The sequence below is a fragment of the Mesoplodon bidens genome (assembly GCF_964165515.1).
Source record: "Mesoplodon bidens genome assembly, chromosome: 9".
In the NCBI taxonomy this organism is placed as follows: Eukaryota; Metazoa; Chordata; class Mammalia; order Artiodactyla; family Ziphiidae; genus Mesoplodon; species Mesoplodon bidens.
Genome location: NC_138166.1, coordinates 92,507,718 through 92,611,121, shown reverse-complemented (window position 1 = coordinate 92,611,121; position 103,404 = coordinate 92,507,718). Strand labels below are relative to the sequence as shown.

Genomic DNA, 103,404 nt, shown 5'->3' with positions numbered 1-103,404 from the left:
TGTGAGGCAGGCACTTCCAGATGCTAGGGAAAGCACAAGTAGAGTAGGTAAACCTTTCCTCTACTCATGAAGCTTCCATTCTAGAAAGGGACAGACAGACAATAATCAAATAAACAAGCAAAACATAAAATTTATCAAATGGTGATGAGTGCTATGAAGAAAAAGAAAGCCAGGGGCAGGGGATTGAGACCGGCTAATGTGTTCTGGGAGGTCCTTACTGATAAGGTGACATTTGAGCACAGACCCAAATGACGTGCAGAATCTGCATCTTCGGGGTGTGTGTGTGTGTGTGTGTGCGTGTGCGTGCGCGTGCGTGTGTGTGCGTGTGCGTGTGTGTGTGTGTGTGTGTTGGCGTGGGGAAGTGCCCACACTTTAAGTAGAGAGACCCTACCTCCAGTCTCCACCCACTGTGAGGCCACCATTATCCTGTCCTTCAAGCTCTGGGAGGGTACAGGAGGAGTTCTGGGACAAGTTTTCTATGCCCAGTGAAACTGTAGGAACAGACCCTGAAGGTCCAGTCTTAACCCTGCAACTATAGCAGTGACTAGCTACCTGGCCATGAGCTTGGGAATCTGGGGGAAATTTTGGTGGGAAAGAGCCAGGACTAATGAAAGCGGGTGTATCTGAGAGCAGACGTTTGTAGGCACTCGCTTCCATCAGTTGTCATTCTAGAGATGCGTGTCCCGAGGCAGTGATTTCTAAACTTCTTTGATTGTGTATCCACTGTGGTAAAAATCTTGTGCCTCCCCCTTTGTATTTATTTTTAAATTATATACATGTACTATTAATTCAATGTAGTAGATACATTTAAAACATGCACAAAATAGAAATAAAAAGTATATTTTAAAAAAGAAAAACAATATTTTGAAAATATTTTTATTTTATTTATTAACAGTAAAAAAAGTACTAATTTCTCTCAGTAAAGAAAGATTATTATTCTTTACTTTATTGAAAATGCAATGTAAATACAGTATGTTTTATTATTTTGAAAATCTTGGTTTAACACATCATTTGGGGCAACAAAATCACATAGTGATAAACATTTCTAAACATCCATTTTCAAATTTCCTCATTGCATGAGTTTCTTTTAAAAAGGCAGTCAGTGCCTCACTTAGCTTTAAAATATCACTTTTAACTTAAAAGGACCCATTAAGTATGTTCATTTCTTTCAGAAGATCAGCTAGGCACCTGTTATCCATCAGGGCTCAGTCAGAAAAAGAGAAACCACTGCAGGCTTTTCAAGCAGAAGGGAACTGAGTGCAGGGCATTCAATTCAGTAGACGCTTGATGGCACTATTAGAAGAGCTGCAGGAGTTAAGGAAGCTGCCACTAACAGCTTCTGCAGTTCAGAGTATTGGGAGGTTGCTGCTATCACCTAGGTCAGAAAAATGCAGGTCCCCCCACTGCTGATCAGAGCTGGCCCCCAAGTACTCACATAGGGGCTGATAGGAGATTACTTGGGAGCTACGGCAGAACTTTAAGTCTCCCATGGCCTGCCCGTTTTGCTAGGTGCTGCCAGAAGAAAAAATATCACTTTTTCCTCCCACCTACAAAATACCACATGAATACATCTAGCAGAAAGAAATCACATCCAGAACCTTGAAGGCAAGGAGTTTGGGAATGTTTCCATAAACCTAGCCCCTGTAATACATAAGGATATGGGAATGAATGCTGGCTGCCAAAAACCAGACTGCAGACCACACAGCAGCATACTCCTCACACCCTCTTGTCATCACAGAGAAGGACAGCAAATGAGAAACACTTGCCTCTTTTGTAAAAGAAAAATAGGTAATTTTTAAGTTTGACAACTCTTGTAAATACTTTTCAGCAAGATAATCATCCCATCTGTGTAGTTTATGGATTTTTATGTCGTTTACTTCCCATTACATAGTAGTTTCTGCCATTTAAATGTCTTACTCTTAAGCAAATTAACCTCTTACTGATAACATCCTGTAGCATATAGACTGCAGTACATTATAATGCTCAGAAGCAAAGGTGACTATTAACCAGCAAGCTGGACTTGCTAGATACAAGCAGAGAGCAATTTATTCCTCCTTCCACTGCTGCTCGTGGACTTCTTCCTCTCCGGCATGAAATCGTGGGTGGCTCACACAGCTTTCCTGGGAAATAACAGGACAGTTGGCTTTTTTTTTTCCCCTTTGGTTTTAAAAAAGTCCAGTCTGTTTAACATTAAAACTCCAAAAGTCATTGCATAAGACCTCTCCCCATTGTCAGCTGAGGCTGCCACAGGGTGAAAAATGGGCAGTTAGGGCAGTAGGACACGGCCCACCTACCCTTCTGCTCTTCAAATGCACCCTCTTCCTGGAACAAGCTAGACTTGTATAAACAGAAAGCAACTTTTTCTCATGAGTGCCCCTACACACTTGCTGTAATGATTTGTTCTTATGGTTGGATGAAATTTACAGCTTTACTCTTTGAAATTTACAGCTTTACTCTTTTAGGTGACAAACAGGTTAAAGAGTTATCATGATCATTTTAAGAATAGTCTCTTTTTTCTAGGTATGAACAAGTCTCATCCAGGATCAGATCAAAACTTCAAATATCAGTTAATTTAACATTTCTCTCCTCCTCCAGTCTGGAAATGTGAAGGAGAATGGGGGTCAGGATCAGTGTCATTTCTGTTTCTCACTACCTCCTGCCCCCTTGCTGGCTGCTGTTCCAGGCCTGTGGGCCGGTTACAGCCAGGGAAAGAAGAAAGAGGTAAGGTCTTACTTTGTTGGTAGAGATAAGCTGGTGTCCGTGTCCCCCGGGAGCAGCAGATTCCAGTGTTGCTTCTTTTTTTATAGGTTCTCAATAGTTTCTCCTTCTCTGGGGATCTCTCAGCTGTAGTTCCCTTGTAGGCCATGCCTTCTCTAGTTACTTAGAATTCCTGCCCCGGCCCCTTAGTTTCAGGGAGGCTCCCCTCCACTGAGGTCATTCCAGCCGTCCAGGTGTTCCCTTTGGCTGGGTTCCTTCTTAAAATGACCAAATCTGGCTCCATTTCTTGAGAACCACATCAGGCCCACAGGAGCTTGGAAACTTTGGGAGTGTAAACCATTCCCATTGCAGCCTTCTCTCCTCTTCTGTCTTCTCCAGGAGCTAGCCACCTACTCCTCATTTGTCTTTAGACTTTTAGGAGTGAGTCAGACACCAGTTTCTGTGTCCCTCATACTCCACAGGATGTGTCACGCTCTCCCAGTGGTCCTCTAGAAGTGCCCCCCTCATTTGGCATGAGGTGAAGAGGAAGCACCTCCACCCTCTCCTGCGTGGGGAGCAGAAGGGAAATGTCCAGCATACTGACAGCTGCTTCCAAAGGAATCTTCTCACATTCTCTCACAGAGCCTGGAGGTAGGTGCCGAGCTCTTCCTTCCCAGCACTGAGCCCGTGCTTCCCAGAATCTACTTCACAATCTCTTAGCATGTAGCACACAGGTGATCTAGTTCCTTTTCCCTTTAGAATGTGGATGGACTTGGCACCTACTGTTTTGTTCTCAGCCTTTGGGGTTTCTGGTGAAACTGACACAGAAAGATTCCCACTTTAGTAAATGAAGTTACCACTGTCAAACCCTCCTTATGGAACTCCTGCTCTTTCAACAGGACACCTGATGCACTGCAGGCCGCATGGGACAGTCTGACTTGTGAACTGGACTGTGTGAGTGTGCAGTTAATATAGAACTTTTTGATATTTACATATTAATCATTAAGTATGATCATATTAATTATATTAAATTTTAATATGATGTGTTTATATAGAGATAACTGTTTTTATGGAACCTATATATAAGACTTTTGTTTTTTACATTATGGAAGATTAGATGTGCAGAGAAATCTCTCTCCATATAAAACACAGAGTCCTGGGTGACGTTGTAACAAACATAAACATAATATATATTTTTAGGTTTGACAGAGCTGACAGTAAGGAAGCCAGAACAACCAGAGGGTCAGAAAGAAGGAGGCAGGTGAGCAGTAAAAGCAACATCTGCCCTGAAGATATCTGCTCATTCCTGGTGGCCTACAGTCTAGATTTTAATTTGCCTTAGGCAGTCCCAAGGAAAGAAAGCCTCGGAGTAGCATGGTAGGAGGTCAGATCATAAACTCTTGCAAAATGATGGAGCCCCCCAAAATTGACCTTATTGCTGGGAATGAAAAAAATATCCCTGGGGCTTCCCTGGCGGCACAGTGGTTGAGAGTCCGCCTGCCGATGCGGGGGACACGGGTTCGTGCCCCGGTCCGGGAAGATCCCACATGCCGCGGAGCGGCTGGGCCCGTGAGCCATGGCCGCTGAGCCTGCGCGTCCGGAGCCTGTGCTCCGCAGCGAGAGAGGCCACAACAGTGAGAGGCCCACGTACCGCAAAAAAAAAAAAATATATATAGATAGATAGATAGATAGATAGATAGATAGATAGATAGATCCCTGACCTCACCAAGAGGAAACTTATCTGTCTCAGCCTCAGCTCAGGGTTGGGTGGCAGGGTAGGGAACCTTCTACAAGAATTCTTAACCACCAGCAGTAACCACTCAAATACATTTGTGGCTAGAAGTCCTCCTGTCTGTGTGTCCTTGAAATCCTTAAGCTGAGCATTTAGTTTGAAGTGGTCCTGGGTTGGTAATGTTCCTAGAAGCCTGGAAGAAGCAAACTCAAATACTCTTTTAGAGGAACACACTTTAAAACCAGGCCTCAAAGAATGGCCAAAGCCAAAGTGCAGGGATATATAATAAAACATCACCACACACATGCAAAAATAAGCCAGTATAAGCAAATTAGTAGAAAACAATAAACTGGAGGATTGGACCTACAGTTTGGTTCAAGGTCTGACTCCAGTGCCTGGGACCTTATGGGTCTGATGCTCCCAACCCACTAAGCACATGCTAGGGCCCTGACCTTGGCCTCTGCCCTTCATATACATCACCAGCTAAGAAAGCTGCTAAACCCAAGAAAAAACAGGCTCACACCTGAAAATAATGAGATACTTGAGGAGTATAAACACAACAAAGAGACAATTAATGGAACATACTGTAATAGACAAACCAGAATGGAACAACACAGATCAAGAACTTAAAATAAGCATAATAAAGATCCTCACAAAGAGGCTAATAATAAGGAACAAGCAGTTACACAGAACCAAATGGGAATATATATGAAACATGTAATAGCTGAACAAACCCAATGGACTGGATAAAAACAATAGCTAGCTAGCTGAAAAGTGAATAATAATCTATATCAGCTCAAGGAGTTTTCCTAGAAGGTACTGGAAAGAGATGGAAAATATGAAAGAACATTTAAGATATAATTATAATGTCAATATCTGTACAATATGAATCCCAGTAAGAGAGAAAATGGATTTAGGAAAGAGATATGTAAAGAAATCATAAGTAAGAACTTTAAAAAAAATGAAAGATAAAAAGGACTCCATTTCAAAGGTCTCATGGAGCACCAAACGGAATAAATATGGAAAAACCAAGACTTCGACATATTACAGTGATATTTAATAACATTAAAGACAAAAACAAAACTCTAAAAGCCTCTGGAGAGAAGAAGCAGATAGTTCACAAAAGAATAATTAGATTGACATTAGTCTTCCTAAAAGACATTGGAGATAAAAAAAAACCCAATGAAGTTATATATTCTAAGTGATGAAGGAAAATAACTTAGAATATTATACCCAGCTAAACTGTTACTTAAATGTAAGGATGGAAAGATGATACATTCAGACATACAAGGCTTTAGAAAGTTTACAGCACAAAGGGTCTCTTTGAAAACTCTTCTGCTAAGTGAAATAAGTCAGACAGAGAAAGACATATACTGTATAATATCACTTATATGTGGAATCTAAAAATTACAACAAACTAGTGAATATAATAAAAAAGAAGCAGATCACAGATACAGAGAACAAACTAGTGGTTACAAATGGGGAGGGGGAATGGGGGAGAGGTAACATTAGGGGTAGGGGATTAAGAGGTACAAACTATTAGGTATAAAATAAGCTACAAGGATATATTGTACAACATGGGGAATATAGTCAATATTTTATAATAGTAATAAATGGGGTAAAACCTTTAAAAATTATGAATCACTATATTATACACTGTAACTTATATAATATTGTACATCAACTACACTTCAATAAGAAAAAAATATGAAAAAAGAGAACTCTCCTGGAAAAAGTACTTTTATATATTTAATATACTAATATAAGTAAATTATACTTAATACACTACATACTTAATAAGCATATGAAAAGATGCCCAACACCATTAGTCATTACGGAAATGCAAATCAAAAGGATGAGATATCACTTTACCAACCAGGATAGCTATAACCAAAAAAACCAAAAGGAAGGTAACAAGTGCTGGTGAAGATGTAGAGAAATTTAAACTCTTATACATTGCTGGTGGAAATGTAAAATGATCCAGCTACTGTGGGAAACAGCTAGGTGGTTCCTCAAAAAATTAAACATAGAGTTACCATATGATCCAGGAATTCCACTCCTAGGTATACACCCAAAAGAACTGAAGACATATATCCTACAAAAACTTGTACACAAATGTTCATAGCAGCATTATTCATAATAGTCAAAAAGTGGAAACAGCCCAAGTGTCCATACTAATGAATGGATAAATAAAAATATAATATATTCATACAATGGAATATTATTCAGGATATAGATAGCTGGGATATTAAATTTAATATTAGGGCAAAAACACATCATAAAGAAAAATGAGCGACATTATATACTGGTGAAAATAACAATAGATCAAAAAGATGTAACTAAAAATAGAACTATCATACGACCCAGCAATCCCACTACTGGGCATATACCCTGAGAAAACCATAATTCAAAAAGAGTCATGTACCACAATGTTCATTGCAGCTCTATTTACAATAGCCAGGACATGGAAGCAACCTAAGTGTCCATCAACAGATGAATGGATAAAGAAGATGTGGCACATATATACAATGGAATATTACTCAGCCATAAAAATAAATGAAATTGAGTTATTTGTAGTGAGGTGGATGGACCTAGAGTCTGTCATACAGAGTGAAGTAAGTCAGAAAGAGAAAAACAAATACCGTATGCTAACACATATATATGGAATCTAAAAAAAAAAAAAGTGGTTCTGAAGAACCTAGGGGCAGGACAGGAATAAAGATGCAGATGTAGAGAATGAACTTGAGGACACGGGGAGGGGGAAGGGTAAGCTGGGACGAAGTGAGAGAGTGGCATGGACTTATATACACTACCAAATGTAAAATAGACAGCTAGTGGGAAGCAGCCGATAGCACATGGAGATCAGCTCGGTGCTTTGTGACCACCTAGAGGGGTGGGATAGGGAGGGTGGGAGGGAGACGCAAGAGGGAGGGAATATGGGGATATATGTGTATGTATAGCTGATTCACTTTGTTATAAAGCAGAAACTTAACACACCATTGTAAAGCAATTATACTCCAATAAAGATGTTAAAAAATATATATATAACCAAAACTAACATAACATTGTAAATCAACTATATTTCAATAAAAAAGAAGAAAAGATATAACCATAATGAACTCAATAAAACTCATGGTTCCTTGAAAAGCTAATAAGAACAAACCTCTGCCAAGACTGAATAAGAAAAAGGGAGAAGATGCACATAAAACAGAGAATGAGAACAGGAAAACAAATACAGATACAACAGAGGTTATAAGAATAAAAAATATTATGAATACATTTCTAAGAAATTTTCTGCAAGTGGGTTGATTGTACATAGGTGTTATAGGAAAAGCACTTGACATAATTCAACTCATACTTATGATCAAGATTTCCAGAAAATTAGGAATAGAATTTACTTAACTTCATAAAAACTATAAACCAGAAGTATAGAATAAACGCTATACTTAATGGAGAAAATTTAGATATTTTCCCATTAAAATAAGAAACAAAGATGGGAACTCCTTGGCGGTCCAGTGGTTAGGACTTGATGCTTTCACTGCCATGGGCCCAGGTTCAATCCCTGGTCGGGGAACTAAGATCTCACAAGCTGTGTAGTGTGGCCAAAAAAAAAAAAAAGAAAGAAGGAAACACAGATGGCATTTTCACAACTACTGTCTAACATAGTACTTATTAAAGAACCTAATGCTCTAAAATAAGACAGAAAAAGTGAAAAAAACTGGGAGAGGAGATTAAACTGCCATTATTTGTAGAGTGTATGATTAACTCAGTTGAAAAGTTAATAAAATAATCAGACAAGTTATTAGAATAAAAGAGTACAGCAAAGTTGCTGGATACAAACGCAACTTGTGAAAATCAACAGCATTCCCTGATCCCGGCAAAAGTCACTAGAAAACATAATAGAGGTTAACATACCATACTTAAAATCTACAACTATAAAGTACCTAGAAATCAATACACAAACAATAACTTTACAGAGAAAATATAAAAGCTTTACTAGAAGACATGAAAGAGGATTTAAATAAATGAAGAGATATACCATGAATGAGGTAATTTAACATTAAAGATTCCATTCTTTGTAAACTACAAATTAAATTCAATCCTAATAAATATTTCAGCTAGATTTTTTGAACGGAACTTGAAGATTGCATTCTAAAATTTTGTAGAAGAGTAACAATTCACGTTTAGTTGAGTGAACATGGAGGAACAAAGAGGGAGACTCTGCCTACTAAATATTAAGGGAGACTATAAGTCTATACTGGTATGGAAATAAAAAGAACAATGGAATGGAATTGAGCTCAGAATAGACCATTGCATATATGAGTATTTGACATATGATAAAAATGGCACCAAAAATTAATGGGAGAAATACTGACTTACTAAATGGTGCTGGGAAAAAACTGGCCCACTAAATGAAGAAAAATAAAGCTGGTCCCCTACATTATACATGGTATAATGGACAACAGATGGATTCTAAATGAAAAACCGAATATTCAAAGGAATGTAGGAGGATATCTTTGTGATCTAGGGGAAGGGAAATATTTCATAACAAACCCCTCAAAACATAAATTAGACAAAAATTGACTATTAAAAAAGGCTTTCTGGTCAATAAAGGATGGCATAGGCAAAGTTAAAAAGACAGGTAATAGACTAAAATATCTGACATGTCTGAAACTGTTAAGAGATTATTATCACAACAAAAAGATGAAAATGCAATAGAAGGAGAAGAGATGAACAGGCAATTCGCAGACTACCTATAGCTTTTCTCATGGTAATAAGGAATTGGAGACACCCTAGGTATCCACCTCTAGGAGGACGGATATGCAGAAAGTGGTGGACGCATCATATGAAATACTATGCAACACGCAGGATGTACAGAGAGCAACATGGACCAATGTAAGTGAGAAAAGTAGAAAACAGCACAATTTATAGCACAGGACCATTTATATAAATTAAAATGGCATACACACAAAATAGCACTACAAGTTTTAGAAGGATGCATGCATAACAAGGGGCACCTATTAAAAGAGTAAGGGTGGGTACCTTTGGGACAGAGGGAGTGGGGACTAAGGAAGGAAGGAGAAACCTAATTTATAATAAAATGAGAGAATGAGATCTTGTATTAAGTGATGAAAACCATGTGCTATGGATTGAGGCACATGATTCGTGCATTGCTTTGCATCTGAGGTACAATAAAGCAGAAATAAACTATATACAACACATACTAACATACAGTTTGGAAATGCAGCCGCCAATTGGCTATGAAGGGAGAGGCAGTAGCTGTCAGAGGGCCACCTGTGAAACCTGACACTTCGAATGCTGGGCAGAGACAGATGGCTGGCTCTAGGTGACGCTGAATCAGTCGACAAAGCTTTACCTAAATGAGGTTTACCTCTAGACTGCTCACTTATATGAATCCAAAGATTCCCTCAACTGTTTTGTTTAATAGACTTCATTGTGAGAGCAGTCTCCCTTTACCTTTTATGCCAGGGGTTTGACACCTGCGATGAAAGAATTTTAACTGGTATTTATCCACTCCTGTACTTTTAAATATATATATATGTCTTAAGATTTTTTTAGAACACTGGTTTCACTTCTATATTTGGGGGAATTAAGAGAGCAAGAGGAAGCACGAATTTAAGAAGAAAAAGGTAGAAAAGAGACAGAATAATAGTAGCCACCATTCATTAGCTCTTCTTATGTGCTAGGCACTATGCTAGGTGCTTTCCGTATCTTGTCTCTAATCCAACAACAAACCCCACCGCTGGGAATTATCCCTGCAGAAATGAGGAAACAGGCTGAAAGGAGATCCACAACTTGTCTAAAGTGCCACAGCTTCATAATGGGGACCTGAGAACCGAAGTCTGTTTAATGTCAGCCTATTCTGCATGCTGTGCCCCCCTACTAGAAAAACGATAGTGGGAAATAGTGAAAGGTCAGACACAGGGACACAGAAGAGGTAACTGTACACAGAGACAGAGGAAACAAGCCATGTCAAGGCACATACTGATGAGGAAGAGCAATCTTACTACATGACACCTGCATCAGAGGGGCTGTCACTGTCCTTCGAAAACCTCATGATCCCACCTGCAAGCTAACGCAACCCTTCGTGCACCTAGAAGCAGTTCACTTCCAATTTTCAAACTCTGTTTTAGAAAAGATTTTCTCAAGTATTCCTCAAAGTTTTACATAGATATGAAGCAATGCCACAGATTCCAGACACCAACTTTCAAATCTGGAATATTAGTCATTATTATCCATTACAAAACAAACTTTTGACTGTTGGTTTAATATGCATACACAGACCGCAAATACCTAAAGGATATCACAATTTGACCTGTGATAGTTATTTAACTGCCCATTAATGGATACAATAAATTATGGTACTATAACTATGGATATACTATGAGCTGTCAAAAAGTACAAGACAGACCTCTATGTACTGTGTGGAATAATCTCCAAGATAATTGAGAAAAAAATGCTAGGTATGGTAGAGCAGATATGTACGCTAAATTTATGTTAAAAGGTCAGATGCATATTTATACTTTTAACTGGAGAAATTGGTAGCAGTGGTTGGTCTGAGGGAGGAAAATGGGGCCGTGGGTAGGAAAGATGCTTTGCGTTCACTGTATAATCATGTATTTGGTACTTTTTTTCTTTTTTAACTAAGTGCAAGAATAATCTTTTCCAGAAAAATCTTTACTCTAAATCAAGCAGTTCAGGTGTGTCTTCCCTCTAGGCCAGATCCAATTTTGAGATCTAGCAGGGTCTGAGTGGAAGAAATAAATTCTTTTCTCTTCCCTTCTCCCAGTGATGAGACAGCAAGAGGCTCCTTCCCATTTCTTTCCCCTTTTCCTCAACTAAGTCCACCTACTGTTTCTTAAAAAAAAAACCCAAACCAAAAGACTTGCTGTTATCCATGTTCACTGAAAATACATTTAAGTAAAAGGATAAAGAAAAAAGCATTCATTTCACCAATCTTTATATTTTGGTGTGTATGTCCCTCCGTATATTTTTTTCTGTGCCTATCTATGTGCATTAACACTTATAACTGCTTTTATTTAATACATGGACATCTTAATCATTTATGTTAAAACAATTTTGTTTAGTAGTATTATTTTTATTTACTTAACCAATCCCCGCTAGCACGTTACATTGGTTCAAACTTTTACTGTTATGAGCAACACAGATGAACACACTCGTACAGAAACCTTTGTACAAGGCCATTTTCCCCTTGGAATAAATTTGTAAAAGCAAAGTAGCTCCATCACCAATTTGTTAACTTCCGCCTTCGAGCTCCATCTACAGTTGTCGATTTTCGTTAACTAGCCACACTCTTTTCTGTGCCAAAGCTAAGGTCTGAGACGGTTTCTTGACTACACAGACAAGTGTAAAACGTACTTCCTGCTTTGGAGTTTTCTATACTCCTTTGAACCAGCCCCCCTTCTGGACACCCGTCCCTCATTCAACTCTAGAGGTTGCATTTCTCTACCTGCTCACTTCTCGGCTCTCTAAACCGACTTGGTTATTCTGAAATCCTTAACTCCTTGGGCCATGTTTTTCTTCTTAAAAACTTAAAAAATATATATACTATATAATAAATAATAAAACAGAACTAGTGTGAATGATAATAAAAGCTAACATTTACCTAGTACTTACTATGTGTCATTGGGCTAAGTGCTTCAACATGCCTTATATAATTTAATGTTAATTGAAGTTACATGAAAACAAGTATTCCACGGTCAAATAAGCTTAAGGAAATTATGGGTTTAAAAAATCTGGTTTAACAATGGCATCTTTAATATGTTAACACACATTTACAAGATGGTGACAACATAGTTAAGTGTAGTCTTATTATTTAACTGCAGAGTTCTTGTTACTCTCAAGAACACACTTGCAAAACTGTCCTTAAATGTTACTAGTTTTTCATAAAAGCACTTGCAGCCTACCCTCCTCCCTGCATGAGGACCATGCCTTTTAAATTCTTCATCCTGATGACAATGCACTGAAAACACACTTATATTTGGGGGCTTATGTTCTTTTCTGTATCTTCTATGCACATATACACTTATAAATGACAAAACTGTTCAATTTCTCTGACAAGCTGCTTTCTATCTTTTCCCACACTCTACCTGGATTTCAAAGGTTGAATTCTTTTTTAAATTTTTTCTCTTAATATTTTTCCTAAAGAAGTCCTCCACAAGACTAAAAGATGCTCGCCTTGACACACACACACACACACACACACACACTCTCTCTCTCTCTCTCTCTCTCTCTCTCTTTCTCTCTCTCTGAAGGAAGAACCTGGTAAGCCTGCATTCCAGACTCCCACAGTCTGGCTTCTCCTACTCACCCCAGTGTCTACCTCACACCAGCCTGGCCTCCTTCCTGTTTGTTCCTGACTCCGCTCAGGATGCTCCCTTTTCCTCCTTCCCAGCCAAATCCCACTTATTCTTGGAGGCCCAGTTCAAACGCCATCAACTTGACAATTCTCCCCAGATCTTTCCAATCTCTCCCCTGCTCTGAACTCAAATGTCAGATGGCCATGGACCACACCTTTGTGATAAATTTTTAACTGTTGTCTTTTAACTTCTCATGTGATTGCAAACTGTAAATATATGGAGGGTGGGGACTATGCCCTTACTTCTGTATCCCACAGCGCCTAGCACAGTGTGAAACAGGCAAGAGATACTCAACCACCACTGAAAGAATGAGATATTAAAATCCATGTTAGTCCAATGATACAACAGACACGAGAATAATATGTACATTCCTCTTTATTTAATACAACAAACACATAACACATACAAAAAGAAAAAACACTCATGTAAAAGGCCCTGTCACAAAGGATAGACAGGAAAACATCTACACTGAATCAAATAAGGCTCCTGCTTTAAAACAGGGGTTTGCTTAGCTACACCTGGAATATGAGCAAGGCTGTTACGAAAAAAAAAAAAAAAAAGAAATCCCTGCACTGAAAGAGTATATCAATGGGGTCAATTTACTAAATTCACAGATCCACATTTAGGAATGTTCAAGTCCTCTCACATGTCCAAAACTCATCAGGATTTTCTGAAATACGATTTTTTTTTTGGTTAAAAAAATTTACCTGTCCTTCTTTCTTCTTAGAAAATAGTGACAAGAGCTCTTTAAAAACTACAGACCAGCAAACCACCCAAAGTTTGGAAAGATTTACCATTGAAGTTCAAAAAGTGTGTAGAACTGAGAATTCAAAGGCAAGATGGCAGTGGGAAGAAGAATTTAACTTAGTCATTTCCTGGTCAATCACTAGGAAATGCAATGGAAACAGCTAGGCTCAGTGCAGGGTTCAGTAGCAGCAGTTTGTCCATATTCCTGCTCTCATTAGAGCCGGAAATTAAACAAGCACCAGTTCATCTCAAAAGAGCCTTATACAAACACACACACATACATACCCACACCCATCCACATGTCGTCACCACCCCATTTTATTTAAATTTATTATTATTTTTTTTACTAAAATAATACAAAAAAGGGAGACAGGTATATTTACAAAAATCCATGGCTGGTACAGTACATAATTTTTAAGACACACTAAATGCTACAATCTTTCAGGTCCTGAGATTATTACAAATATCAACTCAAAGCTGTGTTCAGGTCCAGTTTTAAAGGAGGAAAAAAAATCCCAAAATATTAAGTCACACACTTATTTAAAATACAGTATATCCCTTCAAGTTAGCAAAAACACACCTCCCTATAAACAAATGCAGTACAGTAACCAGGGCCTTTCACCCAGAGGAGCAACAATTATGTAGGCTCCTTCCTTCAAGACTCGTTGTAAAACATGTTGGCATCTATATCAAGTGTGGAGGCGGCTAAAGTAAGAACATGATGTGTAACTGGAGGGAAGCTCCTCTACAGAGTGAACATTCACTGTATAAATAAGTCCTGTTTTTCCTTCTGTTACCAAACAAAAGTCTTTCCTTTAGGAAAATTCATACCGCAAGGGTTGGAAATATGTGCTTAACCCAGACTAAAAATCAGAATCCTTATTTCCAATCATTTATAGCAAATAGGCCTGCAGTCCCACAATAAGTTTTACAGCTGCAAATAAATTTTCTTGCTTGTAATAAAAGAGAAAACACTCATCACTTGGTCACCGTGGTAGATAACTTTGATTAACACATTATTTGGGGCACAAAATTTTCACCAGCCAGAGATTTCCTTTCCTTTTCTTTTAAGCTTTACAATGTTCAGCGAGCAACAAACAAGGGCAAGCTCCAGATTTACATACCCTTCTTAAGAACAATCAGATATTTTTGATACATTCTATAATATAGTTTTTCAATGACAGCCAACAAAAGAACAGTACAAAGCTTGAATCCTTTCTCTGGAGGCTGGCCAGGAAATTACGTGTAGGATGGAAACCTACCTCTACTGGTGAAAGGGCCCCTTGCTTATCTGAAGGTCTCAGAAGGTATATGTAATTAATTATGTAACATAGCCAGGATTTTAAAAGTTGGCCAAACTTGGTCAACTTTCCGACTACCTATATAAAACAGTAATACATTTATCAACTGAGAATAACTTCTCTTTTAACACCTCTGGCCAAAATTGGGGTAAGTCTTGGTAATTTCACAGGTACAGGAAAGAAAACCCAATATGCGGGCACAGGGCACACTACCCCTGCAAACAGAAGAGAGAAGCAAAAAAAAGGAGGGAAGTTTATGGCCGCAAGGACAGAAAATATAATATAGCTGAGATGTGACAAATAAAGGGCAGGTTGTCACACAGAAAAACATGCCACTTGGCTGGTCTTGGTTACTGCTGACTCCTAAATGTGCTTAGAGGGTAGATGGAGCTGTTAACTTCAAAAACAGAAGTATCTCCAAGTTATCTTAGGTAATAATCATCTTGTTTGTATTTCAATTAGGTTTCCATTAGTGCTTTATTACAAAATATTTTAAAACTAGATTAAAATAGAATTATATTATTATTGGCAAATGGGAGTAAATAATGTATAGAGAGTTTTCTGAGGAACATAAAATTGGTACTAAAGATTCATATGGCCTATCTGACTCAGACCTTTGCAAAGTAGGTTTATTCCAGGGGAAGTAATGAAAATAAGCAAGGCAGAGTATTATGTGAAATAACAGCCCTAACAAAGGTCTGTGTCTCTTCTGAATAATCTTGAAAAGTATTGAGGAAGCCATGCAATGTAGCTACGACTACATTATATAGTAGAGAAATCTATTTTTAACACAAAGAAGAGAAAACTAATTCAGGTCACCAGTGACGACTCTAAGTTCTGGACATATAGACCCCTTTGATTTTAGTACTGAGATTTTTAAAAGTATTCTTGACCTGTTTGGGTAACAGTTCGGAAAAGTGCCCAAAATTTAAGTACTAACCCGATCTAAAATGTACATATGTAAGAAAGGCTGGAAAAAAGAAGTATTACAGTATGAGGAAATTAAACAAAGATCACAAATAGTTATTTTCAAGCAAATGGTACTTTGGGAGTATCTGAGAAAAATGTAATTTAATACCAAGTTATTCAAAAGCAGTCTGATTAAAATCCTACCAGTCCCTGTCTGAGTCTGCATTGGGATGTAAACAGTCTCCTAGAAATGCCTATAGTCTTTACTTTTGAATTCAGTGGAAACACAGCATAGATGGCCAACGTGAGTGAGAAAAGGAGGTGAAAGACAGTTTAACCTTTCCTCCCCTGACTCTTAGCAACTTATATTCTAGTGTAGCAACTGGTTGATGGAATGGTTAACTGAAGAGCTCAGACTAGAGGAAAGAATGAAGACTAAAGAATATGAAGAAAGAATAAGAATTTGACATTAATATTCAAAGCTTTTTAATTATAGTCTGACCATCTGTTTAGCTCCACAAACCTGAACACTGTGCCACAGAATCTAAAACTTTCTCAGAATTGAACACTGGGATGGTTTTATCTTAACAACCCAAAGACATTCCATGATTCTAACTACAGTTTGCACTAGTATCTGTACTTAGTTTTTGAATATAAAGTTCACATTTTAGGATAGATGAACACACAAAATATCTCTATTTTTATGTTTCCATTAATTTTCCCTAGAGGAACAAACACACATTCAACAAAACCCTTACGCCTTATTTCTTTGGGTAGAAGTCTTAGTTAACATCTGCTATTTAAAGAATGGAAAAAAGAGAAAAAGTGTGAAAAATTTGTGTGTTTATCTGCATAGTTGATATTTAGAGGCTACTAACTAAGGCTTTATCTGGAAAAAGCAACAAAAAAAACCAAAAAGTGACTTTTAAGGAAAAACATCCTATCACTAGAGATTAAATGGGCCTCAGCCAGTTCTGGGAATTAACCCAGAGGCTTTGTCTGCTTGGGCCTGGCGCTTTCTGCTGACTCACTTATACTGGATAACTTGTTCCTCATCCCCCTACATTCTCTTTCCTGACCCTGAATATGTGCTACAATTTAAATCTACACACACCCCCTAACAGATGTTGCTAAGCAATTAGCTCAGAGAGGCGGCATCCATTTTTTCCTGTTGTTGTTGTTTCCAATGATAAAAGGAAAATTCTATGTATTACTGCTTAATATACCCAGCGGAGGGTAGGATAAGATGACCTTCCTTTCCTCTTTGGAGTTGAGCAAAACATGCTTCCTTCTACCCCCGCCCGCCCCACCCCCTCCCCAGCTATAGGAAAAGAATCCTGCCTCCCCCCTCTCCCATTTTCCTACCACCTGAGCAGTTGATGGCTCCAACTCTTTCACGGTTGAAGAAGCATAAATTACAACGGTAGACTGGCTAAAAGTACACCCAGCTGACTGTATGTAGTGCTTGCCCCTTCAGTGCAAAGCTGGATAAACCTATAGTTACAGCAAGAGTACACAATCTCGATTTACAAGAAGGAGGAGACTCCCATTCATTCTTAGAAAGTTAAAAGTTTAGCTATCCATCACTAAACAAGTAATATAAGGAAATCAGACTGAGAATATGGCAAAGTGAGGCAGATAAAATGTTTGGGATCATTAATCAACTCCAATAACCAATCATCCAAGCTTTAGCTAGCTTCAGCTCCACAACCTTGGCAAAAATCACACGTGTAATAATACCATAAATGGCTAAAAAAAAATCTACTTATAATTAAGAAACTTAGTGTTATTTACCCCCTCCCCACTTATTATCCTGAAACTAAGCATTTTATCCAACCACAAATATAATATGTTTAAATAACAAATATGTATCTAAATTAGAATTCCAGTGATTTTTTTTAACTTAAAAATCATATGGTACTTTTTTATACCCATCACAGGGAAACATTTTTTAGCCTCTGCAGGAAAATGATAATACTTTTTTAATTATATAGGACATTTTAGAAAAACTCAAAATATTTTTGAAAAAGTCTCTGATATCCCTGGGAGGTAGGTGAATATTATTATACCCAATTTTCTAATGGGTAATCTGAGGCACAAAGGTTAAATGATATTCCCCCTAAACACAGTAATTCAAGAGTAACATGACTGAACTGAGGCCACCTGATAACAGTCTTGCTATCAGGTAACACCACCAGGAGCCTCTGCTTTCTCCTTTTTGGCCACCAGTCTCCTCAGTTAAAATGTAGTTAAAAGGGGGCATTTATTAGATATATCTGTACTGGGCTCTGAGGATTGGTTCAATTTAGTCTCCCTTAACATGTCACATCTGTTTTAAACAAGAAACAGATGAATATTAGCTATCGAATATTATGTTATTTTGCTCAAGGGAGAAACATAAATAACCATTAAATCGTATTAAGCCAAATGTAATTATTTGGCAAATAAGAAAACTGAAGCTCCCTCAAGAATGCTATGGGTTATATGAGTGTTTTTCCTCAGAATCTGAAGTCTTTCTACTTCTAAGTTAATTAACCTTGACAGATATGCAGCTGTATGAATTCTTCAAAAATTATTTCCCAGAAGAATACATGATGCATTTTTAATATTGACAAAGTTGCTAACTTCCTTCAAAACTCAGAAACAATACCATGGTTCTAACTCTAGCTCGCCCACGTCTTTAGTCTTGCCTGCCGTTGTGTACCTTATCAACTTGACCCAGAAAGACTCTAAGATTCTTGTTATTCCAATGCTTTCTCTAGTATTATGCACGCCAAGTTTGAAGGGCACAGAGTAGTGGATTACATCCAGGAATAGTCAATGAGTCTGCTAAATTTATTTTACTTGTAATAACTGACTTATTTTATTTATATCTATATATCTATATCTATATATATCTATATATCTATATATATATATATATAGTTATAGTTGTTGTTGCTGTTGACTTCTACAAACAGATATTCAAAGGGGGAAAATAGTATCTTGTGAAAAGACAATTTCCCAATCTACCCATTTGAATTGACTAAAAGCAATGGAATAAACAAGGCAGTTTTGCAAGCATTAATAGGGGAGTGCTTAGAAAGGATGCAATACAGCAGCTACTAGTTTTGTATATATATTACATATGTATACATATATATACAGATATATATATGTATGCATGTATGTATCTTACACATATATCCATATTCATATAAGGAAAAGGAAGAATATTACAGAATGACATGATCTTGGCAAGTTTTGAGATTCTTCCTCCTGAATCCCCTGACGTATTAGCCTGTACTTTAGGATATCTGAGAACAGTTTCAAAAGAAGGGAAAAAAGAAAGAAAAAAAAGGCACTTAACAAAGACAAAGGCCTGAACTGAGTATGTTTTAGAGGAGTAATATAAGCCATTTTACCAGAGCTAAGAAACGATCTACAGAGTTAAACCTTTCCCCTTAAATTTTATAAAATAAAATTGTTTAACATGTTCTTAATCAGTCATTTACCTACTACTGCATTTTTCTTCCACATCATTATTACAAAAACAAAAGCCCCCTAAAAGCAAAAACAAAAACAAACAAAAAAACAAAAAAACAATCATACATGCACAATAGAAAGTAAAAGTGCCCATAAGGTCAGCAGAAACTACAGTGCTGAAGCATGGGGCAAGTTCTCAAGTTTGGCCTGATTACAGATTTCTCTCACTCTTCTACTTTAAAACAAGACAAAACAAACATCAACGAACAAAAAAAGCAAACAAAAATTCAAAACCTAAATGATGATAAAAAGAATACAGGGACCAGTGTGCTTTTATGGTACACGCCTAAAATAAAGTATCCTAATTCTATACATGGGTCAAATTATATGACAAAACCTCCTAAAAGTAAAGAACTGTAAATTAGATTAAAGTTGACCATTACAGGCAAAGTTCATTTTACAAATGTAGCAGCAAATCTGATAGATAACTGGAGTTCTAAGAGATGATCCCAAGGGACACAGCGTTCTCATAATCAATGGCAGTTTGAATAACAGTAGAATTCCATTTCAGAAAATGTCTTGAACCAAGTAGAGGTGGAAAGGGGTGTGGTAGAGGGCAACGAGAGGAGAAAGATTAGAGGTGTCTGCCCTTTCCAAACCTGGGTAGTAAACAATTTAGATCTGCTTTGGGAAAAAAAAAATCCTGGGTTAAAAATCTTTTCAGATAAGTTGTTTTCAAACAGGTGTCAAACCCACAGCATTCAAACATGTGTGTGCCCGGTTCTTCCTCCTACCTGGGTGATATGATAAACCCTATTCAGCTTCTCTGATATTAAAAATGTAATTTGGGCTAACAGCATCCATCAAAGGGGTGGTAGGCATAAAAGAATGTACTAACACAATCCTCTGATTCCCTCAATATCAAGATTTTGTGACTTCAGATTAACCTCACTTCTTTCCCCAAAACTTAATTTCTTCAGGCTGCTTTAAAATCATGATTTCTTTTACCCACTGATCTCAGAAGCGTATGAGAAAGAATTATAATCGACTAATAATTAAATTATTGCTTACATCTATTGTGGAGGCTCTGAATGAGCTTGACACTTTGCTCTCAGTCTCCAACTGAGGCTCAGCACTGCTATCTCTGGAGACAACTCTGCTGACCATTCATTATTGCTCGTGAATACTGAGGATTAACTTGTATGTACAGTAACAGCTTATACATCAGTGAAGGCAATTTAAAATACAAGACAGTTGACAACAGCTTACTTTTCCTGAATCAAGAATCCCGCTGAATGGGACATAATTGTGTGCTGATTACTTTTACATTGGGATGTTGCTAATGCTCTTCAGAAATACACATTGCTCTATATCCTGTCCAAATTACTCACCATTTTAAAAAATAACATAATTTGACTTTCAAGTGCAAAAATAGAATATGAGTCACAAGCCTCTGTGCTAAAAAATAACCGATTTGTATGTATGATTTTAGTAAGACAAACTGTAAAAATAGGTGACTGTACAGTATGGACACCATTTTCAATGTTATGGCCTAGAAAAGAAAGAGGTATTTACATGTAGTAACTCTTTGATCATACTTTTTAAGAAATATAAGGATGTTGGTTTCACTTGTACAACAGAAAAGGGTAGTCTTGATTGGAGTGGATTAAAGGTAGTGAAAATGTGGTGCAGTGACGCAGAATCAAGACTGAAGAGAAAAGAACAGAATCTCCACATATGAGAACTCCTCAGAGCCAAGGGCCTTCAGTTATTTTTACCAGTTAGTTATAAACGATACTGGGGGAAGAACTGATAATCCTGTTCTTCTCTAATGAGGACAGAGTCATCAGGGATCTTCACATGGCGTGATTCAGTTGATGGATTTAAGAAATTAAAGTTGTTACTCCTCAACTGGAAGTCCTAATGAACTTATATATAGATAAATATATGTGTACAGATATACACATACAGATGAATACATGCATAACTATCCTCAGAGAGAGAGATTAATGTGCATTCTGACTTCTCTCCTGGTATGGGAAGTAAAACAAAGGCAGCTTCCCAAAGGAAAATTCCTATAGATTAGCAAAGACTTCTTTTTTCTAAATTAAATAAAAGCAAGAGGTATGCTACACTGGAACAACTCAAGAATTGGGTACGTTTCCCTAGTTAAAAAAACAAATAGGGGCTTCCCTGGTGGCGCAGTGGTTGAGAGTCCGCCTGCCGATGCAGGGGACATAGGTTCGTGCCCCGGTCCGGGAAGATCCCACATGCCGCGGAGCGGCTGGGCCCGTGAGCCATGGCCGCTGAGCCTGCGCGTCCGGAGCCTGTGCTCCGCAACGGGAGAGGCCACAACAGTGAGAGGCCCGCGTACCGCAAAAAAAACAAACAAACAAAAAAAAACACTTTAATCAAACATACTCAATTCAAGTCAAACCTATCTGCACCATCCCAATATCCTTCCAAAATATCCACCAGGGTTGATACAACATTCTTATTTGCTTTACCGGTAAACTAAATTCTTAGAGGCAAGTAATTATATCAATGATTCCTTTGAAATAATCCTTTCCTCTTACTGTAACAAGTTCTTAGAACTAAAGATTTCAGTTATTAACTTTTTTTTTTTTTTGCTATAACCAAGCCAATGTGACTCTGAAGTCCAAATATAGGCTTACAGATCTAAAGAGATCTGTGCTAATTTATTCACAGTCCTAAAGCTATTTGGAACTTCTGCTCATGAAAGTAAAAAAAGGGCCTGGTTAATACCCTTATCTGAGTAAACGTAACAGGATGATTTGTAATGAAAACATATGCAAGGAATCTTGCTACTACCAATCTGATGCTGGTTTTTTTAGGTTAGTCTGTCATTGTTAATGGATCAAGCTTACACTATTCTTGAGTACAGTTTGAAAACATTCAGAAGCCTAAATAGAAGAAAAAAGAGAGACTAGAACAATGATGAAGTGAAAAAAACCCCAACAAAATGTATCCAAACATAACCATAAATTTCTCCCTTAACGTCCTTTGTTGAATATGCTATTTGCATGAGGAAGCTGTAATAACGGAGTCTTATTATCTGCAGGTTTACTCATATATCAATACTGAGTAAATATTAGTAAAGCTTTAAAATCCCAAATGCTCCAAATCAATTTCACTACACTGGATATAGGGAGTAAAAATACACTATGATCGTTATAAAAATAATCCCCTGTACACATAATGATCCTAATTTAATTCTTCCCTTTAAAATATTATCTTCAAAATTCCAAAAAAAATACATATATGCCATTTGAATGACCAATGAGGAAGCATTGTAATGCACACTTATACTTGTTTATATCAATCGTTAATAATCACCTGAAATACCACTAGCTAAAAGAACAGAAGGAGACGTTGTGAACCTGAGGTGATGTTGGGGGAAATTTACAGTTCATACTGGCAGGCCTGCAAAGGCTAAGTGGACCAAAGCCACAGCCCTGTATCAAAGATCCCCATTTCTCAAAGAGGAAAATGTGAACACAGTCACGTTTTAACATCAAGAATGGAAATAAGAATTAACCAGTCAATACCAGATGCACAAATCACCTGAAGAAGAGAGTTAAGTACCTGCTTCTGAATGGAAGATGTAATTGACCCTTTTACAAAAAGGGAACATCTAAGTTTTGTCTGTTAAGAGCAACGGGCTCAATTTTTTGACTTAAAAATGTTAATATATATCACTGTGCTAAAATGACTTTCCTGAAGCATCTTTAGTCCACTGACTTACATAGGAGTTGCTACACACTGGAGAAGATTCAAGTTTGTTCAGGATTTTTGAGGGTACACAATTTATACTCAGCTACTGTCTGTATCAGACATAGGGTCATTAACTTTTTTTGTGGCAAATTTGCTGCACAGTCCACCCAGACATGATCATTACTCCTGACAAACTGGCCTAATTTCAGATATATTGTCTTTTATTATGCAATTATGTCTACAAGTGTTCAGATCCAACCCCCAGGATGGATGGAGTTTACCCAAATCCTCAATTTCCTTCTTCCTCCCCCGGGAAAAATCAAATTTGTATTTCTGTGGGTTTGACAACTGAGTCTCTTTCAAGTCAGTTAATATGGTAACTTTGTCTTTCTTTAGAAGAGACCAAAGGTCACTAACTTTGCACGAAAGCATTTCTTCCTCCTGCACCTGGCTTTACTCAAGTAATGTTTTCTTTTCTTTTTCCTCCTCACCACAGTGCTTGGGACGAGAGAATGTAAACATCGACAGAACAGCAGCCCTATGACCACATGAGTACTTTTCCATCAGGTAGATTCCATCAGCCAGCCGAGTGTGTCATCTCCTTTGTTTGCTGGAAGTCACTGAGATTTCCGTGGTAATTTAGTGTCCCCTTTACTTTGGCCTCCATCTGAGAAAAGAGATGTTTAATTGATATGGGTTAGCATGTAATAAAAAATAAAAACAAAGCAAAAAGAACAATTAACTTTTAATTTTCACGTGGATGATGACATTGCTAAAAAGATAACCTTTAGTACCTTACATGTTATATAGCATTATAGAGGTTGAGAACATAAAGGAGATAAAAACTCAACAAGAATGATCCTCTTATCTCAAATGACTATGGTTTAATTGGTTTTCAGTGTCCTACAGATACTATTTCAACAAGTATTTATTATCTACCTCACTGTCAATTGTGTCAAATGCCCGTGAGGATTATAAAGAAACATAAAAGACATAATCCCCCTCCTTCAAGGGACCTAACACATTTTTTGATTCCTTTAGAAGACAAGGTCAATTTCATTTTCTTGCAAGTGAGATTAAATTTCCTGCCATGACGCAGCATTTAATAACTCTCAATTATTTATGTAAATGATTGGACCACACTGGTAGTGAAAACTCCAGCTGAGTCTTTGTTTTAGTCCTAACCTGGCAGAAGTTGTAAAAGGTAGGAAAGTTTGCTACTGGGAACAATGGTTTCCTAGTTTTACATATGGCTATGTAACTTTTACTGGGGAAATGCTGGTCACTCTACTTAAACTGGACACGAGTAGGGCCCAGTGACCTCTAGAGACTACAGAATATAGAGAAAATCTCTAATAGATCATTCATTGCCTTAGCAAGGAAAATTAAGCCCCCACCAGGCCTGAGAGAAAAACAGGGAGGCACAAAGGGCAGAATACACAGGTGTAAAGGAACAAATTATTGCATTCAGTAACAATCTTAAGGCTGGAGGAGACCACAAAAGTCGCAATGCTAAGTCCACTTGTGTGAAACCTAAATTACTTGGGTGAAACAAGCAAAACAAAAAAACTGCCTCCACTGAAGAAAAGATGTAACAATGAAACAAAACAATTATTTCAAAAGCTGTATAAACAGAATATTATTAAAATGAACTTGGTGACAACATCTAAGGAATTGACTTTTCCATTTATAATGAGGTATTATACCCTTGCATTTGTAGACAGAAATGATTTGACTTGAAGCATAATCGAATTCATAAAATGGCAGAGTGGGATTTTGCTCAAAGAAGCTTTGGTTAATTACCAAAATAAAATACTCATATTAACTGGACTGTGAAATTCTTTAGACCAGGGTTTGGCAACTATGGCCTGTGGGCCAAATATGGACTGCCACCTCTTTTTATGAATAAAGTTTTATTGGAACCCAGCCACACTCATGCTACATATTGTCTATGACTGTTTTCCTACTGCAATGGCACAGTGGAGTAGTTGTGATAGACTATGTGGACTGCAAAGCCTAAATTATTTACTATTTGCAGCTTTATAGAAAAAGTTTACTGACCCCAGTCTTTAGATAAGGTCAGAAAATTAACATTAACTGAGCTCTTACTATGCACCAGGTACCATGCTAGAAGCTTTAATTTTTTTTTTTTTTGCGGTACGCGGGCCTCTCACTGTTGTGGCCTCTCCCGTTGCGGAGCACAGGCTCCGGACACGCAGGCTCAGCGGCCATGGCTCACGGGCCCAGCCGCTCAGCGGCATGTGGGATCTTCCCGGATCGGGGCACGAACCCGTGTCCCCTGCATCGGCAGGCGGACTCTCAACCCCTGTGCCACAAGGGAAGCCCTAAATAAATATTTTTGTTAAATTCTCATAAGAAGCCTATTAAAAACATCTTGTTGTCCTCAGTTTACAAGGAAGGGAAGTGAAAGTCAAACAAGTTAGACCTGCTCACAGCGGCAGTCCTAGAATTCAAAAATCCCAGCCTGATTCTCAAATTTAGTGTCTCATACTTTAAAATGTTTTTACAATGAAAAATTATTAACTTTTAAATTTCAATTACTTGGAAAATACCGACAGTCTTATTTCCTTTCTCCCTCTGGAACAGTGGTGCTGGCCAGAAAACAAGATAATGTACCTACACCTGGAATACTGGGGTCATGTTGAACCACAAGAATCCCAGGTGTCTAATTCCTTGCAGGTTTCTACCGGTCTGCCCTCAAACATACAGCTCTAAGCCAGACTCATCCTACCAAACTGTCGTCAATACCCAGGGTGGAACTGCCTTAGTCACAGGGCAATTTTCCTTAAGCACTTAAACCTAATCAAGAAGCCCAGGAAGATCAGGACTATTGACACTTGTGCCTACTTTGTGGTCCCCCATTTGCACAGCTGTGGTTTTGATTTCATTCTCTCAAGGGGAGAGTCTGGGGCAGCTTACCACTTAGGTGTTTTAGAGGATTAATTACAACCTATTGCCTCAAGATTGTTCTAAAGCTCCCATTTCCACATTGTGGTCAACTGTAAACTTGTTCAACAATAATTTTAAATGCAGTGGCCAAAAAGAATAGTGAGGCCCCAGTCAACTTCCAAAGTTAAGAGAGCAGCCGAGCGGCTCAGAGATCCTGAAAATGGCCTTCAGAACAGTATCACCGTTCTATGGGGGTCAACTGCTGGTGAGAGCAAGAATCTGGAGGCCAGTGTGGTGTCCAGTGTCCACTATCCAATTTCAGATTTCAGAGCGATCTAGTTGGGCTGCAAATATATAACGTGTACAGTTTAAAATCACGTTAATTTAATCACGGCTAAGAGGCAGAGAAGTTTAATAGTTAAGAATACAGGCCATGGAGTCAGACTTCCTGGGTTTGTATCTCAGATTAAATACTTACTACCCTATCATCTTGGGCAAGTTGCTTACCTCTGATTCAGTTTCCTGATCTGTAAAATGGGGATTGTTATCTCATTCACAGGTTTGTTGTAAGGATTAAATTAGCTAATACATGTAAGTAGTCACAAGACTGTCACTTAGTAAGCTTTCAATAAAGGTCAACTATGATTAGTTACCGGACATGACTTTTGTACACTGTTGTATGAATTCTATTCTTTATCATCATTTCCATATAACAAACACCTTCAAAAAGGCTCTCTGCACATGTAATAAAAGATCTCCTTTACCTATTTCCTTTCTGTAAGGTGTCTGTTGCCAATAAGGATTCAGTCACATGAAAATTAGTTTTTCCAATCTTTGTCATTCCCTCACATGGTTTTCAGAAAAGACTTAAAATATATATTTGTAAGTTTGTATAAATAATAAAGAGAGGAAGAAACAGGTGGCTTTCTTACCATTAAATGTTTGCTGTAAATGTGTAGGCAGAGGTGAGTGGGAAAGTGTTGCTGCATGCTGAGCTCCTGGCTGTAAACCCTTTAGTAAATCTGAGAGGAAAACATATTTGTCAGTAATCTTCTTAAAACTAAGATTTGAGCCCTCTTAGATAAAAAAATGAAAATAGTTTATCTAATGTAAGCACAGACCCTGACTTCTTAAACTAGAGCACATACATTAAAAAATATTTACATGTATAAATATAAATGTGTATGCAAATAACCCAGCAAATCTGACTCCCTCTTATAAATTTCATTAAGATAGAAATGTGGAATAGACAGTTCACTTACAAACTATAGAAAAATTTCAGAGTGCAGTAATTTGACTTATTTTATATATATAGATGAAATAAACTGCATTTCTTTTTTAAAAATTGTATAATTTTCACTAACTCCACCTGGACTACTCTCAATTAGTATAAATTTGTGAAGTTTCCTGTTCTATCAAACTAGGTAGCCAAGTAAATAAAAGAGCCGCACTTACTCTGAGTTAGGCTATGGTGGAAAGCGGCTGAGGTAGATCCCGAGGTGGCTGTCACTCCAGCTGTGTCCGTTCCAAAGCCAAGTAGCTCCAAGGGAAACTGGAAGGGCATGGTCACTGGAACAAGGCCACCCAGCATCCCAAAAGGAGTCACATTTTGATTTGTTACAGACAAAGGTGATGTCATGAGAGTCAGAGGTGAGGCATTAGCCAATAATGATGCTCCTGCTGTGGACTGCAGAAACCAGGGGTCAAAATACATAAGAAATCAAGTCTTTAACCTGAATTGATTTATTTTACTTAATATCCTCATGGACACGAGACTATGTCTTACATCTGCTCTAACAGAAACTTTGGGAGACAGAAATGAAGACTGAAGCATAAATTACATTTCAAAGAGTGACCAATACTGGCTTTGGAAATACTTCTACTCAGTTCTTCATCACCAGTTTAGATTTCTTAACTGTTACTGCAATGCCTATATTAACACCCATTCACTCTCTTAATCAACGCATTTCTAACCTTAGATTTCCATTTTTGCTCTTAGCCCCTAGATCTGACACTGGTAATTAATTCCATATAATTTCAATATGGTCTCTGGAAATGCTCTGTAATTTTACTGTTTGTCTTACAATCTTTTCTGACACAATCCCTGCAGCTGTTGTTCTAGACTATAACTCTCTCAGATCCCCCAACTTGATACCCTGTACTTTCATCATAACAGCCATCCTGTGTCCTCCTCATCATTAGCCTTACCTGCCTCTTCCTCAGAAGCTGAACACCTGACCTATGCCATGAATCCCACCCATGCAGAACTTTCTGGGACAAATGTCAAGTACTGCACCTTTTCTGTATTTCCTCTGCCTTCGCAAATACAGAGTCCTCCTACATTGTTTTACAACCACGCTGTTATTCCTGGCTCTTCCCTAACTCCTAGCAAAATCCTGACTTATGTATCTTCCTTTTATTATCAAACTTGCTGAATGACAGCCTCCTTTTTCCACATTATCTAGCCTTTCGTTAACCCCTGAAAGAGGTTTCCAATTCCACTACTTTTTTGAACTTAGACTCCTAATGCAAAAGGTAAATTAGGGAGTGTTTTGACACTCCTGGACCTGGGCTTTGATGCCATGTTTATGTTTAGAAATATGCTAGCACTGATGAGCTTTCATTGACAAATTACTTAAATATACTCTATTAGGCTAATTTAATTCTGTGAACACTTTTCTATAAAGCAATTTAATAATTTTTTCCCATTTTGACTTTTTTTATGTGTACTTACCAACAAAGATTATAATCAAAATTTCTCAGTATCAGACATTATCTACTATAGTTTCTGCAATTTTGTAGCCTTATTTTATCAACTCAAAATTTCTGTGGTAAAAAACTTTACAGTTCTAAATTTGGTCAAGAAAACTGAATTCTCTGTATATTTGTTAACCAATAACAAGCATTAGCTATGGTCAGTTTTACTTTGTATGTTGATTACTTCTACCAGTAAATATTATTAATTAAGGGCTAATCATTTTATTTCTTAGTTAATGTATGATAACAAGGTAGGTGATTTTCCCATGCAAAAATGCCACATTACATCATATATTTATACACTTGATGGTCCACACCACTGCTGAACAAAAAAAATGAAGAACATCCTCCAAAAGCTTTCTATTCTGGTTTTTCCACTAGTTCTCCAATAGCCTTCCCTTATCTCCTTTATTTATCTCTCAGATTTATACCTTTAGCTCTGACCTCTCATCTCAGTTTCAATCCTGTTTAGCTAACGGTTTAGTGAAGAATTCCACTTGGATATCTAACACTCGCCAACTTGCCATGTCCAGAATTGAACTCATTATCTGCTACAATCACTTTCTTCTCGTATATGTTAAACGCTAGGATCAGTAGTTTCATTCCTTCCCACCACTCTGGCTTGAAACCTTAGTTTTTAAGCATCATGAAATGAAGAACAAGATGAGCTCACAGTCAACATGATATCTTTTTTTTTTTTAATCGCAACTTCCTCCCACACTTAAGTACAAATCTTTATCACTTTACGCTTGGTCTCGACTATTTTTCTTACTGCCAGTCTTTCCCCTCTACTGTGCCCACCATGATGTACAAAATGGGTGATTTAGTTAAGAATTACTAAGTTAGAAACAACAATGCTTCTGAAGCAAAAAAAGGATCCAGCATCAATTTAAGAATTAACAAGCGTTCTTTCTTCTTTTTAATTGTAATTCTATTTTAGTCTCAGGATAATATGGGGAACACACTCCAAGGCCATGTGCCCCAAGCGGAGCCCCCCTAGTGAGGAACATGAAACACTGCTAATAAGGAGAACTCTCCTATGCTTTTCTGGAGGAGGCTAATGGAAGCATTAAAACTGACAGCAAATGCAAATTAGGGCAACTTCCACAATTAAGTAACGTGTATTAGCAATAAAAAATGGCACCATGCCATAACTATCTAACATTCTGTACTTTTAAAAACCTTCCATAACCACTTTTGTTTATAAAGCTAAAGTGAAACACCAGATTATCTAAATGTTATATGGGCATTTATAAGTTTTTCTCTCATAGAAGGTGGAGACCTTTCAGAAGTGGGATATCCCACTGTTGATAGCATCCGGAAGCACACAGGAGAAGCTGTCAACATGAAGTAGGCAAATAGTTCGGGATAATGCCCCATAATCAAAAATATTTTCCATGACCTCCACATTTCATTCCTAGGGGAAAATATGAACGGGCACCTTGCTCTTCCTGTGGTGGGTACTACATTTTTCTTTTAACGACGTGTTTCATTTTGGTGAGTACATCTGCCCCCCATTCTCTACAACACCCAGAGTGATCTTCTGAAATATAAATCAGACCATACCACTCCCCTCCAACAGCTTCCCACTGAACAGAAGTAAAAGCCCAAGCCCTTATTGTAGCCCACAAGGTTCTCCATCACATGGTTTGGAGTTGATCTTTGATCCCCTCACCTCCCCATCCTTCCCTACTGGCTAGCCATGCAGGCCTGCACGTCGTCAGGCTCTTTCCTATCTCAGCGTCTTCACATCTACCATCCCCCTCTTGCCTGGGCTGTTCGCTCTTCTCTCCAAATGGCTGGCTCCTGCTCATGCAATTCTCAGCTCTAATGTTGCCTCGTCAAAGAGGCCTTCTCCATCTCCCTTATCCATGTTAGTAGCAATCACACTTTATCATATGACTGTTTTATTTTATTTTTATAGCACTTAAAGTATTTTTAAATACTTGTGTTTTGCTTATCTTCCTACCTAGAATATACGCCCCATGAGAGGAGGGATCTTGATTCACCCCATTTCCCCAGCACCTAGAAGAGTGCCTGGCACACATTAAACACTTAGTAAACATTTGCTTAGTGAATTATTTTGGGAATTATAAAGTGGCAAAGACAGGATTCACAGAAAATCAATAAGCTGAAGGGCAAGAAAGAACAAAGAACAGGAAAGCCTTGAGTGGCAAGTTAATAAAAAGCAGGTGGAGATAATAATGTGAACCCAGAAAGACTTTAACTTTTGTTAACCTCACGACCTGTCATTTTCACATCTGCAAACAGCTAAAGATGTCTCTCACAAAGGAGCGGAATAGTTTATAGGCATAGATAGGAAATCTGTTTTTAGTGCTGGCCAGCTAGAAGGATAGGATCTAGAGGCCACAAGGTAGCTGGTAAGATTTCAGTGAGATGCTATGTTAAAAAAAAGAATCTTAGGTTGACCAAAAGTTAGAAATAACCTTATTCAATTACTGATCTTTTCCTCAGTCAAACCAATAAGAAAGACAAAAAGGATCCAATATGAAGGCACGAACACTAAGGTCTCCAAATCATAAAGCCATTTCGGAGAGGAAGAAAACCAGGGAGGAAGTAGTTATATTTTAGAAACACAAATTTTGCCATGTAGTTTCCTTGCCAACAAACCAACTGGTAAACAACAAACCAACTTGTTCTTCAGGGATAAATGATCAAATATAGGAAGGTTTCCAGGAGAAAAAAAAAAAAGGAACTGATAGATTCTGGAGATGACAAAAGATAGAGGGAGATTTAACTTTAAATTCAAAGAAAACAAAGCAAGTGGAAAAAAAGCAATTTTTAACTACAGGAAAAAAGTCCAAAATTTATCATTGAAACCACAGTTAATGACACTTAGCTCAACAGAGACAATATTTTACATAGTCACAGATTTAACCAAAAGTTGTAATTTTAGTCTTTGAAGAAAATGGGAAAGGTATAAGTGAGCTAAAAGCCTTATTTATCACAATGAGAAGCTGAAAGATAAAACTGAAATAAACAGTCTTCCATTCATTCTTATTTTTTAAAAACACAATTTTTAAAAAACACAAGGGAAAAAGCTAAGAGAGTTAAAAGTAGCTGACACTAGGAAGGAGGATCTGGGGCATGGAACTGCCATTTCGGTTATAATCCTCTCACATATTCCTGTGATCAAATTAAAGATTGATTTCAAAAACAGTCAACATTTTAATAAAGATAATAAAACAGGAATGTGGACTAACTCCTAGACCTTAGTTATAACTTAAATTTTAACATACAATCCCTAATCGGTTTTTTTTTCTTATTTCTGATAAAAGCAAAATCATAGAGATAAAACATCTATTTATCCCAGATTTCAGTTAATGAAGTATCAGTTAACTGAATGTTGTTCTATATTAGAATTCTAGAATTCATTCATTCCTAAGCCTACTTTAGTAAAGGCAGAGTGATGATTTGGGTTTTAAGCGTATATTGAATACCAACACTTAGCTTGTACTGAATAGCAGAGAACCTCTACAAACACCAAGGGGAAATATATTTCATTAGATGTTGCTATTCCACATAAATAAGAGGCAGTACAAAGTTAGAGCACTTTCTTAGACAACAGAATTTCAGAAATCAATAAAAGTCATATTTTCAAAGAATAACTGAGAATCTAAGAAATAACATCATAAAATGTTATATATTTTTAAAGCTTCTTATGAAACAGAATATTATGTAAAATCCACCTTCTTGAAGAGTCTAAAAAAGTTATCAGGAAAATATCAACACTGGTGGGATGATGGGTGGCTTTTATTTTCTTTTTTTCTGAATTTTACCTATTGTGAACGTGGATTATGTTTCAGGGGAAGGGAAAAAAAAGTTAAAGAAACCAAATCAGTAAAGTGAAGGACAAATTTGAGAAAGCCTCAGAATACAAAGAAGTGGCAGATAGATGAAAACAATAACAGAGAAGATGATATGAAAGGCAGAAAGATGGAATATATGAGTGATAAAGAGTTCTCAAAAAACCTAGGCGAATGGATCAGAAAACATAATCAGACCTGTAATAGAACAAAATATTCTTGAGCTGAAAAAATGGGCAGGTCTGAGATTGAAAGATGTTACCATTTTTCTAGGTACACAATTAACGAAAACTAGATAAACCTAGCCATTATCTGGGAACACTTGATTTTCAAGAAACAAGAGAAAATGCGATTAGCATTTAGGCAGAGAAAACCCATTACTTATAAGGGAACAAAAAGTCAGAATTGCCTCATACTTTTTTATAACCTTAATTAGTAAGTAAGGGTCAGTGGAGCAGTATTTACAAAACTTGGAGTGAGACATTTAGTGACCCAAGAAGTCTTTATCAACTCAAGTGTGGCAGCACAGAAATTATCAGGTATGCAAGAGCTGAAGTAAAACAGCTTTCACATTAGCCTTTTTGAAAAGATTCCTTGAATTAGGTACTCCTGCTAAATGAGAGATAAACTTAAATTAAAAACTCACAAATGGGGAAAGTGTGGTATAAATGGATTACTGACACTAACTTGACAGAGAATTATATATGAATAACTGTAAAATTTGTGCAAAATAAAAATTTTATTCGAAAGACAAATGGTTAGAGGAAAAAAATAATATGTCTAAATTTTATTAAATAAAGAATTATGAGGCTTCCCTGGTGGCGCAGTGGTTGAGAGTCCACCTGCCGATGCAGGGGACGCGGATTCGTGCCCCGGTCCGGGAAGATCCCACATGCCACGGAGCGGCTGGGCCCGTGAGCCATGGCTGCTGAGCCTGCGCGTCCGGAGCCTGTGCTCCGCAACAGGAGAGGCCACAGCAGTGAGAGGCCCGCGTACCGCAAAAAAAAAAATTATGAAAGTTGGCAGGAGAAAGGGGACTAGGATGGGGAAAAGAAGAGACATGTGAAGGTATGTTAAAATCATAAGTGACTCATTTGTTCTGGACTTTGGTAAGGTACAGTTTTAAATATGCATTTTATTTGTGTTTTTAAAAAATTTTGAAAGTAAGCATGTAATAAACAAAATCCACATCCCAACAAAAATTTCATTCCCAGGTGTCTCCATCACTGTGATGTCAACATCCATAAGTTAGAAGTCATCATAAACAACTGATATTATAATAAAGTCATTAAATTGACTCACAAGAGAAATTACACCATCTTACACTTTATCACGTGAATGTATCTAACATACATACCTGCACACTGGCTGTTACCACTGACGACCCTGAGGCAGAGGACGGTCTATGTGGAGTAGACAACGGTTTAGTAGCACCCTGTGTTCCACTTCCTGTTCCCCCAGATAGACTAGTCCTATTAGCTCCGCTTGAGTTAAGGTTGCTACCTCTGCTGGCCGGTACATTCATTGCAATTCCACTCAAGCTGTTCTTGCCGACAGTTCCAGTGGATGATGAGTTTGTTAGCTTTGGAGGGGCCTGAAGATTTTTTGTAGATGGAAGGCCTGAAGTGCGATTAGAGGGCAATAAATTCAAGGTGGGAGACTGTCTGCTGATGTTTATTCCACTGGGCTGTTTATGGACTGGGTTGTTACTGCTAGAGTGGCTACTCTGGGCCACTAGTGCATTTGGACTGGAAGAACTTGGGGATACAGTAGGTTTGGGAGTTGGGTTGGATTTAGAAATAAGTTTAGTTGATACTGAAGGCTTAGCTGACTGAGAGGGCTTGGGTGAGGCAGAAGGCTTAGGTGAGGGTAAGGGTTTAGGAGACGTGGCAGGTTTCGGAGATGCGGCAAGTTTTGGGGATGCAGCCATTGAGAAGGGAGATTTGAAACCCTGCGTGGAGATTTGTGACACCATCGCCTTGGCTAAATAGTTACTGGAGGTAGTGGTGCTAGGTACTGTCCTAGAAACCAGGGAGTGGGACCCTTGAGAACCATTTCCAGGTTGGGGAGTAGATAAGGGAAGGCGGTACATAAGTGGCTTATCTGAAGACTTAATAAGTGGGGATGAACAGGAAAGTTGGGGATTATTACTTAATTTCACCACTGGATTGGTCTGTGATTTACTAATAGTTGCTTGTAATGGAGACACATAGTTCTGTTGGACAGCTGAATGCTGGTGCACCTTTGTTACTTGTGTTAACGAAGAAGCATCTTGGGCCTCTGATGTTCCCAGAGCATGAGAGGAGGCAGCAACTTGGGCTTGGGAAGAAGAGGAGACGTGGGTCTGTGAAGAGGAAGAAGCGTGAATCTGGCTTGACCTCTGTAGTCCTTGTTGAAGTAGCCTGGCTGGCAAAGGTTCTAAGGAAACTTTAGGGTTCTGAATTGAAGAACCAGCAATAAGGCCTGAAGAGATGCCAGTATGAGCTAAATCCTGGGGTTTCTTTGGTACTGGCCCTGTGTGGCCAGCAATAAGACTTGATGAATGTGTGGTCTGAGTAGAATCTAGTTTTTTGGGAGTAGCCAGTGGCAGTTTACTCATGATACTTGCTAATTTTTCCTCTCTCAGTCCTGGACGAGGTTTTGCAGTTGGCATACTTATCCTTGAGCCAGCTGGAGGGCCCTTGTTCCCGTTGTTGATAACAGCTAAAGCTTCAGAAACAAGATCCAGTGCAGGTGGATGAAAAGAAAGTTCTTCATCTAGTGAGTCATCAAGGCAGATCGTCTCCTGGGCTGGTGTAGAGCTAGAACTGGTGGAGGCCACGGCAGATGTGCTAGAGCTCGTTGAAGGGCCACCAACTGAAGCCACCAAGGATGCAGGAGTTTTCTGGTCCTTTTTTGGACTACACTCCTAGCATAAACAGCATTATGTTGGAAAAACAAAAACGATTAATCAAAAATTACAAAGTATTAGATTTTAAAGGACAAAGGAATTCTCATAATTAAAATTCTACTAGAAATCTTATTTAGAGGCTGTAAAAACCAAAATAATTTTCCAGAGGGTAAGAGCTCCTAACTGAACTGTCCTCAAAAGCCAAAGTATCTGATGTATTGCACACAGCTGCCACATCTTAGTAAGCCATTCTAAGAAGGCTTAAAACCAAGCCAAAGGAACATTCATATACCAGGTCTATTACTAATGAAACCTCCTCTCCCCTCACCCACCTCTATCAGATCTTCAGATACTATTCCGAATCCATTCGTTCAGAGACTATTCTCTTTTTATCTTCCTTATATCTAGGAGAACTTCTGCCTTTATCTTTTTTATTTGTATTTTTTAAATTTTTTGGCCACACCGTGCAGCATGCAGGATCTTAGTTCCTCAACCAGGGATTGATCCCGAGCCCCCTGCAGTAGAAGTGCAGAGTCTTAAGTGCTGGACTGCCAGGGAAGTCCCTCTGCCTTTATCTTAAGATTCTACCCAGGGACTTCCCTGGGGCGCAGTGGTTAGGGATCTGCCTGCCAATGTAGGGGACATGCGTTTCAGCCCTGGTCTGGAAGGATCCCACATGCCAGGGAGCAACTAAGTCCGTGAGCCACAACTCCTGAGGCTGCGCTCTAGAGCCCACGAGCCACAACTACTGAGCCCGTGTGCCACAACTACTGAAGCCCGCAAGCCTACAGCCCGTGCTCCACAACAAGAGAAGCCACCGCAGTGAGAAGCCTGTGCACCGCAACGAAGAGTAGCCCCCTCTCACCGCAACTAGAGAAAGCCCGCGCACAGCAAAAAAGACCCAACGCAGACAAAAATTTAAAAAATAAATAATAAAAATAATTATATATAAAAAAAGATTCTACCCATCTCGTATAGTATGGTTTGCTACGATACTGGCCCTCACTCTGCTTCCTTGCATTTCGGCCTCTTTGTATGCCTGTCCTACAGCTACCCATAGGCAGTGCATAGAGAAACTGGTACATCAAACTGGCAGAAGATTCAATTCAAGCACACTTAAATCACCTTTTCTATTCATTACGGTAGAAGTCATTTGTAATTTATTCCACATATATTCACTATGAGCAAGGCACTATGCTAAGAAAGCAAGAGTATTAGGAATTAAAACTTGGAATACCTAAGAGAGAATATTTTCTGTTTCCTCAAAAAAAATTAACTTCCTTAAAATTCAAGGAAGAGATATGAGAATTAGGGCACAGTTTAAAATATTCAAAGAGCAAAAGAATTTAAAAAGTATCTTTCTCTTAAGAAAAATATGAAGTACATGACTCATTTTATATTGAAGATTAAGAAGAAACAAAACTACATAAAAATCTTTTCAAAGTTTCAATTAGTTTCCTAAAAACAGACAAATCCAAATAAACCTAAACCCTTATACTATACATTAATTTACACCATGAGAGCACTTACTCTAACTACAGTGGGGTAAGCATGGAGAGAAAGGGTCTTTACCACCTACTTTCTAAGGCATTACAGTAAATAAGAATAATAAATTCTCATTTCTGTTAAGAATGCCACTACACTCTTTCTTCGCAATTTCTCTAAACGTCTATTCTAAAAAGCCGTGACTGAAAACCTCAATACCTTTTAGAAGTCTGTAGCGTAACTACATTAAGGTCAAAATTGTCTGCTAAGATGAACAGCTAATGCAGATGAGACACGACTGCACTGACATGCCATCCAATTACATGATTAGTGAAAGCTGCATTACTATAAACAGTACAGAAGCTGAGGGTGGGGGAGTGTATCAAAATAATATTGGGACTGTTACCAGTAAAAAATTGCCATTTTAAGTAACTTTCTTTATTAATTTTTCTTTAATATTTTTTTCTTTACAAAAATAACAGTAAATCCAGCCAAGAGAGTACTGTGTAGATTTACATTGGTAAATTGTTCAGGATATATATTTGAGCCGAAAAAGCAGGTTATTCCATTTATATAAAATGTTAATTCAATCTGGATAAATAAATGACTGGATGGGCAGATGGATAGATGGTTAGATGGATGGATGAATGGGTGGAAGGAAAGAAGGAGGGGAGGCAGGGACAGAGAGCCAGAAGAAGGGAGGGCAGATGTGTACCAGGAAGTTAGGAGCTTTTTATTCTATGTGAGAAGAAATTTCTGGATACTTTTACTTTCCTCCTTCTTACTTTTCTGTATTGTTTGCATTTTCTCCTGTAAGCATTTCCTTATGTTACCTTTATAACTGAAATAGGTATTTAAGGGTCAGCAGGGCAGGAAAAAACCATATCCGCAATACAGTTTTTCCATTTGGGGAAAAGGAAAGGGTAATTTAATCACGAAGAAAGGAACAAAACAGATAATTCCCCTGTACCATCCCAGCACACCCATTATTAGAATTCTGGTAAATTATACGTTTAAATAGATGTATCAAAATTTAACCAACACTTTATGGTGGGTATTAGGAGTTTAAAAATAAAGTCAAATGTCAAAACAAAGCATGAACTCAATAGATTTAATGAAATACTGGCTCCCTATTATTTGGATTAGAAGACAAAGCAGGTTAACTAAGAAAAAGAAGACTATTTAATCTGCATTCAAAGAGCCTTTAATACGATAAATTAAGAAGACCATGGAGTAGCAAATATTGACCTTCTGGCCCTAACCTCACAAGCAAAGAAACTCTATTCAAAGAGATGAAGGCTATGGGAAAAGTCTAAAACCTACAAGTTGTGGGCTTTCATTACAATTTTAATTTCAAATGATTATAGCTTTCACTTCTAGAGGTTATGCTTGGTTCAACTCTGCTTTGTCTACTTTGATTGGATATTTTTTGTCCCCCTTCTACTTTTTTAAATATTAAAAAACTTAAGTTACTTTATGTTCTAAATCTAATAAATCCATCACTTGCCCTTCTTAGGGGTCTAATTCTGTTGGCTGTTTCCACTGACTCACTCACAGTAACTTATTTCCTCACGTATTCTGTATTTTCAGATTGTAAACTCATGTCTGACACAGTATATATGTGATAAGCCTTTGAGGCCTGGGATGAAGGTACATTATTAAAGAGTGAATGTGATTTGCCAGTGCCCTGGGTTAATACTAATCTAACAACTTGAAGTTATTTTCTTAGCTTGAGGTTTTCCCAGATCATGCAGGTTGTGTAAATTAAACTCCCAATCCAGAGAAAAATTTCAGGGAGGACTTTTTCCCCTAATCCAGAACCCAGGCCAAGATACACAAATTTCTTAGTCTTTCCGCTGGTGAATGGATTTCTTTTCCAGTTCTTTCTTTTACTAAAAATGTTATCCTTTGAGAGTCCCAGGTTTATGGAGAGTTTCATTCCAATTCCCAACCTATTTAAGTCTAAGAAAATCTTATCTGCTGTGCTCTGAGAAGGTGATGGAAATCAGCAAATGCACCTAAAGGCAACTAAAGTTTCAGTGACAGATTAACATTCTGGCAGCTTCTTCTTTGTTTTGAGCCTTAGGAATTTCTCTTATATATTTATATTTGCAATCTCAGCGATGCTTCTGAGAGATATTTGTCATATTTTATTCAACATTTCTAAGTAGTAATAAGCCTTACAATTTAACTAATGTATATAAATTTCCCACTGCCACAAAGTCATCTCTTCTCCCAAATACCATGGTTCTAGGATTTTTACAATGTTTGAAAACACCCATCTTAAGAGTATGGTACCTAAAATACATGTGAAATACCATATAACCTTTTCATCATAAGGATGTATTTCAACAGTCACCAATTATCACTAATTAAAGATTTGGTTCAATACTTACCTTCGCTTTGAGTTTAGGTGCAGGAATCACCTTTTTCTTTGCCCTAAGAGAAAAGATTAAAAAGGAGGCCATTTCAGGGGCAGTTAAGTCACTCATTAGGAAATTGTAACACATAATCTTGTAATTATATGGGTAAATAATTTCTTCTATTTGGGAAGTTCTCTGAAGGAACTATATATAAGTTATATAAGTGCTCAGTTTATATGTGAATATACAGCAACATGTTCCCCAATTTCAATTAACTAGAATAAAGGCCAAACCATTAGTAAAATGTGAAATGTAGATGATAAAGTTTTTTAAAAAATTAAATGTAAATACTCAAAAAAATAAAATAAAATAACTCAAAACAGGCTAACAAAGCTGCCTAAGGAGACTTATTTCAAAGAACTGGTAAGAATTTGTAATTATTTATAGAATAAGAGCTTCAAGGAACTTTAAGCTCAAATTAAACCATGCTAAGAGGTTGTAAATGAGATACTGTTTAAAAAACAAAACAAAAAATCCTCAAGTTTTTAAAGAAAATTATTATTATTTTTTTTTTTTTCTTTTTGCGGTATGCGGGCCTCTCACTGTTGTGGCCTCTCCCGTTGCGGAGCACAGGCTCCGGATGCGCAGGCCCAGCGGCCATGGCTCACGGGCCCAGCCGCTCCGCGGCATGTGGGATCCTCCCAGACCGGGGCACGAACCCGTATCCCCTGCATCGGCAGGCGGACTCTCAACCACTGCGCCACCAGGGAGGCCCCAAGAAAATTATTTTTAACATAATAATTTAGATTAAAAATTTCAAAATGACAGAAAAAAGGCAATAAAAAATACCATGGATCGGGCTTCCCTGGTGGCACAGTGGTTGAGAGTCCGCCTGCCGATGCAGGGGACATGGGTTCGTGCCCCGGTCCGGGAAGATCCCACATGCCGTGGAGTGGCTGGGCCCGTGAGCCATGGCCGCTGAGCCTGTGCGTCCGGAGCCTGTGCTCCGCAACGGGAGAGGCCACAACAGTGAGAGGCCCGCGTACCGCAAAAAGAAAAAAAAAAAAAAATACCATGGATCCTTGGAACCTTTGGGAACTAGTGCGGAAAATGTTTGAAGATTAAAAAAGGGTTGAAAAGCTAAAATACCTCACATGTCAGAATATTTCGACTTCACTAAGTTAAAATGCCATCAATTAAATTAACAAGTATCTTGATTACAATCTACAACTTCGTTAAGGCAACAGTAATATTCATGACTTTCAGGCCCATATTATCACACAGATTCCTACTTTCTGATACAAAATGAAACGCAAAGTTAGCCATAATAATGAGGCTACTAAAAAAGAAAAAAATAAAAACTGAGGTAAAGGATCTATGTAAACACTTGCTTTAGAATTAAAGGAATGAATTATTTATACTTGAATTGTAACGTGATTTTAGAACTATAGGGAAATTAAAGGCCTGAAATATTATTGACACAAATACATATAAAGGCATAAAAAATATACATACCCCCCACCCTGGGATATCTAAACCACCTGCAACAAAGTAAACCTATAATGTATGAAACCAAACTACAACAAATTTATACCCAAAACAACAAGAGTAGCAAGATCTGAAAACCACACCAACTCAATACATCTCTGATGGTATACTAACAGAGTGTCCTTCCTAAAAGCTGTAAAAAATTCCACCTACTACAACTGTATACAAGGAAAGGGGGAATTTTGTAACATTACCCAGATGTTAACCAGATCTCTTAGTGGAATACTGAACTAGAGTGCTCAGTAAATTCTCAGTGACTTGCTAAGTTTATATTTTATTAACCCTTAATACTACACTTCTAGGCAATAGAGAAGTAGCCGTAAGTTGTAGGTAAAAATAAAATCCTTGTCAAATTAACCGGTATTCACCCAAAAATGTAACCAAAGAAAAAACTTGCCTTTTTACTAGAGACTCTTCTTTATTAATTATCAATACATCATTAATGAAAGATTCAGTTTTGGACAGAGGGAAGGACATGAAGAGTATGTTAATTTTGTAGAATAAAACACTGCAAGGCAAGGCTAGGTAGGATATATACAGAACTGTCTTGAAAAGCATGAGGCTAACAGATTACCTTTGTAGATGGTCATTAAGAGGGAAAGAAAAAGTAAACGAAACAACGGGAGGGCAGATCGTCCAGGAACAACGGAAACCACCAGAGCCTTCCTGTTTACATGGCTTCTCACTACCAGATCTCAGGCCAATATGTTACATTAAGGATTCAAGTTTTTAGAGACTAGCCTGAGAAGTTCTTTAATAGATAAATGTGTCCTGAGGTCTACAGAGTCCACAGTTTAAACGATTTTTAAAAACAAAAAAGCAGTGGTAAGACAGAGATTGTATAAATGTATGTTTAAGTTCTATTTTACCTAGCATTTAATAAATGATATTTTTGTTTACTAATTATCATAATGTGAATAAATATAAGTGAAGAAATCTGGAGTCTGCATTTACTCACGGAGCAGAAGTAAGATGATTATGTACACTCCGACTTTCCTTAAAAAGCATTCTGGAAAAATTAAAAGGACACAATTATTTTTCCACAGCAGATAATAACATGATAATCACTTTGTCATTTTAATCATTTAATATTCAATAGGCTACTACTTGCTTTTTTTTTTTAACCAAATAAAGACTTATAATGGTACAGTAAATTCAATAAACTATTTTATGGAAAATGTTATATTACCTCTTTATTTAAATCTTTTAACAAATTTCTGTTGATTTAAGATGAATACTTTAGGATGACAGGTTGAGACAGCCAAGTCTATTAATTTTAACATTCTTTACTTAACTCTTTAAACTGGGCTACACTTAGTTTTAGAGATACCACTCTACATTGACTATTTTCAATAGCACTAAGGCTGTGCCTCTTTTTCTACACTCTAAATCTTGTACTCAGTTACTTATCTTCATGATACCCATATAAAGTTCCCCTTCCAAAGTTCAAAACCTTCTTCCCCCCTCCCCTTTTCTCTTATTAGGAAATTCACGTGCAAAAAAGAAAAAGTGGTCGGTTAAAAAAAAAAAAATCACCTTTATGTGTATCTCTATGTCCATGTGACTAATTGTTTTGTCTTTTAAGTGAGTGAAGCTTTCAAAGCAGACATCATTTGAGATGACTGTAAAGAATGTTAAACACACTAGGTTCTTAGGAAAATGAATGTCATATGTGTGTATATATGTCTTTAATAACAGCAATAAAAAAGTAAAATAAAATCTAGGATGTCATATTTCTTACCTTGCCTGCATCCAGCCCTTAGGCCACAATGGTTTCACCTCTGTCTCCATAAAGGATTTAAGATAATCCTCAGCAGACTGGCTTTTATTTGGCTCTAACTCATAGCATCCCAATTTGATCTCAACAAGGTTACATAACAAAGTTCTAAACAGATTAAAAATATATATTTATATATAAATCTGACTGCAAAATTGTAGAAAATTAAGCTTGAAACAGATTTTTTAAAAGCACACAAATCTGATAGCAATAATAAAGACTATTATCTGAAGAATTCAGAAGATGACATGAAGATAGATGATTTCTAACATGTATCATTCAGTGTACTATAGCCAAATTCCCAATACGAGATAATTTCCTTCGATACCTTTAATCCAGGCACCAAAGATTAAAAGGGATAGTCCTACAACTAAACCCTCCACTTGGAGTACAGAAATACTGGTAAGAAAGATGACTGGTTATATAAATATATTTAGTACTTCATCTCTGAAACCAGTATGACTTACTCAATAATAAGATTAACTTATAAAAAGTACTCTATGTAAATAAAAGTGATAGAACTCTAAGGATATTAGAACCAACGTGATTTTCTCTTGAAAAATTTTTCCTACACACTAACTTTTGGTTGCTTCTATCTAGTTTTCCATTTACTATCGATTCTTTTTATGAGAAACCTTACTTCTGCATCATCTATTTGGTCAAAAGTGAAGGTTTTGGTTAAATCTTACCTAATGGTGTCATCCCAGTGGAATTTCTTCCTTGGTCCTACGACACGTTTCCCTGGTTTCTCATCATCATCTTCCTCAGATCCATTTTTTTCTCGTTCTTCATCTGTTTGAAACCTAAAAATGAAAACCATTTTATGAGGCAGAGTTTCAACCCAACACTGCCTATAATATGCTCCTTAGATACTTGTTGAATTGCTTAATTGAATGTTGACTCAAAAGACAGGGTAAATGAGGAGTCTACCTTTCCACATAATACTTTGAAGTGCATTATAAAGCGCTCTGGTAAATAAGGTCTTCAAACTCTAATATAAAGGCATGAACACTTATCTTTTGTATCCAACTTCAACCAATCAAGTAGGTCAACATGTGAAATGTCTGACCAGGGTCAGCTCTAGCTTTGATCACATCATACACTAAATCAAAAGACCTTTTGCCTTTCACACCAAAGCAGTTGAGTGGGAAGTGACTTGCCATTTAGAAAATATATTCAATTATACCACTTCAGTGGTTTATGTGGATTTCTACTTGGTGATGAAGTCCACTTAAGACCAATCTCTAACAGCTACAAGTATTTCTCAAATGCAAAAGCCAGTCCAAATAGAAGAGGTACATACTTGGCACACTTAGCTTGATTACGAGCCTGGCAGTCCTCCTGGTATTTAAATAGCTGTTCAGGCATGACATTGCTAACAGCCAGTTTCAGTTTTTGCAGAGGTTCTCTTAAACGATCATCCTGAGGAAAAAAAAACACTGAAAGTTTTTTCAAACATATTTACAAAACTTATTTTGCAAGCGGATTCTCAAAAGATGAAATTTGGGTTTTAGATATTGATCACACATTTGAAATGTCAGCATATTCAAATACGGACATTTCTTCTAAAATGCTGACTTTTCACAATGCACACTGTATATAATAAAATTAGGATAACCCTACTTCCCAGAGAGCCAAGCAGAGTCCCAGTTTTTGCCTGTTGCCTCAGCATAATTATTAATAGTGCTCAATTACACTCTTAAAAATACTCCAGTAAATTATATGGACACTTTAACTGTAATAAAATGATTAAATAGAGAACAAAATCTACACTGTGCAAACTACTACCAGTTAATCCCCATTATGATGGGGAACTAGTACCACAAGAAGAGATCCTGCTCTGGAGGACTGGAATGCACAGTTTGGTTTGGTGACTACCAGCAGAATGTTGGCATCCTGTTTTCTTGCGTATTGTTAGTAACTGTGACTTAAGTTGTAAGCAAAAATGTAAGGTCAAGGCCAAAGTGAAAGAGGAAAATGGGAGACTCTTATTCATGTCGGTTCAGGGCAAAAAGAAAAGTAGGTTTGTATCTGACAGCTTTAATCAATTTATTTATTTCATCTTGCAAGTAACAAAATATATATGTAGCTATTTAGAACATACTCTTATTACTGTCATAGGTGCAGAAATATTAGACTTTGCTTTTCTTACTGACACAACTGTGTTTAAAATGTGATTTTGGGTAAGGAGAAGATTTTTAGGAATGCAATTATCATGTTATGGCAGGTGTATTTTACAAATTAAAACATTTTATTTTATTAATAACAATTTTATTAATAAAAACAAAATACAAATATTACTAACAAGCATTTTACTTATTTCACGCATATCAATTAATAAATATTATTGCACATATGACAGTGTCTGCTATAAAATCCCATTTTAAAAAATGGAAGATCCAGTATCATGGTTTCTGGGTGATCTCATCTTAAGAATTACATAGCTGAGACTACCTGCCTGGGAACAATCCAAATATACATCAACAGTAAAATAAATAACTGAGATATATTCATACAATGGAACACTGTACACACAGCAGTAAAAATGGAGTTCCCCTACATGTAAAGACAGATAAATCTGAGATGCATAACGGTGAGTGTAAAAAAGCAAGCTGCATAAGAAAACAGACACTATTACTCCATTTATATGAAGCTCAAAAACATGTCAAACCAAACAATATAATGTTTAGGGATACAAAGGTACATGATTATACCATATAAAGAAATGTAAGGGTTAGATAAATGTCTCTCTTCCATAGCCAACATTCCATAGTCAATGTCTAGGCATCGGCACAAAATCTGAGACCTCAAATAAATTTCATTTGTTCATTAACCTGCTTTGAAGTGAGAAAGAACTACAGTTTCTCAATTCAAAAGAACTATTTTATTAATAGAAGTACAGCACCTATAGCAAAGAATTCTATGCCTGTCAGATCACACCCACTGCAGTGATCCAGAGCACCACACTCAGTCCCCTATTTGTACCATGCTGTGCTTTGTGACTCTAACCCCCCGACCAGAAAAGTTTAGACTGACTCAAATAATACAACCAGAGTTTTCACCCCAAGAATATGGATTGGGATGAGAAATCTACAGTCAATCTCTGTGTGTAGCTTTTCTGTAATATAAAACCTTGGAAATAAAGAAAACTTATCTGCAGATGCACATAAAAGGATAAAAGTGAGATAGGGCGAGAGAGGTAAAGAGAAACAGAGTTAATTCAGATTATCAGTTCCCATTCCTTCCTGGTTGCATTCTTGCCCTTAATTCCAGGAAATACCTTTATTCATAGAAACAAAGTGTTCTTTTTTTATCTTAAACTGCATCCAAGTTATTTTTTCTATAACTTGCAAGTTGTAAATATTTTAAAAATACATAGTCAAATCATTAAAGGCATTAAAGGAAGAGTAATCAGGACAGTGAAGGTACTGAAGCCCATTTTACATGAAGTAAAGAAGGGGACATAATTTGTGAATAAACGCAAAAGGAGAATTAGGACCAACGGGATGGAAAGCACTTGGATTTGACTCAACATATGCAAGAACTTCCTGATATTGTAATGAAATAAGTTTCTGATCACTGGAAGCATGCAAACTTGCACAATTACTTAGAGGCACTGTAGTCGAGAAAAATCTAGCAAAACATGAATGATTGATTACACTAGATAATCTTTAAGTAATCTTTAAGTTTACGTGCAACCCTGTGATTCTTTCCATTGGTCTTCATGTCAGTGTGAGCATATCTGTATAGGTCCACTTCAGGAATAAGAAAATTGAATTATACGTATGTCAGATTATTTGTTGAGGGCAAAGTTGTGTCAGTTGTGGAACTGAGGTTAATTTACCTAGTCCAAGAAGCATTAGAAAACATTATGTCTCATCTAAACCTCTCAATTGATGAAAAGCAATTTTTTCCCAGGGGATCCAACATGCTATGGTTACTAAAGAACATCCTATGGTTACTAAACATGTACAATACAACTATAAAGCAATTAGTATGCAAAAGCAGCAAACAGAAATCAGTCTCCTTTCAGGTTACAAAACCCCAGATGCAGGTATTATTGTTCCTCCTCTTACCTGGACATTGAGATGTAACTTCTTTAGACGTTTTACCAGTGTTTCTTTATTGCATGGCACAAAAGCTTCAAGGTGGGAGTAGACACCGCTACGAATGACAGGGCCTAGTTCCTGCAGCTGTAACTCAATGCTGACCAAAAACAACAACAAATAAGTAGTACAGAATTTCTTTTAGGTAGTAACAAACAAGCAAGGAGGCAGAGGCAGTGATTCTTTCCTCCTTTTACCTTTCCATGATTTCCTAGACAGTATTTTTCAAGGAAAAAAAAAAACCCATAAATCGTAATGCTATAAAAAATTTCAATGAATCTAGTTTAAGAGTAGAATTTACAACCCCAACAAGATGGCAAATAATGTTTTTTGCTTTCTTTTTTTTTTTATTGAGGTATACTTGATTTACAATACTGTGTTAGTTTCACATATACAGGAAAGTGTTTCAGTTATATATATATATATATAAATACTTTTTCATATTCTTTTCCATTATAGGTTATTATGAGATATTTAATATAGTCCCCTGTGCTATATAGTAGGTCCTTGTTGTTTATCTATTTTATATATAGTAGTGTGTATCCTAAACTCCTGGGAATTCCCTGGTGGTCCAGTGGTTAGGACTCCACGCTTCCACTGCAGGGGGCATGGGTTCGATCCTTGGTCGGGGAACTAAGATCCCGCAAGCTGCACGATGCAGCCAAAAAAACCCACAAAAAACCTAAACTCCTAATTTATTCCCCACCCCGCCCAAATAATTTCTTGATGACAGGGGCAAAGTCTACATTTTTGGGTAAAGCACAGGAATTCCATTATTAACCAAAAGCTCACTTCCTCAAAGAGACATCATACTTCCCCTCACCACCCTGCAACTGCTATACTAGAGACACAGTTTCAGTGAATTCAGAGTATTTTTTCCTTAAAGGTGTTTGAAAAAATTACAGATTCAGAAGAGGTAAAGCCCTCCTGGCTACACACACAGACTGTTTTATCCTTCTTTGTTTTCCTTATTGTGCCTCCACTGAACTAGGTATTTAATAGTTTGTTCAATTTATTCCAGTTCTCCAGTTCCTGCTAAAAGGGTATTTAACCAAACAGTTACTTCAAAAAAAAAAAAAAGAACAGTTTGTAATAGCCACCATATTCTCAGCAGGACAAGCCTACTGATAAACAATTGAGGTTTCTTCCAGATGGAAGACAGTATATCTGGCAGTTGCTACTGTAGAAAGATGAGAACAGATGTGAATTTGAAGGTCAAGACCAAACTGGGGCCCTTGGCAACAAACTATGTCCAAATCATCATGTTTTACTATAGAAGAAGGTGCAAACAGATGTAAATATTTTCACAAATATAAGGTGCATCCAAAGATTCAATTAACAGCTTTTGGGGGAGGAAAGAAACCCTGCCAGATCAAATGTATCCAACACTTATAATATACACTGCAATTTCAGAAACAATGAAATGTGGAAAACTATACTCCTTAGAATTGACAGTTGAAAATTCTTGGTATTAGAGAAGCCAAATACAACAAAAGAATAAATAAAAAGAAGTTTAAGGCCTATTAGAGCCAGAGGGTCAAATCAGAGGTTCATATGGGAGACAAGCACTCTGGTCATGAGTTCTGTGTACAAACACTTGGTTAAATATTGTGGTTAGATCTTTATTAAAAGTCAAGACTCTGGGTAGGAGGCATTCTAGGCTTGACCCATTATAAAAGCTTAGTTGAAGCTGAAAATAAAATAGAAACTCCAAGTAGTAAGAGATTCCAAGTAAGAACAGACTGACTCAATGACCTACTTATAGAAATTAGTAGTTTCCAAACAGGGGTTAACTCAGAAACAGGAAGTGCTGACTCCCTGCTCCTAAGCCCATAATATTAGGTAAAAATTAGAGAAATGTATTAACCCTAGAGGTTACTGACTGTACTGGTCTATCCCAAATATATACAAATTCATATCTGAGAGCAGTTTAAGTACACATCCCTCACACATATACTTTAATATTTTTTTCTAAGAATTCTAATGTTTTAGTATATGGGGACAATAAAATATACCTGAATAAATTCATGGGAATTACTACCCCAAATAATCATGTCTTATATGCCCTTAGACAATCAACTCAGTCCAGAGAAATAAGGGATGTCTATTCAGGAAAGTGGAAAAAGAAGACAAGGGGGCATAAGAAAGTCACTAAAAGGGAAAAAATTCAACTCTGAACACTAGGGCTTGTAGAATTAGAGGCACACTCTCAGTGAAATAAAAAGCAGATGGGCTCCAAGAAAACTAGAAGACTTGTTTTAAGACAGACATGGCAGGAATTAACAGAGATGCTTCTTTGAGATGTCATATCCCATGGATGATTTTTTGATTCTCTCAGAAGAGAAAGAGTTGTCCCCTTACAGAATAGTAAAATAAAAAAGGACTGTCTCAGTTGCAGGAAAAAGACCTGATCTAGAAAACTTAGGGCTCTTAGGTTAAAAAAAAAAAAAAAAAAAAAGGAGCTAGTCAGATCCCAGATTTTGGAATCTGGGACAGCTCTGATGAGTAATGGTTACACTGTTTATTGAACCTAAGGTTTAAAAGGGAGCTAGGTAAAAGGAGGTGGAAAAGACAGGAAGCACCTGCAGGCAGACAGAACCAATCTGAAAACCCCTGGCTAAAATAAAGAATAGGAACAAGAAATTCCTCTGCCTCCATGCTACTAGCATACTAGGTTATGTGTTTTATGAGTCCATGGAGACCAAAATGATTTTTTAAGTACTTCAGGAGAATGAGAGACTGCATTAATTAAAATAGTTATCAAAACCAATAAGCTAATCCATCCTTTATATCTCATGAGAAACTATCTCCATTATATATTTAAAAGACAGGAATCGTAGTATTGGAAACACTGCCTTGTTTCTTTGTATATGATGCTACTGAACCACCAAAAGTAGGCATACATTATTTTCATCAGAGAGGAATTTGCTGCTTTTCCCAGGACCACTTCCTTTTTGCCCATTTCTGCTTGTAGCCAATTATACACTCAATTTCTGGAACCATGGTCAAAATTTATAAGCCAACAGGTTTATAAGTACAGCTTATCTGACCATAGTCTTAGAACGTGCAACTTCATTAATGTTAACCTCTAGCGAAGGGTGAAAATTATCACTGATTTAAATACAATTGATATCATAAACCAGCTTTCACCCTTTCCTTTCCAATCTAACATCTGTCTTCTCTACACTGCCTCCGTCCTGCCCCACAAAAATGATTCTTCATTAAACCACACTTTCCATTTGGCTATAAATGTGTGTATGAATTATAATAAACCTCACTGGATACTAATGGAATTATTTTCCCCACGTCTGAATCAAAGTAGAAGGAAAGCACACCAAACTTAATACAAACAATCAGAACTGTCCCAGAAAGATATTTTCATATAACGTGACAAAGAATGCATTTAAATCTAGGATAATATTCAACCCATACAGCAGTCACTTGCTCTGGCAGTTATAACACTGGAAGCTTTGATTATCGTAAGGGGTCCTGGAGAACCAATGTATGTAGAAGCATCGTTTTGCTAAGAAACAAATGTTAATCACACATGCTGTGAGGCCAAAAGGGAAGAGCTAATGCATGAGACTAGCCAACCACTCAGCATCTGTACCTCAAAGGCCTACTATATTTTTTAATGACTTCTTAAGGTTTAAATAATTTTCAGGGTTTCTTAATCAAAGAAGAAAATTACTTACTCCAGAAGAATATTATTCATATCCTGTGTAAAGAATTTTTTCCTTCCTTCTTCATCAAAAAGTTTGGCAGCCTAGAGAAACACAAGATTGTCAATATAACTCTCAATAAACACATTACACATTATATGCTTCCATATCTATTTACTTAGAATAAGTTCCTTGAGGGTGGGGCTATGATTAACTTCACTTTGTATCCCAGCTTATTACCTGGCATGAGCAGGCAATTAAACAGTGCTGAAACAAAATTTAGCATACATAACATTCTTTCCTGTTACGTCTGTATTTCATTTTTCTGAATTTTCCTAAATTTAGAAAGTTACACAGGGGCTTCCCTGATGGCGCAGTAGTTAAGAATCCGCCTGCCAATGCAGGGGACATGGGTTTGAGCCCTGGTCCGGGAAGATCCCTGATCCGTGGAGCAACTAAGCCCGTGTGCCAACAACTACCAAGCCTGCACTCTAGAGCCCGTGAGCCACAACTACTGAGCCCGAGGGCCACAACTACTGAAGCCCACGTGCCTAGAGCCCATGCTCCGCAACAAGAGACGTCACCGCAATAAGAAGCCTGCGCACTGCAACGAAGAGTAGCCCCCGCTTGCAGCAACTAGAGAAAGCCCGTGTGCAGCAACAAAGACCCAACGCAGCCAAAAATAAATAAAATAAATAAATTTATTTTTTTAAGTTACACATATAAGACTTTTTAGTGCTATGGGTGTCTTGTGTATTTTGAGTATCTATCTGTAAAGTCTGTTTATCAGTTCTTGCTGTGATCTCCAAGATAACAGAAAGCAGATGTCTCATTTTCTACAAGACAATACTGTCCAACTATGTGTCTGATATTCTATATATTATACTCATTACCAGGTTTAACCTTCATAACAGCCAGTGACATTGGTATTATAGCTCCCATTTCACAAACAAGGAAGCTAAATCTTACAGAAGTTACATGATATGCCCCCAAATCACACTGCTAGTAAGTGGTGAATCCAGGACTCAGACCAGAAGCTTTCTGACTTCAACTGTACAACACTGTCACCCTGTACAAAGATACTCAGCTTACTACAGCCAGTCTGGGTTCTACCTAATTACTAACAATGAAAAAATTAGCCACAGTCATTATCAAGGGATAAGCAACAATTAATTCAATGAGGATAAGAATATTTTCATCACTGTGTTTGTCACCTTAGCCAGTTTACCAGAAACAAAGAGTATGCAAACCAATACACTGTACCATAAGCAAAATTTACTGGGGAAATCACAAAAGATAGTTTATCTTGAGATGCCCAAGATGTAAAACATCGAGAGGCCTCATCCAATAATCTGAGCAAGCCACATGCTGACTCTGTCAGTCAGTAAATTGATAATTTTACACTGTTTGACAATATCACATTCTGTAAATAGAAGAGGACAATTTCTGAGATGTGCCTCAGTGCTTCTTAGAAAGGATGAAGACTGGGTATGTGTAGGGAGAAGAAATATAGGAAGAAAGCCAGAATGGAAACTAAACTTCAAGAAGGAGAACAAAAGAAGTCAAGAGGCTGAACAGTGGAAGATATGTTACAAAGTGAGAAAAGAGCAACAAGAAGAAAGTCCTTGTCAGACAGATATGAGCATTTTGGGCAATAATGAATACTCATCTCCTGAAGAAAAAAATACCATCTCCTATTTCAAAGAAAAAAATACAGAGAATTCACAAATACTAATAAGTGAAATGAATCTTCTTATTGATAATTTCCTACTAAGAGGTTAGGAAGTAGCTGTTCTAACCCTAGCCATGGCTACTACAGAAAGAGTTTTTAGTACATGAGATATAAGAGCACCTTACAAGATTGAAACACACTCATTAGTAATCAATTCTGTTTATTAAGTGAATATGAATGGCATACAACACAGTGGACGGACTGCAAGTTATAAAGCATGATGGTCCTGCCTTTAAATCCTGACTTTGCATCAAGCCTCACCCATTTAAAAATTATGTGGCCTTGGGAAATTCCTTTAACCTTTCTGAACCTTAGTTTCCTCATCTATTAAATGGAAGAATACTACCTACCCCACATAACTGTTGGAGGATTAGACTACATAGTATATACAGTATTCTAAGCCCAGTCAGGGCACTGTCTCCTGAACAATAAATGATGTCTTGTGAAGCTGTGGGTCCCAGGAGCACTGCACTCAATACAAGGTATAGGTTTTTGCTAAATAAATAATAGCTGTTATTATTAATTATATATTGAAAAACCTGGATTACATCCCTAGCACTTTTTATTTAAAACATAAAGGAAACTAAAGATTTTAGCGGCAACATGGGATAGCAAAAAGCATGTACTATTGAGTCAGGTGAACCCGTGTTTAAATTCGGGCTCCACCACTTACTAGTTGTGTGGCCTGACCAAGCTATTTAACCTACCTCCACTTAAGTTTGTTAACCATAAAAAGGAAATAATACCCACACTTCATACATAAAGTGGTTAAGAATAGTAAATAAAAAACCTATTTGATTAATAAAATGATTGTACACTTTTCAAAAAATAAGCACAGAAAATAGCAAAAGAATGAAAAACAAAGGAGGGAGAGGGAACAATAGAACAGAATATAAAAGAAAATGACAAAATAAAGATGAATTATATCATTATCATTATAACAGCAGTAGGTAAGATAAAATCTTAAAGAGAAAATCTTTAAAAAGACTCAGATGAGGTTGATAAACAAATTTCCATTTACATGCTGTCTATAAGAGAAAGAGCTAAAGTAAGTCAAAAAATAAAGAATTCAAAAAAAAAAGAGCTAAAATGAAGGTAAATGATGGGAAAAGCTATACCATGCAAAAATAAAGAGAAAGGAGTCTACAGTAATATCAGACAAAACTGAATTCAAGGTGAAAAGCATTAATAGCACAGAAAGGGTCACCTTCAAATGATAAATATCACAACAGAGATCTAGCCATCAAGAATTTTATGGGCCAACAAACAATACAGCATAGAAATAAACAAAGCAGAGGACTTCCCTGGTGGCACAGTGGTTAAGAATCCACCTGCCAATGCAGGGGACACGGGTTCAAGCCCTGGTCCAGGAAGATCCCTCATGCCACGAAGCAACTAAGCCCATGCGTGCCACAACTACTGAAGCCCACATGCCTAGAGCCTGTGCTCTGCAACAAAGAGAAGCCATTGCAACAAGAAGCCCACGCACTACAGTGAAGAGTAGACCCCACTCGCCACAACTAGAGAAAGCCCGCGTGCAGCAACGAAGACCCAGTGCAGCCAAAAAAAATTAGATAAATAAAATAAAAATAGCTCATGAATAAAATAAAAGATACTTAGAAATAAATGACAGTGAAAATCTTACCAAAAAAAGTAAAAAGAAAAAAACAAAGCAAAAACTATGGTAAATACAAGTTATAACCTAAAAAACACTGGCAATGAGATACTTGAGCACAACTCTCTAAGTCCTGAACTAATAAAGTACCTTAAAATAAGTAAAAATGTAAGAGAATTTAATAAGCCACAACCTCAGAAGAAATGCTAAAGAACAAAAACAGAAAAATGAATAGAACTGATAAACAGAATCCATGAGTCAGTTGTTGGAAAAATTAGATAAATCTCTCGCTTCCCTAATCAGATATTTAAAATTCAGAAAAAGTTAAGAGAAATAAATACAACATAGAGATTAATAAATTTAAAATGTGATTTACTATAACCCTAGAAGAAAGAAACAAGTTGTAGAATAGTCCATACATTATACTTCGACTAACAATTATTTTTAATAACAACATATTGGCAAATGCATGGATTAAAACCCAGAAAAATAAGTAGTTTAATAGTGGTTATCCCTGCTGGGGGTGGGGAATGTCTGATTATGGGGCATCTTTCCCTAAGTATAAAATACAATTTACGGACTTCCCTGGTGGTCCAGTGGTTAAGAATCTGCCTTCCAATGCAGGGGATGAGGGTTCGATCCCTAGTCAGGGAACCAAGATCCCACATGCCTTCAGGCCACTAAGCCCACACTGCAACTACACAAGCCCAAGAGCCACAAGGAAGACCCAGTGCAGCCAAAAAAAAAAAAAAAAAAAAATTTATATTGAGTGTATGACTTCTGTAATCAGGAAAAGAAAAAAAGAGGACTAAAACATGGCATGGGTTCAAACAAACATGCTAAAGTAATAAAAAAGGGCATTTTAAGCAAGGTTTGAAACATTTTAAATCAAAATTATATTTCCCTGAGATTAAAGGGAGAAGTATACTGACATACCTGGATTTGCAGCTAGTTAAATAAAGATTACGTACCCAAGTCAATCGGGAGAGGAATCTACTGTGAAATGCTAAAATCTCAACTCTTAAAAGTTTGTCTAGTGAGAACACAATGTATGCTTACTAAAGCTGCTGATTAGCTGGTAAGGACTAGCTGGTAAAATCGATTGTAAAATAACTAGCTGTCAACATAGCTGGGACCAAGTTCAAGTACACTTCTGCATTGTTACTATTTGTTCCTACCTTTCTTCTATTTTCTTTACATGACTATGTATGTATTTATGAAATCTATGCAGAAAAATATTTATAAAGTGAAGTGAGATAATAAAACAACCAACTTTTATCCATGTTATAACTATATTTAAAAGAAAAAGGCTATGCATAGAGCCAATGCTTAAAAGGAAATATAGAAAATAAAGTTACTTATAAGTAGTTAGGATTATAGGTTATTATTTTTGCCTGAAAGTAATTATTGTTATGTTTGTGCAGCAAACACAAGAAAATTATCACACTTACTACACGGAGGTCTTCGATACGTTTTTCAAGAAGGACAGGCAGACCCTCTGGGAGTGTAGGTACCACCTTGGGCATAACTTGAGAGGCATAGGTTGGCTGGGTGGTGTTTCCATTCTCTCCTCCTGACTCAGAGAGGGGGCTACCATTAGAAGCAGCATCCAGTAATCTGTCAAAGTCGAAATCATCTAGCATCTCTAGGGCATTTTCAGCTTCCTGAAATAGTTCATGTTCATTTGTGCTAACAAAAATGGGGAGGTCCGGATCAGCACTATTCAGATTTAAGTCCGAGACATCATTTCCCAATGCCACAGCAGCAGAGGGGGTTTTATGCAGAGAGGAGGTTGAGAAGTTCACTGGGACTTTAGGGTTAGACTCCTTCCTTAATGCATCCTTCTCTTTTTGAAATTTTCTTATCATGGCAGCTAGAGAAAGAGAATCTTTATAACGTTTCTTCTTTTTTTCAGATTTGTGTGAATTTAGAGCCACAACTCTGTGAAGAAAAAAGTGATCAGTTAGGCTATGTATGATTTTAAAGGTTAAAACCCCAAGTAAATAAGCAGGCACAGAATTAAAATAATCATTTGATAGGTGAGGAAGCAAATTTGTTATTAAATTACACTTTTACAATGGCATCTTCATCATCATCTGGATTGTCACTTATGAAAGGCAGATAGGTGAATGGCCGTTAGAGTGAAGAAAATGAAATAATGTCAACAGAAATAAACAAAACTGAATAGAGCTCTGGTTTATTAAGTATACGAAGTTAGGGAATTCCCTGGCGGTCCACTGGTTAGGACTCCTTACTTTCAGTGCCAAGAACGCAGGTTCAATCCCTGGTCGTGTATCTAAGATCCCACAAGCCCCTCGGCATGGCCAAAATAAAAAAAATAAAAGGAAATGAAAGTATACGAAGTTAAACTTACTACTCTGTTTGGAATGTTCATTCTTTAGCACATCTATAAAGTAGGCACCTAAAGAATTAACGAAGTAAAGAAATGCACTTTTGCTGAAAACAGAGTTGATTACAACCAGAGAAACCTACATAATACACCCTCAAACTGGTACCCCAGGTGGTTTGTGCTACAAATTGCCAAAGAAATGCAAAATGCCTGTGTCAATCTGTGAGCCTTCATTCATCACCATGTCTTCTATCCAGACCCTATTCTATCTGCTACTACCTTCTGATCATTTTTCACTTTCCATTATAGGAACAGCATTCTGAGGCTTTTGGATAGATACGTGTAATTTTCAATGACAACTTTCTCCCTATAGGGCCTAAGAGGAAAGGGTGGTCTCAGTTTAGCTATCACCTTCTCTAAAAAATCTTTTCTAAATTTTATGGCTTATATGCTTCTACATGCACTACAGAACCTAAAAGATTATTAGTGCCTTACAGGTAGGCCAGTGTTTCATTTACTGTTATATATCCAAAACCCAGACAGTGTCTGGTACACAGTAAGAACTTAGTAAATATTTGCTGAATGAAATCACTTTACAAATTTGAGAAAATGATAAATTCAATAAAAGGCATTACTTACAGTTTTCATGAAGAAGTTTACTTGTAAATAATGAACATTTAAAACAACCAGTAGTAATTTTTTTTTCTTAATAATTTCTTAATGACTCAGGGATCACTATAATCTCATGTTTAGGAGGGGATAAATACCTCCCTACATCAACTCTGGGGATACTGACAGCCCCAAATTCAGATGTACCTTCTCTGCTAAGGAGGGGAGGAAAATCCAGCCTCTCACAAGTTTTTGTCCCTTGACTCTACAAAAAAAGCCATAGAGAAGTAGAGACAAATGGTAGCTTTATGACTGCAAGGTACAAACATTTATTCTTATGACTTTTTTCTTTTCTTTTCTGTTTCCTTCTTTCTTTTTTTTCGTGGTTGTGCCTCGCGGCTTGCAGGATCTTGGTTCCCCACCAGGGATCAGGAATTTCACCCAGGCCTCGGCAGTGAAAGTGCTGAGTCCTAACCACTGGACCGCCAGGGAATTCCCTCTTATGACTTAATAAGGCTTTTGAGAAATTCTACTTGGCTTTTTAGGGGCCATATCATTACCTAAAGTCACAAGCATTAAGAATAGCTAAATAAAATCAATGACTTTTAAAAAATATTAAAATGACCATAAATCGTTTATACAAAGACTACCGCCAATTGTCAATCCCCAAGCATCTAAGCTCAGTTTTAGTACAAGAAAATTAAAATAACATGTTCAATGTTTGTTCCATCTCTTCAAACTGGTTCCTGTTGATAAAATGTTGTAATGAGCAAAATACTTAACAAATTTGTTAATCTGATCTAAAACACCTTAATCTCTAAGATGACTTCTACTTATTAATAAATATTATTAAAATACAAGTTAATAGGTCACTGACATTTATAAATACCGTATTAAATTAGACCCAGCTCAGCTGAACTAATTAATGCTAAATATATCTTTCTAAAAGGAGCATCTGTCATGCTACAACACTGGTTCCCTCATTATGTCTAATTTCACATACCCCAGTTGTTTCGGTACTTTTTTCCTTGGCTTCTTCTCCTTTTCCCCTTCCTCTTTCCGCTTCCGCTTCTTCATCTCAATATCATCTTCTTTCATTTTGGGAATCTACAAAATGATTAAATGCGTAACTTACCTAAGTATTACTGCTTTACTCTCTGATGTTACCAATCCAGTATCCAGGGCAAGTGGTTTTTCTCAAGTTTCAGGGCACGTAAGAATTGCTTGTTAAACATGCAGATTCTCTGGGTCCATGAGAACTCCCACCCCTGGTTTTGGTTCAGTTAAAGGTTTGGTAGAGCCTTTTAATCTGCATTTTTTTTTTTTTTTTTTTTTTGCGGTACGCGGGCCTCTAACTGTTGTGGCCTCTCCCGTTGCGGAGCACAAGCTCCGGATGCGCAGGCCCAGCGGCCATGGCTCACGGGCCCAGCTGCTCCGCGGCATGTGGGATCTTCCCGGACAGGGGCACGAACCCGTGTCCCCTGCATCAGCAGGCAGATTCTCAACCACTGCGCCACCAGGGAAGCCCTAATCTGCATTTTTAACAAACATTTTGGTGATTCTGGTACAAATATGTCTTTGGCTCACACTTCAAGGAACGCTTATCTAAGGACATTCTATTAATTTTCCAAATACAATATATATATTCTATAAAATTTGCTTTACATCTTAGGAAAAGTAACAGCTATTAACAGTCATTTCCATACGAAGTCTTAACGTATCCTAGAACCTCAACCTTATCCAGAAACAGATTATTAGACTAGATATGGAGAGAGAAGTTTTAAAAGAAAGTATTAGAATTATATTAGAATTATAATAGAATTTTATGATATAAAAATAAATTTCCCCGTATCTACATAATTTTACTTTAAAGCATGTAATTAACTATAAATTCATTAAACAATGGTTAGCATTTTACTTTTCCTTATATTCACAGCTGTAAAGTACAAGTAAAAATCAAAAAATATATCCTTTTAATTGAATGCTCTCATTACTGTTGCAATGTTGGATAAACTCACTTTGGGTGGCTTGTGCTTTTGGTTGTCTGTAATTTCTTCTTCTTCAGTATCTGAAGCTTGGCGAAACTGGAGAGTGCCAGTGTTGATATAAAAGCCTCCATATTTTGTTGTTAGAGAAGCAGGAACTAATTCGTCATACTAGATTTAAAAAAAAGGCTTCAGATATATCTTATTATCTTTAATTCTATAAATATGTCAAAGAAATTCAATCACCATGTCAGAATCTTCCTTAAATCTTAACTGCAAAACTAACTGCAATGAGGATGTTTGTTAGAATAAATAAAGAAAAAGTTACTATCTGGAATAGAAATGAGCTCTGATCATTCAATATTTAAGAAATGAACTTCTGGAATACTGAAGCAGATTCTAAATATATCATCTGCTGAGAAAAATGTAAGGATCACTGCTATTCTTAATGACAAATGATTCTGATGAGAAATTGAAACAAGTTAAAACAAACGACTGAATGTCCAGGCAGCAAATGAACTTCATTTCTTACCACATTGGTATATAATTTTATTCATAAAGAGATTATAAAAAATAAAAGGTTATTTCTTCTGCCTTAGCTCTAAGCTTCTAAGTAGGGAATATTTTTTAAACATATAAAAGAAAAATAGCATATATATATATATGTTTTAAAGGGAAGTAGAAAAAGAACTGCCCTGTTCGGTAAGCACACACCGAGGGCCCATAATGAGCCAGGCACTTTGCTTCGAAAAAGAGACTCAAATTGTCTAAATCAGTCTGAATGTCCTCTAAGCCTGGATTTTAAGGTTTATCATTATCTCACCTGATGAAGATGAAGAAAAAACAATCATTAAATGGAAGGCCAGTCTTAACTAAATGAAGATGTTCATGGCAGAAGAGAAAAAAAGGAACTACTTATCTAACAAAAGCAAGATACCCGCTACCTGGGTTCCCCAGAACTCTGTTTAAGGGTTTTCTTCATATTACATAATTAGTCTTTAAGAAAGTCATATGTGTAAGGAAAATTCTTTGCCATGGGCAAAAAATATACAGAACATATTAGTTACTCTAAAAATATTAAGGCTAAGTACAAAAGTTGTGATTTTAACCTGTATCATTTTAAATTACGTGGAAAATGGAAAAAGAAAGAATTTAATCATATTGAATCAAAAAGGAATGAAGTTAGAAAAAGAAAAAGAGAAAAGGAATGAACTCCTTTCTTGTTGCTCCACTTGAGGGGCTACTACTGTACAAAGACCTACAGGCAAGACCTTCAGAAAGGGCCCAGTACTATCTGCAAGTAAAGGAGTGATGTGAGGAGTAAAGGATTAAAAGTGAAAAAGCTCTGTAATAATTATTTTGAAAATGTGTAATTTTGATAAGATAAATACACCTGTACTTTTTGCTTACATATACTTGTATACTGCTTTATAATTTTCAATGCTTCTTCATATAAATTATTTCACTTGATCCTCCTGATACCCTTTTGAGGCAAGGAAAATAAATATTCCCATTTTATAAGTGAAAACCAAATTCAGAGAGGTTAAGAACCTTGCCAGAATACTTTTATTAGTTTATCGCAGAGTCACTAACTGTTTCCCAGCCCATCCACTATACCAAGCAGCATCTCATGTGGAAAACACACTCATCACTAGGTTACCAGGCAATGTGGATGTGTTCAATGTCTGTCTTCTTCTGCAGTATTCTGCTGAGCTTTCCCTATCAGAACAGTTTTCAGGAGAACAAACTCTTCATGCATATTTGATTTAGCCTTTGTTTTTTTTTTCCAAATTTAACTGGGTAGACTATAGTTTTATTTGCTAAATCTGGCAACCACACTCAAGTGACACAACCAATAAGTGACAGAGCAAGGATTATTATGCAGCCTCCACTGCACTGTGAGTTATAAATGTGCCAAGCACTTTTTTGGTAAGGTACAGGAAATATTCTGGGGTTTTTTGTTTGTTTGTTTTTATTGAGGTAATACTGGTTTATAACCTTACATAAGTTTCACATATACATTATATTTCTACTTCTGCATAATTTAGCCTTTTAAGTACAATGTATTAAGAGGCAATGGATCACTGAACTTGAGAATCAGATTTACTAGATCCTTTGCCAACAACTAGCTATTGTGATCCAGAATAAATCACTTAACATCAATACTTCAGGGTTGTAAAACAGGAACAATATTACTTACTTCACAAAGTTCTAGTGAAATTTAAAAGAGATAACCTAAATAAAAGCATTACTCATGTCTGGTATTATTATTATTTCTCAATAACAAAAACATTTTCTTTTGGTCTTTTAAAAACTTGGCAGCATAAGTGTTAGACTAAAAATAATCTTCAAAAGCATTTATTTTCAGATATTATAGTCGTAAGTAGTATACAATTCTGAAAGTTAATTAGAACCAGATTATTATCACTCTCTATCGAATAATATATGGACAGTGAAAGCCTACTGGTGGGAATTCCCTGGAGGTCCAGTGGTTAGGACTCCGTGCTTTCACTGCTGAGGGCCCAGGTTCAATCCCTGGTCGGGGAACTAAGATCCCACAAGGCCACAAGGCACGTGGCACAGCAAAAAAAAAAAAAAAAAAAAAAAAAAAAGGCCAACTGGCAATACAATCATTCAAAAAAAAAAAAAACAGAATCATTTGGTTGGCTCCTAAGTGTTTTATGTCTGAATTACTGAATTATAATGAGAACCAAATAATCTATTAAGGACAATGATACAAAATTATTTTGCAAGTCAATAAACAACCTGTGCTTTAGTTCAATTTCCTCATATAAAACAGGGACCTAACTTGTCCTATAAATGTCAGTAATTGTATAACTTATATAACTTATACCTATAAAATTTATCCTTATTTATTAGAGCAGTGGCTTTCAAATTTTCTTCACCACAACCCAAGTGGAAAATATACTACACATCAAAAGCCAGTGCATAGTACAAACACCACACATAATAAAAATCACATAATGTACCAGTGGTTTACTGTTAACAGCTCCTATTCTGTTCTATTTTATTCTCTTTAAAAATGCTGGCCACAGTCTCTAAACTGATACACAGGTCCAATTATGGGTTATAAAAATCTGTTTGAAAAACACTTTATTCAAATATTTGGAATGCTACAAAGGAAAATATTAAAAATGCTATTTATGAAAGGCTACATACTATATGATTCCAACTATATGACATTCTGGAAAAGGCAAAACTATGGAGACATTAAAAGATTAGTGGCTGCAGGTGTTAGGGAGGGATGACTAGGCAGAGCACATATTTTTTTAGGGCTGTGAAACTATGCTGCATGACAGTATAATGGTGGGTACATGTCATTACACATTTGTTAAAACCCACAGAATGTACAACACCAGGGGTAAATCCTAAGGTAAACTACGGACTTTGGGTGATGATGCGTCAATGTAGGTTCTTCGACTGTAACTAGTATACCACTCTGGTGGGGGAACGCTGATAATGGAAGCTGTGTTGTGAGGGCAGGTAGTATATAGGAAATTTCTGCACCTTCCACTCAATTTTGCTGTGAACCTAAAACTGCTCTAAAAAAATTAAGTTTACTAATTTTTAAAAAATATTTATTTATTTGGCCGCGCAGGGTCTTAGTTGTGGCATGTGGGATCTTTTCTTTTTTTAGTTCGGCAGGCAGGATCCCTAGTTCCCTGATCAGGGATTGAATACAGGCACCCTGCAATGGGAGCGCAGAGTCTTAACCACTGGATCACCAGGAAGCCCCAAGTTCATTAATTTTTTAAAAATTCTATTTATGTAAGCTGAGTACATGGACTGTCCATTTATATATGGCTGAGTTCCCTCTTGGGTTACTTAGAATTCAAAAATCTACTTTACATATAATGTTAACACCAGTACCAATGCTTTATACTTGTATCATGCTTTTCAGCATGTCATTATCTTGAGTCTCAGAGCACAAATTCTGCTGGGCAAGCCAGTCATAACAGAGAAAACTGGGTGATGCTAAAATAAAAGACTTGCTCCTGGTCCACAGTGAATTAGAAACCAAGTGAGGTCTAGAATCTAGGACTTTTGACTTGAATGCCAAATCAAGGTCAAGACTGTTGAAAACATTCCATGCCCTAACCTACAAAAAGGCTGACAACACTTTTGGTAACAGGAAATCCTCTCTACTCCAAAGGCACTGTCAACATTTTATTTCTAGGCTTGTAAACCAGTTTATATCAGGACACCAAAATAACACAGGGGTATGACAGGGTATCCCATACGCCTTATGCTGGAAGTCCTTCCTATCACTCTCCTACCACTATATGCCTTGTCATCATCTACACAACCAAGCACTGTAGTAACAGGAAAAAGAGGTGCTAATTTGTAGGTAGTATAACAGCGACCTTAGCATCACTTTCTGTATATCCTAAGTAATCACTGAACACTGCAGAGGATATAATGCAGGGATTAGATTACTCTACTACACTGAGAAGAATGTAAGAACATATACCTTACCAACCCACCTAACAAGACATGCCTTTATTTATTTGCTGTGTGATCAATGGACTGCTGTAGTCCTGAAATGCTCTCCTGAATTCCTCTTCCTTTTATAAGAGAAAGAGGATTCCAGTGCAAAAGCTGTAGGGCTTGATCAAAACAGACAGTGATAAGACCTGGCATTCAATTATCACCACTGTAGTAAGGTTTGGCAGCAATAAAAATATTAAGTACATTTTAAAGACATCTGCCAGATTAACTTCAACCCAATAGCTCCAGTCTTCAAGATCACGTGGCTCTTATCTGGAAGTCATTTCAAAATATACCTGCCCAAGTTTGGGAATATCAATAAAAATTCAAGATGTCAATACCCTTTGATCAATAAATCCCACTGCTAGCAATTTACCCTACACATATATTTGTACTCTATAATTATCTTATATACATACTCAAGTACACAAAGAGAAACGTATACAGATGCTCAACTATTTGTAAGCACATAAAACTGGAAACAATTTAGATGTATACTGAAAGAGGATTAGTTAGTAAAAACACTTGCTGAAACATTTAGTTTTTCCTTGAATTCTACTATCCAAATAAAGAATTGCTGCTATATTAAAGATACATTACTCACAGCCTCTGAATTATCAATAAATGGATCTGTCTCATCATAGCCAAAGCCTATATCGATTAAATCTTGTAGCCGATCCTTCCGGTGTTTACGGGGCTTCCCACCCTGTGAAGAACAGATATGTTAGACTGATTCAGTACTCATGCTGTTTCCATAAAATTAAAAAACACCTGTTAGAAAATAAACAAATCGGACCTAATGAAACTTAAAAGCTTTTGCATAGCAAAGGAAACCGTAAACAAGACGAAAAGACGATCTTCAGAATGGGTGAAAATATTTGCAAATGAAGCAACTGACAAAGGATCAATCTCCAAAATATTCAAGCAGCTCATGCAGCTCAATACCAAAAAAAAACAAACAACCCAATCCAAAAATTGGCAGAAGACCAAAATAGACATTTCTCCAAAGAAGATATACAGATTGCCAACAAACACATGAAAGAATGCTCAACATCATTAGTCATTAGACAAATGCAAATCAAAACTACAATGAGGTATCACCTCACACCGGTCAGAATGGCCATCATCAAAAAATCTACAAATAATAAATGCTGGAGAGGGTGTGAAGAAAAGGGAACCCTCTTGCACTGTTGGTGGGAATGTAAATTGATACAGCCACTATGGAGAACAGTATGGAGGTTCCTTAAAAAACTAAAAATAGAACTACCATATGACCCAGCAATCCCACTACTGGGCATATACCCTGAGAAAACCATAATTGAAGAAGAGACATGTACCACAATGTTCACTGCAGCTCTATTTACAATAGCCCGGACATGGAAGCAACCTAAGTGTCCATCAACAGATGAATGGATAAAGAAGATGTGGCACATATATACAACGGAGCATTACTCAGCCATAACAAGAAATGAAATTGAACTATTTGTAGTGAGGTGGATGGACCGAGAGCCTGTCATACAGAGTGAAGTAAGTCAGAAAGAGAAAAACAAATACCATATGCTAACACATATATATGGAATCTAAAAAAAAAAATGGTTCTGAAGAACTTAGGGGTAGGACAGGAATAAAGACAGACCTAGAGAACGGACTTGAGGACACGGAGAGGGGGAAGGGTAAGCTGGGACGAAGTGAGAGAGTGGCATGGACGTATATACACTACCAAATGTAAAATACATAGCTAGTGGGAAGCAGCCGCATAGCACAGGGAGATCAGCTTGGTGCTTTCCACCTAGACGGGTGGGATACGGAGGGAGACGCAAGAGGGAGGAGATATGGGGATATATGTATACGTATAGCTGATTCACTTTGTTATACAGCAGAAACTAATACAACGTTGTAAAGCAGTTATACTCCAGTAAAGATGTTAAAAATAAATAAATAAATAAAACAAAGAACAACAACAAAAAACCTGTTAGAAGAATTTCCAAATGATTTCTGCAGATTAATTCCCCTCAGGAGGTTGAATTTAAGTCCCCTCACACCTTGAACGTAAGTTGTACCCAGGGACTTGCTCCCAAAGAGTACAGTATGACAAGGAGGAGACAAAGTAACTTTACAGTGAAAAACCTAACATTACTCAACCAGGTGATCAAGGTCAACATCAACAGTGATACGTCATGTTGACAGCATTACCCTTGACATGATGAGACACAAATGGCACTTTACCTTTGTGGTCTTCCTCTCGAAAGCCTATAACCTCAGCTGTAGGCCAACCACGAGATAAACATCATGACAAACTAAACCACAAGAAAAACCCCCATCTAAACTGAGGGACATTCTACAAATAACTGACCAGTATTCCTCAAAGCTGTCAAGATTATCAAAAACAAAAATCTGAAAAACTGGCACAGTCTAGATAAGCCTAAGGAGACATAATAACTAAATGTCATCTGGTATACTGGTTGGGATCCGGGGACGAAAAAAGGACATTAGGGGAAAAATAGTAAAATTTGAATAAAATGCTGCGTTAATTAATAGTAATGTACCAACATTGGTTTGTTAGTTGTAACAAATCTACTCTACAAATATAAGATGTTACAGGGGAAAGTGGATGAGAACTATATGGAAACTCTTTGTATTTTCTTTGCAAATTTTCTGTAAATCCACACTAATCTTAAAATTATTTTTTTAATGTCCTAGATTTACTTATACACATAGACATACAAGAAAATAAAAAAATGAATGCATGTAAAAACTGGTGAAATCTGCAAGACATGACTCTCCTTTGGTTTCAATTTCCATAGTGCATGTCTCTCAATGCAAAGTGTCACTGGTTCTAATTGGTGAAAGATGGCTGAGTTTTGTGCAACATGGCTCTTAAATGAAAGCAAATTGTTTCATCTTATTTCCACGTAAAGAAATGATCTTTTCCAGTGTTCATGTGAAAAAAACAAATATGATGGACTTACTGAGAAAAGTCTCCAACATGGTACCATTTACTTTCTAATTTGTAAAGGTAATTCTGACTAAATGCTATGTTTGTATTGCATACTGATGTTAAAAAACCTAATCCCCATAACTATGACTCCAGTGTATGTTTTTCAATGAACAAAACTTCTACTATACCATCACCACCAAGAGGGTCATTTCGGTGTGAGATAAAGTAATGGCTCTCATGTTTTTAGATTTTACAAGTTCCAAGAACAACTTTGGAGACCAACACAGGGTGGCAACCCTTTTATTTTGCTAAATAAGACCACTGAAGGCATAATCTCAGAATAAGAACAATTCTTCTCAAGAGACACAAACTGGCAACTTAAACATACCTACACACACATACACACATGCGTGCACACACACACACAAAACGTATGTATATGCTTAAATGCAACACATAAATAGTGTCCTTATTTTTTCCATATGCTAGGTCTGCAAGCTGGAACTCTTACACTAGGTTACAGAATTTCAGTGAGAATAAGAAGGAAAGGAAAAAGATATTTCTATGTTAGAAGTTATTCTACCAAGAAAAAGTAACACACAAGCAGTTAAACACGCGAGGGAATGTTTCACCCAAAAAAGAGAGAGAGAGTTCTAATAATATAAAAATCCACAGACAAAAACTAATGAGGGGGCTTCCCTGGTGGCGCAGTGGCTGAGAATCTGCCTGCCGATGCAGGGGACACGGGTTCGTGCCCCGGTCCGGGAGGATCCCACATGCCACGGAGCGGCTGGGCCCGTAAGCCATGGCCGCTGAGCCTGCGCGTCCGGAGCCTGTGCTCCACAGCGGGAGAGGCCACAGCAGTGAGAGGCCCGCGTACCACAAAAAAAAAAAAAACTAATGAGGAGGACTAGCCCTGTCACATATTAAATATATTTAAAATTATAGGAGATAAAATAGATATGACAGGAATACAAGAATGAATTCAATTTCATCTATCAAATTATAAACTTTTAAAATTCTGTCAAGATGGAGAAGAAACAGGACTGCTCAAACACTGCTGCTAAGAGTATACCAATAAAACTCTTGGAAAGCATCTGCCAAGAAATTTTGCCATACACTTACATTTTCTTCTTTTGTCTCTATTATGTTTTCCAAAATTTCTATGAAGTATTAATGCCAAAATGGAAATATACTAAAATAAGTTTTAAAACTCTTCATCATATTTGACTCAATAATTCCACTAAGTTACATAGCTTATTTTGAACTACTACTTAGATTCAAAAGTATCTGTTAAAAACGTATGCTATAGCGGGCTTCCCTGGTGGCACAGTGGTTGAGAGTCCGCCTGCCGATGCAGGGGACATGGGTTCGTGCCCCAGTCCGGGAAGATCCCACATGCCGCGGAGCGGCTGGGCCCGTGAGCCATGGCCGCTGAGCCTGCGCATCCGGAGTCTGTGCTCCGTAGCGGGAGAGGCCACAACAGTGAGAGGCCCACGTACCGCAAAAAAAAAAAAAAAAATGTATGCTATAGGGACTTCTATGGTGGTCTGTTGGTTAAGTCTCCATGCTCCTAATGCAGGGGGCCTGGGTTTGATCCCTGGTCAGGGAACTAGATCCCGCATGCTACAACTAAGAGCCTGCATGCTGCAACTAAAAGATCCTGCGTGCCACAACTAACACCTAGCCAAAAAAAAAAAAAAAAAAGTATGCTGTAGAAAGCAATATGTGTAATCTACAGATTCAACACAATCCTTATCAAATTAGAACTAAAAATTTTACAATTTGTATGGAAGCACAAAAGGCCCCAAAAAGCCAAAGCAATCTTGAGAAAAACAGAGCTGGAGGAATCAGGCTCCCTGACTTCAGACTATACTACAAAGCTGCAGTCATAAAAACAGTATGGTACTGGCACAAAAACAGAAATAAAGATCAATGGAACAGGATAGAAAGTCCAGAGATAAAACCATGCACCTATGGTCACCTAATCTATGACAAAGGAGGCAAGAATACAGAATGGAGAAAAGACAGTCTTTTCAATAAGTGGTAGTGGGAAAACTGGACAGCTACATGTAAAAGAATGAAATTAGAACATTTTCTAACACAATACACAAAAATAAACTCAAAATGGATTAAAGACCCAAACGTAAGACTGGATACTATAAAACTCTCAGAGGAAAACATAGGCAGAACACTCTCTGACATAAATCTCAGCAAAAACTTTTTGATCCACCTCCTAGAGTAATGAAAATAAAAACAAAAATAAACAAACGGGACCTAACTAAACTTAAAAGCTTTTTTGCACAGCAAAGGAAACCACAAACAAGATGAAACGACAACCCTCAGAATGGGAGAAAATATTTGCAAATGAAACAACTGAGGAAGGATTAATCTCCAAAATGTACAAACAGCTCATGCAGCTCAATATCAAAAAACAAACAACCCAATCCAAAAATTGGCAGAAGATCTAAATATTTCTCCAAAGAAGACATACAGATGGCCAAGAGGCACATGAAAAGATGCTCAACATCACTAATTATCAGAGAAATGCAAATCAAAACTACAATGAGGCATCACTTCACACCAGTCAGAATGGCCATCAACAAAAAATCTACAAACAATAAATGCTGGAGAGGGTGTGGAGAAAAGGGAACCCTCCTACACTGTTGGTGGGAATGTAAATTGTTAGAGCCACTATGGAGAACAGTATGGAGGTTCCTTAAAAAACTAAAAATAGAGCTACAATATGATCCAGCAATCCCACTCCTGGGCATATATCCGGAGAAAACCATAATCTGAAAAGATACATGCACCCCAATGTTCACTGCAGCACTATTTACAATACCCAGGACATGAAAGCAACCTAAATGTCCACTGACAGAGGAATGGATAAAGAAGATGTGGTACATATATACAATGGAATATTACTCAGCCATAAAAAGAACAAAATAATGCCATGTGCAGTGATACGGGTGTACCTAGAGAGTGTCATGCTGAGTGAAATAAGTTAGAGAAAGACAAATATCATATGATATCACTTATATTTGGAATCTAAAAAAATGGTACAAATGAACCTATGTACAGAACAGAAATAGAGTCACAGATGTAGAAACAAACTTACGGTTATCAAGGGGGAAAAGTAGAGGGGAGGGATAAATTGGGAGACTGGGATTGACATATACAAACTATTATGTATAAAATAGATAACTAATAAGAACCTGCTGTATAATACATGGAACTCTACTCAATACTCTGTAATGACCTATATGGGAACGGAATCTAAAAGAGTGACAACAAAGACCCAATGCAGCCAAAAATAAATAAATAAATTTACTAAGAGTGAATATATGTATAACTGATTCATTTTGCTGTACAGCAGAAACTAACACAACATTGTAAATCAAGTATACTCCAATAAAAATTAATTTTAAAAAAAAGGAAAGGGGCTTCCCTGGTGGCGCAGCGGTTGAGAGTCCGCCTGCCGATGCAGGGGACGTGGGTTCGTGCCCCGGTCCGGGAGGATCCCACATGCAGCGGAGCGGCTGGGCCCGTAAGCCATGGCCGCTGAGCCTGCGCGTCCGGAGCCTGTGCTCCGCAACGGGAGAGGCCACAGCAGTGAGAGGCCCGCACACCACAAAAACAAACAAACAAACAAAGAAACAAAAAAAGGAAAGCAATATGTTAGATCAGGGGTCCCCAACCTCCAGGCCACGGACCGGTAACAGGGAGCGGCGTGTTAGGAACCGGGCCACACAGAAGGAGATGAGCAGTGGGTGAGCAAGTGAAATTTAATCTGCTGCTCCCCATCGCTCACGTTACCACCTGAACCAACCCCACCCCCGTGTGTCCGTGGAAAAACAGCAGTCCCTGGTGCCAGAAAGGTTGGGGAACGCTGTGTTAGATGTCAGAAGGAACTTATCGATTTAAATATGAAGTCTCTGCCCTAAAGGAAGTTAAAAGAAGGTAATCTACTCAACAAATTAACTGAGCACCTACCAAGTGCCAGTCTTCATGGATTTTATATTGATAGTATTGTAGAGAAGAGAAAGATTAAATAATTATAATAGTAATAAATGGTAAAAAGGGAATTATAGATGGTACTGGATTTTTTAACAGAAAACCTAATCAAGGCTTTCCTGAGATATTTATGCCCAGACAAGGATGAGTGGAAGTAATCACTTGTGGAAGCCACAGAAAGTACTGGAACTGGTAAGTAACCTGGTAAGATTAGTGCTTTAACAAAATCACTCTGGCCACTGTGGTGGGGAATGAACACAGTTGGGGAGATGAGTTAGGAAAGAAAAAAATGCAGAGATTTGCAAGAAAGTCACAAGTTACTGGGGGCATAAAACTTATATTTAAGTACCAATCATGATAATGATGATGATAGCCACCATCCACTGAGCATTAACTTTGCATTAGCACCTATTCTAAGTACAACCATATATTATTTCCCATTTAACAAATGGGAAAAACTAAACCTTGGAAAAAACAAATAACTTGTCTAAGCTCATACAGAAAGTAACAGAGCCAATTTTCAAACTCATGACCATATGACTCCAAAGTATCCTTCTATTTAAAGTTCTGTAGGAGAAGTGATAGAACTTCTGGGGTCATTTTTCCACTTGGAGACACATAAAACTCAATATCAAAACTCAAACCAGGGCTTCCCTGGTGGCGCAGTGGTTGAGGGTCCGCCTGCCGATGCAGGGGACACGGGTTCGTGCCCCGGTCCGGGAAGATCCCACATGCCGCGGAGCAGCTGGGCCCGTGAGCCATGGCCGCTGAGCTTGCGCGTCCGGAGCCTGTGCTCGGCGGCGGGAGAGGCCACAACAGTGAGAGGCCCGCGTACCGCAAAAAAAAAAAAAAAAAAAAACCTCAAACCAGTGTCCCTGCTGTCAATCATCTCCAAATTAGCTTCCCCCACTTCACATTTCCATTTTATTAACTCTATTTTTCTGGCTTAATACTTCAGTATTAACTAAAATTACAAAGGTTGATGACAGCAAGCATTAACAAGGACGTGGAACAATTCAAACTCTCCTACATGCTGGTGCAAAGTGATATACCCACTTTGGAAAACAATTTGGCAGTTTCTTATAAAGTTAAACGCACACTTATCATATGACCTAACAATCCCTCTCTTAATATTTCCTCAAGAGAAATGAAGACATATGTTCACACACACACTTGTGTTCCAACATTAGAGCAGCTTTACTCTTAGCACCCACAAACTGGAAACCACCCAGTGCCCATCACCCAGTAAGTGGATACACAGACTGTGGTACATCCATACACTATGCAGCAATAAAAAGGAAGGAACCACTGATAACATGAAAAACATGGATGCACTTCAAAAGCCTTATAATAAGTGAAAGAAGCCATGTACAAAAGACTGTAAGATTCCATTTATAGGAAACTCTAGAAAAAGAAAAAACAAAACCCAAAAATCTACAGAAACAGGAAGTAGATCAGAGGTTGCCAGGAGTCAGGGCTGGAGGGGAGAGGATTATCTGTAGAGAGATAAAAGGGAACTTTCTGGGGTGATGAAATTTTTCTATATCATAATTGTGGTAGTGGGTACACGACTATGTATATTTACCAAAATACACCAAATTATATACTTGAATGAACTGTATTTATTTATACTTCAATAATGATGATTTTTAAAAACCCTTATTATTTCTACTTAACTCTCCCTCCTCGCAAACCTTTGTTCATATGATTATTCACATCGACAGCTTCCTCTCTATTCTAACTGCTGTTGCTTATAATCCTGGCCATTGTTTTTCACTTAAATGTAATGAATGCCTTAATTAGCTTCTCCTTCCTCATGTTGATCCTCAATTCATCCTGCCTAATATCATCTAATATTTCTGATTCCCTTGCTCAAAATGCTTCAGAAGCATCCTACCTATTACAAAATATATCCAAAACCCTTAATAAGGCAGTAATTAAATGCCTTCTATATGTTGGCTCAAACCACCTTTCCAACTTTTTTCTTAGGATTTTCTGACTTCTCCCAAACACACTTGCTTATCTTTCCTCATGCTCCCTCCTTATTGGGAATAATCTCTTATTCCTCTCTGAATTCTCCCACCCTTTACTGCTCAGACCAAGTTTTGGGTTTTTTTTTAAATTAATTAATTAATTTATTTATTTATTTATTTTTTATGGCTGTGTTGGGTCTTCGTTGCTGCACACGGGCTTTCTCTAGTTGCGGCATGCGGGGGCTACTCTTCAATGTGGTGCGCGGGCTTCTCACTGCAGTGGCTTCTCTTGTTGGGAAGCTCGGATTCTAGGTGGGTAGGCTTCAGCAGTTGTGGCACACGGGCTCAGCAGTTGTGGCTCATGGGCTCTAGAGCACAGGCTCAGTAGTTGTGGCGCACGGGCTTAGTTGCTCAGTGGCTTGTGGGATCTTTGCAGACCAGGGCTCGAACCTGTGTCCCCTGCATTGGCAGGCAGATTCTTAACCACTGCACCACCAAGAGAGTCCCTCAGCCCAAGTTTTAAACCTTTCTCCTAGATGTTTTCTACTCAAAATCACAATGACCTTTTTCTGCTCTCCTAACGTATTTTTTGTCTAGGCACAACTAGCTGCCTAAAAAAGATTTACCTAGGGAAAACTAAAAAAACAAGTAGGTTCTGTTTTAATGGGCCCAACGAGACATATGCAGAAGTCCAAATAACTTATGCGTAAGTAGACAGATTTAGGAACATTTAAGTCTGGTCAAGGCTACCAGTAGTTAACCACAGGAAAAGATAGCAGTTATTAATAGTTCTGAGTCCATATCTAATATATGCAATAAAATGGTTAAATAAGTAAATGTGACTCTTGTCAATGACAGTAACCAAAATGGCTAATGCTTTTACTTAACTATAACAGTATTAATCTGACTAAAATGGCTCTCAAAATAGGATCTTAGAAGTATGAGCTTTCCCAAGCATCATATCAATTAAAGCATCATAATAATGATAAAGGTATAAATTATATATACTATGACAAATCTATGCAATATTAACAGCCATTTTAAAACAGTGTGGTAGAAGAATATTTAATAATATAGAAGGCAACAAAAGCAGTTTACCAAATGTTATGTATAGTTCAGGCTATTCACAGAAAAGGTAACACTGATGTTCACTAAATATCTGAAAGTGTTCAACCTAACTGGTAGTCATGGAGACAACATTAAAATAACAAGATACTGCTTTTTCAACTATCATACAAATAGGAGGATCTCACTTAAGAAAAACACAACAAATACATCTATAGCTATATATTATATATATATATAATGCTCAGAGAATTGTAACACGTAGATAACCGTGACCATTACCAGTGTCGAAGGGATAAAACTGGAGGCAGTGGTGAAGGAAGACTTTGGCTTAATATGTATATTTGAATTTGTTTTTAATAACTGGAATGTGTTCATGTAATACTCGAGTGATTAAAAAAGTGCAACAGAGGATATACATAAGCTCATATGCATTTTTAAAAGCCCTAAAAGGGTACACATCAAACTATTAACAGTGGTTATGCCTGGAAGTGGGCATAGAGATGATTAGCTGATTTTTATTTTCCTCTCTTTGTTTATCTGTATTTATATATTCTTTTATAGTGAAAAAAATCTTTGAAATATGTAAATGCTTACCTATACATAGATCTCTTGGGCAAGGAACTCAGTGATTATTTCTGAGAAGGGAGCTGATTAGCTGGGAGTCAGGGGTAGGAGGTAGACTTACGTTTCATTATATTATCTTCTGTATCTTTCAAATTTTTATTAAGTGCATGTACTACCCATTCAAGGACTTTTATTTTCTTAGGTCTGGACCATCAAATGTTCAACATCACTTACTGTTTGACTCCTTATACGGTTCTGCTTCCCAGGCCCACTGCAGGGAAAGAGTTCTGGATAAAGTACATGCGACACACCCGTGCCCCTGGTGGTTCTTTCTTAAGTCCCTCTCCACGAGCCAGGGTTACACTGTCTTTGCTCTACCACATACTGGCTTTCTGCCAAGGCATTACTGTTGGCACACCCCAGTTCCCTCCTGCATCACAGAGGCCAACAGAGTACAGTTTTTCTGGCCTCGGTTTACTTTTCTTCACCTTCTGGCCTTACTGGAAAAACTCCAAGTCTCCGGCCTGCCTTCTGCCCTACCTTCCTTTTTCTATTCTCCAGCTTACAATTCTCTAGTTCCCCAATTATGCTGAAATCCAGTGCTACGCAAATGATATAAAGTGGAGCCAAACTTTTGACAGTTGCCAAAAAGGCACACACCCGTTAATCCACCAACAAAAAAAATTTTTTTTTTTTTGGCCACACCATGCGGCTTGCAGGATCTCAGTTCCCCAAGCAGGGACTGAACCCGGGACCACAGCAGTGAAAGCCAGGAATCCTAACCATTAGACAACCAGGGAACTCGTTTTTTTTTTTTTTTTTTTTAAATCCACAAATATTAAAATTCACCTAAAGGAACTCAAGACAGATTGGCAAAGGACTATAGTATCATGTCTTCCCTACTGGGCCTAAGTTGAGCTGCTGTCTTTTTCAGCATCTGTGGCAAAAATACACTCTGCAGTAGCCTCCTCCAGTTGCTGATGTTACAGTTTACACAATAAATGCATCTTATAAAAATACAAATTTTATTTTCCAAATTTAAAAAACCCTTGAATTTTGCTACGTCTAAGATGAAGAAACCCCTTTAAATCTACTCCTCTAGGGCACTAGCTCACCCACTATGACTCAGAAAAAAACTAGCTTACTGAGTCATTAGTACCTGCTTTAACCTGATAATCAGTGTTTCAAGCCAATGAAGTCCGATTACACTGTAACACTAAAATGGAAAACAAACAACAAGTGTTCTTAGTGCAGGACCCCCTGTTGCCTTCAGGTAATAAGAAACCTAACTAATGACCAGCTTTCATTGATCACCTATGGAAGACAGAAGAATCACGACACTGCTAAGACTCTAGTCTGATAACTGAGAAGAAAATATCTGTTGGTCACAAAGCTTCCTATTTGTTCCAGCCCTGTCACAACCTTATCTTCTACCTTTACTAATTTTCTTAACCTACCAATAGAAAAGGGTAGAGATTTAAGTCAGTGGAAAGACAGTCAAGAGCTGACTTAACAGCACAGAAATACTATACACAGATTTCTATAATCAACACTTATGGATACAGAACCTTCCTCCCAAATACCCTAAAACTGCTGATTCTCAACTGTTCCTAAGGGATTGAAGGAAGATGAAGAGAATTTATTTAGCTCGAAGAGGCCAAGGACTTAAAAGGGCATGTCATGGCAAGCCATTACAATTGATAACTGCACTAAAGAAACAATTATTTGAGTGGAGAAGTCTCCCTCGCCCTTTAAAAAATCACACCCCTCAGACTGCTTTGAAAGGTTACTATTTCACATTTTTATTGTATTTGTAGGACTACACTATTACCGGTCAACAGAACCTAAATACACTGGTGTTTGTGCTTTGTAAGTAGAATTTATTTTGTGGTGGTATTAACAAGTTGGCCCAAACTGCTTTACCCAAAGCCCTACCAAGTTGATCCTTAGAGACCAGACCTAACTTAATGCTCAAACAAAGAGAGGAAAACCAGCCCCGGAAGTTCCCAAGGAAGCTCCACTGCCTCAGCAAGTGTGGGTGATCATCTAATAACATGAATAACTGATAGAATTCTTAAAATTCCCAGATAGGGTGTATAAATGTTTTCTAACATCCACTTGTATCAGTCTCATATTTGAGGACACTTTTCAAACAATTCATAATTATTTTAAGTATAAAAATATTTTTCCTTTCCACTCAGTTGAGTAGTATATATCGTGAAGAAGCCAATTTCATTGGAAATTATACAGTTATTCCAAGATATTGCCATCCTTTAAAACATAACTGGACACAATCCAGTTTTAAAAGCCGTACCAAAAGAAAATCAAGACTTTTTATAAATATACTTTGTTTTTGATTAAAAACAGTGTTAACTCTATTTCATCAAATGCCTTATTTGTAAAACTGTTCAAAATGACTTTTTTTTTTTTTTTTTTTTTTTTTGCAGTACGCGGGCCTCTAACTATTGTGGCCTCTCCTGTTGCGGAGCACAGGCTCCGGATGCGCAGGCCCAGTGGCCATGGCTCACGGGCCCAGCCGCTCCGCAGCACGTGGGATCTTCCCGGACCGGGGCACGAACCCGTGTCCCCTGCATTGGCAGGCGGACTCTCAACCACTGCGCCAACAGGGAAGCCCATCAAAATGACTTTTAAACCATCAAATCTACCCTTATCCTCCCTTTTATTTATTTATTATTTTTTTGGCTGGGTTGGGTCTTCGATGCTGCGTGCGAGCTTTCTCTAGTTGCGGCGAGTGGGGGCTACTCTTCGTTGTGGAGTGTGGACTTCTCATTGCGGTGGCTTCTCTTCTTGCAGAGCACGGGCTCTAGGCACACGAGCTTCAGTAATTGCGGCACACGGGCTCAGTAGTTGTGGCTCGCAGGCTCTTGAGCAGAGGCTCAGTAGTTGTGGTGCATGGGCTTAGCTGCTCCACAGCATGTGGGATCTTCCCGGACCAGGGATCAAACCCGTGTCCCCTGAATTCTTAACCACTGTGCCACCAGGGAAGTCCCTATCCTCTCTTTTAAAATAAATATGAAGCTACTTAGGGCTCTGAGAGTCCAAAATTACAAAGAATTAAGCATCAAAGGTGGTACTATCAAAAGTGGTATTCAAAGTCTATGTGGTATAGTAAGCAGATATAAAGTCATAATGTGATTTTATAAATGCTAATAAATGCCTGGCAGAAATACATGTCTTCCTGTTTAGAGAGTCATTCGGATTCAAACAGTATTAACTGCGATGTATCAGGTACTGTGTTAAGCACTTTCATTTAGATTACTGAATTTATATCCAGTTCTAGGATAGCATGATCTTTCAAGATGGCTGGGGTAACAGAGTGCGAAAAATCACTAAAAGAAATCTGCCAACCACCATAGGTTATCCTGTGCCCTAGAAGGCTTAGAGAACAAGTCTACACCAATCAAACCAAACCTCATTCCTTGATCTACAGTATACATGGCCTCGGAAAAACATACACAACCTAGAAACCATCTAAAAACTGAACTGGAAAGTAGGATATTTAGTCTCCACATTTGGAGCCTTAAAACTGGGAATGAGGACAGTCACAGGGGCCTCTTTAAACTGTATCCTGCTTCCTTCCTACAGGAACCAACAAGACAAATGTCAAATGTCCAAACTCGGACTTAGCTATTTATTAAGATTTATGTACAACAACCAATTTAATATACTCTAGGTAAAAGTAAGTGCTGAATACTTATACTGTTCTGTTCCCAAAAGAATGTTTAGCAATTGATGCTGAATACACAGTGTCACATTACCTGAAGAGTAACATAACAGGAAATATGACATAGACAATAAAAATAGGACAGAATGGGGGAAAAAACACAAACCAACCATTCAATACAGGGTTCTATACTCTCCATAATTTCTGCTATCACCAAAGCTGTCTCAATCCTTCTTCCACAAGCAACTGCTGCAGGATGAGGCACATCCTATACTCCACAAGTAGCCTTCCCTTCTCCCTCAGGTGGCCACTTGCTCCCCCTCACTCAACTCCTCTCCAGCACAAGCAACAGCTAGATATACTAAAGACCACAAAAAAGCCCATAAACTTGCCTCTCAGGCCTTCCAGCAAAACACAGAATTTATCACTAACATCACTCTTGGACGCAGCCACATCTCAATGCATCCTATTTTTTTTTTTGAAAACTATACACGTAAGATTTATTTTATACTTTCCACCTCCTTGGTCATTGGACCTGTTAATACATTTGTCAATTTTCTGAGATCAAGTTGCATCCCATTTTTCTCCATATCTGGAAACCCCCAATTGAGTTTAACACGCTCCATTCTCTGAAACTTCGTACAAACGCACGCTCCTCCACAATGGAAATGGTACACGTCCCCACATGCACCACCAACCACTCTGCTCGCAGAAGAGAAAGGGCAGAATGTAAAAGTAGATGAACTGATGAGTTAAATATATTAGGAAAAAAATAGTGAAGCAAGTACACAAAGGTCTCAAACAAAAGCCTGAGAGCCGAATCTGACCCATAGATGGACATTTGGTTTGGCCCAGTAGGTGTTTTAGTTAGAAGCCCACATTTAAAAGTAAGAGATAGGGCTTCCCTGGTGGCGCAGTGGTGGAGAGTCCGCCTGCCGATGCAGGGGACACGGGTTTGTGCCCCGGTCCGGGAAGATCCCACATGCCGCGGAGCGGCTGGGCCCGTGAGCCATGGCCGCTAAGCCTGCGTGTCCGGAGCCTGTGCTCCGCAACGGGAGAGGCCACAACAGTGAGAGGCCCGCGTACCGCAAAAAAAAAAAAAAAAAAAAAAAAAAAGTAAGAGATAATCAGATTTCCCTGGTGGTGCAGTCGTTAAGAATCCACCTGCCAATGCAGGGGACACGGGTTCGAGCCCTGGTCTGGGAAGATCCCACATGCCACGGAGCAACTAAGCCTGTGCGCCACAACTACTGAGCCTCTGCTCTAGAGTCCACGAGCCACAACTACTGAAGCCCGTGCGCCATGCTCCGCAACGAGAAGCCCGTGCACTGCAACGAAGAGTAGCCCCCACTCGCCACAACTAGAGAAAGCCCGCGTGCAGCAACAAAGACCCGATGCAGCCAAAAATAAATAAATTTATTTATTTTTTTTAAAAAGTAAGAGATGACAGAGTAAAATCCAGATTTCAGCCATCTTTTGAGAAATGGAAAGATCTGGCAACCCTAAGCCCAAATTCCTACAAAGTAACAAAGGCTGGAACTGAGTAGCAATGTCCCCTTTAGACAGAGCACGTGCTGTCCCGTTTGGAACAATCCCCCACCTTTATTGTCCATCTGGCTTGCTTCACTGATTAATCAGGGGAAACTGGGGACATCTGAATTTGCTACTCCTGAATTCCAGGCACTAAAGTAACTAAAGGACAGTAAACAATAGGTCAGTAAATATCTTCATTTGTTGCTTAACAGTGATCTTTTGTGAAAGCCTAAGATTAGACAAGGTATCTTCTCCCAGGTGACTTCTGGTTGCTGATTTTCTTTTTTTTTCTTTTTTTTGGCTGCGTTGGGTCTTCACTGCTGCGCACAGGCTTTCTCTAGTTGCGGCGAGCAGGGGCTACTCTTCATTGTGGTGCACGGGCTTCTCATTGCAGTGGCTTCTCCTGTTGTGGAGCATGGGCTCTAGGCGCATGGGCTTCAGTAGTTGGGGCACGCGAGCTTTGTTGCTCCACGGCATGTGGGATCTTCCCAGACCAAAGCTCGAACCCATGTCCCCTGCACTGGCAGGTGGATTCCTAATCACTGCGCCACCACGGAAGTCCCGGCTGATGATTTTCTTAAAGGGCTCCAAATAATCTGTTGTAGTCTTTAAGAAGACCACAATATTTAAGAAGAATATGTAAAAAGTGACTGGAGGACGAAAAATAAAGGCCACTTGGTATAGAATGCCTGAACTAAAAGATCAAAATCAGTGGGGTCATCAATTAAAAGAGGTTAAAACCACATAGATGTTTACATAAAAAGAATTTATGACAGGTACAGAATAAGAGCAATTCTCTACAAGAATGATATGTTTTAATTTCTGTTTTATGCAATGAAGTAATTCACCGAATTGGTCTAGCCCTCGGGGTAATCAAGAGGCCAGATTAATATATCTGCCCGGGCTTCGCTGGTGGCACAGTGGTTAAGAATCCGCCTGCCAATGCAGGGGACACGGGTTTAAGTCCTGGTCCAGGAAGATCCCACATGCCGCAGAGCAACAAAGCCCGTGAGCCACAACTACTGAGCCTGCGTGCCACAACTACTGAAGCCCACATACCTAGAGCCCACGCTCCACAACAAGAGAAGCCATGGCAACGAGAAGCCCCTGCACCGCAATAAAGACTAGCTCCCACTCACCGCAACTAGAGAAAGCTCACGCGCAGCAACGAAGACCTAACACAGCCAAAAGTAAATAAATTAATTAAAAATATATACACACACACACACACACACACACACACATATATCTGGCTGAGTGGAAGGGAGAGAAAAATATTAGGTGTTTTAATGTCTATTCTTTTGCAAAATTAATCAGTTACTTGCTACTTCCTTAAATAAATTATTTTTCAGAAAGGAAAAAAAAGAATGATATGTTTAAGTGACTGAACAGCATTTCACATTTAGATAGCACTTTAAATATTTCAAACACTAATAATCTATTTTTTCTCTTATTTTGACAAAACCTTTGTACTATAAAGTTGACTAAGCAGACCTTATTTTCCCCTCACACGTACTAAAGCATAAAAAAGCCAAGAGCCTTCACTAAGGTCACCTAGCTAGTTATGGCAAAGAGAGGATCAGAATCTAGCTGCATTAACTCATAATCCTGGCTCCTTCCACTACAATATATTGCTGCTGCCATGTCTCATCCATTGCTGCCTACAAAGGGTAGAAAGGAGGTTGAAAGTATCCATTCAAGTCTCCAAAATTCCTTCCAATTTCAAGAATGGGACTTCTACCCACTTTCAGGTCCCCAAAGGAGAGTCATTCATTTCCATAGGCCACTGCTTGGCCCTGAATTTGTGTGTCATATTTATGTTTTGTCTTCCCAGTGATTTTGAAAGTTTCTCCAGGAGGCGGCAAATACCATGTCTCTTTGTATGTCCAACAAAAATGCTCAAATATTTTATTATTTATATACAAAATTTAACAAATAACTCCACCTCTCGTTCCAAGAAACAAAGGGCTAGAAGTAACCTTAAGCAATTTTCAGAAATAATGACAAGGAAATCTAAGTTATATTATGAAGGAAAAAAAAGAAAGAAGAAAAGGTAGCTAGGGATACAAGTTTTATCTGTGTTTTATAAACCTCAAAAAACTAAGTCATCCTTTTGTCATCTGCAAAAAAAAGAAATCTGACTTTGGTGGGTTAGTATTTTGCAAATATCTAGAAGATTTTCTTTTACTTAAAATATAAATATATATATAGTGTTTGTATAAATAAATATACAACATATATGTATAAATATACATATAGACATCTGCATATGATGTGCCTGAACACCAATAAAAATCTTTGTTGCTTAAGAGTGATCTTTTGTGAAGCCTAGAGCCTAGAGCTGGCAAGATATCTTCTCCCTGGTCCCTTTTAGCCTGATGATTTTCTTAAAAGGTTCCAAATAATTTATAATAATATGCATATTTAACATTCATGGATATAATATTCATGGCATGCTTTTAGGTTTATGCACATAAAGCCTTCATGAGGTAGGACATTTTAAATCTCTACTTAGAATGGAAATAAGAGAGTCAGTAGCCAAAATAAAAATCTAGAGAAGAAATACAGCCCATTAATTTGGATTATAACAAGAATAACATTTTATCCCTGCACAATGACAGTGCTTGGATATATCCCAGTTATTTGAAACAATTTCACACATCAACCAACTTCTTCAGAACACTGGTTTTTCTATGCCAAGAACTATCCAAGAGCTTCCCAGTAAGATTTAATGCTAACTGTAAGGTACATTGCTTACAGGATATGCTAGGAATTTTCCACTTGCAAAGGGCAATCTAATCCTTGGTGTTATAACCCATGGGGAAAAAAGGCACTCTAATATAGTGTTGGAGGGAGTAGAAACTGGTAATTTGGTAATACTGTATATACCACAACTATAAATGCATAAATCTTTTGACCTAAAAATTCCCCTTCTAGGAATCTGTTCTGAAGATAAACTTGAAAATGTGTGAAATGGCATGCTACTAAGTAATTTACTGCAGCACTATTAGAAGGGTAAATTTTTAGAAACAACTGAAATTATGTGGGGACTAGTTAAATAAACGGTGATATGTCCATACAATGGAATACCATGTAGCCTTAAAAATGAGAGAAAGAAAGCTCTCTTTGTCCTGATATGAAAAAAATCTCCAAGATATAGTAAATGAAAAAAGCAAAGAGCAGAGCCATGTAGTGCATTCTGTAACATGTGTAAAAAGGGGTGTGGGGTAGGGAGAGGAATAATGTATATAGAGAGATACACATAAAATATCTCTGGAAGGACACCCAAGAATATTACTTGCCTCTAGGAAGTGAAATTAGGTGGGTGGACAGTAGAATAAAAGGAAGATTTTTCACTCTATATTTTTTTTCATTTTTGAATTTGAACCATGTAAATGTACTACCTGGTTAAAACATTAAATTTAACCAATGTACTAATCTGTATAAAAAGTATAGACAGTTATTTTAGGATTTATAATCTGAGAACACTGTATTATAATTAACACTACAAATGTAACAACTTTGGCTCTTCCTTCCACGGAAACACCCATTAGTCCACCCCTAAAGATATTATACAGCCACAGAATACAGAGCCAGAAGGGGCTGTGAAAAACCTGAACATCTCAATTTACAGATAAGAAAACTACGGCCCAAAGAGGTTAAATAACCTCACCAATGGACACAACTAGTAGCTGGCAAAGTATGGCCTAGAACCTAACCCACATTTTAAAATATTCTCATGTATTTTCTCCATCCCCAAACTGTTTCTTCATTACCGCAAAGAGCCAACAAGTGTCCACCAAGACCATAGCTGCATTTTGAAGATAACATGAATGACAGAGCTAGTGTGAGCTGATATTCTATCTCTGTGAGATACTTTTCAATGCTCACAGGGGAACCACAAAGGGTAAGGTCTTGCTTCTCCTGGGTCATGTTTTGGCAAAGAGACAAAGGGTAGTTAAAGCCATAAGATAAAAATGGGGAGGGGATGGGGGGATCTTCCAACAAAGTCAATTATACTAGAAAAATTGAGAATAACATTAAGCAACTTTACAATCAGGTAATTCAAATTTATTTTTATATTAAAACAAATGCCAATCTACTGTGGCAAAGAATATAAAATGCACATGAATTTTAAGGTAGACAAGATACTTATAAAGAAATTTCATGCTGCTTCTGATTGATCCTGAACCCAGTGGCCTAGAAGTATACACAGGTATTCTCTTAAACTCTTAAGAGGCAGGAAGGCTTGAGAACTACTACACCAAAGGAATTAAAATAGTGTTCTCAATGGCAGTGCAAAGAGCAAAGGATCAGAGCCGGACAGACCTGGATATGCAGCCTCATCCTTGCCACTGTGTGACCTTGGATCAGTTATTCAATCTTAAGCTCAGAGCCTGTTCCTTCACCTGTAAAATGTGGTCCATATTACTTACCTTGGAGTTTTGTTATAAGGATTGGAGATAATGATGATAAGCAAACTGCCTGAACTCTAGAAGGAGTACAATAAATGATAGCTACTATTACAACCATCACAAACCTATCAGAATCTTTATAGGACCATCTAACCATTTATTGGGGTTCAATCTGTTAGAACAAGATAATGTGGGCAATGGATGCTATCAGCCCTCCCAAACTGTCACAGAAAAAAAAAAAATAGGCCAACAGGATAAAACTACCTATGTGAAAAGTTTATTATACTCACATATTTCATTTCAAACTTCTTGGCCAACATTTCCACTTCTTGCCTCTCTTGATGATCATCATTGAACGGGTCTTCCATGTAAACGGGCTTCTTCTGCTTCAAAGTGAATGGTAAAAGAAACAGAAGTATTAGTATTACTTCAACCAGAGTTGAATATATCTAAATTTAAAAAATGAGTCAATTTTTCCAAATATTAACAAATAAGTTAGAAGCATTAAAAAGTAACTAAAAAGGGACTTCCCTAGTGGCACAGTGGTTAAGAATCCACCTGCCAATGCAGGCGACATGGGTTCGAGCCCTGGTCCGGGAAGATTCCATATGCTACGGAGCAACTAAGCCCGTGTGCCACAACTACTGAGCCTGTGCTCTAGAGCCCGCAAGCCACAACTACTGAGCCTGCGTGCCACAACTACTGAAGCCCCCACGGCTAGATCACATGCTCTGCAACAAGAGAAGCCACTGCAATGAGAAGCCCACGCACCTCAACAAAGAGCAGCCCCGCTCGCTGCAACTAGAGAAAGCCCGCGCGCAGCAACGAAGACCCAACACAGCCAAAAATACATAAATAAATTCAAAAAAATTTTTTTAAATAAAAAAGTCACTAAAAAGGAAACTAATATAACACTGTAAATCAACTACACTTCATTTAAAAAATTAAAAATTTTTAAAATTAGAAAACAAAAAATTCAAAAGTAAAAAAAAAGGAACTAGAATGAAATGTTGGTTTATAGCAAAAATATTTGCAGTTTTAATGAACTCTTACACATTCTAAAGTTTTTTGGTGGTTAAGAACACAACAATTCAAACTGTCTTCACCCACAAAATGATCTATGGTTACTCCATCCAAAATAAAAAGGCCAAAGAAACCCAAGAAAATTAGGCAAACATGAAAATCCCACCTATAACTCTAGTTTGAGATCTTCCCAACAAAGATTAACCACTTTGGTCAGACAATGCTTCTAAAAGGTTATTGGAATCTAGGTTATTACAATCAACATTTAATCATCTGCCCTGAGTTAGCACTGGAGTATCTGTAGCTGCTACAGCTTTTTGCTGAGGCCTAGCATTGACCACCTCTGTACCACCTACATCCTGTCAATGAATATCCATTCAGAAAATACATACAACTTGTAAACAGAGCACAAAAGTTCAATAGCTACAAACAGATTATATTATCATAGCTTCTTTCTATCAAGGAGAGTGAAAATCTACTATAATGCATGGTTTAAAACACACACACAAGGGCTCCCCTGGTGGCAAAGTGGTTAAGAATCCACCTGCCAATGCAGGGGACATGGGCTCAAGACCTGGTCCGGGAAGATCCCACATGCCGTGGAGCAACTAAGCCCGTGCACCACAACTCCTGAGCCTGCACTCTAGAGCCCGCAAGCCACAACTACTGAGCCTGTGTGCCACAACTACTGAAGCCCGTGCACCTAGAGCCCGTGCTCCACAACAAGAGAAGCCACCGCAATGAGAAGCCCATGCACCGCAATGAAGAGCAGCCCCTGCTCACCGCAACTAGAGAAAGACCACGCACTGCAACGAAGACCTAACGCAGTCAAAAATAAATAAATAAAATAAATACATTTATAAAAAATAAATTTAGGGCTTCCCTGGTGGCGCAGTGGTTGAGAATCTGCCTGCTAATGCAGGGGACACAGGTTCGAGCCCTGGTCTGGGAAGATCCCACATGCCACGGACCAACTAGGCCTGTGAGCCACAACTACTGAGCCTGCGCGTCTGGAGCCTGTGCTCCGCAACGAGAGGCCACGACAGTGAGAGGCCCGCGCACCACGATGAAGAGTGGCCCCCGCTTGCCACAACTAGAGAAAGCCCTTGCACAGAAACGAAGACCCAACACAGCCAAAAATAAAAATAAATAAATTTTAAAAGAAGGCTCGGGCTTCCCTGGTGGCGCAGTGGTTGAGAGTCCGCCTGCCGATGCAGGGGACACGGGTTCGTGCCCCGGTCTGGGAAGATCCCACATGCCGCGGAGCGGTTGGGCCCGTGAGCCATGGCCGTTGAGCCTGCGCGTCCGGAGCCTGTGCTCCGCAACGGGAGAGGCCACAACAGTGAGAGGCCCACGTACAGCAAAAAAAAAAAAAAAAGAAGGCTCAACATTAAAAAATATATATATATATAAATTTAAACACACACACACACACACACACACACACACACACACACAGAGCTAGGATCCCACATTTACCATCTATTGACCAAAACAAACAAAAAGATACATCACATCCTTTACTATTTTCACAGACACATTTCATAGATATACATATATACACACACATATATATTTCAATATACAAAAAACCCAAAACAAGGAGCTACATGTGGATAAAAATGCTATTTTTATCTAATTATGAACTAAGAAGTTCATTAAAAAAAAAGGCTAGATGCTATTACTGATGTAGCACCTTCAAGCAGTAATTAAAAATGAAAATATATCACAGCTGAAATATTAGATACAGATTTGCCCTGAAGGGCAAGAAAAAATGCAGAAGGGATGAAGATTTACACAGTTTGAAACTGAGATACATGATCCTGGCTATTAAGGCTGAGACATGATTAATCTAAAAATATGACAGAAAAATATGGACATAATGAATACAAAACAATTCATCATACCTAGGGCATTAGAATTAAAGGATACATCTTAAAGCTTAAAGGAATTTTTGAATCAATTTTTAAAATTATCTATTATAGTAAGTAATATATTTATAGAATCCTTTATCCCAATAGGAGTTACCAATGGAAAATATAAATATGACCTGAAAGGAAACAAACTAGCAGAAATAGACTGGTGATGAAATAAGAAGTACGAGGCATATTCAGGGCATAGCCTTAACTTGAGATTAAAGTTAAGCAGAGTAAACAACCACCATGACTTGCTTGCCATTATAAACAGTCTCCTTCATGTCACTATGAAGTCCAAACACTAGGTCTTACTACTGGTCTGACCCATTTTATATGTGCAAATATAAATACATGAATATATATTTTTAACAAGAATCACCTTATACACCATTCTGAACTATTTTATGTAGACTTTATATAGGCAGCAAAAGTAAATTTCTTATTTACCCTTGCTAGTCTATAAAAATAAACTTAAGAAAACTGAGTCACCTTTCTTTCACAGTTAAGAAATAACGCCTATCCACAATCAAGGCTCTAAGTAAGCTTTATGTTCTTCAGGTGAAAAGACCTGACAATTAGTAAATACCAAAATTACCAACCACCCACAGGCAAAAGTGACCCAATGATTCTGTCTTTTGATGTTAACTCATTAACATCATTTTCAGGAGAGCTTTCATATATGTTATCCGAAACATGCAGTATGACAAGCAATGGAATATCATAGAATTCTCTGGTAACAACATAATCACATTAACACTATAATCATTTATTTTCTTTTTATACTGAATGTTCAATTAATCATGTTTATAGGAAGATTTTTCTGGTTAAGTGATTTTCTGGTTTACTAAGAGTTAAACAAGAATTTCTTGTGTATCAATTCCCCTTAGCCAGAAATGGTGAACAAATTAATCCTTCAGGATAGAGATGACTGCAATGTCTCAGCCTCAATCAAGGATCAATACTCTACAGATAACAAGGTTAAGGGTTTAGCTAACCTGTGTCCTGACAACCTAGACGAGGTTTTGTTTTCCATATTTTGCCAACACACGCTCATTTAATCGTGTTTTTCCATATTAATAAGAAGTAAGTTTAGAAAAATTTCTAACTGCATTCAGTTAATTGGGGTTTTACTGTTCATTTCGTATTTACAAAGGGGGATGATTTAAATTCACCCTAGTACAGATGGTATTCACATGTAACAGATTTTTTTATACTTACACCTATCAAGTAAAATCTTATTGGGTGATAGATGGCTATTTCAAAATTTTAGAAACTTTTCTTCTTTTAATTTTAAAAGATCTCTTTTCCTCCCCTTTCTAGTCTTACCCTGCTACATAGTATATCGTTCAATTACAATAACTTAAAACTATTTTGAAAATATTACATCACTAAAAATAAACTGGACTCCGCCTGAGGGCAAATTTGGGAATCATCACTTTGCAGATCAATTCTATTGCTTACATTTTGCTTTTTGATGGTTTCTCTTCCTAGGATTTCCTTTCATGGAAATGTGACAACTTCATTTAGAAACGTGTTTTCTACACTTTCTTATGCAATAAATATGTTCACTGGGAGTAGTCATAGGAAAATCTGGCAAATCTTTGTTGCAAAGGTACACTGTATAAGCAATGGATGTTTTGGTTCAGTGGCATATGACAAATGACATATGGCTGAATGTACAAGAAATCTGGACTAAAATACCCCAAATTGATAGTGTAAACAGAAAAATTAAACTGAATTATTCACCTTTCTCCTATTCCATGAAACTATTAATTCTGACATTATCAAGTTAGTACGATAGGGTATCAAAATTAACTTTATACTTATAATTAAAGGATACATATTATTAGTTTATCATAGCATCAATATTACAGCATAAAGAAGGTCATAACAGAGGTCTTTGTATATCTACTATAACTCTTATTTCAGTTCATTTCGGCAGGACTTTCTAAATTTAAACTATATGAGTTAATTGTAAGAATTCTGTTTTACTAAGAATTGGTACTAGCATGGAAAAAAGTATTAATAAGATTACATATGAGCACTTTGTACACCAGCCTCCTTATTTGCAAAATGTGGGATAAATGTGTCTGTCTCATGGACCTCTGCTGGACTAAATTCCACAAGCCATGTACCACACTTAGAACTGTGTCTAGCACATTGTAAGAAATCAGTAAATGTTAGCCATTACTATATATTTTTCCCAAATATAATCACCTGTAACTTATGAAGTAGATTAGGAAGTAAAACTGCAAGTTTACATAGATTAGAAGAGCAAACAGTACAACTTTTTTTGAAAAATGCTCCAATCCAGTATTTGCAAAACTCTTTGTGGGAAAAAAATGGCATCACTTTATAAACGACAGGGGCACTAAAGTGAATCTAAAGCACAAAATGTTATGTGGAAATGACCAAAATGATCTCTATCCTTAACAATTCATTTTGGTTTGACCACACAGCAGTATTTGTAAATAATGATCAAAAGATTTGTTGGCCTTACAATAAACAAAATCTAGTGACGTTGTTTAGTATGATATTTTTAAACTAAGTTATTCATTTCAACTATAAAGATAATTGAGGATGAAAATAAAACAAGTGACTTCTGGAGTCCATTAGACCTGTGCTAAAGCAAAACCTAATAAAGAGCATAGTCTCTAAACAACAGAGGAAACTGTTCTCTTATTATTGTTACTCTACCATTTCCCTTTCTAGTTTACTTCTGAACATCACCAACCAACAATAAAAATTAGCTACCAACGAACCTCTCTCCTATCTCCATTGTTCACCAGTTCCACCAAAGGCATACCTATATATTTTCAATAAAGGTTTTAGAAATTCAAAGGTAAGTTTTTTTTTCATCACTCTCCAAAAATTACAATGGCCAAGTGCAATATCCTCCAAGTAGGACCAATAAACTAACGATATGTACTCAAATAAGGATATGATGGTAGGCACCAAATACAACGAGACACCCTCCCATTCAATTATTGTATGAACACTAGAGAAAACAAAGCTAAAAAGGTTTACCAATATCAACACGAGAGAGAAAAATAAGGAACCAGATAACTAACCCACGTAACCTCCATTCCTAAAGTGGAATCCTTACTCTGAAAATGTTTAGATTACTTTTAAATCCCCTTTCAATTAAGATAAATACTCCACGCTCAGAAGCACATCTCAGCGTCCAGCACAACAGCGATGAAGGTAAGGATGATACTGGAGAGGTTACACAATCTCTCTGCTTCAGACTGGGGGGCGTGTCCCCCAACTGGAGCTCCGCAAGCAAAACCTAACAACGCAACGTGCAGGGCCCCCAGATTTTTTGTGGGAAGCCGAGAGGAAACCTGAGGTTTCGCAAGGTGCAGAGGGAAGCCGGCTAGGAACAGCGTTTGGAGCGGGCGTACGATGGCGGGGGGTGGGGGGGGGTGGTTGGTGGAGCCGGGTGGGAGCCTCGGCCAACACTGGGGACCAGAGGAAAGCAGCACCAACCGCCCGTCCACCCGCTCGGCCCCTGCCCCCTCCAGCCACCCTCTGGGGCGACCCGAGACACGCAGGGTGGGCTTCGGAAGGGGCAAACCACTGGGGGAGGCGGACGGGTCCTGAGGCTCCCGGGGTCTGGGGGATGAGGGAGGGATCTTCTGTACCCGTTGTTCTCCGCACAGCAACAGCTCCGGGTAGCTAAACTCCACGCAGCTCTCGTCGGTGGGATCCTTGAGCACCAGCTCCAGGCGCACTGTCTCCTTCGGCGGCCTCTGCTGCGGCTCGGCCCGGGAAGCCGACTCCCGCGGCGGAGGCGGCTGCAAGTGCAACTGCGGGAGCGGCGGCGGCGGCGGCGGCTCGGGCCTAGGGGGCTCGCGCTGCAGCGACATGGGCGGCTCGGCGCGGCTGACCTCGCGCTGGGGGAGCTGCTTCTCCCGCGGCGGGGGCTGCGCGTCCGACCGGGGGGCAACCTCCCGCGGGGCCGACTGCTCCGCCCGGGCCGGCTCCCGGTACGGCTGCGGCTCCAGTCGGGGGGGCTCGCGAGGGTAGTCGGGCTCACGTTCGGCCCCCGGGAACCCGGCCTCGCGCCGCCTCACCGGTGACAGGCTAATAAACGCTACTCTGCGTGGCTCCGCCATCCCCACTGTTCTGGCCCTCTGCCTTCGCTCGAGCCGGCGCTCGGTTCTACGCCGAGTTGTTTGCCTGCCTGCCCTTCCTTTTGCTCTCCGTCGCTTTTCTTCCCTCCACCACCCTCAGCCGTCGCCGCCGACGCCACCGTGAGTGCGGACTGTGCCCCCTTCCCCGCCACTATGTTCTGATGGGCTCCACCGCCATCGCCAGGATCGTTGCGGCCGCCATGTTGGATCCCCCACATAAATAGAAGCAGGCCGCTGAGCGGGCGCATGCGCAGACAGGAGACGCTCACATCCACCGTCGTGGCTGTGGCTCAGTTTTCCTCTTTTCCTCCCAACAGCCTGGAGTCCAGACAGGTCAGCGGAAGTGACGTCATGGCAAGACCGGTTTCCTTGGAAACAGAGACGCCGTCTGCGCCCTTCCTAAAGGGGAGGGGTCTGGGGTTTCCGGAGAAGCTTCCTATTCGCACCTGGAAACCAGGGGCGCGTTTGGGGCTCGCCCAAAGGCGAGCGTCGAGATGTGCCTGGGACGGATCTGGCTATGGCGCCGGTCGCCTCCCGCTCTCGCTTTCAGAGAGTTGGGGTTGTCAGCTGGTTAGTCAAGGCGGATGCGGGGAAAGGGTAGAGGGACGCAGAGACCAGCCTCGGTGTATGCCCGGCCAGCACCCCCGCAGCCCGAAGTATCGGGGGAAGAAAGGAAATGGCTAACTCCAGCCGGGCTCGCCCTGCGGCTTCCCTGCGCAAAGCGCGACGTTGACTCCCACAGGCCTCCCTTTCCTAAACCGACTCCTGTTTTTCTCGCCCGGCTGCACGGGGGATTGTGTGACACGGTCTTAAAATGCTCAGTAACGTTTTGCAGTTGGGAAATTGAACACGCAAATGAACATGGGCTCGTTCATAAAGTCTAAACTGTTTAAATTAATTTTTTTAAAAAGACCCTTCTCAACAGAGTTTGTTGGTATTTTATGGGACGTACTCTCTTGAAAGTAGAATGCTAAATGACCCATTTCGGGTAGGAGAGGAGCCTTAATTGGGAAGGCCTCATAGTCACACCTGTAATAAACTAATTGAAATTCACCTTTAAAAGAATGAGGATTACCATCCGTTTTAATCCATTTAATGGAAAACAAATCTAAGGGCTCCCCTTCCACACCTTCTGTTAATTCTATTAACCGGATTAACAACGTTAACACCTACTGATGACTCTTTGAGTCAGTGTGATGTCATAGATGACTTCTGAATAGGTTCCGGTTTTTTGCCCTCCTATTACTTTCGCTATTTGTATAAAGATGGTGTTGGAATCGATGGTATGATGTTCCCTCCCAGTTCTCAATTGCTCATACGAAAATCCTAAATACTTTTTTGGAGTAGTGAGGGCCTTTGAAGAGGCTGGGAAGAGCTCAAAGTCAATTCTTATTCAATGCAAAGTCAGAATATCTTTGTCTAAAATATTAGATTACCTAAAATGTGTAAGATATTCGTGCTATCTAACTGTAATGCTATAAGATCAGTCGTTCAGTTTTTGTTATATATAAAATATCCTGTGAGATCAAGCTACTCATACCTTTTTATGAGTAATTAGTATCTAAAACATCTTCATAGCAATTCTGATAATTTTACAAACTCTCAAATCTCATGTTGAAGATTAATGTTCAATCCAGGGTGTGGTAATCTTGCACCTATGGAGAAGTGTACTTATAGAAAAAGGGCAAATCAATCTGATCTTTTAATGCCTTTCCATTAATGTTCTACCCTAGAGGCAGAGCAGCAGGATTGTCCCCAAATCCCTGTCTCCCATTCTACCCAAGATGAATTTAGCAATAAGCTTAAAATGGCTGCCTTGTGGAGTTAAACAATAGGAAAAACTTAATTGACAATAGCAGAGACAAGCAGAATTAACATAAATAGGTAGATTTCAAGACAGTTCAATGTCATGGTAGTACTTTTTATGTTATGCCTCTCTGAGGAAGACACCTTTGAGATGAGAATGTCTTGGGAATATCCAAAGGCAGAATATCACAAAGAAAGAAAAGCAACTGCAAAAGGACTGTGTAGGGAGTGAACTTGGTGAATTGGCCAAAAGGTCAGAGTGGAGCACAGTGAGCAAGTGAGCACAGTGAGCAAGATGGGGAAGATGTAGGAGACAAATCTGAGACAAGAATAAAATTGTATTTCACACCTTACAGAAGGATACATATCTAATGAATCAAAGATTTAAATGTAAAAAGTGAAATCAGGCATGGCGCCAACATGTCCGCCATCTCGGGGCAGCCTTTCCTGCCTTCTTCCAGCAGCAGCGGGGGAAGCTGAATTCCACGACGGCAGCAGCAGGGTTCGTGGCAAGAATCATGGCTTGCAGGCTGCCCTGGGTGGTCTCGTCTTCCTGCAGCTCGTAGACCCGCAGGCTTAGGAGCTGTTTCAAGCACACAGCCTTGCGAGAGTAAGGTGTTTTTGAGAAGATCTGTACCGAACCCATGACTGAACCCAATGAAGACTGCTATACAAACGTTTAACATTCTGGCAGCACATGTGGAGACCTACTCTTTTAGCCACCAGCTGCTGGAGACAACCTCGTAGACAGATTGCTACCAAGTCAGCCTGTTCTAGCTGAATGGCTATTGTAGACCCTCATAATCTGACTTCATAATGGAGACTGCCACATTCACTGCTCTGTGGCTGACAGGGTCTTGGTGCTCTGGCTGGGTGTCAGGCCTCAGCCTCTGAGGTGGCAGAGCCAGATTCAGGACTTTGGATCACCAGAGACCTCCTGGCCCCACGTAATGTCAATCAGCAAGAGCTCTCCCAGAGACCTCCATCTCAATGCTAAGACCCAGCTCCACCCAACGGCCAGCAATCTCCAGTGCTAGATGCCCCATGCCAATCAATTAGCAAGACAGGAACACAAACCCACCCATTAGCAGAGAGAATGCCTAAAATCATACTAAGTTCACAGACACCCCAAAACACACCACCAGATGCAGCCCTGCCCACCAGAAAGACAAGATCCAGCCCCACCCACCAGAACACAGGCACCAGTCCCCTCCACCAGGAAGCCTACACAAGCCAGTGAACCAGCCTCATGTACTGGGGGCAGACACCAAAAACAATGGGAACTATGAACCTGCAGCCTGCGAAAAAGAGACCCCAAACACAGTAAGTTAAACAAAATGGGAAGACAGAGAAATATGCAGCAGATGAAGGAGCAAAGTAAAAACCCACCAGACCAAAAAAATGAAGAGGAAATAAGTCTACCTGAAAAAAAATTCAGAGTAATGATAATAAAGATGATCCAAAATCTTGGAACTAGAATGGAGGAAATACAAGAAACATTTAACGAGGACATAGAAGAATTAAAGAGCAAACAAACAATGATGAAAACACAATAACTGAAATTAAAAATTCTCTAGAAGGGATCAATAGCAGAATAACTGAGACAGAAGCATGGATAAGTGACCTGGAAGATAAAATAGAGGAAATAACTACCGCAGAGCAGAATAAAGAAAAAAGCATGAAAAGAATTGAGGACAGTCTCAGAGACCTCTGGGACAACATTAAACACACCAACATTCGAATTTAGGGGTCCCAGAAGAAGAAGAGAAAAAGAAAGCGTCTGAGAAAATATTTGAAGAGATTATAGTTGAAAACTTCCCTTCGCTAACATGGGAAAGGAAATAGTCAATCAAGTCCAGGAAGCACAGAGAGCCCCATACAGGATAAATCCAAGGAGAAACATGCCAAGACACATATTAATCAAACTATCAAAAATTAAATACAAAGGAAAAATATTAAAAGCAGCAAGGGAAAAGCAACAAATAACATACAAGGGGATCTCCATAAGGTTAACAGCTGATCTTTCAGCAGAAACTCTGCAAGCCAGAAGGGAGTGGCAGGACATATTTAAAGTGATGAAAGGGAAAAACCTACAACCAAGATTACTCTACCCAGCAAGGATCTCACTCAGATTCGATGGAGAAATTAAAACCTTTACAGACAAGCACAAGTTAAGAGAATTCAGCACCACCAAACCAGCTTTACAACAAATGCTAAAAGAACAACTCTAGGCAACAAACACAATAGAAGAAAGAGGAACATACATGTCGATAATTACCTTAAAAGTAAATGAATTAAATGCTCCAATCAAAAGACATAGATTGGCTGAATGGATACAGAAACAAGACCCATATATATGCTGTCTACAAGAGACCCACTTCAGACCTAGGGACACATACAGACTGAAAGTGAGGGGATGGAAAAAGATGTTCCATGCAAGTGGAAATCAGAAGAAAGCAGGAGTAGCAATTCTCATATCAGACAAAATAGACTTTAAAATAAAGACTATTATAAGAGACGAAGAAGGACACTACATAATGATAAAGGGATCAGTCCAAGATGAAGATATAACAATTGTAAATATTTATGCATCCAACATAGGAGCACCTCAATACATAAGGCAAATGCTAACAGCCATAAAAGGGGAAATCAACAGTAACACAATCATAGTAGGGGACTTTAACACCTCACTTTCACCAATGATCATCCAAAATGAAAATATATAAGGAAACACAAGCTTTAAATGACACATTAAACAAGATGGACTTAATTGATATGTATAAGACATTTAATCCAAAAACAACAGAATACACTTTCTTCTCAAGTGCTCGTGGAACATTCCCCAGGACAGATCATATCTTGGGTCACAAATCAACCCTTGGTAAACTTAACAAAATTGAAATTGTATCAAGTATCTTTTCTGACCACAGCACTATGAGACTAGATATCAATTACAGGAAAATAAAACCGTAAAAAATACAAACACATGGAGGCTAAACAATATGCTACTAAATAACCAAGAGATTACTGAAGAAATCAAAGAGGAAATCAAAAATGCCTAGAAAAAAAGGACAATGAAAACACAATGACCCCAAAACTATGGAATGCAGCAAAAGCAGTTCTAAGAGGGAAGCTTATAGCAATACAATCCTACCTCAAGAAACAAGAAAAATCTCAAATAAACAACCTAACCTTACACGTAAAGCAATCAGAGAAAGAAGAACAGAAAAAAACCAAAGTTAGCAAAGAGAAATCATAAAGATCAAATCAGAAATAACTGAAAAAGAAATGAAGGAAATAATAGCAAAGATCAAGAAAACTAAAAGCTGGTTCTTTGAGAACATAAACAAAATTGATAAACCATTAGCCAGACTCATCAAGAAAAAAGGGAAAAGCCTCAAATCAATAGAATTAGAAATGAAAAAGAAGTAACAACTGACACTGCAGAAATACAAAGGATCATGAGAGATTACTACAAGAAACTATATGCCAATAAATGGATAACCTGAAAGAAATGGACAAATTCTTAGAAAAGCACAATGTTCTGAGACTGAACCAGTAAGAAATAGAAAATATAAACAGATCAATCACAAACACTATGATTAAAAATCTTCCAACAAACAAAAGCCCAGGACCAGATGGCTTCACAGGTGAATTCTATCAAACATTTAGAGAAGAGCTAACACCTATCCTTCTCAAACTCTTCCAAAATATAGCAGAGGGAGGAACACTCCCAAACTCATTCTACGAGGCCACCATCAGGCCACCACCTGATACCAAAACCAGACAAAGATGTCACAAAGAAAGAAAACTACAGGCCAATATCACTGAAGAACACAGATGCAAAAATCCTGAACAAAATACTAGCAAACAGAATCCAACAGCACATTAAAAGGGTCATACACCATGATCAAGTGAGGTTTATCCTGGGAATGCAAGGATTTTCCAATTTATGCAAGTCAATCAGTGTGATACACCATATTAACAAATTGAAGGATAAAAACCATATGATAATCTCAATAGATGCAGAAAAAGCTTTTGACAAAATTCAACACCCATTTATGATTAAAAAATCTCTCCAGAAAGGAGGCATACAGGGAACCTACCTCAACATAATAAAGGCCATATATGACAAACTCACAGCCAACATCGTTCTCAATGGTGAAAAACTGAAACTATTTCCTCTAAGATTAGGTACAAGACCAGTTGCCCACTCTCACCACTATTATTCAACATACTTTTAGCCACAGCAATCAGAGAAGAAAAAGAAATAAAAGGAATCCAAATTGGAAAAGAAGAAGTAAAACTGTCACTGTTGGGCTTCCCTGGTGGCGCAGTGGTTGAGAGCCCGCCTGCCGATGCAGGGGACATGGGTTCGTGCTCTTGTCTGGGAAAACCCCACATGCCACAGAGCGGCTGTGCCCGTGAGCCATGGCTGCTGACCCTGCACGTCCGGAGCCTGTGCTCTGCAATGGGAGAAGCCATAGCAGTGAGAGGCCCACGTACCGCAAAAAACAAAACAAAACAAAACAAAACAAAACTGTTTGCCAATGACATGATACTATACACAGAGAATCCTAAACATGTTACCAGAAAACTACTAGAGCTAATCAATGAATTTGGTAAAGTAGCAGGATACAAAATCGATGCACAGAAATCTCTTGCTTTCCTATACACTAATGATGAAAAATCTGAAAGAGAAATTAGGGAAACCCTCCCATTTACCATTGCAACAAAAAATAAAATACCTAGGAATAAACTTACCTAAGGAGACAAAAGACCTGTATGCAGAAAACTATAAGACGCTGATGAAAGAAATCAAAGACAACACAAACAGATTGAGAGATATACCATGTTCTTGGATTGAAGAATAAACATTGTGAAAATTACTATACTACCCAAAGCAATCTACAGATTCAATGCAATCCCTATGAAACTACCAATGGCATTTTTCATAGAACTAGAACAAAAAATTTCACAATTTGTATGGAAACACAAAAGACCCCTAATAGCCAAAGGAATCTTGAGAAAGAAAAATGGAGCTGGAGGAATCAGGCTCCCTGACTTCAGACTATACTACAAAGCTACATTAATCAAGACAGTATGGTTGGTACTGGCACAAAAAAGAAATAAAAATCAGTGGAACAGGATAGAAAGCCCAGAGATAAACCCACACACATATGATCATCTTATCTTTGAAAAAGAAGGCAAGAATATACAATGGAGAAAAAAGAGCCTCTTCAATAAGTGGTGCTGGGAAAACTGGACAGTTACATGTAAAAGAATGAAATTAGAACACTCCCTAACACTGTATACAACAAAAAACTCAAAATGGATTAAAGACCTAAATGTAAGTCCAGACACTATAAAACACTTAGAGGAAAACATAGGCAGAACACTCTATGACATAAATCACAGCAAGATCCTTTTTGACCCACCTCCTAGAGAAATGGAAATAAAACAAAAATAAACAAATGGGATGTAATGAAACTTAAAAGCTTTTGCACAACAAAGGAAACCATAAATAAGATGAAAAGACAACCCTCAAATTGGGAGAAGATATTTGCAAATGAAGCAACTGACAAAAGATTAATCTCCAAAATTGACAAGCAGCTCATGAAGTTCAGTATCAAAAAAACACAAAACCCAACCCCAAAATGGGCAGAAGACCTAAACAGACATTTGTCTAAAGAAGATATACAGATTGCCAACAAACACATGAAAGGATGCTCAACATCACTAGTCACTAGAGAAATGCAAATCAAAACTAAAATGAGGTATCACCTCACACCAGTCAGAATGGCCATCATCAAGAAATCTACAAGCAGTAAATGCTGGAGAGGGTGTGGAGAAAAGGGAGCCCTCTTGCACTGTTGGTGGGAATGTAAATTGATACAGCCACTATGGAGAACAGTATGGAGGTTCCTTAAAAAACTAAAAGTAGAACTACCATATGACCCAGCAATCCCACTACTGGGCATATACCCTGAGAAAACCATAATTGAAGAAGAGACATGTACCACAATGTTCACTGCAGCTCTATTTACAATAGCCAGGACATGGAAGCAACCTAAGTGTTCATTGATAGTTGAATGGATAAAGAAGATGTGGCACATATATACAATGGAATATTACTCAGCCATAAAAAGAAACGAAACTGAGCTCTTTGTAGTGAGGTGGATGGACCTAGAGTCTGTCATACAGAGTGAAGTAAGTCAGAAAGAGAAAAACAAATACCATATGCTAACACATATATATGGAATCTAAAAAAAAAAAAAGGTTCTGATGAACCTAGGGGCAGGACAGGAATAAAGACACAGACCTAGAGAACGGACTTGAGGACACGGGGAGGGGGAAGGGTAAGCTGGGACGAAGTGAGAGAGCGGCATGGACATATATACACTACCAAATGTAAAATAAATAGCTAGTGGGAAGCAGCTGCATAGCACAGGGAGATCAGCTCGGTGCTTTGTGTCCCCCTAGAGGGGTGGGATAGGGAGGGTGGGAGGGAGAAGCAAGAGGGAGGGGATATAGTGATATATGTATACATATAGCTGATTCACTTTGTTATACAGCAGAAACTAACACACCATTGTAAAACAATTACACTCCATAAAGATGTTAAGAAAAATAATGCAATAAATATAATATTTCACTTTCTCATTTTTCAATAAAAATAATTGTAGTTTCTTCACTTAAAAAATGAAATCATAAAAAGTTTAGAAGAAATCAGGAGAGATTTTTTTAAAAACTCACACTAGGAAAGGCCTTTCCAAGTATGATTGATAATTGCAACTATTTAAAATAAATTTCATGGGGCTTCCCTGGTGATGCAGTGGTTAAGAATCCGCCTGCAAATGCAGGGGACACGGGTTCGAGCCCTGGTCCAGGAAGATCCCACATGCCACGGAGCAACTAAGCCCCTGCACCACAACTACTGAGCCTGTGCTCTAGAGCCAGCGAGCCACAAATACTGAGCCCATGTGCCACAACTACTGAAGCCCGAGAGCCTAGAGCCCGTGCTCTGCAACAAGAAAAGCCATGCAAAGAGAAGTCTGCGCATGTGGCTGCTTCCCACTAGCTATCTATTTTACGTTTGGTAGTGTATATATGTCTATGCCACTCTCTCGCTTTGTCACAGCTTACCCTTCCCCCTCCCCATATCCTCAAGTCCATTCTCTACATCTGCATCTTTATTCCTGTCCTGCCCCTAGGTTCTACATGACATTTTTTTTCTTAAATTCCATATATATGTGTTAGCATACGGTATTTGTCTTTCTCTTTCTGACTTACTTCACTCTGTATGACAGACTCTAGGTCCATCCACCTCATTACAAATAGCTCAATTTCATTTCTTTTTATGGCTGAGTAATATTCCATTGTATATATGTGCCACATCTTCTTTATCCATTTATCCGATGATGGACACTTAGGTTGTTTCCATCTCTGGGCTATTGCAAATAGAGCTGCAATGAACATTTTGGTACATGACTCTTTTTGAATTATGGTTTTCTCAGGGGATACGCCCAGTAGTGGGATTGATGGGTCATATGGTAGTTCTATTTGTAGTTGTTTAAGGAACCTCCATACTGTTCTCCATAGTGACTGTACCTAAATAGACATTTCTCCAAAGAAGATATAGACTGCCAACAAACACATGAAAGAATGCTCAACATCTTTACTCATTAGAGAAATGCAAATCAAAACTACAATGAGATATCATCTCACACCAGTCAGAATGGCCATCATCAAGAAATCTAGAAACAATAAATGCCGGAGAGGGTGTGGGGAAAAGGGAACACTCTTGCACTGCTGGTGGGAATGTGAATTGGTACAGCCACTATGGAGAACAGTATCGATCTGATTTTTGAATGTTTGTGTGCAACCTGTGCCGACCTTCCCCAGCAGAAGCTTTAGTTCTCTTTGTCACCAATGTTCCTATAATTATCTTTTTTAGTTCCACTGACACGCTAGACAGATGCCCAGGTCTCATTCCAGTTTCCAAATAGTGGTTGCGACCATGGATAGTGAGCATGAACTTAAACCTGGGATTCTTTTTTAGAAATAGCTTTTTTTATACCAAAAAATCATATGTATTAATAGATCTGTATATGTAGCATATATATGTTGTTACATGACTGCATACATTTGCCAAAACACATAGAACTATGAAAAACATAAATATATATTTCACGATTTCCCCAGTCCTTGTCCAAAAGGACCTACGGCCATTTACTCAGTTGACAGCACACTGAGGAATACCCAGCTCTTCTGAGGACTGGGAGATGCAAGGGCCTAGTTGACATTGATACACAGAGACCCAGCATGTATTGGGTTGGCCAAAAAGTTCATGCGAGTTTTTCTCTAACATCTTACCAATACCATGGCCTGCTTTTGCAGTGGGGGGACCAGGTAGTAAGTGCAGTCCTGGCCCAAGTCCATCTCGCTGAGGGTCCACTGATCGGCAGACCCGCCTGGTGGTCATTTCCCCTTCCTTTAACATACAATCAGGATCTACACACTTGATAGTTAAAGGAACCCCAACAATGAGTCCTCACCCCATGGTAATAGAGCCTTTAAGGCACAGTGGAGTATGAATTATTTTGTGTCAGATTAGCTGTCATTATTATTTTGTGTCAAAGCTTCATGCTTGGGACTTCCCTGGTGGTCCAGTGGCTAAGACTCTGTGCTCCCAATGCAGGGGGCCCGGGTTTGATCCCGGGTCAGGGAACTAGGTCCCACATACCACAACTAAAGATCTCGCTGGCCACAACTAAAAGATCCCGCAGGCCGCAGTGAAGATCCCACATGCCACAACTAAGACCTAGTGCAGCCAAATAAATAAATAAATATTTTTTTAAAAAAGCTTCATGCTTATTACGTAATGACACTGTAATAGTGCTAAAAGAACACAATATGTCACATTACCAGATTAAGCAGTCACCACAGTATTTCCAACTCATAGGAAAGCAAACTTCAAAAATATTAGAAAATTTAAAATATTTCACCACAGCAGAATTTCTTCACAAAAATAAAAAATGAAAACAAGGCTGCAACCAAAGTAAGTTCCTGAGTGGTTCGTTTGTAAGCCAAGCAAGGAAAGCCATTTACCAATGGAGAGTTAATTGTGTTTGCTTGCAGCAGTCAATGAAAAATGTATCCAAAGGAAATAAATTAGCCTTTTGGAAAGAACAGTTGTTTGAAGAGTTGAGGATATTGGGAGCAACATCAACAGTCAGTTCAAAAAAGGCAAGGGGCTTCCCTGGTGGCTCAGTGGTTGAGAGTCCGCCTGCCGATGCAGGGGACACAGGTTCGTGCCCCGGTCCGAGAAGACCCCACATGCCGCAGAGCGTCTGGGCCCGTGAGCCATGGCCGCTGAGCCTGCGCGTCCGGAGCCTGTGCTCTGCAACGGGAGAGGCCACAACAGTGAGAGGCCCGCGTACCGCAAAAAAAAGAATTAAAAAAAAAAAAAAAGGGCAAATGATTCGAGTGGTTTCTCTGGGCCCTTTCCTCTGAAGTCTACTTTGGTTACTAACATAGCCACTCCAGCTTGCTTTTGATTAGTATTTGTATGGCATATCTTTTTACATCCCTTTACTTTTTTATAATGGTAAAGAAAAACCATTGCATAACATTTACCATTTTAATCATTTTTAAGTGTATAGTTCAATAGTATGTGTCTTCACGTTGTTTGGGAACAGATCTCTAGAACGTTTTCATTTTTATGTTTTATTTATTTTTTATTCTAGTTTTATTGAGATATAACTGATGTACAGCACTGTATAAGTTTAAGGTGTACAGCATAATGATCTGACTTCATCATGAATTGATTACCACAAATTTAGTGAACATCCATCATCTCATTTAGATACAAAATTAAAGAAATAGAAAAAAATAACTTTTCCTTGTGATGAGCACTCTTAGGATTTACTCTTTTAACAACTTTTATATGTAATATACACTCCAGAACTTTTTCATCTTGGAGAACATGAAACTCCATACTCATTAAACAATCCCCCCCCCGCCCCGCCCCACCAGCCCCTGGTAACCACCATTTTACCTTCTGCTTCTATGAACTTGACTGCTTTGGATACTTCACGTAAGTGCAATTGTGTAGTATGGAAGCTCAGAGAAGTCCCAACTATTTTTCCTTTAAGTGTTCCAAGCACACCTTGCATGAAAGTTTCTCTTGAGGCAGATAACGCAATATTCTAGAGCATGAGTCAACAAACTCTCTCTGTAAAGGGCCATATAGTAAATATTTTAGGCTCTGCAGGTTAAGAGGCAAATTGAGAATATTATGTAGCTCTTTAAGTGATAAGAGAGAAAACAAATTTCCCCAAATTTCTTACTGATGAAATTAAAAATATAATAATAACTGACTATAATTTTTTTTGGTAATACAAGTCTACTGATGAGAAGAATAGAATTCTTCTAAAGTGGGAGAGCCAGACACCATGAGTCTCCTGACATGACACAGTAGGAAGTACACAAACCCACCTACATCAGTCTTTAGATCTATCCGTTTAAAGGCATATGAATGATATAGGAACAAGTACTACAGTGTTATGAGCAAGCAATTAACCAAACTCAGAATGTGAGACATTCTACGATGCAGATGACCCAAGTTTCTCCCAAATCAATGGCTTAGGAAAAAAGTGGGGAGGCGATGTCTATTAAAAAAATAAGGGTAGTGGGCTTCCCTGGTGGTGCAGTGGTTGAGAGTCCGCCTGCCGATGCAGGGGACACAGGTTCGTGCCCCGGTCTGGGAGGATCCCACGTGTCGCGGAGTGGCTGGGCCTGTGAGCCATGGCCGCTGGGCCTGCGCGTCCGGAGCCTGTGCTCCGCAACGGGAGAGGCCACAACAGTGAGAGGCCCGCGTATCACAAAAAAAAAAATAAATAAATAAGGGTAGTGGATATAACAGCTACTTGCAATGCTTGACTTAGAACATGAAAACAGAACCTTAATGATGGTGTGCCTCTCTGTGTGGCCTCCTGGGCCCCAGCCTGCCTCCCCCATTCTTGGTCACCACTTCCGTGTTCTGCTTTTTTTTTTTTTTTTTTTTGCTGTACGCGGGCCTCTCACTGCTGTGGCCTCTCCCGTTGCGGAGCACAGGCTCCGGACGTGCAGGCTCAGCGGCCATGGCTCACGGGCCCAGCCGCTTTGCGGCATGTGGGATCTTCCCGGACCGGGGCACGAACCCGTGTCCCCTGC

At 38.4% G+C, this 103,404-nt stretch overlaps 1 protein-coding gene across 5 annotated transcripts; it reads right to left on the bottom strand.

The window, feature by feature from the left end:
* Positions 1-3,450: 3,450 nt before the first annotated feature.
* On the bottom strand, positions 3,451-90,654 carry UBN2 (ubinuclein 2). Of its 5 annotated transcripts, none has more exons than XM_081244461.1 (17): positions 89,890-90,652; positions 83,597-83,692; positions 63,718-63,819; positions 58,638-58,775; positions 57,623-57,726; positions 55,112-55,601; positions 50,347-50,417; positions 46,622-46,751; positions 43,849-43,967; positions 43,235-43,348; positions 42,510-42,653; positions 41,727-41,777; positions 39,254-39,296; positions 33,840-35,390; positions 27,354-27,585; positions 26,831-26,920; positions 17,135-23,655 (listed from the first exon to the last, which is right to left on the bottom strand). In XM_081244461.1, the coding sequence occupies exons 1-17, from the start codon at positions 90,361-90,363 to the stop codon at positions 23,606-23,608; spliced, it is 3,999 nt and encodes a 1,332-aa protein (XP_081100587.1). In that variant the 5' UTR covers positions 90,364-90,652; the 3' UTR covers positions 17,135-23,605. The 5 variants fall into 5 exon arrangements, with proteins under 5 accessions (XP_081100591.1, XP_081100587.1, XP_081100588.1 ...); XM_081244462.1 differs by having other exon boundaries at positions 83,597-83,689; XM_081244463.1 differs by lacking the exon at positions 63,718-63,819 and having other exon boundaries at positions 89,890-90,653.
* Positions 90,655-103,404: the final 12,750 nt, after the last annotated feature.

Coding starts and splice junctions, on each gene's coding strand:
- UBN2 (XM_081244461.1), bottom strand. CDS start 90,363: ATGGCGGAGCCACGCAGAGTAGCGTTTATTAGCCTGTCACCGGTGAGG. Junction 83,693..89,889: donor TGCTGTGCGGAGAACAACGG/GTACAGAAGATC, acceptor TTCACTTTGAAG/CAGAAGAAGCCCGTTTACAT. Junction 26,921..27,353: donor CCACCATAGCCTAACTCAGA/GTAAGTGCGGCT, acceptor TTTTCCTCTCAG/ATTTACTAAAGGGTTTACAG.